The 144,179-nt window shown below is 35.4% G+C and overlaps 4 protein-coding genes and 2 long non-coding RNA genes across 6 annotated transcripts; 4 read left to right on the top strand and 2 right to left on the bottom strand.

Moving 5' to 3' along the window:
- The first annotated feature begins 15,401 nt into the window (after positions 1-15,401).
- On the top strand, positions 15,402-16,354 carry LOC123665985. Its single transcript, XR_006745141.1, has 2 exons — positions 15,402-16,027; positions 16,106-16,354. It is a non-coding gene; the product is annotated as an uncharacterized LOC123665985 (long non-coding RNA).
- A 7,758-nt stretch (positions 16,355-24,112) lies between these two features.
- Positions 24,113-25,003, top strand: LOC123665864 (uncharacterized protein K02A2.6-like). The gene has a single exon (XM_045600099.1). The coding sequence runs from the start codon at positions 24,113-24,115 to the stop codon at positions 25,001-25,003; it is 891 nt and encodes a 296-aa protein (XP_045456055.1).
- A 17,818-nt stretch (positions 25,004-42,821) lies between these two features.
- On the bottom strand, positions 42,822-43,951 carry LOC123666253. Its single transcript, XR_006745191.1, has 3 exons — positions 43,940-43,951; positions 43,622-43,625; positions 42,822-42,919 (listed from the first exon to the last, which is right to left on the bottom strand). It is a non-coding gene; the product is annotated as an uncharacterized LOC123666253 (long non-coding RNA).
- Positions 43,952-45,475: 1,524 nt separating this feature from the next.
- On the bottom strand, positions 45,476-48,695 carry LOC123666252 (transmembrane protein 267). The gene is made up of 2 exons (XM_045600426.1): positions 48,417-48,695; positions 45,476-45,825 (listed from the first exon to the last, which is right to left on the bottom strand). The coding sequence occupies exons 1-2, from the start codon at positions 48,693-48,695 to the stop codon at positions 45,490-45,492; spliced, it is 615 nt and encodes a 204-aa protein (XP_045456382.1). The 3' UTR covers positions 45,476-45,489.
- A 2,374-nt stretch (positions 48,696-51,069) lies between these two features.
- On the top strand, positions 51,070-58,089 carry LOC123666251. Its single transcript, XM_045600424.1, has 5 exons — positions 51,070-51,224; positions 54,029-54,165; positions 56,789-56,962; positions 57,157-57,505; positions 58,039-58,089. Exons 1-5 carry the CDS (start codon positions 51,167-51,169, stop codon positions 58,077-58,079), a joined length of 759 nt encoding a protein of 252 aa, XP_045456380.1. The 5' UTR covers positions 51,070-51,166; the 3' UTR covers positions 58,080-58,089.
- Positions 58,090-68,359: 10,270 nt separating this feature from the next.
- LOC123666296 lies at positions 68,360-138,157 on the top strand. The gene is made up of 15 exons (XM_045600454.1): positions 68,360-68,874; positions 111,294-111,391; positions 113,068-113,235; positions 116,340-116,453; positions 117,399-117,552; positions 118,954-119,099; positions 121,355-121,445; positions 124,748-124,833; positions 125,245-125,418; positions 126,044-126,151; positions 126,906-127,079; positions 128,820-128,924; positions 131,634-131,735; positions 133,981-136,567; positions 136,601-138,157. Exons 1-15 carry the CDS (start codon positions 68,682-68,684, stop codon positions 137,551-137,553), a joined length of 5,253 nt encoding a protein of 1,750 aa, XP_045456410.1. The 5' UTR covers positions 68,360-68,681; the 3' UTR covers positions 137,554-138,157.
- The last annotated feature ends 6,022 nt before the right edge of the window (positions 138,158-144,179 follow it).

The following is a 144,179-nucleotide window of genomic DNA, read 5'->3' as shown; positions in this document are numbered from 1 at the left end:
TAAGATTTCTATGCAATAAAGGCAGAAGCTACGAAATATTTAATTATGTTTCCTTAGCAACCAACAGGCTATATAAGATCATGCTATGATTTGTAGTAGTGGACATGTCAGCAGTGTGACCACAGAATGGCTTTATAGGATACATATGCACAAACATTTTATTGAGTCAGTATTTAAGAAATAATATTTAAAAAAATGTCAAACTTTTTATCTGTTGGATACCATTATCCATCAGATAGCATTATCCACAACCGGTGAAACATGTCCTGAATGTCTAGCTGACCATACCATATAATATGTAAAACTAAAATAATGTGTAAGAATTTTAGAATACTAAATGAAATTGTAAAACTTTTAAACATTGATTATTAAATGTCAAGCTCTTCTAAGTATAATACAACTATTAAAAATTTCATATAAAAGTGAAAAATATTAATTTAATTACAAATTTTAACAATATTTATGGATAGCTTTACAAATATAGATATTTGGCGTCGATTACAATTGATATTATTATATTACTACAATAGGAATCATGTCTGTCTTCACCCGTGAATTATTTCGCGATTTGAAAGAAAAAGGGAAGGGCCACAGAGTTCCAAACTTCAGTTTTTATATGACACAATTCTTGGATAGAAATTAGAGTGGATACATCCACTCATAATCAATTTTTAAATACCTACATACAAATTTTGGAATGAAATAAGAAAAAGCTTAAATGTGCTCGTGATTACATATTTGAGAGCAATGATGTATACCTATACCTATTCTGATGTTCTGTTTTCATAATATTTTGATGTCAATCAAGGCAGTATCAGGTGCAGGTGGAAAGTTTGCAATGCTACCCTGCTATGGATTTCTTCAGACACATGAGGGTAGTTTTTACATTTTTAAAATTCACAACTGGCCAACATCAACTTACTTACAAAAAATATCACACCACCCTACAATAAACTCAGATTTGAAGGTGTGACTATATATTTAATATTCCTCACTTATTTTAATTACCTCAATATTTGCCAGTTTTTGTATAATTTACAGCAATTTTCAGAATTTCTTGAAATCTAAATATATTATTTGTGTTAAATTTGTTTATGTTCTACACTTTTTCTAGTTCAATTTCCTAAATTTAACAATATAATATATTTAGCTAAGGTTTTTTTTCAGATGTTGTGCTAAGCGATCGCTATCAAATTCATTTAAACAGATAAAGATACACAAAAATACCATCAAAAATTCAATTGTTATTCTGTTCTCTTCCTGTTCTTCTAGATCAGTGTGCGTAAGCCATCGTCCACAATCTTGAGGATGAATATAGTCAAACTTTGGCCACTTAGCTTACAGTAAAAAAAAAATCCCATATCACATTATCTAGTTTCTGAAATTATTTATTATGATTAGAGCACATCTAGTTTCTTATTACGACATATTAAATAATCTTACATCAACATCTCGGATGGTACCAATGCACTTGGTGTTATATCTTTAAAATTATGTTTGTATTTTAAAACAGTTATTTTCTTAGGCATAGCAATTAAGACCATATGTCCATCGTTGCATTCGACCACCTCTATTTGTAATATTGGACACATAGATACCGTTGGACAGTCAAAGCGTTCAATAAAATTATATTGCTTCACTGGATCAGAGTTATATATATCGAATTCATTGTTCTGATAAGGAGCATAGTAGATACGGAACACGCCCCAAGGAGTTCCGACAAAGACGGCTTCTCCATAGGTCTTTATGATGATGATATTGTGCAGTGGACCGTGTGGTATTGAATTTCTCAAGACATACATCCATTGAGAGCATACTCGCCAATCTAAGTTCTCGAGAAAATTGTACTTTTTTAACTCATGAAGCAAATTAGAGTAGTAATCCAATGTTTCTTGATATACTACTTCTTCACCAATAATTGTATAGATGATTCTATCATATGTGAGTAAATTTAATCGTCCGTTCGAATACCCCAGAGATATTATAGTGTTTTCTACTTGGTTAAGTAGAATAGTTAGCAGCTTCTCATCATTTAATTTACACAAATACACTTCGTTGTATAATGTTACAAAGAATAGTTCTTGATCGACCAAGATAAACAATTTAACATAAGCAAACGTTACATCTGTTTCATCACATACATTTTTTACTAGTTTTCTTATGACATATAAGTTAAGATTGTACCCTTGTATAATAATCGTGTCATCGTTTTCCAAATAATGTATGTAATTACCTGATATGGATGTCCGTCTGGAAGGCTTCAAAGTTTCCAAGTCGTAATAGTAAATCGCACCGTGAGTATGAACACCTATTATTCCGTTTCTCAAAACGTGAAATTTCCGTATTTCGTCAATATAACGAGCTGCTGACGCGAATTCGTATCTCGATTCTTCTGCTTGATGTACTTTAGGCCACATCGCTAACGATCTGTAAATATTACACCAGTTTAGGCCAGGAAGACGTTTGTAATACGCTGACTTATATATGCTCGGAAAGTCGTTTTTGCAATGCTGTATCCAAAACCAATCTTTACTTGAAAGACTGTCAACAACATGCTTCCATCTCCAGCAGACTTGGCGACACATGGCAAGCTGTTTGGGTGTCAGGAAAGTAAAAATATAAAACAAAATCTCGTTAGGTGACGATTCCATATCCTCGGTCATTTTGTGAGTTTATTTATGAAAATGTGTTTAGTTTATTGCAGCAAAGCACACTGGTGAACTATAAACTATAAGATTTCCATTTGACTTGTAGAACAGCGGACGGTTTTCTAAATGGCTAAGAAACTTTTGCAATCAAGTTTGTTATGAAATTTTGTAAGTTTGTAACGTAAAATTTGACAACTGAATTTTTAATTTGAATCAATGTGTAGACTAGACATAGACTAAGCTATACTTTTGAAATGTACTAAAGGCGAATCTGTACTATCAGCTTAAAGTGTTTAAGAATAACAAAATATATAAAAATAAAATTTTGTGTAAAAGCAATATTCATTGACACATTTATGTAAAATTTCTATATTACGTGTTAGATAGGTACATAAATTTTACTTAAATACCAGACTTTGTGCTGTGTGGCTACGGCACTAAAGAATTTAGCCACCCCCTCTCTTCCCGTGGGTGTCGTAAGAGGCGACTAAGGGATAACAAGGTTCCACAACCACCTTGGAACTTAAGAAGCCGACCGATGGCGGGATAACCATCCAACTGCTGGCTTTGAAATACACAGGCCGAAGACGGGCAGCAGCGTCTTCGGTGCGACAAAGCCAGTACTGCGGTCACCAACCCACCTGCCCAGCGTGGTGACTATGGGCAAAACACATGAGTTCACGTTAGTTTTGGCGTAAACTTGTGGAGGCCTATGTCCAGCAGTGGACTGTATAGGCTGTAATGATGACCAGACTTCAGAAAACAATATACCTAAATACCAAGTTTATATAAGGCGTTCGAACCTACCCCACCGCAGCCTGCAAAATAATGAGACTTGTTATAAAAAAAATACTAATTGATAGATTTTCAATAGCTCAATTTAACTATGTTGTTCTTTTAAATTGCTCACTTTAAACTATTTAATTAAAAATCAAAAAAGTCGTTGAAAAAAATCATTTATCAATATTTTCAAACTCCTATATCTTTTGATGTATACAATATTTTAAATTGCTCAAAGTGATAAAGAACTGCTCAAGTGGCATTTATGCGCAGCGCTTACCTGTCTTAAGATATAAACGTTAAATTTGTTCGAACTATATATATTTATTTAGAAATTAAGGAAAGTAGAGCTGTTCCAAACTGCACTTTAGCAATTATAGATGTAATTTGAGCAGTTCTTTAACACTTTGAGCAATTTAAAATATTGTATACATCAAAAGATATAGGGGTTTGAAAATATTGATAAATGAATGTTTTTTTCAACGACTTTATTGATTTTTAATTAAATAGTTGAAGGTGAGCAATTTAAAAGGACAATGTAGTTGAATTGAATTATTGAAAATCTATCGATTAGTATTTTTTTTTTTTACAAATATCATTATTTTATTTGTTCAAACTTTATATTTATTTAAATATTAAGGAAAGTGGATCTGTTCCAAACTGTACTTGAGCAATTATAAATGTAACTCCTGCAGTTCTTTAACACTTTGAGCAATTTAAAATATTTTATACATCAAAAGATGTAGGAGTTTGAAATTATTGATAAATGAATATTTTTCAACGACTTTTTGATTTTTAATTAAATAATTTACGGCGAGCAATTTAAAAGGACAACGTAGTTGAATTGAGCTATTGAAAATCTATCGATTAGTATTTTTTTTTTTTTAATTACAAGTATCATTATTTTGCAGGCTGGGGTGGGGTAGGTGGTCTTCGACTCCAAATTGCATTCCTTCGAATGGGGTAACTGTAAGGTCATAGATCACTTTCCGCGTAAAAAAAATCCGTCCCTTTTTAAATTTGACATCTTAATATATATAAATCTCGTGTCACAATGTTTGTCCGCGATGAACTCTTAAACTACTTAACCGATTTTAATCAAATTTGCACACCGTGTGCAGTTTGATCCAACTTGAAAGATAGGGTATATTTTGTTTTGATATATGTAATTATTATATTTAAGAAAAAAAATAAGGCGATACGAAGTTTGCCAGGTCAGCTAGTTGTTTAAATAGAAGAGTTACTTGGATAGACTCGTTCCGCATGATACCTTTCGTGAGCGCGTAAGGACGACTATAATTTACAATGAAAAAACGAGTGTGGTTTAGACCACACGACTAAAGTGTAACTTGTATGCAATAGGCCTCTACTGTGTCTTAGATATACGAAACGTAACTAGCTATGAGAGAAAGAGAGGGAGAAAATGTGTGCTCGCATCTCTCTCTCTTGCTCCGTTCGCCTCACCAGAACACACTTTTCGTAACACTCTCGACACGTATTCGCCATACTAAGTATTGTGGTTTAGAAGTCTTCTTGTAAAAGTTAACAGGCCTGTCCTATGTCTTATATATGAAACGTAACGCTATGAGAGAAAAAGAGAAAGAAAATATGTGCTCACACCTCTCTTTTGCTCCGTTCACCTTTCCCGGACAGACTTTTCGTAACGCTCTCGTCACGCATTCACCAGTTTACTCCCTAAGTCAAGCGTGCGTAAAAAAGTTTTACTTCAAAAGTTTTTTCCGAACGTAAAGTAACAGTTTTTCTTTTCTGCTTTCTTTTGAACATTCGTTGTCAGCAGACGTGTTTAGAGTTTTATGTACTAGAGAATCGGTATTTTTTTTTTTGCGGAAATGGACGACTCCAGTTTGGGATTACGAGGAACGTGATGTGAGGAATCACGTCCGCCATCGAAAAGGGAGGATCCTCCAACCAGACGGGTGTTATGTCTGGCGGGCTAACGCCCCGACGGTTGTTGTCGGGATCTTGTATGTATACTTAATCACTTTGAAAACTCTGATAGCGCGATGTATAAACGTCAGTTTTCTCTAATTACGTAGTTTTGTAGTCGTTCGTATTTCGCGCGATAGATGTCGCCACACACCCGTAAATTCTTGCACAGTTATACTCTTTTGCCTAAAAGCCCAAACAAGTGAAAATACATCAAGCTTGAAATTATTACGCATAATCTATCAATAATTATTTATTATTTATCTTTTTGAAATCAACTTAAATAATTATGATGCAACGCTCTCCACCAATAAACAAGACACTATCTGCATCAGATTCAAACGTTAAGTCCTATTCTAAAAATGGTGGAGATATTAGTCAACTCCACATTACGACGAGAGACAAACGCCGTCGGGTCTCGGATGACAGTTATGACGAACTTACGGCGTTCAAAAGGGAGATGAAAGAAATATTTCTTATTTTCCAAAAATCTCATAATAAAAGATTCGGATTAATGAACAGACACCTTGAAGAACTCAAAATACAGAATTCCTCGATATTTATCACTAATCAAGAAATAGAGCTTTCTCTGGAGGACGTGTCTCAGTGACTCCAGGCAATGCAATCTAAGATCGACGGTAAGCAGGTTCAACGAAAAGGTATAATGAACCAGATCTCTAACATCGAAGAAAAGTTCAATTTTTTAGAAAATCCCTAAAAAAACAGCATCAAACTGAGATTTATTCCACGTTTACTGAAGGAGACTAAGGACACTGTCTTCGGGCACATTAATCAACTTTCTCAAAGTTTCAACATCAGTATTCACCCAGGCGACTAACGTGATGTCTACCGTGTGCCCAACAAAAACAACCCTCTGAAGTCTAGGTACTGTAATCGCAGAATTAGAAGGATTAGGTTCAAAGCAAATCCATACCAAATTCGAGCCGTGTATTTCAGCCTATGCAAATCTATCTTATTGTGTCATTGCTTGGGGAGCATCCAAAAAGACACATCTCCTTCCTCTCGAACGCGCTCAGCCAGCAATTTTAAAAACAGCCTTTAACAAACCATAGCGTTATTCTACAAACGCACTGTACTTGGAATGTAACATTTATTTATTAAGGTTTGCTAGCAGTTGTTACATTTATGACACATTCCAATATTAATTTTATCTAGACTACATTTCTAAATGTACAACCATATTAAAGCAAACACGACATGCAAAGTTATCCTATTAATGTAACAATAGAAGAGAACTTGATCAAACAGTAGCAAGAACTCTGAAGAAAATAAAGCATAAAATTTCAAGATGATAATTTTTTTTCTTTAAATTTTATGGTGCCAAACAGTAACATAATTATATTGTGAGAGAAATAATATCAAGACTAGTGCGCCGAAATTTGATTAAGCCAGTATTTGACCAAGCCAAAATCGTAAAGTTTACAAGAACATTCATCAGTGGAACTTAATTCATAAAATGAACTCAAATTACACTAAGCTCAGACAAGATACATAATAGATTTTGGAGAACAGGGTGTAAAGTTCCTCATCTCCCATTGAAAAGGGTGGGCTACTGCTCTGACGGTTGTTGTCGGGTTCTTGTATATATACTCAATCACTTTGATAACTTTGATAGCGCGATGTAGAATACATCAGTTTTATCTAGTTCCCTAAGTTCGTATGCTGCTCGATAGATGTCGCTACATCACTCCCCTCCGAGACCGGAGGTCGATAGCAGGTTGAGTCGTCCATAGATCTTCTGATGGTTGCCGGGCCAGTGGAGTGTTCCAGTGAGTCGGAACCACATGCCGCATAGTTCACGGTGAGTCGGAACTGTCTGCGGTTATGCTGCATATGCTCCAGTGAGTCGGAGTGGTGCAGTGCTGCATAGTGGCTGGCTGCTAAGTCGACCAGGAGAGAAGTGCGTCTCTGCTTGCTGACCGGCCGAAGTGCAGTGTGCTGTACCAAAGTTGCAAAGGTGCGTTGGGCGATGACCAGGAATGCGTGATCGCTACATGCTGGTGGTCAACAATTTGATTTGACAGGTTATTCCTCCTGTATAGGCAAGCTATTTTATTCTTTGGGTTATTCTTCGGCTATGGCTACTGCATGTGTATTGCCACCACAGAGTACATTGTAATAGTAGGATTGCCACATTTGTTGTGTGTGTGCAAAGAGGATATAATTAACTGAGGTAGGGCACAGCAGGAATTTCCTGCTCAAAATATGGAGCAGCCCGACTGGGGAGTACCTCGACCTTACAGAAGATCACAGCAAAATAATACTGTTATCAAGCAGTATTGTGTTCCTGTTGGTGAGTAAGGTGACCAGAGCTCCTGGGGGAGTTGGGGATTGGGTCGGTAACGCGCTTGCGATGCTTCTGGTGTTGCAGGCGTCTATAAGCTACGGTAATCGCTTACAATCAGGTGAGCCGTACGCTTGTTTGCCGACCTAGAGACAAAAAAAAAAAAAAAAAATAAAAATAAATAAAAATATAACCACTACGTTTTATGTGTGTGGCTCTTCCCGGCAGGCCTGAGGGCCTTTCTGGGTATTTTACTATATATTACTACATTTGTTTGCGATTGCGGGCAGAAGTTTCATAAAAAGCCCGTCGTTAATTGTGCGAAGCGCAGATATCGCATATATGACGGCGGGTTTTTTAAATTGAAGCGGATTTAAATTGAATTATTGTTTGTCTTTTTCAAAAATATGTAATGTTTATGTTTTACATGTCGTTAGTAGTAACATGCCAAAGTAGTTATGCATGCACGCCGGCCGTCTTAGATTACTACGAAACTGTTCCGCTGATTTAGCATTGCCACCGGGCAGTTCAAAGTATTAAGAACGAAGACTAAACATAGAGATTAATTAATTCCTGGACCTGTTTTAAAGAAACATGAATGTAATAATATACTGTGTGAGAATCAGAAATATAACAGCCTCCAAATCGGCAACATGTTTCTCATCTTTTATTTCGTTCTTAATTTTAAGTATAGTTTTATATACATAAAAACCCTTATATCCAAGGGCAAAGTCTGACTAGGTAGGCAGTGCCTTTCTGCCTATATGAAATGCACGCTGCAGGTACCTACTATCATTGAAATACTGCAACCGAATCAGCGAAATCTACGATAATTATTCAAAATTTAAATCTGTAAATAAATTTAAAATATATACATACATATAAGAAATAAAACAAACAGTGAAATAGAGAAAAAATGTTTATTTCGAGCTTGTAAAGCATTAAACATTACATTACTTTTGTCTCAATTATAAATTTAATGTGCTATTTGATAGCCAAAGCGCATTTGCTAATGTTTTCGCAAAGAAAACAAATAATAACATAATAATTTTACTAATTTTAATAAACTATTACAAATTAATTTTAAGTATTGCGTGTGAATTTATATTGATTTTTTTTTTAATAAAAAATAAAACAGTCCGATGACCTGACAATACATGGCCTTTTGTTTTTTAACCATTGAAGGACCAGAGGGAAAACGGGTTGTCACATTTTTCTAATGAATTTATGATTAATTGTTATAACTTAACAATATTATAATGTGGCACAGTAGTGTGGCGAAAAGCTGAAGGTATAGTAACTTAAAAAAAAAAAACGAATTGAAAACAGGACCCATTTTCCCGCCTTATCTTGGAGCATTTTGTAAATAATCTTTTTAACAGAAAAGAATAGAATATTTAAAAAAAAGAAAACAAATAATATGCCACATAAATAATAAAGGTCGAATTATTTTATGGTTAAATTTATATATTTGTTGTTTGGTTCTTACGTTAACCTTCAACCTTAAAACTACACTCCTGAAAAGTTTGTTTAAAGTGACTTAACCCTTTCCCCCCCGGACCTTTGTTAATAAAAATTAAACTATTGGCAGTCTGGAAACATAAAGAATCATAATAGACCTTTCAAATGTTAAAATCAATTTCGATATTACGAATACATATCATCATCATTCAATGAATCTTTTATTAATTTATAAAACAAAATTGCTTGTCTGTAAAGTTGGTTTACGTCGGTTACGGACGATAGTTTAACGTGACAACGTCTTAACAAAACATCTGCTCGGACGTATAGGCCAATCGGGTGGAAGATAGTAGATGCGACGCATCCATATACTATCACAGAGCGTAACGCTACAATGAGTCATCATTTTTCGTGCATGCTACCGGCGTTCATCGATTTATTAGACGTTGTCACGTCAAAATCTACTTTGACAAAACTAAATTAAACACAAATATTTTAATTGTTAAACACTTTTCAGAGTAGGTTTCGATTTAATTTAGTTTAACAGCAATATTTAGATACAAAGAAGATTCCTTCAAGTTCTCTGCAATTTCTATATTTCAATATTCTAATATGATGTGAGGAACTTTCGTTCTAATTCAAAGCTACATTTTTTTTTAATATTAGACAATTTGAAATTAACTAGGGCTTTCAATTTAGTCACAAATGTTTATGACTAATATATATTTCTAATTTGTTAATAGCTGTACTTTTTGTGCATCTTAATAAATAAGATTAAATTTAATGTTATTTGTCATTTGCGTGTATTATTAGAAATAAATTATATTTAACATTTGTACTGGATTTTATATGAGATCTCACATTCCGTATAATTAATTATCTTTTGAAGACAAGGAATAATAACTAAACAGTGTCGTTGTAATAAAATTAATAATAGTAAACAAAAACACAAAAAAAAAATCCACTTTCACTAGTAATACTACGATTTCTATGCAATAAAGGCAGAAGCTAGGAAATATTCAATTATGTTTCCTTAGCAACCAACAGGCTATATAAGATCATGCTATGATTCGTAGTAGCGGACTATAGCCATGTCAGCATTGTGACCACAGCAAGGTCTTATAGGATACATACACACAAATTTTTTATTGATTGTCAGTATTTAAGAAATAATATTTAAAAAAATATCAAACTTTTTATCTGTTGGATACCATTATCCATGAGATAGCGTTATCCGCAAACGGTGAAGTGCTAAACGTCTAGCTGACCATATCATATAATATGTAAAACTAAAACAATGTGTAAAAATTTTAGAATACTAAATGAAATTGTAAAACTTTTAAACATTGACTATTAAATGTCAAGCTCCTCTAAGTATAATACAACTATTAAAAATTTCATATAAAAGTGAAAAATATTAATTAAATTACAAATTTTAACAATATTTATGGATAGCTTTACAAATATAGATATTTGGCCTCGATTACAATTGATATTATTATATTACTACAATAGGAATCATGTCTGTCTTCACCCATGAATTATTTCGCAATTTGAATGAAAAAGGGAATCACAATGAATGTTTACAGTCAGAGGTTTAGTGCCACAAAGAGTTCCAAACTTTAGGTTTTATATGACACAATTCTTGGATAGAAATTAGAGTGGATACATCCAGTCATAATCAATTTTTAAATACATGCTAATTTTGGATGAAATAAGAAAAAGCTTAAATGTGCTTGTGATTACATATTTCAGAGCAATGATGAGATATATTATATATATTCTGATGTTCTGTTTTCATAATATTTTGATGCCATTATATTTTGTTTTCTTTAATTGTAACTATAATATAATAATACCATTTAATTACTTCAAACATTAGAAATATGAATAATATTTTTTTAGATTTTGCTTCTTATACTTAACTAAATTTTATTTAAGCAAACACGGTAGTATCAGGTGCAGGTGGAAAGTTTGCAATGCTACCCTATTATGGATTTCTTCAGACACATGAGGGTAGTTTTTACATTTTCAAAATTCACAACTGGCCAACACCAATTTACAACTTACTACAAGTAACTCAGATTTAAAGGAGTGACCTATATATTTACTATTCAATTCAATTTGCCAATTTTTGTATATTTACAACAATTTTCAGAATTTCTTAAAATCTAAATATATTATTTGTGTTAAATTTGTTTATGTTCTACATTTTTTCTAGTTCAAATTCCTAAATTTAACAATATAATATAATTAACTAAGGATTTTTTTTTCAGATGTTATGCTAAGCAATCGCTACCAGTCATTTAAAGATACACAAAAATACCATCGAAAAATTCAATTGTTATTCTGTTCTCTTCCTGTTCTTCTAGATCAGTGTACATAAGGCATTCTACACAATCTTGATTTTTCTAAAATTTGAACAAGGTTTCTAGGATGAATATAGCCAAACTTTGGCCACTTAGCTTTCAGTAAAAAAAAAACCCAATATCACATATTCTACTTTCTGAAATTATTTCTAGTGTGATTAGTGCACATTTAGTTTTTTATCATGACATATTAAATAATCTTACATCAACATCTGTGTATGGTACCAATGCACTTGGTATTATATCTTTAAAATTGTGTTTGTATTTTAAAACAGCTATTTTCTTAGGCATAGCAATTAAGACCATATGTCCATCGTCACATTCAACAACGTCTATTTGTAATATTGGACACATAGATAGCACCGGACAGTCTCTGCGTTCCATAAAATTATATTGCTTCACTGGATCAGAGTTAAATATATCAAATTCATCGTTCTGATAAGGAGCATAGTAGATACGGAACACGCCCCAGTTGGATCCGACAAAAACAGCTTCTCCGTAGGTCTTTATGATGATGATATCACGCAGTGGACCTTGTGGTATTGAATGTTTCAAGACATACATCCATTGAAAGTATACTCGCCAATCTAAGTTCTCGAGAAAATTGTACTTTTTTAACTCATGAAGCAAATTAGTGGTGGAATCCAATGTTTGTTGATATACCAGGTCTTTACCAATAACTGTATAGATGTCTCTTTCAAACGTGAGTAAATTTAATCGTCCGTTAGAATACCCGACAGACATTATAGTGTTTTCTGCTCGGTTAAGTAGAACGGTTAGCAGCTTCTCATCATTTAGTTTACACAAACACACTTCGTCGTTTAATGTTACGAAGAATAGTTCGTGATTGGTCAAGATAAATGCTTTTACATTTCCAAACGTTATATCTGTCTGAGCACGTATATTTGTTACTAGTTTTCTTACAACAAATAAGTTAAGATTGTACCCTTGTATAATAATTGTGTCATCGTTTTCCATGTAACGTATGTAATTACCTGATATGGATGTCCGTCTGGAAGGCTTCAAAGTTTCCAAGTCGTAATAGTAAATCGCACCGCGAGTGTGAACACCTATTATTCCGTTTCTCAAAACGTGAAAGTCCCGTATTTCGTCAATATAACAAGCTGCTGACGCGAATTCGTCCCTCGATTCTTCTGCTCGATGTAGTTTAGGCCACATCGTTAACGATCTGTAAATATTACACCAGTTTAAGCCAGGAAGGCGTTTGTAATATGCTGACTTATATATGCTCGGAAAGTCGTTTTTGCAATGCTGCATCCATAACTTGTCTTTACTTGATAGATTGTCAACAACATGCTTCCATCTCCAGCAGACTTGACGACACTTGGCAAGCTGTTTGGGTGTCAAGAAAGTAAAAATATAAAACAATATCTCGGTAGGTGACAATTCCATACCCTCGGTCATTTTGTGAGTTTATTTATGAAAATGTGTTTAGTTTATTGCAGCAAGGCACACTGGTGAACTATAAACTATAAGATTTCCATTTGACTTGCAGAACAGCTGTTGGTTTTCTAAATGGCTAAGAAACGTTTGCAGTCATGTTTGTTATGAAATTTTGTAACAAAAAATTTGACATTTGACAATTCAATTTTTTTTTTTTTTTTATGGACTGCACGTTAGTGCATTGCCAATGACGAGCAGGAATTAAGAAAAATGTTCAAAAATTGTGGATAACGGATAAGAGGAATTTATGAGAGGATTCAGAACAGGATAGGAAGAAACAAAATAATATATTTTATGATGAAAAGGAAAAAATAAAAATAAATAAAAAACATATACAGTATATTAAATGTCTATATTATTAAGAAATATATAATCCAATACAATTTTATATATATCATACTTTCTAGAAGACAATAAACAATTTATAGATGTAGGAAAAGGAATTTTATATTCAATCAGTGACTCTAGGAAACGGGAGCGGTTGAAAAGTGGACAAGAGAATAAAAGATGGTTAATATCCCCCGTTTCATAACCACAAAAACAGGACGGACTGGAAATAATTTTAAATCTAGCCAGATGGTGTGGAGAACAATTGTGACCAAGCCTTAGTCTCGATATTATGCTACAGCCTTTTCTATTAAAATCCATATTATAAAACCATGGTTTTACCAAAATTTCAGATTGTAAACTATAATAATACGTTCCTTTTTGCCTACTACTATGATCATAGGACTCTTGCCACGACTTATCCATACAAAGTTTGGGCAAAGTTAATAAATCTGGGTAGGAAATTTTATATGGAAAAAGGTCACCACTTATTGTAGCTTCTCTAGCCAGAGTATCTGCTCTAACATTTCCCTCTATTCCACAATGGCTAGGGATCCAAGCAAGCGTTATGAAAATACCTTTCTCAGTGCACTCAGTTAATAATTGTCTAATGCCAAATATATAAGGATGCTGTTGTTTAATTTTAAAAGGATTCTTGACAAGAGCTTGAATAGAACTTAATGAATCTGTGAAAACTATGGATTTTTTAAGTTTAGCTAACCTTATATATTCTAAAGCTTTTAAAATGCCTAAGCATTCCCCAGAGAATACTGTACATTCAGGAGGGAGTTTGATTTTTTGAACAATATTATATTGAAAGTGAAAAACTCCTACTCCGACATTACTATTGGCAAAATGTTTTGACGCATCTGTGAAAATATAATGATAATCGCTAAATCGTGTTTTAATTATTCTTTTAAATTTTTCATCAGCCCTAAAAGAATTTGTTTTTTCTGTGTCAAAGTTTACAACATTAGGAATAGAAATAAGGGCATTGTATGAACAAGAGAAAATTGGTAAATTACAAGAGCTTTGAATTGGAGCGGAAAGAGATTTCAATTTAAAATAACTTGTAACTAAACACGGGTTTGGTTTATTTGTCCAATGCGAACTATTAGAAACAAAGTAAGCAAGTTGTTGGAGCTTTGCAATAATTGGATGATCAGTGACTTGAAGGCAGCGAAAAAGGTATTTGTCTGCCAAATATTGACGACGTAAATGCAAAGGAGGGTCACAGCATTCAGCCTGTAAAGCATTAATAGGGCTAGTTTTCATGGCCCCACAGATGATCCTAAGACATTTACTTTGAATTTTGTCCAATGCTTTAAATCCCGACATTGACCCAGGTTCTAGCAAGAAGGTGCCATATTCTAATATGCTACGTATTAATGCGTTATATATCAATTTTAAGTAAAAAGGATGGGCACCCCACCATACACCTGCCAGACATCTCATAATATTTAAATTTCTCTCACATCTATTTATAATAAAATTAAAGTGAGGAGTTCCTGAAAGCTTTTCATCTAAAATAATACCTAAAAATTTATGATGGTTTTTTTGCGGTATAATACTATTGTCATAAGTCACATGAAGTAATGGAGCTCTACGCATTCGATGAAAAAGAACGACGGAGCTTTTTGATGGTGATAAATCGAGACCATGATTATCTAACCACCGTTTAAGATAACACAGAGATTCCGTTAATTTCGCAGACGCATCATCAATATTATTACCTTTTATGTATAAAAGTAAGTCATCCGCATATTGCAAAACATCAACATTCTTGTCAATTGCTAAATCTAAATCATGGGTATACAAATTGAACAACAAGGGGCTTAAAACTAACCCTTGAGGTAAACCTTTGGTGAGGATTCTTAAATATTTTTGGTTATTATTGTAAAAAATAATTGATCTATCAGTAAGCATATTTAGTATAAATGAAATAATTTTGCTGGGGATTTTAAGACTGAATAATTTTTGTCTTAGTATTGATACAATGACATTATCATAGGCATTCGACAGATCTAGGAAGGCTGAAAGCACAAATTTATTTACAGAAAATGCTAATCTTATATCCGAAGTATATATACCTATATTGTCGTACGTGCTTTTATTTCGCCGAAAACCAAACTGGGACGAAGAAAGAAGAGAGTTACTTTCTACGAACCACTCAAGGCGATTTTTAACTAAATGTTCAATTATTTTTAAAAGGACTGATGAAAGAGCTATGGGGCGATATGAGGATGGGAGGAGAGGATCCTTGTTTGTTTTTAATATAGGGATAATAAGTTGACATTTCCATTCTAATGGGATATTGCCAGACTGAAAAATAGTGTTTATTATTTTTAGGTATATTGTCAAACTATTGTCATTAAGATGGGAAATAAATGAGTAATATATACCATCAGGTCCAGGGGCAGAGTCTGAGACATAAGATAATACATTTTTTAATTCCGTTTTGCTAAAGGAAGAATTTAATCCTGGAGATTCGTCATGTTCGTCTGCTATGCTATTTTTGTCTAATAGGTTAATATTTATGTTAACTGTTGGAGGAGCAAGTTTATCTAGAAAATCATTTGCTATACTGCTGGGGAGTGATACAGAATGGGTTGTATTATATGCTGACTTGAATCTTCTTATCTTTTTCCATACATCTGATGGAGGAGTATGAGGAGATAAGGAGGAGCAGAAATTTCTCCAACCATCACATTTTTTTCTTTTGAAAAGTAATCTAGTACTGTTTACAATATTTTTTAATGACAGATAGTTTTCCAAACACATATTGTTATTATATTTTTTTTCAGCCTGTTTTCTTTTTTTTATAGCTTCCGTACAATCTTTATCCCACCAAGGTGGACTAGGAATATGAGAAGGTTCATTTTTCACTGGGAAGATTTCATTAGCACTTTCAATCAAGACATCCGTGAAAACAGGAGCATCAATAAGTGCATCATTAGACAATAATTGTAGCAATTTTGTATCTACTTTATTACTAAATTGCTCCCATGTTTCTGATGTAACATTATTAAGATTATATCTAGGGAGCAGTTTTATGTTCTGTTTTCGTACATTTACATTATTAAGAGCACAAGAAGTAATTACAGGAAAATGATCACTTCCATAGGTTGAACTTAATACAGAACAAGTTAATTGTGGCACAAACTGTGGTGAACAAATAGTTAGGTCCACCACGCTTTTACCTTCAAAAGGCAGAGTCCGCCTTGTAGGCTCTCCAGAATTTATAATACACAAATTATTTACATCGAGAATATCTAAAAGCTTATTACCATAACTGTTACTAACTGAACTACCCCAGGACTGATGCTGGCAGTTAAAATCCCCTGTTATTATTAACGGCTTTGGGAGTGATGCTAAAATATTATTTATTTCGTTTAAAATATTATTAGAAATATGAGAAATATATACAGACACAAAACATATGTTATGTACACTTATAGCTAAAATAGAAAGTTCAGAACTATGTACAGGAATATTAATTAAACTAAAAGGAAGGTTTTTCTCAATGAGAAAGGCTACTCCGCCAAAACCATCTAGTCTATCTTCTCTGATGGTATTGTAATTTCGAAACCTAAGATTATTACTTGGCCTAAGCCAAGTTTCTGAAATACTAAATAAAAAAGGTTTATAATTATTTAATAAATAAATTATGTCGTTTTTTTTATTAATTACACTTCTGGCGTTCCACTGTATTATTATCTGGGAACTGTCCATTTTGAATTATATTTACGATACACTGTATTAAAGGGGCAACGATGGACGGTAAACTTTTGTTGTTTTGTAAATAACTCTGTAATAGTGAAAGCACATCTGAAATTTTGGCAAAATCATTTTTAGAGTTAATAATATCTATTGGAGTTGAATTTTTTTCAAATTCATTGAATGAAAATTCTTTTATTATATTTTTATGAGCAATTTTATCATAACCTATATTAGGCTTAATAGGATCCCGAGGTCTAGATATAAATGTTTTTTTGTATGATTTATTAGGATTTTGGCTAATATTTACTTCTTTACTAACTTCTGAATAAGATTTGTATGACGTTGGTATCTCTTTATTAGCCTCTGCATATGATACACACTTTTCAGCCATATGTACTTTAATAGATTTTTGCCTATTGAATTCAGGGCACGCTTTACTATTTGCCATATGGTTGCCAAAACATAAACAGCAAAAATAATTATCATCATTGGCATTGCATGATTCTGATGTGTGCTCCTGACCACACTTTAAACACCTAGGCTTAGACCTGCACTGCAATTTTGTATGTCCATAACGACAACATTTGTAGCATTGGATTGTGGGAAAGATGTAAAGCTCGACTGGAAGAGAATTGTAACATATAAAAATTCTTTTTGGGAGGACCCTGCCATCAAAATAAATTACTACTGATTGTGTGGGCTTCCACACAGTAGCGCCTTCAACATCAGTTTTGTAATTTAAACGTCTAACCTTTACAACTTTACCACAACCAATAGGTGTAGAAATATTTTTATAATTTCTTCTGGGGACCATTCTATTGGCACACCCCTAACGATACCGATTCTAATAACATTAAAAGATGGTATAAAAGCGTGATAACTATTTTCAAGAAGCAGGCTATTATTTAAAAAAGAATTCGCATCTTTAAAATTATTAAATGCTACAGAAATTCGGTTTCGTCCTATCTTTTTCAAGCTGCCGTTAATAATATTATATATTTTATTTTTCATAAGGAAATCACCAAATGTGATTGGGTGTAAAATCGTTCCATCGTTATCACCTTTTGTAATTTTTTGTACATGAATTAAATATGGAGATACGTCATTTTCATTATAAATATTTCTGCCTATGGGATTTTTAGAGACAGTGTTATCAGATTGGAGCTGTGATTGTGGTACCGAAACGGGGACATTTTTATTATTTTCATTTTTATTCGTCTCATCTGATTTCTCAGACTCCGAACAATGACAACCAACTTTTTGGTTTCCCGCGTTTTTTCTAACTTTTTTATTACATTGTTTGCAAATTTTATGAAGACGAGATCTCTTAAGTGGCTTTTTACTCATAGAGTGATCAGTTTCCATACTCGATTCATCGTAATCAATTGTAATAAAATTGCTAGGTTGCGGAATATATTGCGAATTAAAATCATTCCCGCCACCCGGGTCCGGAGGTTCGTTCATTCTATAAATATTTACATAGACTTACCAAAAATAGAAGAAAAACAAACTAAATACAAAACTAAAACTAAATAACTAAATATATACACTTTACACCTGATCTGAACTATATTTAAAATAATTTTAGCAGTAGCAAGAAAAAACACAACCGCGCGCGTTTAAGTTTCCCGCTCGTTCCGACAATTCAATACAGGCGTTCCCCTCTGTCAAGGTATAAGGCCAAATGGCCACATGCAAACAATAAAACTAGTTGCAGCCGCACTGATCACTAGACTAAATCTAGTTGCGCGATTGAATCAACGTCCTTCAAAAAATGCCAAATTGTTCTGTTTTTTGCTTCAAAAAAAGATCTGCCACGTCAAATTTACTAAAACATGGCGTTACCTTTCATACGTAAGTATTTTTTAATCACATTATTGCTTGTATACTACTTTTAAACCTTTTTTAAACTTAAAAATTACAAATATTATCGGTAGTGTTGACTCGATTTGTTTACCAACACAGGCCGCTCGCCCTCATACAATATGCGGATCGGTCGAGCGACTGATCGGAGTCTATTTCCGAGAAGTCACTGTCGCCGAGCGATAGTGTTGTGACCGGTTTGTTTGTAGATAGTTATCGATAAAAACGGCAAAGGCGAAAGAGGTGACAGACATTTTTGAGATTTTGATTTATTTAAAATATAATATTGCTAGCTTTTTTTAATAAACATAGTTATATAATAAAATTGCATTAAATTAAATATAATACGCGTATTACGAGTATTAATACATTTTACTAGAATTACTTAATGTGAACTTCGACCATAATGTTTTATATAAAAATTTGGCAGGTTTTCTGAAAATCCAAATTTAAGGGATACATGGAAAAAAATTGTAATAACAGATTAAACTGGACGCCCACAAAAAATAGTGTAATTTGTTCAGATCATATCAATACCACTAACTTTCAAGTGTTCGCGAACAATAGAAGGATTAGTCGAGGGCACCAAACCAACACTAACGCCACACTGTTTTTGTCCCGTAAGTTTTTTTTTGTCTCATGTACAAGGTAATCAAGATATGGTTCACCTTAGTCATAGTAGTGAAACGAAACTTAGATTTGTCAACTTTGAAAATTAACAATTATAAATCCATCCTTTCAGAGTCATCAATAAATCATTCAATCTAGCAGATGACAGGCTATCATCTTATGATGCCATTAGTGCTACGCTCCCTATTCCTGATTCGTTGACATCACAGTGTACATCATCAACTCCTCAAAATGTGGGTTAATTTTAAATCGTTTATTGTAGACTGGCATTGTTTGGCACAACAACGTTGCACCAAACGTATTGTGACATAATTATAATAGTTAGACATATGCTGTCGCGACACTTTTTAACCGACTTCCAAAAAGGGAGGAGGGTCTCAATTCGAGTATATTTTTTTATGTATGTTACTTCAGAACTTTTGACTGGGTGGACCAATTTTGATGATTTTTAATTTAATAGAAAGCTGATGTTTATCATGTGGTTGCGCTTAAATTCCATCGAGATCTGATAACAACTTTTTGAGTAACCTTTGATAACGCGTATATATTACATATATTGTATTACTTGTCGATGTAATTGAAGTCAGTTTTTTTTTTCGTTTGCGAGCAAATACAATTATTGTAGATAATGATGTGTTCTACAAAGTCTTACTACATTATATATTTCTATTATCATTAGTTTTTGCAGCGCACGCAATGTAAGGAATTTTTTAGGATATTTTTTTATCCCTTGGGTTACATTATTGGAGTTTTAGTAAAGATCCCTAATATTTTTAAAAATATAGTATAACCTATGTCGCTCAAGGATAGTGTAGCTTCTCAACGATGAAATAATTTTTTGAATCGGTCCAATAGTTTCGGAGCCTATTGAATGCTAACAAACAAACAATCAAATCTTTACTCTTTATAATCGTTTATTTTACATGAAGATGTTTGATTTGTAGTATGTAATAAATTAAGTCTATTTTTATAATAATATCTTACCTTTGTATCACTTTAAAAACATTATTTCCTTAACCGAGTAGTTGAATTTATCGATAATGCATATCGACAGTTGTTACAACCACGGCTGTTAGCAACTTTTCAGTGTAGTTGCGGTGTGTCATTATACTGTAATGACACAGAATGTATCTATGTGTGTGTGAAAAATGTAAGTGTGATTTTAATTTAGTATGTGTGAGTTTCGTAGTGACAGACGATTATTTTTGTGTGGGAATTGGATAAAGTATACATGTGTGTAATTTCCCCCCGCAAAAAATGACAGAAAGTTTTGTATCGGTAACAAACGCAATGGCCACTCCCCTCCGTGTTGCTCTATGGTGTTAAAGAATAAAAAATAAAAAAAAATAAAAATGTAATTTTGTGTAAAAGAAACATAAATTGATACATTTATGTAAAATTTGTGTATTATGTGTTACATAAATTTTATTTAAATAACCAGACTTTAGAAAAACAATATAAATACCAAGTTTATATGGTGTTCGACTCTAAACTGCGTTCCTTCAAATAGGGTCTCTAGAAGTGTCATAGATCAATTTCCGCGTTAAAAAATTTTAGTCCATTTGTAGGGTTCCGTGCCCAAAGGGTAAAAACGGGATCCCTATTACTAAGACTTTTCTGTCTGTCCGTCTGTCCTTCCCTCCGCCTGTTACCAGCTGTATCTCAAGAACCACACTACCTAGATAGTAGTAATTTTCACAAATTATGTATTTCTGTTGCCGCTATAATAACAAATACTAAAAACAAAATAAAATTAAAAATTAAGGGGGTCTTCCATACAACTTCCGCGATTTTTTGCTTATTTTTGCTCGATATCAATAAATGGTAACAGTTTGGCACTTGAAATGTTCACAAAATACTTAATTGTATATTTACTTTAATAATAAATAATAAAATCATATTAAAAAAAATTGGAAGGGTGGGGTGAGTTGGCTCTCATACAACAAAAGTGATTTTTTGCCGCTCTTTGCCCGATATTAAAACCAGCACTAAGTAAACCCTTGAAATATTCACTAAATATTTAGTTTTATTTAACAATTAAATATTTTACAGAACATTTATTCATATTTATTTTAGTCCATGGTATGTATGGTCGCTCTTGGTCAATTGTTTAAATAGAAGAGCTAATTAGACTCGTCGCGCATGATACCTTTCGTGAGCGCGTAAGCACGACTATAATTTACAATGAAAAAACGAGTGTGCTTTAAACCACACGACTGAAGTGTAACTTCTATACAATAGACCTCTACTGTGTCTTAGATATACGAAACGTAACTGTCTATAAGAGAAAGAGAGAAAAAATGTGTGCTCGCATCTCTCTTGCCCCGTTCGCCTCACCAGGTCACACGTTTCGTAGCGCTCTCGTCACGCATAGCCAGTTACGTTTCGTCTATCTAAGACACAGTGCAGGTCTATTGCTAAAGAAGTTTTACGTCAGTCGTGGTGGTGGTGTTGGTGGTCTAAAGTACACTCGTTTTTTTATGATTTTGTACAATATAGGTATAAAAGTATTTATCGAGAATACCAAGACTGAGAAATCTGTCCAGCGATAAATAAAATTAGCTTTTATTTAAATGCGCTAAACATAATAAAATATACATAATTTATAAGATATGAAAGCTTTGTGTCTAGCAGTGTGTGTGTGTGTGTGTGTGTGTGTGTGTGTTGTGTGTTGGTGTGTGTATCGTGTGTAGCAGTGCCTCGGAGAGCACGCTAATCTGTCGGTCACGGTTGTTATCATATACACTTGATGGCGATCGTAACTTATGAGTACGGAATATATGTGTGTGCTATGATGTGTGCTATTTAGATGTGACACGAGAGTTACTTATAAGTTAGAGCACCTACAAAATCTAGAAATACGTTTTATCTTTGGTTTACGTAAATATGATCGAATCTCTCAATTTCGTACTCAACTTAAGTGGCTCCCAATTTGGTTTAGCCGTGACATGCAGATACATTCTTTACTTTATAATATACTCCATGATTCAAATTCACCTTCTTACCTTAGATCCCGCTTCTACTTACTTCCACCCTCATCACGCTCTAGGCGACCTTGCATTACAACGATATTGCAGGGCCCTAGGCATAACACCAATTTTCCATTTAATTATTTTACTGTACGTGCTACTACTCTTTGGAACGAACTCCCTAAAACGATCCAACAAAGCACTTTAATAAACGCTTTTAAGAAAATCTTGAGAATTCACCTACTCTCTAAAGTCAGCCATAATAAAGTTATGTATGTATATATATATAGATGTTTGTATCTCACTATCATGAACTCACTATAGACGGCGCCACGGTTCGCTTAAACCGAATATAAAATCATTATATCAAAAATTTCGATCTAGCGGGTACATCGTTCCATAGCTTAATTGTCTAGAGCGCCGACACGGTCAGTCGGAGACGCGGGTTCGAATCCCGCTGGAGCGGTCAATTTTTGATATGATATTCAAAAATGTTTAGAATTCCTAATGTTTGTATTTATGCAGTACTAGCGACCCGCTCTGGTTTCGCACGGGTATAAAATATAATTATAGCCTATGTCATTCACTAAAAAAATGATTAAAATCGATCCAGTAGTTTTGATTTATTCATTACTGCCCGTGGCCCGTACGCGTTAACTTTAGAGTAAAAGCCGGTTGGAACCGCCGCAAATGCTACGACCGCAATTTTTAAATCTCTAATATCTTTGAAAATATTCATTTAAATCATATGCTGTAAAGGGCCATAGATCTATATTAAATCAACAATGTATTTAAGGTATTTAATTAGATAAGGATGAATGCTGTATTAGTTAAAATCGCTTTGAAAATTAGCCATTATTTATAGTAAAAAGTAAATGACAAAAAAAAATGTTATTGTGGGATATCCATAAGAGATAGACATATACCATAGCAGAGTTTCTGTAGACCTTTTCAATGTGTACAATAGTTAGTACATTATTTTGATAAATCTCGTAGGGTTCAGGCTGCGTTTGCAATGTAAGCGAAAAAAATGTAATTATTTACGACATTACATTAGAAACCTCAAAAATAACAGTATTTCTCCACTATTTAATGGAAGTTATTATACATATAAACCTTTCTCTTCAGTCACTCTATCTATTAAAAAAAATCGCATCTAAACCCGTTGCGTAGTTTTAAATATTTAAGCATACATAGGGACAGAGAAAGCGACTTTGTTTTATACTATGTAGTTTTTATGTATGTATTTCGAATAAGGGACGTCTTGAAAAAAGGCCAGGTCAAGAGTACCCTAAACCGAAGAGCATGTATGAAGGGAATAATGAAAGTGGACGGAGCGAAAGAAGTATGTAAGGATCGTAGCAAGTGGAAAGAAGTGATCTTTGCCTACCTATGCTATACCGGTAGAGATCTCTTTGTTCGCCCATTCATGTTTGAGAGATGTTCGCCCTTGCCATCTGCCATTGTACTAATATTTTTGTATGTGTCCTTAAGTGCAATAAAGAATATATTATACCCACCAAACCGCGGTGGAGAAGCGTGGTGTATTAAACTCTGACCTTTCTACATTTAGAAAGAAAGAGGCCTATGCCCAGCAGTGGGATGTTTAAGACTGAATTAACTTGTGGGATGACCCACCATTATAATTATTATATATTTTTTCACCTAGACTTAATTGGTCCCTTGCCGATTTCTGGTGGAAACCGCTACTGTTTAACAGTCATAGACCGGTACACCAGATGGCCAGAGGTTATACCACTTCCCGATATAACAGCTGAAACTGTGACTAAAGCGTTCCTGGCTGGATGGATCTCTCGCTACGGCTGTCCTAGAAAGGTTATAACGGACCAAGGGAGGCAGTTTGAATCTCGATTGTTCCAGAATTTAGCAAAGTTGTGCGGGGTGAAGTTAGCAAGAACGACTGCGTACCATCCCAAGGCTAACGGAATGATCGAAAGATTTCATCGTACTCTCAAGACTGCATTAATGACGCATGGTGGCAAGGACTGGACTGAATCTCTTCCAGTGGTTCTCCTTGGTTTGAGAGCGGCGTGGAAGGAAGATTTGCAGTTTTCGTCCGCAGAGTTGGTATTTGGAGAACAGCTCCGTATCCCTGGCGAGTTCATGACTTCTAGTCCGAATAAGGTTGAGTATCCAGACTTTATTAGAGCTCTTCGTCACAAAATGTCTGAGTTGCGACCCTCACCATCTTCTAATCATGCACAGCCTAGAGTGTTTATACATAGAGATTTATCTGACGCAACCCACGTATTTTTACGACAGGACTTGCTGAGAGGATCTTTAGAACCACCATATGCAGGTCCTTACAAAATAATTTCAAAAACAAACAAGACAATGGATTTATCAATCGGGAATAAAATAGTCAAAGTCAGCTTAGACAGAGTAAAGCCTGCATATATACTAAACGAGGAACAAGGAGACGACAAAAAGAACCTAAGCACACGAAAAACTACCAGATCAGGTCGTACGGTTCGATTCCCGGACCGTTACGTTCCGTAACCCCCGTATTCGTGGGGGGGTCATGTGGGATGACCCACCATTATAATTATTATATATTTTTTCTCCATAGCTTAATACTAAATATAGCTTCGAACGCGCGGACACTCGGCGCGGCGTACGGCCCCGCCGCCTCGGAGACCGGCTCCCGCCTCTGCACCTGCGCCCGCGCATCCCCCGTGCTCGCCCTGCAGCCGGCGGAGCCCAGTGATCGGCCGTCGACGCGTCAGTCCGCTCCAAACCGCTATACGCTTACCCACGCTTCTCGTCCCGATAATTTTTTGCTTTGTATGTAATAACGCGATCTTGCTGTTATTTTATAAATTTAATATTGTTGCTTCGAAATACACGTCTTCGAAATTTTTGGTGTGTTTATTTTTATACAACGCGAGCAGGCATACCAAAAACTGTATAACAATGGGCAGACATTATTACGTATTTCTTCCAAACAAACCAAACGCAAAAAGGATAAGGTAGGTGGTGAAGTTATATAATAAACTATATAAAAATGTTTTCATTCGAATATTTATTGAAAATAGATATTAGTAATAACACAATTAATAATTCATTTGTTTCATTGGTGCATTTACTAAAAACATTATTTATTTTTTATTTATTATAAATATACATATTTACAATTCTCAACTTAAGAACTAAATATTTACAGATACTTGTGGTAAAAATCATGTCCGCGTGGAAGGTTGCCAAGAAAGCTGCCAGCAAAGCAGATATTAATAATTGCAATTCAATGAAGATAATCCCTTTGAACTGCAATAACGAATCTCTGTCTATTTTCTGTATTAAAATTCCTCCCTTGTCACCAGTGGAGTCAATAAGATGACTTAAATCTATAAAAAATCGTTTTAAAATGAACGCTATCATAAAAATTTATTACAACATATAAATTTAGATAAAGTATAATTTTATATTACCATAATATTATAAAATTACTGTTTACCATACTTCTTTTTGACGCCGCGTTGGCGCAACGGTCACAGCTATGGATTGTGCCTGTTGCGCTGGCGGTTGCGGGTTCGATCTCCGCACATGACAAACATTTGTATTGGTCATACAGGTGTTTGCCGTGTTCTGGATGTTTGTGCAGTCCTTGTCGGTCTCCCCATCGTGCCTCGGAGAGCACGTTAAGCTGTCGGTCCCGGTTGTTATCATCTACGCCTGATAGCGATATTTACTCATAGTAGGGAATATATACGCAAACCCGTATTGGAGCAGCGTGGTCGATTAAGCTCTGATCCTTCCCCAACATGGGGAGAGAGGCCTATGCCCAGTAGTGGGATATTACAGGCTGAAACGATACTTCTTTTTATAAGTAATATATAAGATAATATTTATTTATATACACCATAAATTATTTTATTTATTTATTTTGTTACACAGAAAGCCAACACAAGGTTTCTTTCAAAGACAGGATTAGAAATGCGACTATCCGCGAGAGAACGAAAGTAACCGATATAGCCCACAGAATTAGCAAGTTAAAGTGGCAGTGGGCTGTCATCTGTGTCCGCAGGACCAGTGGTCGTTGGAGCAGACGGGTCCTGGAGTGGAGACCGCGTCTTGGCAAACGCAGTGTTGGACGTCCTCCGGCCCGTTGGACCGACGATCTATGCAAGATTGCCGGTGTGGACTGGATGAGGATTGCGTAAAACCGGGATGTCTGGCGCGAACTTAGGAAGGCTTATGTCCAGCAGTGGACTGCAATAACCTGAACTGACAGGCTGACTGACTGACGACACATTGGCGGTTTGTGGCTGTTGCGCTGATGGTTACGGGTTTGAACCCGCATTCGGTAAAAGTTTGTATTGGCCATACAGATGTTTGCCGTGGTCCGGGCGTTTGTGCTTGTGTGTTGTGTGTGTTTCCGGACCCCCGACACAGAAGACAACCCTACTGGGGGCCGTTGAGTGTGAAGCTTTTATTTATTTATCCAACTGCTCCATTGAGAAGTCAGAAATTCAAAGGATTTGTAAATAAGTCTAAATAGCAATTAAGTCAAAATTAATTCAGTCAATCTTAATTACATTTACATTACATTACATTGGGGGGTGAAGTTGGTATTAGGTACGGGTGGGGGCGCTAAGAACCGAGCTTAGTGTCTTCTATAAAAAGCCCGTCTTCTGACTGCAGTGCTCTGATGGTGGAGCATAAGTATGCAGGTACCAACCAGTCCGATCTGTCCACGTCCACGTCGTACCCCCTGGGACCTTCTGCGCCCGTACTCTAAGTACGATCACCATCCCTTTCTCAGAGCGCAGATGCTAAGGACAAAGGGCGAAGGCGAGCAACCGGCGCCTTAAAACTGGTTTCAACTCGGAAGGGACGATACCTGAAAATAAACGGAGCTAGGTCTTGAGCTCAAAAGTGGCAGCCCCACTAAAGGCCTAGGACGCAGGGGGTTAATCACCCACTCGTCTGAACACAAACGATTGTGAAGGGAAAAGCAAAACTTACGGACCGGATTTTAAACCAACGACCTGGCTACTCAATAATGGCTAACGAATTTACCTTATGTACATGGAACTTAAGAACACTGTACAGACCAGCGGGCCTTCAACTTTTATGTCAACAACTTGCAAATCACAGGGCTGATATAACAGCGGTTCAGGAACTTAGATGGTTGGGACATGGCATTGTTAATAAATCAGATTTCGCCGTATATTATAGTTGTAATGAAAAACACCATACCTTTGGAACGGGTTTCGTCGTGAGCAAACGCCTAAAACATCTTGTAATTGATTTCCAACCAATTAATGAACGTATGTGTAAAATCAGACTTAAAGGTAAATTTCAAAATTACACAATCATTAATGTGCACGCTCCGACGGAAGATACTGACCTAGAAGAGAAGGAAAGATGGTATTCTGGTGTGGAGGGCGTGTATTCTAAATCTCCCAAAGGTGACATCAAGATTATAATTGGAGATATGAATGCAAAGGTAGGAAGAGAAAGTATGTATCGAGCAACGATAGGCTCCCACAGCCTACATGAAACATCTAACGACAATGGCATACGTCTCATTGATTTGGCAACTTCCCTAGGAATGGTCGTCGGCAGCACACGCTTTCCACACAAGAATATCCATAAGATAACGTGGGTCTCCGCGGATAACGTCACCCGAAACCAAATAGACCATATTTTGATAGACGGGAGACACTGCTCTAATCTTTTAGATGTCAGAAGCCATAGAGGAGCAAACATCGACTCCGATCACCATCTTGTTGTATGCAAAATAAGAGCACGAATATCACGCTACAAGTACACCAAAACTGTAAGAACGAAAAAGATTGACACAACAAGGCTAAAGAGCGAGCAGGATGTCAGACACAAATATATGGACACAGTTAACAGGGAACTTATGAAAGTGGGTGAAAGAAATAGCAACAGCATTGGCGATCCTGATAGCACCTGGCGGAAACTTAAGGAGGTTTTATATAAGGCCGCTGGTGAGATTCTGGGATTTGAGGAAAAACTGAAGCGTAACGAGTGGTTTGATAATGAATGTCAGAAGGTCACTAATGAGAAAAATGATGCGTACAGATTAATGCAACAGAAGTACACTCGCAGGCGTAGAGAAGATTATAAGGAGCTAAGAAGAAGAGAAAAACACCTACATAAGAAAAAGAAAAGATCGTACGAAGAACAAAAACTGCGGGAGATTGCATCTAGTTACACGCAAAAAGAAACTAGAAACTTCTACAACCAAGTGAATAGGGGACGGAAAGAATTCAAACCCAGAACCACAGCGTGTAGAAGTAAGACTGGACAGCTACTTAATGATAAAGATGAGATCGTTCAAAGATGGGCTGAATACTTTCGTGAACTCCTTAACAGCTCAGTGCAGACTCGTCCACTTTCTGTACCAGTACCTGAGGCTCTACTAAACGATCAACAGACAGATGAATCTTTGTACCCCACCATAGAAGATACTATACGAGCCATTCAATTCAGTAAAAATAACAAATCTCCGGGAATAGACGATATCCAAGGCGAGCTTATAAAGTATGCCGGAACTGGTTTCGAGAAGGAGTTTCACCACCTGGTTCTCCAGATTTGGAATGATGAAAAAATGCCTGATGATTGGAATACATCTGTTATCTGTCCCCTACATAAGAAAGGCGACATATTGGAGTGCAATAATTACCGAGGCATATCTCTCTTGAACACCGGTTATAAAGTTTTTGCCAATATGCTTTTCAATAAACTAAAGCCATATGTAGAATCCAGCTTGGGGGAGTATCAGTGTGGGTTCCGTCCAAACAGGTCCACAATAGACCAAATCTTCTCGCTTAGGCAGATCCTTGAGAAAACGTTTGAATACAACTTCAACACTCACCACCTTTTCGTAGACTTTAAGGCTGCCTATGACAATGTGCACAGAAGTTTCCTGTACCAGGCTATGATGGAGATCGGCATCCCAACAAAGCTCGTGCGCCTGACGGAGATGACTCTTAGAAACTCTCAGAGCGTTGTCAGAGTTCAAACAAGTGTATCAGAACCGTTCAGAACCAATGACGGCTTAAGACAAGGGGATGTGCTCTCGTGCCTACTGTTCAACATCGCTCTCGACAAGTGTATTCGCGACTCAAAGATCGAGACCAAAGGCACTATCTACCACAAATCCGTTCAAATTCTAGGGTATGCGGATGACCTCGATGTGATAGGAAGATCTCTACCTGCAATGGAGAGTGCATACCTTGCTCTTGAAAAATCAGCTGTGGAGGCCGGTCTTCAAATTAACATGGCTAAGACTAAGTACCTGAAAGCGTCAAAAGACCAGCAAACCCTACTACAGGGAGTTAATATTGGCAATAACACCTTCGCTAGCGTCAATCATTTCGTATACCTGGGATCCTTGGTAACCGATAACAACGATGTGTCTTCAGAAATAAGTAGAAGAATAATGGCGGCTAACAAGTGCTACTTCGGACTACTAAGATACTTACGTTCGAAACTCCTTTCAAGAAGCATAAAACTTCTCTTGTACAAAACCTTACTAAGGCCCATACTCACCTACGGTTCCGAATGTTGGGTGCTGAGCAAAAAAGACGAAAATTCCTTGTTGGTATTTGAGCGGAAAATACTAAGACGCATTTTCGGAGCTGTGATGGAAAATGAGAGATGGCGAACGCGTTATAACCACGAGCTCTACCAAATGTACGATGAGCCAAATATAATTAAGACCATAAAGATTGGGCGCCTGCGTTGGGCAGGGCACGTATTGCGAATGGACGAGGCCAGAGTACCCAAGCGCCTTTTAGAAGGCCGACCGGAGGGCCGCAGAAGTCGAGGAAGGCCCAAGCTCAGATGGTTGGACGGCGTCGAACAGGACATCAAGACCTTGGGAATAACAAGTTGGAGAAGGAAAGCCTCTAACAGATCGGACTGGAGAGCTTTGCTGGACCAGGCTAAGGCCCACCCGCGGCTGTAATGCCTCAGATGATGATGATGATGAATCTTAATTACACACCTTTACTGAAGCAGCAAACGTCGAAGGTTACCTCTGGGTAACAGTTAACAGACAAGTGACAAGTCAAGAGTTTTATAACTAAGATATTCAACAGTTCTAAAGAGGGTAGACCTACTTTGCAGATTTGCAGAAATTGGCAACTGTGCAACAAAGAAAAAAAAGTCCCCACACAATAAACCAAACCTATGACCGACTCAATATCATCTTGAGTTCTTACCGTGACGCTGTGAGGGTAGGTAAATAATAAATGTAAGGGAGGGGAGTTAATGCACAACAAATGATCAGATCGTTACATACTAATGAATATTTTTTGTCGAAACCACAGATAAATAGATAATGAATTAAAATGTTCGTGAGTCGATTGAGAAATATTTTGAGAAATACTTTCACAACACCTTTGGGTACACAACAGAGAAAGAAATTTGGTTATGTCTAATTTACAGTTTTTTTGTTTTGATTTCTTAACAAAACACTTCCCCCGCTACCCGCGGTAATCTTAAGACCCTCACATTATGCTGTTGCAAATATTCGTGTATTATTCAGGATACTTTTTTTTTAATATTCTTACAACACCTTTAGGCATACAACAGAAATAGAAATTTGCCTGAGTCCAATTTGATATATATATTTTTTTTATTTCTCAACAAATTGGAAGTTACCAGACACTTATTTAGACAACCTTGTCAGTCGGTAGATATTCAACGGTTTTGAAAAATTATAAAATACCCAATGAGGCAATATTTTATTTTTCAACCAGCGCTTACCAAACGTATAGCAACACGCATGCTGCTCTAAAATGTATGTTACAAATCAATACTAAGAGTATTACTAGATATCAGATATCCGCCGAGCCTTACTTCAAGACTTAAAATGAGTCACCAATGCGATATATCGCTGTTTTAACTATTGTTCAACAGAGAAATACAAATGCTTGTAAAAATAGCAATGCGTAAAGTGAATTTCACAGCACAGTAACATTGACAACTTTCATTAAATGCCAATTGAGAGAAACGAACGTGTATATCATTGAAATAGCTTAACATGCAATTTGAAACTGTTCGCCAATCATGGCTCGTAGTAGCATTCACGTTGGATTTGTCACGAATACATCCATTAAGAAGTCAGGAATTCAACGGTTTTGTTGTGAATAAGTCCCACATATAGAATAAAATCTCTTTTCAATATATATATGTAGCTCCTAATCCCACAACCTTGCACATACAATTCTGGACATGGACAAAATCACCGCGACAAGGAATGTTTAATATTAGAGCACACAACACACAGAAGTGATGTGATATTACATTCGAATACGAATCGTTTTAAGTGACAATTGTGTGTGACATTGAAACTGAGAGATCTTTCACTACCACAACACCGAGTCTGCAGGAGACGAAACTGTTTTATAAATTGATAATGTTGTGCGAGAAGATCACATCATTTTCAGACGATTGGTAACGAGTTTTGGAAGATACCCAGGTAGTTGTTTAGTCTACAACTAGAAATAGATAAATAGAATACATTTTATTGCACACCACTCAGAAAAAATTTACATAAAATGTTATTTACACATGGAAATAGTAATGTATAAAGGCGGTCTTATCGCTTAGTAGCGATCTCTACCAGACAACCTTTAGAAATAGGAAAATGTGCATTGAAAAGGTAGGCGCAGCAGCGCAATTATCTGTATAATTTGTTTATAAAACATTACATATGTAAACGTGATGAATATTTTATTTTAATGAATATCAGATGTTCAACGATTGTGTAGTAGTGTGTCTTAAATAACTCTCAAGTGACTTCCTTTGGAGAAAAACTAGGACCTTGAGGAAAATTACTAATCTGAAGAGTGCTAAGTACTACCATCCAATATATGCTTGATGTAATGTCAAGAAGTTGATCGAATCATAGCTTTTATATTTAAGGGGTCTGGCCACCCTGGCGAACCGAGAAATGCACTTTTTTATTTTTTAATTAATAAATCTGAAACTATCGGTCGGAATATTTTTATTATTTAGGTCATTATCACAAAGAGTTTCAAGAGTAACATAATAAATTTTTTTTGGAAAATATTTAAAAATGACGTCGTGACGCTAGTTGCCGCGGGGGTCCTCCACACGATACGCGCGGTCCTTGTCCCACCTGGAACTCGGTTATGGTACATCTGAAAAACAACAAAAAAATTCAGGTTCTTACAATGTAGTGTGACTACAATGTAGCGTAGCCGTTTTGTTTTTCGAACGTCAGAAAAATTATGGGAGTGGCAAATATAAAAATTATCATTTTTTACCGAATGCTGAAATCTTGAAACTCTTTGTGATAATGACCTAAATAATAAAAATATTCCGACCGATAGTTTCAGATTTATTAATTAAAAAATAAAAAAGTGCATTTCTCGGTTCGCCAGGGTGGCCAGACCCCTTAAGGAAAGTACTTGAAACGATGAAATAGTTGTTCGTTCAAAAAAGTGAAAAATTATTTCAGACCATCAGGTCTTTAGATATTAGTGAATCGAAAGATTCATTTCTTTTCGGCTACACATCCGTCCACCTTGACCAGTAGTAGCTTTTACATTTGATTCAAAACAAGTATTTCGTACTCATATTCAGCATGTATTATATTCACATGTCAAAGAGATCAGATATTCAACAGTAGATAATGATAAGAAGGGCTTTTATTTTTAAAGAAATACTTTAAAATCGCAAATATAATTATTTTTCTTTGAAAACATTATTCATAAATGCACCAAAATATAAATGACGATTTAAGCGTCTTCAAATTTAAGTGAATTGAAAATCACAATGCCGATGAGCCAGAAACTTTGTTAGTCCTGGCTAGTCGTAGTTTCAAAACTGGCAATGATGAGTTAATAGATTCCTCAGTTTTAAGAGGAATAATTTGTTTTGTATAACACGTTTTTATTTATTTATAACACAACACCCACGAGCTCGGGTCTGCAACTGTTACACGACGAAGTGATTATGAAGGAAACACACTACCACTAAAATACAATACAAATTCACAGTTTTGTTAATAAGTCGAAACAGCCAAACAAGAATTTGTTCAGCGATTCAGTCAGAGTTGTTATTAACAGCACAATTTTACCGAACTTTACCGAAGCAATGACTATTGAAAGCTACCCAGACGTTTGTCAAGTCGATAGTTTTATAAGTAAGATATTCAACAGTTTTAAAGATGGTAGATTACTTTGCAAAGATTTGCAATCATGCACATATTAACCAAGAAAAGTGTAAAAATTGAGAAAAACGACCTCACTAAGGCCAGACACCGATTTTTCACAATCCTAATCCTACCTATACTCGGTTGGCATTCTCGGTCCAGCGGGCCGTAGGACGTTCCCCACTGTATTTGCCAACACGTGGTCTCCACTCCAAGACACGTCTGCTCCTTCGGTTATTTGTCCTGTGACACAACCGAAAGTGTCAGAAAATAGCTCCTTTTTCTTCTATGGGGTTAATGGCTTTCAATAGAGCCAAATGAGCACAGATGATTTCGCTAATAGCTCTTAGAATCAAAAAATAACACTTGCTCGGAATTAAGGATCAAACATAGAATGCCACAAAACTTTAATGAGAAGCAGTTCCTCATACCACAGGACGACGAGAAAGACCAAATTAATATCCCAGCACTACCGCTTAACATAAAACATATTCATAAATAAACTTTTGACAAGAAGATAATTATGAAATGTTATTTTTAAAATACGCACAGAAACCAAGCCTGGTCAAATTACAAGTTAGTAACAGTGCAAACAGTGAAACATTAAATGGTATTGTGATTCAATGGGGACAGACCAGCGTTTTTGGCTCCATTTCAAGTGGTCATGATTATATTGATATTATTATAAACTATCTGTGAATAAGCACTTTTAATTTTACAGGACTTACTTATTTATTATTTAGTATAGCAACGATTTTTAAAATGTTACTTACATCTACTACATAAAACTTAAGTTATTTGCGCTGATTGCACAATCAATAACAGGAACATACACCACATGCTTTTTACATTGTGTATACTTAACAAAAAAATTCTTATAAATTAAATTTGGAACTAATTACTGAACCTTATAACATAATAATAATTGCGTTTGCTCGCAAACGAAAAAAAAAACCGACTTCAATTACATCGATGAGTAATACAACCACCGAGTGACCACATCCGCTTTCAATAAAATCAAAAATTATTAAAATCGGTACAGCCAGTAAAAAGTTATTGGATTTTCGAGAGTTTCTCTCGATTTCTCTGGGATCCCATCATCAGGTCCTGGTTTCCTTATCATGGTACCAAACTAGGGATATCTCCTTTTCAACAAAAAAAGAAATATCAAAATCGGTACATCCAGTAGAAAGTTATGCGGTATAATACAACGTAGGTCGACGAAAAAAGTATCAAGTAAAAACGCATTATTAGATATAACTCAAAAATTAATTGTTAGATCTCAAATAAATTTAAATGGGACCAATTGACACACACCGCCTTTCGATCAAAAATTTTTTGTCGAAATCGGTCCACCCAGTAAAAAGTTCTGATGTAACATATATAAAAAAATACAGTCGAATTGAGAACCTCGTCCTTTTTCGGAAGTCGGTTAAAAAATATATTAATTCAGCTTATTGTAGTCTTAAATCTAGACTTACCGCGTGTATCTAGTTGAATTTCTCGAAATTTTAGTGAGGCTGATGTTAGGGTCGAGTGACCCATCCGTGAACACGTTAGTAAGTCCCATAAAAATAAACGTACACACAGTCGACCTTTCCAGTTAAAAACTTTATATCTATAAATAATGAGTTTATACGAGTGTAATAAAAATTTACCTATTACGTCCAAAAATCAAGCACGACTTAATTAAAACGCTAGTTAGACCGAGAGCCATTTGATTATCTAGCCATTTTGGTTGACTCAATACGTTTTTAGTATGCCGAAATACAAAACTTTATAATCCTTAAAATGACATACACATAGAGATAAACATTTCAACGAGTCTCGAACAGAGGAATAGAACTCAAAATACTGAAGCAGGTTAAAAACAAACTAAACTATCTACTATAATATCACATTTGCTTGGATTGCTTGATACTTGATAAACCTTGAATTTTGGTACTCATGTGGAAACTCTTAGCAGGCTGCTGTCGTCTACAAGTGACTAGTTGATTGCACGCACATTGAACAAAGATTTTAAACTGAGTTAGGACACAGCAGGAAATTCACCTCAACACTTCCATCTTCCTGAATATTATACAGTTTCGTTACCCTTTCCTTTCCTAGTTTGGAGTATCGAATTCTCTCTTCAGCCTTCAGTCAACTAATTTACATGGGCCTCCTCAAGCTTGCGCCAAACATTCCGGTCGTCTGCAATCCTCATACAGCCTCCATCGGCAATATTAAGTAGACAGTCGGTCTAGCCAGTCGGAGGACATCCCACACTACTTTTACCAACGGTTTTCACTGCAGGACACGATTGTTCCAGCAGCCATCAGCCCTGCGACATATGTGATCAGCCCACTGCACTTCAACATGCTGGTTCTACGGGCAAGTCGGTTACTTTCGTTCTCTCGCGACTAGTCTTATTACTGATACTATATTTGAGAGAAATGTTAACCTACATTATTATTCTTTACATATTCACTCACTCAGCCACGTACGTTGTAACCACTCCCCTTCTATGATGACTTAAACATCTTTGTTTGTGTAAGTCTAGAATTGCCACAATTATGAACAACACTTGTTTTCATACGGCAGTTTAAGTACCATATACCATTAGTTTTAATTTTTGTAGTTGTATCATTATCCTCCAATTTCGCAGCATTGTTGTCTTTACAGGAAACCTAAAACAAATAACGGTATAATTATGTATCTGTTGGGTCTTAATGTTACAGATGCAAACGGCTACTATGGTAACTGTTAATAAGACCGATAATGCTTTTTGCAACTGACTAAAAATAAATACTCAACTAAATATGCACTAGTGTTCGCCCAGTGATCGAAATACAACCATAGTTAAAAATTAAAATAAAAAAATTAAATTATAAAACAAACAAAAAATGATGAAAAAAAGATCCTTTTAAAAAAATCATTTAGACAACAGACGTTGACGGTCAACAAAAGAGTATAATATGCGTGTGTGAGTCACATACATGCTAGTGTGTGTAATGTTTTTTTATAGATTTAGTGTATTTTTACGCATTATTTTAAGAAAATATTAGCATTATGCATTCCTTTTCTATAGAAACTATAAGTGTACGAAATTTCATACTCCTCCGTCCGTGCGTTTTTCGTAAAAAGGGGTACAAAGTTTTTGCTTCACGTATATAGACTATATAGACTGTTAAGAATTTTAAAAAGTACTCGCCAGATCCCGCCAAACAATGAATTCGTATGGTTTAATATCGTGGGTTCCGATAAAAACTAACTTTCGAATAAATAATTGCGTTTGCAGGCAAACGAAGAAAAACCGACTTCAATTCAACGAAAATATAGTCAGTAAATACGCATTATCAAAGACCATATGATAAACATGATAAACATCAGCTTTTAATTATTTTTTTGTTGGAAAGTTGATATATAGTAGATATCCCTAGTTTGTACCATGATAAGGAAACCAGGATCTGATGATGGGATCCCAGAGAAATCGAGGGAAACTCTCAAAAATCCGCAATAACTTTTTACTGGGTGTACCGATTTTGATAATTTTTAATTTAATCGAAAGCTGATGTTTATTATGTGGTCACATATAAATTTTATCGAGATCTGATAACTACTTTTTGAGTAATCTTTGATAACGCGTAGTACTTGACTATTTTTTCGTCGATCTACGTTGTATTACTCGTCGATGTAATTGAAGTCGGTTTTTTTTTTCGTTTGCGAGCAAACACAATTATATAATATTGGCTCCTGAGGGGGAATCGGGGATAGGGTCCGCCACTCGTTTTGCAATGCTTCTGGTGTTGCAGACGTGTATAAGCTACGGTAATCGCTTACCATTAGGTGAGCCGTGCGTTTGTTTGCTTACCTAGTTGTATAAAAATAAAATAAAAATAAGTATGAAATTTTGTCAAATCACCATCAACCCAACTCGAGTCAATATCAAATCCACAATCGCATCGAGACATTTGTGTTTACCTGTTGTGTGATACTCGTGATCTGCATTCTGTGGAGAAGGTCTTTCAAGCAGGCTTTGAGTGAACCCCAACAGAGGATATGTGAAGCACCTCGGCCGCGTCTCCTAGAATTTCCATGCGCTCCAGATCACGCACACGAACTCCTAAGATTGGTAATTCTGCGAGAAAAATAAATTAATTTTTAACTGACTTCCAAAAAAAGGAAGTTCCCAATTCTACTGTATTTTTTATGTGCTACCTCATAACTTTTTAACGGGGATAGATTTTTATCATCAGTGATAAAAGTTAAATTTGAATTTGATTGAAATCTGACAAGTACTTTTTTTGTTATTCCTAATGATGCGTATTTACTTGACTAATTTTTCGTCTACACTACGCTACGCTTCAGCCTGTAATATCCCACTGCTGGACATAGGCCTGTTTCTCCATGTAGGAGAAGGATCAGAGCTGAGCCACCACGATGCTCCAATGCCGGTTGGCGGATATATTCCCTACACACTTAACGTGCTCTGCGAGGCACGGTGGGGAGATCCACAAGACCTGCACAAACACCCAGACCACGGTAAACACCTGTATGGCCAATACAAATGTTGGTCATGAGGGGAGATTGAACCCGTAAACGCCAGCGCAACAGGCACAATCCATGGCCGTGACCGTTGCACCAACGCGCCAGCTCTGATCCTTCTCCTGCATGGAGAAAGAGGCCTATGCCCAGTAGTAGGATATTACAGGCTGAAGAGAACCAAAAGTTATGAAGTGTAATACAACAGGTCAACAAAAAAATAGTCCCAAAAAGTACTTGTCAGATCTCAGTTAAAATTAAATGGGACTACATGCCTACAACTATCCTTCGATTAAAAAATGAATCATCGAAATCGGTCCACCCGGTAAAAAGTTCTGAGGTAATGTACATTAAAAATAACCTTTAACACTTAACGTGCTCTCCGAGGCTCAGTGGTTAGACTAATAAGGACAGACAACAAGACCGGAAAGAAATATTCGTACAAATTCAAATATCCATCCCGAGCGGGAACCCATCATCTGTGCGTGAGGCGACACGGTACACGCACCACTACGCCAGAGCCATGTCGCTAAATTAATATAAAATAGAAAAAGATAAATTATGTGGTGTCATAGGACACCAGGTAGGAACGAAGTTCCTTCGGATAGTATAGAAGTAACACAATTTGAAAAATAAATGTTGAATTTTATATATATTTTCTAGTTCTTGATTTTTTTTTTTATTTCGTTGATTGGTTTTTAATTAACTACATAAAAGTATTTTGGAAATTTGGTATTTTAGAAAATAACAAATACTGTAAAATAAAATAAATCAAACAAAACAATAATAATAATAATTCAAACTATTAAGTGAAATAAAAAAACATATGGCTTTATTTATTTTTGTCGACAGTATAAACTTACATAAATGATTAAAAAAAAAGTTTACTAGTAATATTTCAGTTTAACAAACGTCATATTATACAGTCGCGTGACTGATATTACGTCACTTCCGTTATATATTTTTCTTACGGTTTTAGTATCACATTTTTTTCAGTTCGCTCGCCCAGCCAAATGTCAAGCCTGCCTAAGGAACTTCGTTCCAAAAATATTATATCAATAAATATATAAATATACTAGCTGACCCGGCAATCTTTGTCTTGCCGCTAAACGCTATTAAAAATAGGGGTTGATGGTAGAGGGTTGAAAATTTAGGGTTGTATGTATTTTTTAATGTTGTATCATAAAAAAATAGAAATTAAAAATTTTGTCTAAAAAAAAATTAGGGGTGGACTAACCCTAACATTTAGGGGGATGAAAAATAGATGTTGGCCGATTCTCATAGATACCGGATAAGCACAAAAAATTTCATCAAAATCGGTCAAGCCGTTTCGGAGGAGTATGGCAACGAAAACTGTGACACGAGAATTTTATATATTAGATTAGTTATATATATTAAAAAAAAATCACCAGCATAATACAAACGCAGATCAATTAAACACACAGACTTAACTGATATATAAACAGCGCAAAAGACAAACTACAAAACATTTTACAAATCAATTAAAAAAAAAGATAACTTTCTTTAAAAGCACCTTCGTGGTGTCATTTTGTAAAAAAAAAAATATATATGACTTACTCAAAATCATCACCACTGTTTCGGAATGTAGATTTTGCTGAGAAGAAGCAGCGGGAAAGTCCATAGTTACTTACTGTTTTAAAAACTGTAGTACTAAAGGTCATCTTACATTAAATACAGCGTCACTACACCCACACATACGTATTTATCATTAAGTTTAAACCAAATAATTTAAAAACCGCTTGAGCTATTATATTATTAAAATCAAATTTAAATTTTAAATCTACTGAGCTAATCGGCAAAAAGCTACGCAGTTAATCTTTTAAATGTGAAATCAATTGACGCGTTAGCGTACAGCGAGGACTACGTCTGACGACTGACCGCTAGCAACAGGGAGTCAATTTACATCGATAGACAGGACTCCAGGGCTCTGACGTTACCTAGGTAACTGTATTGATTCTGGATTACAAGGGGGCGCGGGCAGGGCCCGGAGATCACGTGGGAGGCTGCGAATTTACTGGAATATTCTATATCAGTTGCTAACCAGGGAGGAATTAAGGGGCTACACTACCTCAGCTCGAATTCAGATTTCACCCGTACTAAACACACATGAGAATTGAGAGCGCTTGATTGTTCATCGCGCGAATTATATGCATTTTCTCCCCACAAACATTACCAATAGTTATTTTTTTTTAAACGAAACATATAAAATGCTATCTATTTACTGAGATATTAAGGTTTTGATATAAAAATAGAGGTAACTTTGCGATATTTTTGTATCGAGACAATTTTATGGAATCGTGTTTTCGAAACATATGGAAGATAGTTTATGTCCTGAACTTTACCATACATAAATTTCAAACTTAAATATTCAGTAGTTTGGAAGATATGGACATCCTGCCGAGTGGAAAATAAGCAATTTGAGGTAGCATACACTCTTAACCTTTTGACCACCATAGTCACCTATACCTATACTTGACAAGGGCTCGCGAGTCCTGTGCGCCAGCGACGTCTATGGGTGACAAAAAACACGGACCACAAAAATATTAAATAAAATTATTAAAAAAATATTTCTAGTAATTTAATTCAACATTTCTGAAAATAGAATATCCCTGCAACATTCGAGTATAAAAAACAAGTCTTTTAGAGCTACACGTACTGAGAAACATTGAAATAAAAACATGCATTCTTATTCCACGTAAATACTATATGTCCAGAACGCCGAAGTCGTCTATAGTTGACTGCTAGGGATGTGACGCAAGAGGTATAAATAAATAGGAAATAAATAAATATTTATAATATACACACAACGTCATCTGTTCCTAAAGTAAGCAACTTAATGCTTTTGTTATAGATAACAGCCGACTGGTAAAACTACATTTTTTTTTTTTTGATAAACTTAGATATAAATAATACATATATAAATAAATATATATTACACCCAGACTCGGGGTGGGAATCGAACCTACAATACCCGGAGCAGAAAGCAGGGTCAATACATACTTCGCCAACGGGCTAGTCAAAATGGTATAGATGTTTTTTAAGCTATTCAAAATTGAACTCAAACGTGTTATATTTTCTATAAATAATTTGATATTTGAATAAAACAAAATTGTAAAAAACGTAAAACTATCAGCTTGTTAGCTGATAGTTTTACGTTTTTTACAATTAGCATAATACATAAATAGCAAATAAATAAAAAAATCAAATCATCTAAAATCAATCAAATCGTCATAATAAATCTGATATCTCAAATTGGGCGCATCCCTAGCGTTTAGTCATTAATCCGTTCTCTACACGCCGTTGTCAAATATAGACGACAGCCTGGTGACGTCATAAGCGAATAGAGAGAAAACTAGTGCAGTTCAACATAAGCGATACCTTAGAACATCGTCGCATTTTGATGTCGATGTCGTCGATGATTTTTTTTAAATTTACAATTACAAATAAAATTGTTTTATATTATTTTATTTTTCATTTTTTTATCTAAGGTTAAGATCAAAATTACGATTTTCTTTCTCATTCTCAAAATCATCTGGCAGCATCAATATCATCTTTAACCACCACTCTCAAACCACTAAAAGCTTTTCTTCTGAGACCCATGGCTTTGGTGTCGTGAAATCAAATGGCAGGCGTATTACTCAGTACTGTTTTAGCACTACACTTTTTACTAAGGCTGGCACAGACCGTACCGATTATAATTTAAATTCTTAATTTAATTCCGTAATTTCCTTTTAGTGGTGTGTAGGTAGATTTTTTTAAATATTAAACTTTTATTACTCCCTTTTTAGTTATTAATTATCTAATAAGAAATTGTGTTTGCAGGCAAACGAAAAAGACCAACTTCAATTATAATGACAAGTAATACAACGTAGGTAGACGAAAAAATAGTCAAGTAAATACGGATTATCAAAGATTACTTACAAAGTTGTAATCAGATCTCGATGAAATTTAAATGTGACTACATGATAAACATCGGCTTTTGATTGAATTAAAAATCATCAAACCCGGTGCCACCCAGTAAAAAGTTACGCGGATTTTCGACTTTCCTTCGATTTCTCTGGGATCCCATCATCAGATTCTGGTTTCCTTATCATGGTACTACACCTTTCAACCAAAAAATAATTATCAAAATTGGTTCATAACGACGAAGTTATCGCCAAACATACATTAAAAAAAAATATATATATACGGTCGAATTGAGTAACCTCCTCCTTTTTTGAACTCGGTTAAAAAAATACAAATTTGAATTTGGTTAATTTTTTAAAAATTACTTTTCATGTATATATCGATTCGATTCGAAATCGATATAAAGCGTGCGGCTTCCTTGCGTGCGACACAGCACATCTTTTAGGGAGTTTTAAAACCGTAGGTCAGCTGCGCCGTAGTCGTCCAGTCGTGACAATGACGTCATGGCGATAGAAAATAGTGTTGTGCTTTACTACGATTATTTTTGTAATGTTTGTTTTTTATTTTTGTTATTGTAAGTATATATAACGAGTGCAAGATAAGACAATAAAAATATCGAAAAATAAACCTTCCTAGATTATATAAGTAGTCATTTATTGCATAAAAACCAACAAAAACATGCCACTGTGTGGTACTCGATAACGACTCTTGGCAGCACTATTTTTTTCGTAGGTATTTTAGTTTATTTTATGCCTTGGCGTACAGGGCACGGGAATGGATTTGAGGTGTGGCGGTCAAAAGGACTTAAGGGGGCTGCAATGCGTTTGACCTTTTGAAATAAAATATAATGTTTGTAAGTATGTATTCAATATATGTAATGTCTTTTTATTTATTACTAGCATCCCACCCCGGTTGCGCACGGTTATTTAACAACAATTTCAAAATACTTTTTTTTCTCCTAATTTTTTGAAAATATAATAAAGCTTATGTCACCCGCAGATTGTGTAGCTTCTTAGCAGTGAAAGAATTTTTCAAATCGGTTCGGTAGTTTCGGAGCCTATTCAATTCAAAAAAACAAACAATCAAATCTTACCTCGTTATAATATTAGTATAGGTATATTTCAATTTGAAGTTATATACGTTAGTTCATAAAACTACGAATGGAATAAATAATAATAGAAATAATGAGTCTTTTTATGACAAAACTAGCCGTGACCGCGACTTCGTCCGCGTGGAATTTAACAAAAAAGTTATTATTCAGTTCACAGTGTTATAAAATAAATAAATTTCTAAAATAAAAGTAGCCTAAGTTACTCCTTACTACATCAGCTATCTGCCAGTGACAGTTCATATACATTCATATGCATTTAAGTCCATATAAATCCACACGCATTTAGAAAAAAAGCGGTTATTTTAATATTACAAACAGACACTCCAATTGTATTTATTGTTATATGTATATATGATATGAAATCACTATTTGCAATTCTAGAAGCTTCGACAACTAAACTGACGCGGACGGTAGATGTACGCGTCTAATCAAAACCAGTGGCGGGTTTGGTTTATTCGTATTTGTGTGCATATTCCTTTTCGGTCTGGATGTCTGTCTTTGTTGGTTACTGCGTCATTAAATTTGTAGGACACCATCTATTGTACGACAATTATTTTTTGGAGGATAATAAATATCCCATGTCTCAATATTCAGATCAAAAATTGACTATTCAGACAATTTAAACACTCCATCGATTTCGATAATTTGATTACTAGGTTTAATGATCGCTATCAAAGATCCATTAATGACTCCAATGCTCTGAGCTTCCTACAGCATCTTGAACCTTTTTTTACAAGTTCCTGCCAAAATTATCTTAGCAATGTCCTATCTGGCAATCCTTGACTACGAAGACGCAAGTTTTAGGGTGTTTCAACAAGAGCTGTGTTTATAAATCTATATATGAAGCAAAAACTTTATACCCCTTTTTACGAAAATTACGCGAACAGAGAAGGGTGAAATTTTGCACACTTAGGTATAAACGAATGTTATAAAGTTTCTAACTTTGTTCGTTTGTAGAGGGTAATCTTCGCAAATACTGATCCGATCATGAAAATTCTTTCACTAACAGAAAGCTACACTATTCAGGAGTGACATAGGCTATATTTTATTATTATTGAAAAAAAAAATGAGTGAAAAATAATAGTACATGTAAATCAAGTCGGAGAAATACGAGCGAGATGAAAACTGAACGATATATTATTCCATTACGAAAATAATTAACGCCCAACGAAGTGGGCACGGGTCGGCTAGTAGTTTATATAGAGGAGTGCAGAATGCATTTTTTTTATTGTGCATAAAAAATACATTAAATCAATAATAAAACATTACACACACTACCATTTATTTCACACACACGCATATATACTCTTTTGTTTTTTATTATAGAAGTAGTCTTTGACAATAGAACCTTAGTAAATAAAGTACAAACTTAATTAAATTTTTATATTTAAACTAGCAGCGAAACCCGGCGTTACTCGGGTTAAAATACATAGCATGTTTATTGGTATAATAAATATACAAGGATACATTTTTTAACATAAATATGGTAGATTGCTATTTTCGATATTGAGAGACTTATTCGTCTGTTAAACATGCGATGTATATAGAGTATATATTATAGATCAGTAATAACACTCATACACATTTTGGAACTTTCCAGATCAATCCAAAAATGTTTAGAGCTTCCTCAAACATTTTAAATCATTCATCATCATCATCATTCATCTCAATCATTTTATAGATTATTCTAGAAATTTCTAGAACTTTTTCCAACTTTCTAAATCGATCATAATAAATTGCACTAATTTTTGAACTTTCTAGATCATTCCGAAAATTTCTAGAACATTCTTGAACATTCTAAATCTTAATATATATAAATCTCGTGTCACAATGTTTGTCCTCAATGGACTCCTAAACCACTTAACCGATTATAATAAAATTCGCACACATGTGCAGTTCGATCCAACTTAAAAGATAGGCTATATTTTATTTTGATATATTATGTTATTATTATATTTCAGAAAAAAATAAGGTGATACGAAGTTCGCCAGGTCAGCTAGTCGATAATAAGAATTTTGGACATTGTGGAACTTTCTAGATGAATGATTTAAACATCTCTATAATATATAATATATTATAGGCTGAAGACGGGCAGCAGCGTCTTCGGTTCGACAAAGCCAGCCCTGCGGTCACCAACTCGCCTGCAAAGCATGGTGACTATGGGCAACACACATGAGTTCACGCCATTTTTGGCGCGAACTTGTTGAGGCCAATGGCCAGCAGTGGACTACAATAGGCTGAAATGATGATGATGATAATATATTAAACAATATCTAAATTGGTATTGTAAAAAACATTCGTTTTATACAACGGTTTAGTGCAATTATATATGTAACTTAATAAAGATGGAAGTAGACAAATTAATATAAGATATATCGATTTATTAATAGGGCGTGTGTGTCCATAAGGATAAAGCCATAAGCCCCGTCTTTCACCATCTCTTATGTGATGACTGGAAAATGCAATAAGTATCATATATGTTATAACGTAGAAATTATGTTTACGATTAATGTAAGAATATGCTATTAGGAGTAATGTTATTACTATCCATAAGGTTGTACAATGTAGTATGCCCCTTTGTTTCAATTTCGCTACGTCCTGAAACAAAAAAAAAAAAAAAACTTAGATTGCGCACGCAACGCACGGCAGCAGTGAAACCTTCATTGGCAATCTCAATTTTTTTTAATGTCACTAGGTCAGCAAACAAGCGTACGGCTCACCTGATGGTAAGCGATTACCGTAGCTTATAGACGCCTGCAATACCAGAAGCATCGCAAGCGCGTTACTGACCCAATCCCCAATCCCCCCAGGAGCTCTGGTCACCTTACTCACCAACAGGAACACAATACTGCTTGAAAACAGTATTATTTTGCTGTGATCTTCTGTAAGGTCGAGGTACTACCCCAGTCGGGCTGCTCCATATTTTGAGCAGGAAATTCCTGCTATGCCCTACCTCAATCAAGTAATAGCGCAATAAATCCCGAGTTTATCCGATCGAGCCTTTCACCGTTCAACAGCGAAGACCAGCTGTCTGTATCTTTCTCGCTCGGGTACACTCGGCGATCCCGAGTTCATCCGATCGAGCCTTTCACTTCAGAGCGTGACAGATAAACCCAACTTACTACCTACGAAAAAATGTGTGTGCGGTGCGCCAAAAGAAATTTTCACTTCAACATGTAATAAGTTTTGTTACAATAAAATTGATATAATATTTTTATTATACACTAGCTGACCCGGCGAACTTCGTATCGCCTAACAGGGACTTTTAAGTATTATCACAAATCTTTTGTATGGGAGTATAGAAAAGTGTTGTTTTTAGACTTTTTCAGGAAATTTAAATTTTTTTTTTTTTTAGAATTTTTCTCTCCGTAAGAACCATCCTCGTACCCCAGCGTGGTGACTATGGGCAAAACACATGAGTCCACGCCATTTTTGGCGTGAACTTGTGGAGGCCTATGTCCAGCAGTGGACTGTGATAGGCTAAAATGATGATGATGATGATGATGATGACCATGCTCGTACTTCAAGGAATATTTAAAAAAAAGAATTAGCAAAATCGGTCCAACCGTTCTCGAGTTTTGCGCTTAGCAACAGCGACTCATTTTTATATCTTATACTATTAAACGAGCAATTCTTGTATATATATATATATATATAATCTGAATCTCGGAAACGGCTCCAACGATTTCCATAAAATTTAGTATATAGGAGGTTTCGGGGGAGATAAATCCATCTAACTAGGATTCATTTTTAGAAAATGACGTTTTATCCCTGTTTTTAGGGAGTGAAAAAATAGCTACAATATCGTTAGAATACGGAGGTAAATTTCGCAACTGTCATTAAAGTTGTAATAGCTCGGTGGGAAAACGGCCGGCCGGGATCAACCTAGGAGATCATGGTTCAAATCCCAATGTCCTCTGATCAATTTTTTTTTCCTTTTTTTAAATTGTACTCGTTATTTTAAAAAAAATATTATTCATATTTTATAAATATGTAATTCGAATTTAAATATGAATTCCAAAAAACACGATTTAATAAAAATACCGAGCTAGGCTCGGTCACCCAGGTACTTATAGATTATACTCGGTCGGCAAACAGTCGTACGGCCCCCTGACGGCCAACGGTTACCGTAGCACATGTATGACTGCGATCCCAGAAGTATCACAAGCGCGTCGCTGACCCTACCCTGACCCTAACCAGGAGCTCTGGTCATCTTACTCACCACAGAAACAACTCAGAGCAGTATTATATAGTTGTGATCTTTGCAAGGCTGAGGTACTTCACCACACAGTCTGCTCCAGATTTTGAGCAGGATTTATCCTGCTGTGCCTTACCGCAAAATTGTTGGCTCACCTGATGGTAAGTGAAAAACAACATCCACAGACACCCGCTACATCAAAGGATTAGCAGGCACGTTGCCGGCCTTTCAAAAAGGAATATGCTTTTCTTTTGAAGGTCCCTAGGTCGTGTTGGTTCGGAAATACCGTAGGTGGCAGCTGGTTCCATAGAGGGGTCGTGCGTGGCAGAAAATGGCGCAAAAATTGAGCTGTCGTAGACTTCCAGACATAGAGGTGATGTGGGTGAAATTTTGAATTTTGACGTGATGTCCGGTGGTGGAATTCTGCTGTAGGTATTAGTCCGAACAATTCCTCAGAACAGTACAAGTACCTAGGGTTTACAAGGCGCTTGGGATACTTTAGGCATTGCAAGCAAGGCTAGGGTTACCGATTACCATCTGACAGTGCTTTTTTGACTCCCAAGTCACATAAAATAAAAAAGTATGTATATACTTAGTGGTGTAGCGAGGAGGGAGCAAGGGTATCACCTCATTATGCCCCAGGCGCTACTCACAAAGGGTTGCCAAATGGTCCGCCGAACTAAAACTTGAACATATTATATGGTTTTCGAATGGGTGGGGGGCTAAAAAGGTATTTTTTTTAATATTAGTAATATACATTCCCGGGCTTTTGAACCCATGTCCTTTTTTATTTCTAAAACATTAACATTTTTAACATTTTTTTTAAATTAAAGCAGGCGTTACTCAGCTAAAAAGGTTTTGTTCCCCGGGCGCGAGTTAAGCTCGCTACGTAACTGATGATACATAAATAAAACATAGGCTTTAAGCTCGCCTAGCTCAGGAACAGACGAGTGTATGTGTGTGATAAGCATATTTACATATTATTACCTACCTTAAGATAAAAAGATTTAGCCATCAAAAAGTGATCAACGTCGATTAGACACGACACGACGGTACAAATTACAGTATTGTAGAAACATGCTTCATTTGTAATTTTTACACTACTGAAGAAGAGTAACGCTGATAGTGCGCCTATAGTAGTATGTACTGTGCTATCTGCAACCGCTCGAAACAGCTGAGAACTTGAATATTTCGACTGAAAAATGACATAATCGCCGATATATGCCGTTAAAAATATCAATATTGTGAATGATACTTGCAAATACTTCATAATTTTATTTCAAGCTCATTTCTGTTATTGTTTTTACACATATATATTCTTTTGTACGTATGTAGTTATTACGTTTTTTTTTTCTGTTACTTTTAGTTAATTAAAATCAAAACATTATCAACATTATCGTAGGTTACAAACATCAAAATAATATCAATGTTATTGACAGCACATTTTTCTGATAACAAATTAGGCACGTTACACTAAAGGCCCATAACACCATCGACCATGACCGCTAAAATTACCGTTTCAATAACGTAAAAAACGCCGCGGGCGTTGTAAGCGAATTTTATAAGTGGAACCATGGAGCATTCTCTCTATGCTCCATGAGTGGAACCAAAAAGAAGAAGCTTATAAGTGGAACCTAAAGTGGAATCATGTTTTGTATAAGCTTCTTGAGTGGAGCGAATATTTGAGCGCTGTCAAGTGTCATCTGTGTGCTCGCAATATGGCGGCATGATGAAAACATACAGCTGTGAGGGTTCTGAGTAAATATTTCGCATGGATTGGAGTAAAACTTAATTCAAAATCGATTCCATTCCATTCTTGGGAATTTATCGTTGTGTTTTTGCTGAGTCGAATGAGGCTCACGTCACTCAAAATAACCAATGACTATGGAGCGTTACCACCGCACCCCTGTATAGACAAGTTATTTTACTCTTTGCACCGCACCATGTGACCGCACACAGCGATAGCACTGATGTTCAGCGGCTTTGACGCGAACGAAAAATTATGACTTTATCGTACTAATCTCTCACCATTTAAATTACGCTTAGTTTCCTGATCTATATATAAGGCCGTGATCTAATATTAACTGGAACGTAACAATTAACGTTCCGAAATTGAAAAAAAAAAAATCTCGTTTCAATATTCTTATTTCAATAAATATAAAAACATTATAATGATTAAAAAAGTGTATATTTATACATTGTACATTTTAAAATAATATATGTAATTTAACCACATACCACATAATTTAATTTAATAATATAACCACATTACCCACAAAACATAGGTGGATCCAAGTTGGCTTTGATCAAAACATGGCGGGAATTTAAAAAAAACAGCTGTCAATGTCAAATAGTTGTCAAATTCATTCGATTCTGCAAAAACGCAACAATTAATTCCCGGTAATCCATTTTGAATTAAGTTTTACTCCAATCCTCGCCAAGTATTCACTCATAATCCCCACAGCTGCATGTTTCACCATGCCGCCATATTGCGAGCACACATTTGACACCTGACAGCGCCCAAATATGAATTCTACTTATAAAATTCGCCTACAACTTACAAGTATAATGGCCGGGGCGTTTTTTACCTTAGCGGAACGGCAATTTCAGCGGTCGCGATCAATAGCATTGTGGGCCTAGGTGGAACGCGCTCTGTGTATATCCATTTTTTTTATACGACAGCTTAGTCGTGGGTCGTAACGTCTTTTATGTGTAATCGGTTATACGTAGTTTCGTGGATACGCGTAACTAGTTTCGAAACTGCTTATTTTTCGAAACTAGTTATTTTTGTATACAGTATCAGTACGGGACGGCGACGTTATATTACTTTTGTTTGTATTATGGTTATGAAGTAGTTATATGTTATAATTTGTAACAAATACGAATGCCGTTACGTACGTTAATATTGATGGATAGTATAATTAAATTAACTTCCCTTCATATTTTATCCAGGCTTACGACTGGCTGCAAAACATGTTATTTAAATTACTTTTTGATTTTTGTATAGTCATAATAATCGATGCAGGCGTATTTAGAAGTTCATTTGATTTTTTATGTACAGTTTTTAATTATTTTTCGAAATACATATATACATACATACATACATATAATTAAAAATACAACAAAAAACCCATACTATTTTAGTATATACTTCAACACGAGACAATAACATTAATCGTTAATAATTAATCACTCGTCAACTGTCTTAACTTAATGCTAAATAGTAAATAGTAAATTCGAAAATATTTAAAAAGAAACACGACCGAAATTAAAATTTCTTTAAAAAAACTGTGCGTATTAAAATAAACTTAAGCTCATAGTCAATTGCGTACAAAATCCCATGAGCATATTCGAAAACAAAGATGCATCTATAGTACTTATATCCATCTCTTTTTATCCTACGCGTAAGCGTATCTGCGTATTGTAATGATTAATATTAGTAACCTGTTACGTTATTAGACAAAACGCTTATGCGCCGGTCGTTGTGTCAAGTTTTTGATAAAACTGCGTACGCAAAAAAACTGCGTACGTAAAATAATCGTTACATTCGTATCGGCGAAACTACGTACATGGTTATTAGCTTCGTAACTAGTTACTGAAACCGATTACGTTAAATAACGCCCACCTCTACGACAGCTCATTGACTGACAGTGACAACCAAATGGATAACCTATTCCTACGTCCTAGTAGCAACAAGTTTTTGTTTTAAAAGTTATTCTAAATTATTTACAAATATGAAGAATGGATGATTTCGGGAAACACGCATCATCATACCACTTGGATCAGGAAATACTCGACGGTGAGTACTGTTACGTGTTAAATGAAATATGAGACCCTTTCTCGGAATCAAATGACGCAAAATATTTTAACTTTTTAATTTTTATTCAAGTACATCGTTTTGCTTTTGTATGACATAATATTTTTAAATTTAGAACTATTTGCATGGAGTGATTTTTTTAAATTTGTTTAAAAAAAATTAAAGTATTTATGTTGACACAATTTTGATTGTTGTGTAAAAGTAACAATAATATTATCTTTATTTTTATAGTTTTAGTATGTATTTCTAACTGAGTAATAATAACAATAATAATCACTAGTGTTTGGTTGAATGTGTGTGTTGGTATTTAAGGAAAAAATGTATTTGTAATGTATTATGTATATTAGATACCTACCATTTCTTTTCTTTGATGTGCATTTTTACTATTATAAAATTGTAATCTGGAGTTGACAGTGTTGGTGTCACGATTAATAATGTTTGTATTGTAAGTCTGATATGTAAAACTTTATTGTGAACACTGTTTGTTAACTTAAATAAATTAAAAAAAAAAAAATTATAATGCTGAAATAGTTGTTTTGACCAAAAAAATTTAGAAAAAAACTGCTTTAGACCACACGACAAGTAAAACTTATTTAGCTCCATCTATCTACTGTTAAACCTAGGGGTTGATAAACACGAGCCATTTTCCACAACTCGACGTCTTAATGCGCCTATTTTGCGTGTAAAAACCTAGGGATTGTCCATGAAATACTAATAATCTTAAAACTGAAAAGAAAAGTATTATAATTTGTAACTATGCTAATTTTAATCACAAAATATTTATGAGCCTAGGCCTAGGAAGATCTTACTTTTGTGACATAATATTTGTGACAAGGAAAGAAGGGGTACAAAATAGTAAAATAAAGATAAGTGTACGGCCTGACTAATTATATTGACTCGCTTATTGTAGTTTTTTAAAATTATTTTTTGAATTAGTTTTATCTATATCACGAAATGCCGTAAATAATAATTATCTTAATGATTCTTGATCACAGCGGATTCCTACTTCAATCATTAACTATTGGCCGAGTTGGCAGTGATCCTGCTTTCGCTCCAGGGTCTTATATATATATATACTAGATGACCCGGCGAATTTCGTATCGCCTAACACAAACTTTATTGTATGCTATTAAAGTTCAAATTGACTTTTAAGTATTATCACAAATCTTTTGAATGGGAGTATAGAAAAGTGTTGTTTTTAGACGTTTTCAGGAAATTTAAATTTTTTTTTAGAATTTTTCTCTCCGTAAGAACCATCCTCGTACTTCAAGGAATATTTAAAAAAAAGAATTAGTGAAATCGGTCCAACCGTTCTCGAGTTTTGCGCTTAGTAACACATTCAGCGACTCATTTTTATATTATAGATGTATATAAATCGATTGCTGTCGTTTGTCTCATTAAAACTCGAAAATGGCTGGACCAATTTGCCTTATTTTGATCTTTAAGTATTTGTGGAAGTTCAGGGAAAGTTTAAACAATGAGAAACGTAAATAATAAGTAACGGAAAATTCTAAAATCATCATCATCATCAATCATTACAGCCTATACAGTCCACTGCTGAACATAGGCCTCCACAAGTTGACGCCAAAAATAACGTGAACTCATGTGTTTTGCCCATAGTCACCACGCTGGGCAGGCGGGTTGGTGACCGCAGTACTGGCTTTGTCGCACCGAAGACGCTGCTGCCCGTCTTCGGCCTGTGTATTTTAAAGCCAGCAGTTGGATGGCTATCTCGCCATCGGTCGGCTTCAAAATTCTAAAAACGACAATTTAATTTTCCAATACAAAATGTTTCTAGCTGTGAATCATTTGATCGCTTTTGTCAAAAACTATTGTTACTTGGTTGTCAGATAGTTGTAGGTGCGTTCAGAAATTATTTTGTCCATATTTTTCACAAATATTTATCACTGATACTAAGTTCACCGGGTCATCTAGTATATAATATTTATGTGTATATGCATGTCTCGTTTAAAATAAGCTTACTAATTTGTTTATCAGTCAGATGATATCTGAAACACGGGCATAAAATTGCTTAACTTTCTTTTCTAACTTTCGCCTCAGAGGTCGTAGTTGTTATCGTAGACATCTGATAAACATTGCTAATTATAATAAGTTAGTAGTGGAGGCTCTGACCCTTAAAATACACGGAGACAGAGGCCTTTGCCAAGTTGTGGGACATTTCAATCTGAATTCATCAATAATTTGGTACATTAAAAGTAAAAATTAAAAAAAAAATGAGTTTTTATTTAAATGGGCAAAAATAAATAAAATATTTTTTTAGCAAAAGTTTGTTGCAAGATTAAAATACTCGTATTTACTTAGTTTGGAAATTTTAAAGATTCACGATCACGAAATACTATCTTTTATATATTAAAACGTGAAGCAAAAAATTTGTACCCCTTTTTTTTGAGTATGAAATTTCACACACTTATAGTTTATATAGAGAAGGAATGCATAATGCTAATTTTTTTTTTAATTTTGTATAAAAATATATTCAATCAATAAAAAAAAAACATTACACACACTACCATGTATTTGACACACACACACACACACGCATGTTATACACTCGTTGATTGTCAAAGTCTGTAGTCAAATTGAAAAATTAAAAAAAGGTTCTATATTTTTATTATTTTTTGCTTTTTTTAATTTAAATTTTTAATTATGGTCAAATTTTGACCTCTGGGCGACCACTAGTAAATAATAATTATATCTAAAAAATTAGATCTATCTTAAATCAGATCGAGTTAATTATCATGTCCTTGATATTTTGTCCAATATTCCAGCTCGGGGTATCAACATGACTGTCGAGGATGTAGCTGGTCTGCCGACGTGTAAATATACTGAAAGGGTACATAGCCTGAAACTCAATGATGATGACCTGGTGTTCTTGAAGGGTCTTCGACGGAGGATTAAGAACAGAGTAAGCTTCATGCAAAATATTACCAATTTAAACAAAAAACAGTTTTTTTTTAAAGAGCGGAGTTTCTTGCCCGTTCTTAGAGCAAACTTTGTTTTTGCTCTGTGTGCCAGTTCGTCTCTGCAGAATCTACATTCCGAATCGGTGCTAGCTTCACTTTGAACAATAATTAAAATTGTTATTCCTAAAATGGGTACATCCATTAATTACGTGAGCTCAGAATAAGGAGGGTTCCAATGAAATCTCACCAAATCTCATTTAAACTGAGGGGGGATAATCGAAAATCTCACACCAACTTCAGAAAATATAAAATATTATATACTTATATTAAAAAAAAAAAAACTTGAGTCTTCATTTTGCCCGCAAAAATAAATATCATGGTTATTACAATCATTTACGAGTAGTTTTTGATTTGAGTTTTATTATTTCAAATTTATCCGTCAATGTCAATTATATTCAGCGTCAATCTCACGTAAGTGAGAGGGGGTCTAGGCAAATCTCACCAAATCTCACCTAAGGGTCTAAACTGATCTAAAAATAGTTCGCGTAATTAATGGATGATGACAATCAATGACGATTCCAAGGCGTTTTTTAAGTTTATATATTTAAAGTTATTTTTTTATGTGATGTAATGTGAAGCTACCACCGATTCGGAATATAGATTCAGCTGAGAATAATCGACAAGAAACTCCACAATAATTCTTGGTAAAACTTTAGGTAAAACCGAATTTCGGGACCGTGGGGGGATGGGGGGGGGAGAGGGTGGGGAACGCTACCCCTGGTACCACTGTCACACCTTAGAACCCCATAGTTATGGAGATATCCATGGTTAAAGTTTTGAGGTTAGAAGAAGAATTTCGAAAGTTAGAGGAACGCTTGGCTCCGGCGCTGCGGGAAGTGCAGCCCTTCCGCCCTTGCGTGCGAAAGCACGCTCACTCATGCTCCGTTCCGCAGCGGAGGCTGGTCGCCGAAGGCGACGCTCAGCCGCTCCTCTACGCATTCGTTCGCGCGCTTTCGCACGGCGGGCGAGGGCTGCCCTCCCTCCGCGCCTCCGCGGCACAAAAAAACACTCTAGGGGTAGGACAGACCAAGACCACGTGGACAGTGGGGTGCTCCGATTCGGTTTTGGGTATTTTTCGAATTTCTAAACCTATATTCTAGCACGCAATGTTACTAATTTTATTAGAAGACGCGTTATTTTGTTTAAGTGTCGATTTGTCACACAATGCAAACAGTACGAGCTCAAAGGTATTATAATAGCTTTAAATTCTTCTTCTAACCTCAAAACTTTAACCATGGATATCTCCATAACCATGGGGTTTTGAGGTGTGACAGTGTTACCTTGTATAGATTCCCCTACACCCTCCACCCTCCACACCCAAAAACCCCATAATTCGGTTTTTCTAATTCGGTTTTACCTAATCTAGATCTTAGCCTAATTCTTTAAAAAGCAAGCAAGCAAGCAAGTCATATATTTCATAAAATAGCCAATACGTCGTCCGTTCGCCTTGCCCGAACACACTTTTCGTAACGCGCAACGCATTCACCAGCTTACTCCCCAAGTGCGTAAATAACTTTTACTTCGAAAATACTTTTGATAAATGTAACAAATATTTCCATTAAGATTGAATTCCGATTAATGCGTATAGTATTACGTGGCTGACCGACGGTACTGCGGTTTCAGACACACATACTTAACACATTTAGTGCGTTTGCGGTGCGACGTGAAAGTACTTCGCCATATCAAGAATTACCTATTTATACCCGTATAATGTATTTACCATTGCGTGAGAATTAATTATAATTATGTTTATTCTAAATTGTTTGTGTACGTTTGCTTTCAACAAAAAAAAAAAAAACCGACTGCCATTTACATAGACAAGTGTACATTTCAACTGTAGTAGGGTACAATAGGATGTATCCAGTTCAAAATCTGGAGCCCGACTGGGGAAGTACCTCGACCTTACAGAAGATCACAGCTAAATAACAGGGCTTTTAAAAAATGTTATGTTGGTGAGTAAGGTGGCCAGAGCTTTTGGTGGTAAGATTGGCAACGCGCTTGCGATGCTTCTGGTGTGGCAGGTGTCTATAGGCTACGGTAATCTCTTACCATCAGTTTAGCCGTACGCTTGTTTGCCGACCTTGTTTTATAAGGAACAATATCGCATTCTAAAATTTAAGTAGGACCACATAACGAAAACCAGCTTCGGAACTTAAAAAAAAAAAGAATTATCAAAATCGGTACACCCAGTAAAAAGTTATGAGGTATTGTTTTCTAATGTTTACACGAATTTCTCTCATTATAATGAAAGAATCGTCCTCCTCCCCGCCACCCCCTCTCCTCTCCCCCCTCTCCATCCTCAGTTCCTCCTCCCCTGGTCCTCCCGTGACCATTGTTGCTGTAAAGTATCCGAAACGTCGGGCATCTAAAATACTTAATAAACCGCGATAAAATCCAAAAAAAAAAATGTTTCATTATGAAGTTATGGGGTAATTTCACATACATTGAGAACCTCATCCAGAGTCATTTTATAATATGTATCTAGTTATATTAGATTGTTACTAAAACAGGCATCATTATGTAAAAAATATATTTAAAAAAAAATATTTTTTTTTTTTTCGTCAGCTAGCCTCACAGAACAGTCGACGGCGTAGTATGGAGCATCTACGACGCTTAACCAGAGAACTTAGGGCCGTTAGAGCTTGCAGGGATGACGCCCTAAGCGAAAGACGAGCCCTTATACATACTAGGACAGAGTTGAGAAACAGTTTTACAGCACTTCGGACTCATGTTTTAAAGGTGATCTAATTTTATATAGAGGTCGTTGACATGATACTGTTGGACCTTTTCATGCAGTTAGACGCAATCAGAGTATGTTATATTAATTCGAAGAAAACAGTATATAAGTATATTTTTATCTTGAACCTTTTTAAGGCTTAACAGATAAAGTCGCGCTAATCAACTATTTTTAAATATCAGTAAATCTCTTACAGATATTAAAGCAACGTTCCGATCCCACAGAAGTACCGGACATTGAACAAGAGAGGGTATGTCGAAAAGTAAATCCTATCAAAATCGATACAGCAGAGAGTTTGCGAGAAAACACGGAGACAGACAGACAAATATTCGAATGTCGTATAGACAAATTAGTTCAACAAAGCGTTAACCATATTTACAAGGAAAAAGAGAAACGTGTGTATGCGAAGACGGTTTTTCTAGAAGGTAAAAAAGTCTTGAACGAAAACGATGGGGTCCTGAATTTGTGTACTAAGGAAAAGAGGAGAAGTCATGGTAGGAAGCAGTTGGCGCCGAGACGGATAACGTATTCCGAAGATAGTAATGGTGCGTTCCACTAATTGATTAATTCAACCTGTTACACCCCATTGATGGGCATAGGCCTCCCTCCATGTAGGAGAAATATCGGAGCTTATTCCACCACGGTTGTCGCGGTCTGGGCGTTTGTGCTTGTCTTGTGCGTGATTCCAGATCGCAAGATCTTTTAAACATATTATTATAAACGCAGCAATGTAACGCAATTCATATAGTAAATTGCCAATTTTTATGAATAATATATCGATTATACAGGATTGAAAATGAAATAATGATAATTGTATTTGTTCTTATATTAAAAAAAAATCAAAATACGCAGTGTACAGTCTAAAAGCACGTCATCAGATCTCAATTAAATTTAAATGGGACCACATAACGAGCACCAGCTTTCTATTAAAAAAGTAACATCGAAATCGGTCAACCCAATGAAAAGTTAAAAAGTAACACGCGTAAAAATTACAACTGAATTGAAAAACTCATGTGTGTGAAAAGTCGGTTAAAATATTAGGTATTTAATTTTCTAATTTTTATTTTTATTTTTTCAGATGGTGTCCTTGACTTAAAAATAAAAAAAGAAAATCAGTGAAATGTAAAAATTATTATATATATAAATAGCCATTATTAGTAGACCAAAAAAAGTTTAAAAGTTTCACAGATAAAAAATAACTAAAAAAATTATTTTTAGTCTATTGTGTTGTAAAAAAAAACAATAAGATTTGAACACTAGAAATAAAAAAGGCTTTAAGTTCCAAAAAAAAATATTGAGAGAAGGTTGTATCTATCCATTAAATGTAAATAAGAAGGAACCGCCGTTACGTATGTACGCATGTAAATTCCTAACGTCTGCACCGTATTGCAACACTTTTTTTGTTCTTTATTGTCAGGACAATGTTTGATTATAAGAATGTTAAAAAAAAAATAATCGATATTAACAAGCGATAGCGAAAAGCGATCCCCACTCCGAGCCAAGAGCTTAAGATTAGTGCTAATATCTAAAATACTAAATATTTTACTACGTTTAGTCACTATTTTAGGTTCTTAGCAACATACTACATGTTAATAATAATAAAAAAAAAAAAAAATAGATACGCCTCTTTCCTAGTATTCAATAAATGTTTGCAGTATTTGAGTATTTTTTATCTGTGCTCCACAGATTATATATTTACAAAGGTGTATGGACCATGATGTATACAGAATAAAAATGTGTTAATATTAAAAATATACAATATTTGTTAGATGTATACACGAGTTTTAAATACATATTTTTTTTATATACGAAAATAAAGTTTGGTATCATTTTTATTTTTAAGTATATACTGGATGTTAGACTCCTAACTGCGTTCCTTAAAATAAATCTATATCTATATCTATACTCTATATACATATATAAAAGCGAAAGGTCACTCATCACGAAATCTCCGAAACTATAACATCTACGAACTTGAAATTTGGCAGGTAGGCTCCTTATAGAACGTAGACATCCGCTAAGAACGGATTTTACGAAACTCTTCCCCTAAAGGGGTAAAACGGTGGCTGGAAGTTTGTATGAAAGTTATATGTTTTTGAAGTAAGAGACTTGAAATTTAAAATGTATGCTCTATAGATGGTTAGAAGGTGTCCAAATAATGTATTTTTAGAAATCAACTCCCTTTTGGAGTTAAAACGGGGGATGGTAGGTTGACTCACTCATCACGAAACCTCCGAAAGTATAACAGCTACAAAGTTGAAATTTGGCAGGTAGGTTCCTTATAGGGCGTAGACATCCGCTAAGAACTGATTTTACGAAAATCGACCCATAAAGGGATAAAACGGGGGTCGGAAGTGTGTATGAAAGTCTTATGTTTTTGAAGTAAGAGACTTGAAATTTAAAATGTATGGTCTATAGACGGTGAGAAGATGTCCAAATAATGTATCTTTAGAAACCAACTCCCTTTTGGGGTTAAAACGGAGGATGGTAGGTTGACTCACTCATCACGAAATCTCCGAAACTATAACACCTACGTACTTGAAATTTGGCAAGTAGGTTTTGTATAGGACGTAAAAGATAAAACGGGAGTCGGAAGTTTGTATGAAAGGCCTATGTTTTTAAAGTAAGAGACGAAATTTAAAATGTATGCTCTTTACTCGTAGATGGTGAAAAGGAGTCCAAATAATGCATCGTAATCTATATATATAAAAGAGAAAGGTCACTGACTCACTCATCACGAGAACTCAAAAACCGCTGGATGGTCCATCCATCCAGGATGGACAAAGATGAAATTTAGCAGGGAGGTAGATTATAGTTAGTAAACGTCCGCTAAGAACAGATTTTTTGATATTCCACTGCTAATGCTGCTCCGTTTGACAGCAGTTGGATGGTTATCCCGCCACCGGTCGTCTTTTTAAGTTCCAAGGTGGTAGTGGAACTGTGTTATCTCTTAGTCGCCTCTTACGACACCCACGGGAAGATAGGGGGCGGTTATATATTTTATTGCCGTAACAACACAGATATTTTGTCCAAATGAAAGTCCAGTGATAAAATAAAAAATAAATAAAACAACTACCGCAGATTAGCTGGAAGAGACTTGTTCTAGAGTTATGTCTACCGGCTTTCTACATATAAATTATATAATGTGTATAACGTCTGACTGAGCGCAGTAGTCAGTGATCGTCGTCCGGGCTACATCTGACGCCCGTTAGCAATAGTTTTCATTCATTAGTTTTGATTCATTGCATATTGGAAAATTACTAAAATCGGAAACATCGACATTTTTTTACTGTCCGCTTAACTTAAACACGCCAATACGCCAACACGCCAACATGCCAAAACTCCAACACGCCAACACTCCAACATGCCAACACGTCAACACGCCAATGCGCCAACACGCCAATACGCCAATGCGCCAACACGCCAATGTGCCAATACGCTAACACGCCAACACGCCAATACGTCAAAACGCCAACACGCCAATACGCCAACACGCCAACAGTCCAACACGCCAATACGCCAACACGCCAACATGTCAAAACACCAACACGCCAATACGCCAACACGCCAATGCGCCACCGTGCTAACGCGCCAATGCGCCAACACGACAGGACGCTAACAAAAATAACAAACCTGTTTAATAACGAACCGTTATTTATGATATTATATCTGTCCCGGTTCGGAAGAAGCCACTTCGCCATCTAAGGACATCGTGGCAAGTTTGCCGGGAAAACTTTTTGACTCACTGATTTAAACGCGGGTGAAGCCGCGGGCACCGCTAGTAATATTTAAATATATATAATAAAATGTTAGGAAAGTCAAAACTGTACATTGAATATTTTTTTAAAAGAATACTTGGGTGTGATCTACAATCGATACCGAAGCCAAAAATATAGTTTTTAGAATTTTTGTCTGTTTGTCTGTATGTATGTCCGGGATAAACTCAAAAAGTGCCGCATGGATTAACTTCAAATTTGGCACGAATATTATTAAGCCCTCAGTTACACCCTTATAACTGAGGGGTTTAAAAAAATAGTTTACGACCGATTCTCAGACATGCACAATATGCACAATAATTTTATTTATTTATTTGGTACACCAACGATTGTTACAATGTTACTTACATCTACAGTATAATATTTAATTTTCATAAGAATCGGTCGTTTCGGAGGAGTTTGGCCCCTAACACTTCGACGCGAGAATTTTATACTTATACTTATACCATAGACTACGGTAATTGCTTACCATCAGGTGGACCGTACGTTTGTTTGCCACCTCAGTGGTATAGAATAGGATAATATATATTGCAGGCGTCCATAGCACACGGTAACTCCTGACCATCAAGTAGATTTAATGCTTTTATACTACCTTAATTTTATTACAAAAAAAAAATCTTAGTAAATGCAGGCGTCTAGTTTACGGTGACTGCTTACCATCAGCTATTGTGCCGCCATTGCGGTATGAGAAAGTAATATAATCCTCATCCTAATATTATAAATGTGAATGTAAGTTTGTTTGTTACGCTTTCACGCGAAAACTACTTAACCAATCTAGCTGACCCCGCAAACGTTGTTCTGCCATATATGTTATAAACCCCCTGAATCCCCCCTCCCTTTTATCGTAGAGGTATGAAATAATATAGATGTTGGCCGATTCTCATACCTTCCCGATAAGCACACAAAATTTGCATAAAAATCACTTCAGTCGTTTCGGAGGAGTACCGTAAGTAACATTGTCACAGAAGAATTTTATGTATAATATATATTAATACGTGATTCAAAAACTTTGTATCCCTTTTTACGATAATTGCGCAGACGGAGGAGTATGAAATTTCGCACACTTATCTATAATCTATATAAAAGCGAAAGGTCACTCACTCATCACGAAACCTCCGAAAAACTATAACACCTACAAACTTGAAATTTGGCAAGTAGGTTCCTTATACGACATAAACATCCGCTAAGAACGGGTTTTACGAAACTCGACCCCTAAAGGGGTAAAACGGGGGTTGCAAGTTTGTATGAAAGTCCTATGTTTTTGAAGTAAGAGACTTGAAATTTAAAATGTATGCTCTATAGATGATGAGAAGGTGTCCAAATAATGTATTTTTAGAAATCAACTCCTTTTTGGGGTTAAAACGGGGGATGGTAGGTTGACTCCCTCATCACAAAATCTCCGAAACTATAACAGCTATAAGCTTGAAATTTGGCAGGTAGGTTTCTTATAGGGCGTTAACATCCGCTAAGAGCTGATTTTACGAAACTCGACCCTTAAGGGGATAAAACGGGGTTGGAGGTTTGTATGAAAATCCTATATTTTTGAAGTAAGAGGCTTGAAATTTAAAATGTATGCTCTATAGATGGTGAGGAGTTGTCTAAATAATGCATAGCAATGTATATATATAAAAAAGAAAGGTCATTGACTCACTCATCGTGAGAACTCAAAATTCGCTGGATGGTCCCATCCATCCAGGATGGACAAAGATGAAATTTGGCAGGGAGGTAGATTATAGTTAGTAGACGTCCGCTAAGAACGGATTTTGCGATATTCCACCGCTAAGGGGTTGTAATTGGGGTTGATAGTTTGTATGAAACATTTACAACAGCTATAAGGCGAACGCCTGATAGGTTTTTTATACTGCAGCCTGAAAACAAAACTAAAAATGTGGTGTATAGAGAGGTTTTATAAATATTACTATTAAATTTGACTAAATTGTGGCTTTTAAAAAGTTACCCAGTGTGATAAGCATTTCAAGTAACTGAAATAAAAAAATAATTGCGTTAAACATCTTAATAGTAATGCATATCTTCATAATCATGCGAGCGTAGTCGCGGGTAACAGTTAGTGTATTGTATTATAAAACAAAGTCCCTCAAAATCTACTGAACGGATCATGCGATTTTACCAATGGAGAGAGGGCTTCAAGAGGAACGTTTACGGAACGGCTAAGCCGATTTTGATAATAGTTTCACTGGAAGTTTGCTGGGAAAACTTTGTGACACACTGAAATCAACGCGGGCGAAGCCGCGGGCACAGCTAGTAGTTTATATAAAGAAGGAGTGCAGAATGTTAATTTTTTTTTTTTAAATTATGCATAAAAATATATCAATTAAAAAAAAACATTACACACACTACCATGTATTTGACACATACACATACATAATTATATGCTCTTTTGTTTATTTTTATAGAAGTATAGTCATTGACAACAGAACCTTAATAATGTTCAAACTTATAATTTAAATTAATTATGGTCAAATTTCGACCACTGGGCGACCACTAGTTTTATTTAAAAACCCAAAAAAGTTAGGTTCATAATGAATTGTGTACATATAAATTAACACACAAATATACTTAGCTGCTTGCATTATTAGATGATATTACTATACGCACGGGTATTTAACAAAAATTTCAAAATTAAAAATTATTATACACACATATAACCTTATATTTGCGTCAGGTTACCAAAAAATAAATTATTAAGAAACGGCCCTTACCCCAATGACGCCGAAATCACTTAAGGCTTGCCGAGCGACTACGACGCGTTGGCGCGGGCGCAGCGGTCACAGCACTGTTTTTGTGACTTTGGCGGTTGTGAGTTCGATTCCCGCTCGGAGTGGATATTTGAGTTTATACAAATTTCTATTTCCAGTCTGGTTGTTATCAGGTGTTGCCACATAAGTTTTCTTTTATGTTAAATTTTTTTATTGTAATTCCGCTGCTAGAAAAGGCTTTTTATTTGTATCTTGATATTAAACCTTATCAAAATAAATTACTTCATATTCAAGACTGCCTCAATACGCACGCACACCATTACACCAGAGTGGTCGTCACACCAGAGCGGTCATCATCACTTTATGGCCAGTTTCAATACTCTATCTATCTCTAAATTTGCTTACTAGCGATAGATTTTTGACACAATTTATATGGAGTTAACGTCAAAATTCTATCTCTAGTAAGCAAATTTAGAGATAGATAGAGTATTGAAACTGGCCATTAGCCTATCGCAATCCACTGATGGACATAGGCATCCACAAGTTCGCGCCAAAAGTGGCGTGACCTCATATGTGTTGCCCATAGTCACCACGCTGCGCAGGCGGTCATCATTAGAGCATTTTAATTTGCTGCCCCATAATTTAAGGGAGAAAGGTAAAAGCAGTGTATCTTCGGGATGTATTGGTGTTACTTGTAATCAATAATTTTCTTTGCTTTTTTCTTTCCTTATTTTCGTGCGTAACACTCATGTTGTAACATAATGATTTGGCATGTATATTTTATGACCGGCCGCCTGCCTGACATTAACCCTCCTTGGGAAATTCAAGCTAAGAAGAAGGATTTATGTGAGAGAAGGATCTGGGGTTACGGATACCAGTGCCACGGATCACGGATGGATGAATGTCGAAGGACGAAGAGCGATCGGCAGACCGAAAAAGCGATGGATGGATTGTGTGAGTGAGGATATGAGAAAGAAAGGAGTAAGCACTGAAGTGACGAATAATAGAGAGGAATGGAAGAGGAAGACATGTTGTGCCGACCCTACATAAGTGGGATAAGGGCAGGAAGATGATGATTTTCGTGCGTAAAACTTTTTAACGCACGTTTGACTTGGGGGTTAAACTGGTGAACGCGTGACGAGAGTAGTACGTATAAAGGCTATCTATATAATACTAGCTGACCCCGCAAACGTTGTTTTGCCTTAGGTATATGTTATAAAGCCTCTTAATCCCCCCCCCTCTTATAACTTAGGGATATGAAAAATAGACGTTCGATTCTCAGACCTACCCAATATGCACATAAAATTTCATCAGAATCTGTCAAGCCGTTTCGGAGGAATTTTTAACTACAAAAACCGCGACACGAGAATTTTATATAACTATACTAATATTATAAAGATGAAGAGTTTGTTTGAACGCGCTAATCTCAGAAACTACTGGTCCGATTTAAAAAATTCTTTTTGTGTTAGATAGCCCATTTATCGAGGAAGGTTATAGGCTATATATCATCACGCTAAGGCCAAAAGGAGCGAAGCACCAATGAAGAATGTTTCAAAATCGGGGGTTCTTTTTTCCTTTTGAGAGCTTCCTCTGCGTGCGCTGTGAAAACAGTTAGTGTCGCAAAAATCATGTATGACAGAATTGGTCCTCTTTAAAAGTTCTAAAAAAAAAGTCTGCGACAGCATATATCTATCTTTTAAGGTTGGCTCACTATAACCTTTTTTATGCTAACCAAGTTTGTTCTTAAATAATGCATTATTTGCGACGATGTTTTTATAAACATGATATTAATCCTTATTTAAATAAATACGTTATTCATCACAAGTATTTAATTTAAAACATAATAGCCTTTTTATAATTCGATTTCAATGAGTATCTCAGGAGATGTCGCAGTTTTAAAATAACATCGCAGCAAAATAATGATCAAGTATTGGGCGCGCCTCTGTTCCACGAAGACGACGAAGTCGTGCGCAGAAGCTAGTTAGATTATAAAGCCTAAGAATTTGTTTGTTTGTTTCTTTTGCTTAAACGCGCTATATTATTTCAGAAATTACTGGTTCGATTTGTAAAATTCTTTCAGTGTTAGTTAGCCCATTTATCGAGGAAGGCTATAGGCTATATATCATCACGCTAAGACTAATAGGAGCGGAGCACCAATGAAGAATGTTTCAAAATCAGTTTTTTTTCCTTTTGAGTGTTCCGCTGCGTGCACTATGTAAACAGACAGCAGTAGGTATATACGCACATTCGTCTTCGCCGGAATTCTCTTAAATAATCTCTTCTATACTGTGTATTATTTCATCCGTCAACACCTGCTAAAAGGATAAGTTAGAATTCCTTAGAATCCTTAGTTCACATAGTGAAATTTTAAGGTCATCAGAAAACCTTAAACTTATAGTTACAATAAGATTGGTTTCCAAGTGGCATTTGTCCCTTTTGATGGGATCCTGTTGGAATTTTTCAATAGGGAAGACTTTTACTGTGTAAGCTATTATGGAACGATTTACCTGTGACCATAAGACGTGCTCAAAATTTGTTTCTATTTAAAGAGTATTAAGATCTATTAATTATTTTAAACTCACTGCATTCAAATAAAAATAGGTTATTGGGTAACCTCCTCCTTTTTTGAAGTCGGTTAAATAAAAGATATTGTATTAATAAAGATATTTGTATACGTAAATGTGTATATATAAATGTTTATATTTATTTTTTATTATAATTGTTATATATTCTTTTTAACCGACTTCCAAAAAAGGAGGAGGTTCTCATTTCGACTGTATTATTTTTTTATGTATGTGACATCAGAACTTTGACCGGGTGGACCGATTTCGACAAAAACTTTTTTAATCGAAAGTTGGTGTGTGTCATTTGGTCCCATTTAAATTTATTTGAGATCTAATAACTGCTTTTCGATTTATATCCAATAATCCGTTTTTACTTGACTATTTTTTCATCGACCTTCGTTGTATTATATCACATAACTTTTTACTGGATGTAGGTACCGATTTTTATAATTCTTTTTTTGTTGGCAAGGAGATATCCCTAGTTTGGTACCAGGATAATTTTATCGAGATCTGGTAATTACTTTTTGAGTAATATTTGATAACGTAGTTACTTGACTATTTTTTCGTCGATCTACGTTGTATCACTTGTTGATGTAATTGTTTTTCTCGTAAGTAATACAACCATAGATAAAGTAAAAAAAATAGATAACGCACCTAGAACAGAAAAGTGAAGCCACTTTTTTAAAGATGTGTGAGTGAGTGAAGTGTTGACACTTTTTAAAAAAAGTCCCTAAAATTTTTATTAAACAATTAATTTAATATAGGTAAAATGGGTATGTGAAAATAAAAACCTGTTTATAGTTTTAAATATATTTACTCCTTTTTTCGATTCAAATTGTCACATAAACCTATTGTAGCCGTGTTTTGATTTATTTAATTATATAAATCTGTGTCAATGAAAACTTGCGTTTTTAAGTAATTGATGATTTCTCTGAGGGGCAAGTTCCTGCTTTAAAGACGTCTAACTTTTTGCTGTAATAAATTGATTTTATTTTTACATTTTTTTTTTTTAATTAAGTTCCTGTTTTTTTAACTTTTCTCTTAGTTTATGTTTTCTAGGTGTATCAAAGATTGAATCTTGGTTAACGACTGATTTAGACTCATCCGGTAGGTCCTAGAACAAAAAATATAACATTAAAATACGTAGTAGTAAGTAGCAGTATGTACTTGATGGTACTCTGCGAAGTCCACGTTTTGTACCGTACATGTCAGCTCTATCAAAATGGTTTGAACAAACAAACTAGATGAGGATGGCTGTCGTTGTAGTTCATTTCGGCTCAGTCTTAAAGCAGCTACCCATTCATCTCCTATTAAAATATTCGTTGGAAACCTAAAACCATGATATTTAGTAGTAAAATATGAGTAGTTAATTCACAAATTTAAACAGAAACAAACGAGTTAAAAATTCATATTTAACTTGACTTCAATTTAGGAAAAACATAAAAATCACAGGATAAAAAAAAAAAACAATAATGTTGTCCACTTTCTACTTAATTATTTTTCTATGATTGCCTACAATTTACTTACCCGCATTTTGGGCTAATGGAAATAAAAATTACTGGTAACACTCCCTCGGTACGTCATTTAGGGAAATTATAAGTTCCGAATAACCTCAATATTATTTTGGAATAACAAGAAATATAAAGTTTTGTATGTACTTACTTGTGAAACGATATTTCTTCAGACTTTTAATTCACTTTGGTATTGTTTTTGCACCATTTAATTACATAAGAACGGCATTTTGAAGGCAAAGTTACTGTACGAGGGCCCGTGAGATACTAACGAAAATGAGCGTAGTTTGATGCATATGTGTGCGTGAGCGCGTGTGTTTACTTGAAGGAGCCGAGTTTTGTGGCTTCAGTTACAACAAAGGCCGCGCATTATCTACCTTTTTTTACTTGATCTATGAATACAACGTAGATCGACATCTATTGATCGATCGATTGTGTTTCTACATCGTTTTTTTTTTCTCTGTTACATACAGAGATAGTAGGTACTCCAGTAGCTCAGTACTGATAAATTAATTCCAAATAGTATATAAAGGCACGTACTAATTCTATGTTTAATTTTCAACGCTTTCGGTCGCCTCAATTTATTTTTCGCGCGATAGTTATAAAAAAGTAATGTGGACTACAACACCATCTAGTGTCGAATAGTGTAACTACGAAGTAAACATATAGCTGTTAAAGTAAGGTGTAGTAATATTTACACATATTAGTTAAAATTTGAAAATGAAACACTTACTATATTTTGTAATTCAAAAACAAACTATTTAGAGATATGTAACAAAAATGTTATAAATTATTTTAATATATTTTTGATCTTGGCAACTTTATAGTGTACAGTGACCCCTAGCGTTTCAAACGCAAAACTATCCTTTTGTCTTTTTTCAATCCAATATGGCGGTAAACGGTGTATGAAAGGTGTAGAATGTTTTGAATCGAAACGAGAAATAAAAATCACAAAAAACCGTGGAAACCTTAAAAAAAATATGAAATGGCTGGTGTGATTACGACAATGTCGTGCTGATGATACTTTTTGTGTTCTATCGTCGCCCGTTTCGTGTCAAAAATTATGTTATTTCAGTGTATTTCATACTGTGATATTTTTTGCTAATGTGTGATCGTGCAGCAGTGATATGTAATCTTGATTTTTGTGCTAGATATGTCTACCAATGATAAAGTTACATGCCCGGGCGTGTGTGAAAGAACTGATGCGGTAACCGTACAATCAAGCATTTCAGACAATAAAGATATTAGTGAGAAAAAAGATAAAAAAATTGTTAGAAAAGTGTGTTTTCCTGAAGATGAAAAATTGGTCACGCAGTACTTTTCGCCTGCAAACCCTTGGCGCGATGGTGAGTCTATGAATGCCTTTGGCAACATATCAAAAATCTTAAACCGATTTTACTTCCATTGTTTATGATACCCTGGTACTTTTACCTAAATTACCTATTATTTGAAATGAAAATATTACGTCAACAATTTTGATAAACAAAAATTACATAAACGCTTTTATCACATAAATACTATTTCAATAAATATTAAAAATATGTAATAAGTATGACAATAATTAAAATGATCTTTAACCTTAATTAAACCAATTAAATTCTTAAAAATGTAAAATAAAATATACAAACATAATTAACCTAAACAGTTTATAAATATAATAAAAAAAAAAATTGTTTCGCTATTTTCAATAACAAAACCCCTATTGAAAAATTCCAATAATTATTTTATTCTAAGTGGCTTTCAATGAGATCCTATTAGAATTTTTCAATAGGGACTGTACATAACTACAACTTAACTAATAATATCCAATAGATTAAAAGTAATATCAAAACAGTATTAGAACTAGCATTCCGACACGGCTTTGCTTATGAACTACAAAATTTAGCTTTTAAGTTTTCCAGTATTCAAATATGGTCTATGTTACTCAGAGATAACATAATCTACTAGTGAATTTTTTTTAAAAAAATTTATTACTTTTTTAATTAATCTAATAAATACCTTATTACATATTTATTATGACTGAGATAAATATTGTTTTTTTTTTATCTTTAAAAAATTCCAATGGCAGTCTTATTACTAATACTGATCTTATTAAACAATAATGTATGAAAATTTGTTAAATCAATTGTTTCTTTCCTTTTTTTATACAAACAGGTCGATAAACAAACGTACAGCTCATCTGATCCTTAAATACGCCAGCAATACTAAAAGCATCAATATCGATCCTACCCCAGATTCTCTAAGAGCTCTGGTCACCTTACTCACCACAGGAATACACAACTGTTTGATAGCAGTGCTATTTAGCTGTGATCTTCTGTAAGGTCGAGGTACTTTTTCTTTAATAATTATGTAAGTCTATCATATCGTAGTTTTTATCTATTTATTATTGATTTTTCCTCCTTAATTTGTGCACACTTCTAACCGCTGCTACTGTTTCGTGTCCAGTACCCAAAGGTTATCTGGAAGAAATCGCTATTAAGCGATAACATCGCCTTTGTACATCTTGTATTGTATCTTTCTTTATATGTGTCTGTATTTTGGTGTACATTAAGAATAAATAAATAAATAAATAAAATAAATACTTCTTCAGTCGGGCTGCTCCAGATTTTGAGCAGAATATTTCCTGTTATCACCTCAGTTAAATATTTCATTAAAATCAAAAAAAAATCATATCTATCATGTTTATAATATATTAGTTATACATTGCTTAGATAAGTCAATAACCTAAATAACGTTTGCCTAGCCCGTTAGTGCAGCTTGTAGTGACTTTGCTTTTTGCTCCAAGGGTTGTGGGTTCGATTCCCACCCCGAGTCTGGGTGTAATATAAATATTTATTTATACATTTATATGAATTATTTATAAGTTAGATTATCGAGAAAAAAATGTAGCTATACCAGTCAGCTGTTATCTATAACACAAGCATTAAGTTGCTTACTTTAGGAGCAAACCTTGAAAATATTGTGTTTATTATTGAAATAAAAAGAACCAAAAAATTAATATGAAATACAACAAAATGAAATTGAGTCATTTACTTACCTTTAAGCCTTTCAAGATTGATCTAGGATCTATTTGGAGAAAATTAAAATTTTTAAACCATTTTATTATTTATTTATTTACATTTATTTCATAAGTAATTTTTATATAAAAATACTAGCGCCACGCTACGGCTTTGCTCGGGTGTACTGCTGATATTAAATATAAAATAAATATAATATACTAGCTGACCTGGCGAACTTCGTATCGCCTAACAGTCGATTCTTTAATTTTATTAATTTTTTTTTTTAGAATTTTCTCTCCGTAAGAACCATCCTCGTACTTCAAGGAATATTTTAAAAAAAGAATGAGCGAAATTGGTCCAACCGTTCTCGAGTTTTGCACTTAGCAACACATTCAGCGACTCATTTTTATATTATAGATGCGCAAAAAACATGTGTTTATTTACGACATCACATTAGAAACCTCTAAAACTATTAGTGTTCCTCTACTGTATTATGCCTGTATTATACATATAAACCTTCCACTGGAATCACTCTACTAAAGGAAACCGTATCAAAATCCGTTGCACAGTTTTAAAGATCTAAGCATACGGACAGAGGTAGCTACTTTGTTTTATACTATGTAGTGGTGATGAAAATGAATCCCTGTTTCCATTGGTCATGCCATAACTTGAGAACGACTTTATTGACTTTTTTCATCATTAAAAAAATTCTAATACTTTATAAAAGGTTTTGTGGACAGTTTAAGAAAATTGAATGTAAAATTGTAAAACAACACAAAAAAACGGTAACAATAGCTTCAATTGTATCTGATGTATCTGATGAATTTCATTTATTAGACTTTAGAAATTGTTACATGCATGTATATTAAAACTAAATTAAAAAAAAATATGTTTACTCATAATTCATTTTTTATTTTATAAAGTAAAGTAAATTATTTAATATTTCTATATTATTATGTTGGTTCCCAAAGAAAAAAAACAGACTTCAATATATTACATCAATTTTTCGAAGTTATTCTTTATATATTGTTACAGAATCTATATTAAGTATTAAAAAAAAAACGGTCCATGTGCGAGTCGGACTCGCGCTCCGAGTGTTCCATAGAAACGGAATTATTTTTATTATATAAACTAAAAATTTATGCTTTTCGCGATTTTTTCTTTATCTATGCTATAAGAAGTTGCTTCATACTAAATTTCAAGATTCTTAGTGCACAGGAAGTACCCTGTTGGTTTTAATTCCCTTGCGTGTGGCGAAAATTTGCACCATAAACGCTGTATATTTTGATTCCGTTGGTATAGAAGCTTGATTTTTTCACGGCTTCAAGTAGACCTGAATATTTGGTATGAATTTCAGCTTGATACCTCCACGCGTTCCTGAGTAAAAGCCTCTTGACGGACAGACGGACAGCAAAGTGATCCCATAAGGGTTCCTTTTTTTGCTCTTGAAGTACGGTACCCTAAAAACTATCTTTGCCCGCGACTTCGTCGGCGTGGAATAGTGACTTTAGGCAGCATTTTTTGGATATTACTTTTGGTTTATTTTGGACATCAGAATAGCTCTAATATGTCTCTTGTCGCAAACTTATAAAACGTTCACATAAACCTTACATATTTCCATACAAACATTCATCCTCTATCCCTATTGGTATTTTACACTCTTGAGGGTAAAACTTGGCCGGCAACGCGCCTGCTAATCCTTTGATGTAGCGGGTGTCTGTGGATGTTGTTTTTCACTTACCATCAGGTGAGCTAACTGTCCGTTTTCCCCCTCTTCTATAAAAAAAAACTTACAAACTTTGAATTTCATATTTATTTATATCGAATCAACAGCCTAAAAAATAAGTTTCGAGCTTCTAGTTCTAAAAATGATGATACTTCCATGCAACTTTTCATCCCCACCTTTCGACCCCTTACACCCCATTTTTTGCATTAAAAAGTAGCCTATGTCCATTTGCAGGCTCAAGACCATATGTGTACCAAATTTCTTTTAAACCGGTTCTGTAGTTTTGGCGTGAAACCGCGACAGACGGACAGACAGACAGAGTTACTTTCGCATTTCTAATATTAGTAAGGATGAATCCCTATTTTCCTTGGTCACGTTATCACGCATGAACGGCTGGATCGATTTCGCTCTTTTTTTTTATTGTCAGGAGTAGGTTCTCTTTCGTGTAGGAGAAACGCTTGCAGCCTAATACACCGCGCTGCTACACTGGCGTATTGACGGATACACTGAGAAACGATCGGTTTCCGCTATATCTGATAGCAATCGGGACCGACAGCTAACGTGCTCTTCGAGGCACGATGGGGAGACTCGCAAGAACAGACAGTCAGGAAAGAAGTATTTGTACCAATACAATTATTTATACCGAGCGGGAATCGAACTAGTAACTGCTGGTGTTTAGGCGCCCATACGGCAAAGTCACTGGTATAGTGATACCAGAGTTGTGTGTGTATCTGTATGAAAAATAAAATCTATACTATGACCGCTACGCATAGTTAGCACTTAATTGCTCATCAAATGACTCCAACATCTGCCAACATTGGTTCAAACATTCACCCACTTGGCTATTTATTACCATGGTTCCAAGAAATCATCAGACCAGCAGTCTGTGAAAATTGGCGCGTCATTGTATGATTCAATATCTTTATGCAACACACAACACACGCACGCACACGCACACATACACAGACAAAAGGTCCAAATCGTTGATCCTTAGAACCCTAAATTTTTTGTTATATTGAAATTAATAAAGGACATAACTGTAAAAAATGTTGCACTAAATCACGAGCATTTTTACCTTACATTGGTAAGGTCGGCGCGGGTGATGTAGGGTCCTAGTGTTGCAGGGTTCGTTGGCTGCGGTAAACGCTTACCGTTAGAAAAATCATGCGCCTTTTACACTATAGTAATATAAAAAAATAAAAATAAAATTCGCGCCTTTTTATTGTTAAGAGGAAAGGGTACGGCTCTTTCTCCATACAAACGTAGTCGACTGTTTTCTCCCTGGATAATAACACTAGATCAAATATTTTTGTAACATAAAACCTTTTACTTCAAAAACTAAAAATATTGCCTAATTTTTTATAAATTTTCAGACACTCATTAAAGAAAAATGATGTATATTTACAAAATATATATAGCCGACTGCGGCATAGCCGAAGGTTTTTTTAGTTACATAAAAAAAAAAATTGGCATGTTCTGGGGAGAAAATAGTTTTACTATGGCAGATAGCTGATGTAATACGGAGTAACTTTGGCTAATTTTATTTTAGAAATTTATTTATTTTTTAACTCTGCGAACAGAACAATCTTTTTTTTTATTCCACACGAACGAAGTCGCGTTGAATTTTTTATCACTCATATCACTTCAGCCAATCGCAGTCCACTGCTGAACACAGGCCTCCCCAAGGTCGCGCCAAACACCATGGCGCGAACTCATGTTAGTCCATAGTCACCACGCAGGACAGGCGCAAAATAATTTTTAGCTTTTTGCTCCCGGGCTCATGATCTAATAAACTCAAATCATATTACAAGTTTCATGCATAGCCATTCAGTAATTATATACTGACGTCAATGAAAAAAAAATGCGCATTGGGCGTTGTGAACAGAAAGACTTCCAATTAAAACTACTTGACCCCCGAATTTCGTCGAACCATATTTTTTTGTGCATGTATCGATTTTTTTTAAAATTTTCTCTTGTATAAAAACCTTGTCCTGACAATAATGAATATAAATAATTGTGTTTGCAGACAAACGAAAAAAAACCGACTTCAATTACATCGACAAGTAATACAACGTAGATCGACGAAAAAATAGTCAAGTAACTAAGCGTTATCAAAGATTCCTCAAAAAGTAATTATCAGATCTCGATAAAATTTAAATCTGACCACATGATAAACATCAGCTTTTGATTAAATTAAAAATTATTAAAATCGGAACATCCAGTAAAAAGTTATGTGGTATAATACAACGTAGGTCGACGAAAAAAGCGTCAAGTAAAAACGCATTATTAGATATAACTCGAAAAGTAGTTGTTAGATCACAAATATATTTAAATGGGACCAATTGACACACACCACCTTTCGATTAAAATTTTTTTATCGAAATCGGTCCACCCTGTCAAAAGTTCTGATGTAACATACATAAAAAAAAAATACAGTCGAATTGAGAACCTCCTCCTTTTTTGGAAGTCGGTTAAAAAAATCGACTTCAATTACATCGACTAGTAATACAACGTAAATCGACGAAAAAATAGTCAAGTAACTACGCTTTATCTATCGCTATTTATAAAAAAATAAGTAAAAAAAATACAGTCGAATTGAGAACCTCCTCCTTTTTTGGAAGTCGGTTAAAAATGAGTGTGCTTAGACCACACGACTGAAGTAAAGCTTCTGGTGAATATGCCTGCACTGTGTCTTAGATACACGAAACGTAACTGGCTATATGAGAAAAGAAAATGTGTAGCTCGCTTCTCTTTCGCTCGGGTCGCCGAGCCCCATCGCACTTTTCGTAACGCTCTCGTCACGCACGTTCACCAGCTTACTCCCCAAGTCAAGAAACATCCAATTTGTTGCAGTCGTAGCTATGCGCATACATACATATGTCCTTTTTCGAAAGGTTGTCTGGAAGAGATCGCTCTTTAGCGATAATACCGCCTTTTAAGAATGTACAAAACATTTCTTTTTTTTTTGTTATTATTTTTTTTCCTTGCTTGTTTCTTTTTCTTTTGTGTTACGTGTATTGTTTTTGGTTGTACAATAAAGTATATTTGTATTGTATTGTATTGTACGTTTTGGAGATTTTTTGGAACGACGTTCCTTATGGGGCGTTGCGAGGGGTACCCTAGCCGGCAATAAAGTCCGTAACGTTAAATAAAAGCGTAAGATTTTTATGTATCATCATGTAGAGGGCGCGCAGTCACCCAAATCCTCTTGTAGCAGAGGCTTGCAAATACGTAGGTAGAGAAAACTTACAGACCGTACAAAGACGTCCCATGCACGTCTTAACCGACCCTGACGATAGGATCACGGCGCTTAACGCCATATACACTACCACACAAGGGACACACACACACCGCCCCCGCCGGCAAGAGCGAGGTCCCCGCGTTCTGACAGCTCGCACGCGCCTTGGCGCGTAGCGGACCGTCCGTAAGCCGTCTCAGTGCTCCGCATAGTGCCTCCTCCACTCCGACGACGCTCTAAGCCGAGGTGAGATCTCGCTAGGAGACACCCTTAGGGCGTGCGTTTTTCCCCGAGCCCTCCCAGAGGGCTTCTTCCTTCACGGCCGGTGTCTATAGTACCCGGCCCCTCACCGGTGACGCTGTAAAGGCCGCTAGGGCCAACAGCACTCTACACTTCAAAAAAAAAAAATGTATGATCATGTATGATGGCTATGCAGTATCTAATGTATAGTCTAGTCATGACTGTTATTATTATTGCAGTTTCCTATTAGTTATTATTACCTGTATCATTCGATAATAATTATATATTATTAAAAATGATTATAAATAAAATAAAGGTGTTAAAATAAATTAGTAAAGTAGGTTTTTTTTATCAATGAAAAAATTATAATAAAAAATGTATTCCCCATAATTATTGTCTTTATACCTCGAATAGAAGTTGAAATTAATAGTTTATAATAAGGAAATTCGTTCCTATCTAGTGTCCCACGACACCATACGGTTTTTTTAAATGTCTAATGTAATACGTAGGTTCTGTTATAGTTTTATCATAAAGTATAGATGACAATTTGATGATGTAACGTCAGTGACATCATTCCAGTCAATCATTTTTATCTCGAGAATTATCTTTAAATGAGTCTCGTAAGACAAGATTATGTACTTATTTGAAATGTGCTAAATACTACATTCAAACTCAGTCTTCAAGTTTCTATAATTTCAGAATATATTTTTATTTGACAAAAATCAATGAAAAATTATTTACTCGAGTGAGAAGCTTTCGAACTCACTTTTAAATCGACGTTTAAAAAAGTATATTTTTAGTTGATTAATTATAATACTAGTGGTCACCCAGTGTTCGAAATTCAACCATAATGGAATATTTTAATTAAAAAAATAATAATAATAATGAAAATAAAGAACCTTTTTTAAAATTCAAACTCATGGTAGTGTTTGTAATGTTTAATATATTTTTATGCATAATTTAAAAAAAAAATATTAGCATTCTGCACTCCTTCGCCATATAAACTATAAGTGTGCGAAATTTCATACTCCTCCATCCGCGCAATTTTCGTAAAAAGGGGTACAAAGTTTTTGCTTCACGTATTAATATATATAGTATATAGACAAGCCTACCAACGATTTGGAATGTAGATTCTGTTTAGATAAACCGGTAAGAAACTCAACAATAGGGATGTTACGGAGTTCGGATATCTGTATCCGAAATTAAAATGTCGGATAATTTGAAATAGTGGAAGGATAAGGAAATAGGTGGTCTGAATAAAACAAACGCGATATTCTTACGTTTGCTTGGTCAAACCTGTTTTGCTTGGAAGAGGTTCGAACAAAAGCGTAATTATATCCTTTTTGCTTTATAAATTCTTCCTAATTCTATTTCGAATGGCTAGTGTTCTGGAAACTTCAATATTTTCTAAGATTTCAATACCAAAATATGGTCCTCTAACGCGAAACTAATCGTTTTTTGAATATAGGAATCGGATTAAGGTTTAACCTTTATAATATCGCATACCTAATAGCTAACTCGGCGAATATTTTTGTTTTTCTTTTACGGAACTATGTCTTTTTGTTTGTTTTCTTTTATATACATTTGGAACTTTTGCCCTTAAATACATTTCGGCGTCACCCTAAGCTTCTGGTCATCCCCGCACGGGGCATACATTTGTATTACCATAAATATCTGTATACCATACAGATATTTGACGTGTTCTGGGTGTTTGTGTTTGTTTATTCCTGACCACCGACACACAAGCCTATCCTAGTGGGGACCGTTGAGTGTGAAGCGTTTGTTTATTTATTTATTATACTAGCTGTGCCCGAGACTTAAAAAAGTATAAAACAAAGTCGCTTTCTCTGTTCCTATGTCCCTATGTATGCTTAAATCTTTAAAACTACGCAACGGATTTTGATGCGGTTTTTTTTAATAGATAGAGTGTTTGAAAAGGATGGTTTATATGTATAATAACACCTATTAAGTAGTGGAGAAATACTGTTATTTTTGAGGTTTCTAATGTGATGTCGTAAATAATTACATTTTTTCCGCTTACATTGCAAACGCAGCCTGAACCCTACGAGATTTATCAAAATAATGTACTAAGTATTGTACATATTGAAAAGGTCTACAGAAAACTCCGCTATGGTATATGTCTATCCCTTATGGATATCCCACAATAACATTTTTTTGTCGTTTACTTTTTATGACAAATAATGGCTAATTTTCAAAACGATTTTAACTAATACAGCATTAATCCTTATCTAATTAAATACCTTAAATACATTGTTGATTTAATATACAGGGTGTGGCGTAAATAGTGGTCCACCGTTAAGGATTCGATAAACCAGGTAATTTACTATAACATATTACAATTTTATCCATTTTTACCCAAAGGTTCCGGAAATATTTTTATTTTTTATTTTTTTACGATATTTGTACCCCTTGTTACAAATTTGGTTGTAGTTTTAACAAATACCATTATTTTTTCATTTTGATTACTGGTAATTACTGCTGAACACTAGAGCTATCGTTAAATAACATGTTTTTAATGTAAATTTAAGGCTTTTGAAGAAAAAATTGGTTTTACTCTACTTTAAACCCAAATTTTTAACATATCATGCTAATTCAAGAGCGATTTTTGTAAAAAAAATGTACTAAGCTGTCAGTGCCCATTCATTTAAAAATATGCCTACTAAATACCAATTTCAAAATGGTATCACAATAGCAGATCCTTTTGTTTAACAGAAAGATATCCAATTTTAATTGAAGAAAGGAAGATTTTCATTAAAATACATTTTAAAATTTAGTTGCGTTAATACTTATGATTTTTGTAAAAAAAGTAACTACACTGTCAGTGCCTATTCATTTTAAAATATTCCTACTAAACACAGATTTTAAAACGATTTGCCATCCCATTAATAAAAAAAAATATTGCAATTTTAATTGAAAGACTTAAAATAAAAAAAAAATTACTACTGTTACAGAGTGATCTTGGCCTAACTTGTAAATTAGAACAAGGCATTAAAAAATAATTGTGTTTGCTCGCAAACGAAAAAAAACCGACTTCAATTACATCGACGAGTAATACAACGTAGATCGACGAAGAAATAGTCAAGTAACTATGCGTTATCAAAGATTACTCAAAAAGTAGTTATCAGATCTCAATAAAATTTATGTCTGACCACATGATAAACATTAGCTTTCGATTAAATTAAAAATTATCAAAATCGGTACACCCAGTAAAAAGTTATTGCGGATTTTCGAGAGTTTCCCTCGATTTCTCTGGGATCCCATCATCAGATCCTGGTTTCCTTATCAAGGTACTAAACTAGGGATATCCCCTTTCCAACAAAAAAAAGAATAATCAAAATGGGTACAGTCAGTAGAAAGTTATGCGGTATAATACAACGTAGGTCGACGAAAAAAGCGTCAAGTAAAAACGCATTATTAGATATAGCTCGAAAAGTAGTTGTTAGATATCAAATAAATTTAAATGGGCGCAATTGGCACACACCACCTTTCGATTTAAAAAAAATTCTCGAAATCGGTCCACACAGTCAAAAGTTCTGATGTAACATACATTAAAAAAAAATACAGTCGAATTGAGAACCTCCTCCTTTTTTGGAAGTCGGTTAAAAACAAGTCATACTGTCATCGTTTATTATTATTCTTTGACATGATTACAAACACTGTATATTCGACGTTGCAGAGCATGTATAGCTGCGAATTGGGGCCATTTCGAGCATTTGGTGTAATTTTTACAGTGTTTGTAATCATGCCAAAGAATAATAATAAACGATGACAGTATGACTTGTTTTTTTTAAATACCTTGTTCTAATTTACAAGTTAGGCCAAGATCACTCTGTAACAGTACTAATTTTTTATTTTTATTTTAAGTCTTTTTCAATTAAAATTGCCATAATTTTTTTTATTAATGGGATGGCAAATCGTTTTAAAATCTGTGTTTAGTAGGAATATTTTAAAATGAATAGGCACTGACAGTGTAGTTACTTTTTTTACAAAAATCATAAGTATTAACGCAACTAAATTTTAAAATGTATTTTAATGAAAATCTTCCTTTCTTCAATTAAAATTGGATATCTTTCTGTTAAACAAAAGGATCTGCTATTGTGATACCATTTTGAGATTGGTATTTAGTAGGCATATTTTTAAATGAATGGGCACTGACAGCTTAGTACATTTTTTTTACAAAAATCGCTCTTGAATTAGCATGATATGTTAAAAATTTGGGTTTAAAGTAGAGTAAAACCAATTTTTTTCTTCAAAAGCCTTAAATTTACATTAAAAACATGTTATTTAACGATAGCTCTAGTGTTCAGCAGTAATTACCAGTAATCAAAATGAAAAAATAATGGTATTTGTTAAAACTACAACCAAATTTGTAACAAGGGGTACAAATATCGTAAAAAAATAAAAAATAAAAATATTTCCGGAACCTTTGGGTAAAAATGGATAAAATTGTAATATGTTATAGTAAATTACCTGGTTTATCGAATCCTTAACGGTGGACCACTATTTACGCCACACCCTGTAGATCTATATGGCCCTTTACGGCATATGATTTAAATGAATATTTTCGAAGATATTACAGATTTAAAAATTGCGGTACGTAGCGTTTGCGGCGATTCCGACCGGCTTTTTAACCGACTTCCAAAAAAGGAGGAGGTTCTCAATTCGACTGTATTTTTTTTTATGTATGTTACATCAGAACTTTTGACCGTGTGGACCGATTTCGACAAATTTTTTTTAATCGAAAGGTGGTGAGTGCCAATTGGTCCCATTTAAATTTATTTGAGATCTATCAACTACTTTTCGAGTTATGACCTACGTTGTATTATACCGCATAACTTTCTACTGGATAGACCAATTTTGATAATTCTTTTTTTGTTGGAAAGGAGATATCCCTAGTTTAGTACCATGATAAGGAAACCGGGATCTGATGATGGGATCTCAGAGAAATCGAGGGAAACTCTTGAAAATCCGCAATAACTTTTTTACTGGGTGTACCGATTTTGATAATTCTTTTTTTGTTGGAAAGAAGATATCCCTAGTTTAGTACCATGATAAGGAAACCAGGATCTAATGATGGGATCCCAGAGAAATCGTGGGAAACTCTTGAAAATCCGCAATAACATTTTACTGGGTGTACCGATTTTAATAATTTTTAATTTAATCGAAAGCTGCCTATGTTTGTCATGTGGTCACATATAAATTTTATTGAGATCTGATAACTACTTTTTGAGTAATCTTTGATAACGCGTAGTTACTTGACTATTTTTTCGTCGATCTACGTTGTATTACTCGTCGATGTAATTGAAGTCGGTTTTTTTTGTTTGCGAGCAAACACAATTATACTCTAAAGTTAACGCGTGCGGGCCACGGGCAGTAATGAATAAATCAAAACTACTGGATCGATTTTAATCATTTTTTCAGTGAATGGCATAGGCTATAATTATATTTTATACCCGTGCGAAGCCGGAGCGGGTCGCTAGTATAATTCTAAAATAAAAGTAGCACAAGTTACTCCTTATTACATCAGCTGACCAGTGAAAGTCCCGTCAAAATCGGTCCAGCCGTTTCAGAGATTAGCCCGAACAATCAGACAGACAGACAAACAAAAATTGTAAAAAAATGTTATTTAAGTAGTATATGTAAGTATATGAATTTAGTGAAAAGCGGTTATTTTAATATTACAAACAGACATCCCAATTTTATTTATTTGTATAGATAATAAATTCTATTTTCACTAAAACGATACGGTAATTGATTGTGTTTCAGCTCTCCAAGTACACAATATGAATCATTCACTCAAACGAACTGTTATATCCCATTTTACAACGCAGTAAAAGCTTCATAAGCATTTATATTATACACTGTATTTTTCCTATAGTTTTATCCTTACTCAGCAATTGAATTATATTGTTTCTTCGTTAATATTATTTTTATTAAAAAACAGTCAGTTAGACTCAGAGCCCCGAGTAGATCGGACATCAATTTAAAGTTCGGAAGTCAGTTTTCCAACATTGTGTCCAATCTTTTAAATAAAGCAGTTAGCGGTGTAGTATAGTTTTTTTTTAAAAAGACAAACAGGGTCGGCATCCTAACAAATTGGTGTCAGAAGTGGGATACCAGAGAAGTCTGACGACATAGAGTCAAAAAACAGACGCTGGTATCCGAACAGAGCCACCCTTAATTTTTGACCGACAGTAAGCCTTGACCAAAGGTTAAGCCTGCGTCAACTACAAAGGACGACGATAAGCCTCCGCTCTTAAGCGTGAGCCCGCTCCAGCCGCTCAAAGGACGACGATCAGCCTCCGCTCTTAAGCGTGAGCCCGCTCCAGCTACTGCATCCAGGACGACGGTCAGCCTCAGCATATCGTCTGAGCCCGCTCCAAGTCTCCGGGTCTCCAGGTCTAGCTCACCACACCAAGAAAATTCCATCCGCTCCAGTTACGAGAGACGTCACCGCAACGCGACACCGGTTCCCACGCGACGACATGCGAGTGTGTATTGCCGTTTTCTTGTAAGTGTTTTGTGATATTTATAAAGTATTAAGTAAATTAAAAAATTTAAGAGCTAAAAGTGCTCAAATTAGTAGAGTTTTATAAATCAGTGTTCTAAATCAGTGTTCTAAATCGTATAAACTCTGAATCTACTTAATTTAAGATTTAAGCATTTTTATTCTATCATTGTCATATTGTACTTATTGTATTTTTGTCCTATTATAAGCTCAGCATACATAATAGTATTTTAAGCTAATGTCTCTTAAAGCGGAATCATTGAAAAGAACCGAAATGTCTGAAAAAATTACATTATCCTTTTTAACAAAATTTATCAAATCATATAGTGGGGATAGAGAATCACTCCCTGCATTTCTTACCAATTGTGAGAATGCGATGTCACTGGCTAATTTAGACCAACAACAAATTTTATGTAAATTTATATTATCGCAATTAGAAGGTAAAGCTCAGGTTGCATGCAGTTTAAAACATTTTTCAAATTGGTCAGACTTAAAAACATTTCTAAGGTCTACATTCGGAGAAAAGAAACATGCGACTCATTTATTGTCCGATTTACAACATTCTAAACAATTGCCAAATGAAGACGTAACAAAATATTCATTAAGGATAGAGCAAATTTTAACGCGAATACATTCAGATATCCATTATAGCTGTAAGGACGAGAGCGAGCTCCCTGGCCGTATAGCTGCCATGGAAGACCTTGCTTTAAATTCATTTTTATTAGGGCTTAACCCTTCAATTTCTAATATCGTTAGGTGTAAAAACCCTCTAACTCTCAGTGATGCTATACAATATGCAACTGACGAGGAAAAATTATTTAATTTATACAAAATTAATTCAAGACCTCAGAAACAGTGTTCGATATGTAATAAGGTAGGACATAGTTCCTCAGATTGCTATAAAAATAAAGAGCCTAAATATTCGCGAAAACTATTTCACATAAATCCAAAAAATAATTTAAATACAAACTCTAATATATTTTATAATAAAACGTGTAATTATTGTAAACACGTCGGTCATACGATCATGGAATGTCGCAAGCGTCAATTTAATATGAAACGCCGTGTGAATACAAGCAACGTGCAACATGACACGTCAAATGCTAATTCTAATATTGCCGGTGCACATACATGTGAAAACGAACCAAATAATTATATAAATGATTCTCAATCGATTAATCGTCATGAAGATTTAAATTAAAAAGGATTTTGGTTCCGTGTCTGCCAAAATCCATTCAAGGTCATAAGGACACGCCATATTCTAACTTTTCTACTAATTTTACTAAATCTAAATTTCAACAAAAAATGTTGAATCCTATTACGAGTAACTCTACTAAATCCAAATCTCAACCAAAAGCGTTGAGTCATACTAACTCTACTAAATCTAAATTTCAACAAAAAATGTTGAATCTTACTAATTCTACTAAATCCAAATCTCAACCAAAAGTGTTGAGTCATGCTAATTCTACTAAATCTAAATTTCAACAGAAAATGTTGAATCCTATTAACTCTACTAAATCCAAATCTCAACCAAAAGTGTTGAGTCATACTAATTCTACTAAATCTAAATCTCAACCAAAAATGTTGAGTCCTACTAGTTCTACTAAATCTAAATTTCAACAAAAAATGTTGAATCCTACTAACTTTACTAAATCTATATCTCAGCCAAAAGAGCCGAGTCCTACTATTTTTAAGGGCAAAACTAATCATCATAAGTCTCAAAATGTTACTAACTCTAAGAATATATCATTCAAATCTAACTTAAATAACTCTAAATGTATGTCTCGATCAAATGAACTTAATTCTACTATTTCTAGTGGTAAAATTAATTGCCAAAATACTAACTCTAATATTAAAACTATGTCACATACATGTGACTTAAATACTAATTGCAAATCGAAACTTATTTACGAAATTAATAATTATAGCAAAAAGGTATCTTTACCTCATATTTATTTAAATTCGAAACTTGCCTCGAATAAATTGTGTTTCCTTGTCGATACAGGATCATCTATCAGTATTATAAAAGGTTCCTGTCTTTTACAAATACCAAATTTATCAAATGAAATTGTCAAATTAAAAGGAATTAACAGTTCTGAAAATCCTGTGGAAACATTAGGTACCTTTCAAATGGAATTTAATATCTCTAACGAAATATTTAAATATAAATTTCACGTAACAGAAGATAATATTAATTTAAATAATTATGATGGAATTATCGGTAGTGATTTTTGCAATTATTTTAAATCAAATATTAATTATTATTCTAAATTTATGACAATAATGAATCATTCTATTCCGATTATCTATACACAGCCAACTTATATCATTCCGGCTCGTGCTGAAGCCGTTATCGAGTGCACTGTATCAAATTACTCGCCCGACTTATATCATAACAATGAAGCTCTCGTATTAAATCACACCTTAAGTGAAGGTGTTTATGTCGCTAATTGTATAGTAAAGGTAAAACCAAATAAGAAAATAAATCTTTCTATTTTAAATACAACTGAAAATGATATTGAAGTAAAGAATTATCATGTAAAGTTAACGCCAATTGAACGAGATTGTTTCGATTCGGAATCTTGTTTTAAAATTAATTCTATTTCGAGTAATAAATTTGATCGTGCAAATAAAGTTTTAAGCCTTATACGCTGTTCACATCTAAATGATGAAGAGCGAAAAGCTCTCTTAGAGTGTTGTTCTTTATATACAGATATTTTTCATATAGACGGTGAACCCTTAACCTTCACGAATGCTATTGAACACACTATTAATACAGGTGATGCACCTCCTATTCATGTCAAATCTTATCGGTTTCCCGAGTGCCACAAAGAGGAAGTCGATTCCCAAATTCGAAAGATGTTGGACCAAGACATTATCCGACCTTCTATTTCGCCGTGGAGCGCCCCGGTTTGGGTAGTTCCGAAAAAGATGGATGCTTCTGGCAAACAAAAGTGGAGAATAGTAATTGATTACCGTCGCCTTAATGACGTCACTGTTTCCGAAACTTATCCACTACCTCTTATCACCGACATTCTTGACCAACTAGGTCATTGCAAGTATTTTAGTACTCTGGATCTTACAAGTGGCTTTCATCAGATAAAGACATGTCCCAAAGATGCTCCAAAAACAGGATTCACAATAAGCACAAATTCAAGCATGTCTGGACACTACGAGTTTACTAGAATGCCTTTTGGGTTAAAAAATGCCCCAGCCACGTTTCAAAGGCTAATGAATACCGTATTATCAGGGTTACAAGGCTTACATTGTTATATTTATTTAGACGATTGTATAATATACAGTCAAAATTTACAAGATCACATGATTAAATTAAAACTTGTATTCGACAAATTTCGCCAATTTAACTTAAAGCTTCAGCCAGACAAATGCGAGTTTCTAAGACACGAAGTCACTTACCTTGGCCATATTATCACCGACAAAGGTGTTTCCCCAAATCCTGATAAAGTAAAGGCCGTTTCACAATTCCCAGTTCCTAAAAATCCTAAAGAAATTAAGTCTTTCTTAGGTCTAGTAGGCTATTATCGCCGATTTATCGAAAATTTCTCCAAATTAACTAAACCACTTACTTCTTTATTAAAAAAAGACGCTACTTTTCACTGGTCTCAGGAACAACAGATCGCTTTCGATATTTTGAAAGGAAAATTAATTAATGCCCCGCTGCTTCAATACCCAGATTTTTCTCAACCGTTTATAGTAACCACGGACGCAAGTAATTACGCCGTAGGTGCAGTTTTATCCCAAGGTCCTGTAGGTAAAGATAAGCCGATAGCTTACGCGTCACGTACTTTAAATCGTCCTGAAGGTAATTATTCGACCACTGAAAAAGAACTTTTAGCAATTTTATTCGCAGTCAAGACGTTCCGTCCCTATCTTTATGGTAACAAATTTAAAATTGTCACCGATCATAGACCATTAGTATGGTTATTTAACGTTAAAGATCCGGGTAGTAGACTCATTCGTTGGCGCCTAAAACTCGAAGAGTATGATTACGAAATCGTTTATAAACAAGGTCGCCTTAACTCTAACGCCGACGCGTTATCTCGCTGTCCCGTCAATGTTATAAATATTAATACTTTAAATAATTCTAGTTATGAAAAATATTTTAAGGATCAATTTACTAATAAACTTTCTACTTCGAATACTATAATTTTGGAATGCACAGAAGGATTACATTTATCTAAACAAAAAACCATTGTCTGTCCTGTCTCTTTAGATTTCGACTCATCGATACCTCACTGTGAAGAAATATTAGCACAGTTAGAAAAGCCCGAGGACTTATTAAATTCTGAACGCGAACCTTTTACAATTCAATGCGTAAATGATAAGAATAAATCTTACTATTTTCTGTTTACTAAAGTTCATCATTATGAAGAAACTAAATTTAAAGATATTTACAATTTACTAATAAAACTTAGAAATAAAATTGTAATTGAAAATCCTGATATTACAGATCTCGCTTTATCGGATTTTTCAGATCCATTTTCTAAACTAGCTTATATTAAAATATATAACATGATTGCTTATATTTTCCATAATACTAATATCAAAATCCATATATATAAAAACCAACTAATTTATCCTACTCCCGTGGAAATCCCTAAAATTTTAAAAGAAAATCATGACTCACCTATTGCAGGTCACCCAGGGTCAAATCGTATGTATAATCGAATTAAAGCTGCCTATTACTGGAAAGGTATGCGCTCTGATATCGTAGATTATGTAAAGAAATGTCAATTATGTCAAATTAATAAACCATTGAGAATGTCCAATAAGGCTCCAATGGAGATAACTTCTACTTCCACTAGACCATTTGAACGTTTAGCTCTCGACATCGTTGGTCCCTTACCTGAAGCAGGTTATCAAAAATTTAAATTTATCCTTACGCTACAAGATGATTTAACGAAATTTTCTAGTGCCTATCCCATGGTCACGGCTACCAGTGAAGAAATAGCCAGAAATATTGTACATTTTATGTCTCTTTTCGGTTTCCCTAAAACAATTTTAACGGATTTAGGTACTTGTTTTACGTCTGAATTATTCAAAGAATTAACTCAAATCCTAAAAGTTAAAGCCCTATTTACTACACCCTATCATCCACAAACAAACGGAGCTCTAGAACGCTCACATGCTACATTAAAAGAATATTTAAAATCATTCGTAAACGAAAACCAAAACGATTGGCATTGCTATTTATTTACCGCAATACTAGCTATTAATACTACCCCTCATTGCACTACTAATTTCACCCCTTATGAATTATTATATGGTCATAAACCTAACATTCCTAATTCTCTATATGAAACCAATAACAATACAACTTACAATGAATATATTCGATCTTTGCAATATCGAATGCGTGTCAGTAGGGAAAAAGCCATTCAAAATATAATTAATAGCAAAGAAAAATCGAAACAATATTACGATACTAGTTCACGCGAAATTTCGTATAAAACTGGTGACTCAGTATATGTAAAATACCATCACCGACTCCGTAAGGCTCTATCACCGATATGGAAAGGTCCATACAAAATCATAAAAGTACACAATAAACATAATGTAACGATACAAATAGGTCGTAAACATATTAAATATCACACAAACGAGATAAAGCCTGCCATTTCTACACCTTAAATTTATTCATTATTATATTTTTCAGAGCTTTATGCTATGGAAGCCGAAGCCACGCTGAATCGAGTATCATTCCTATATCTCATAGTCCTGGAATTTATTTTGAACCTATTACAAATATTAATTTTTATAACGATTATTGGAAAGTCATAACATATATAGACCTTATATCCTTAAATCCTTATCTCAATAAAATTGAAAATTTACTATACCATACCTTAAACCTTTGTTCAAAAATAAATACTGACGAATTTTCTCAATGTAAAGATTTTTCAAATCCCGTTGAAATTTTAATAAAATACAATTACATTAAACTACAATCTTTAGAGCATATAATAATTAATAATCAATCTTCAAATAAAGTTAAAAGATCTCTAGAATTTGGAGGGGAAATCCTTAAATTTTTCTTTGGTACTCTAGACGCAGATGACGCGAGAAAATATGACGCCGCGATAGAATCTTGTCGGAAAAGTGAATCAGAATTATTCAATTTGTTTCGAGATAATATTCACATAATTAAATCGACAATAAATAATTTTAACGCCACGACTTATAAATTAAACCAGAATGAGTTAAGATTAAATAACCAAATTAATATCATGAATGAAATATTTTCGCAAGTTACAAAAACTAATAATTTGCTTCTTCATATTTCTAGAATAAATAATTTGCTAAATATAATTGAAAGTTCCTTACTTTCTATTTCTAACTTGCTAGATACAACTTTAAACGCTATTTTATTCTCAAAGTTAAATATTTTGCACCCTAGTGTAATAAGCCCCTTAAGTCTTTATAATGAATTAACTAAACATATTAATCAAATAAACAAACACTTAGACTTTCCAGTTCAATTAAATATACATAATATTCATTCATTGATTGATGTTTCGAAACTTAGTTCATATTATTATAACAATAAGATTTTTTTCAGTTTGCAAATTCCGTTAATAACACCGGATAAGTTCACTGTTTATAAAAATATCCCATTACCGACTCCTCACGATGACTCACATGTACAAACTTTTGCGCTTATCCAACCTTCTGATTCTTATACCGCTTTAAGTGACGATAGAATACATTATGCTATGCTTAATAATTTAAATGATTGTAAATTTATTAATAATAACTATTCTATTTGTGAACAAATTACTATATTGTCTAGCATAACTAATCCTAATTGTGAATCGAAATTATTAACAGAAGTAACTCTTTCTCTACCTTCTGAATGTAACGCCAAGTTATTATTCGGCCAAATCGATATATGGCACAAATTAAAAAATAACAGATGGATTTATGTGCAATCCGATATTAATAAATTAATAATAAAATGTAATGATGATATCACTGATCATTCTATTATTGGGACAGGCATTGTCAAATTAACTGAAAATTGTATTGGTTATTCTAAAACTATTCAACTAGTGCCAACAATTACTTATCAATTTTCTGTTAAATCAGCTATAGATATAAGTTTCGATATAACAAAAGACGATTGTTGTAAAAAGAGCATATTTAATAAAAGTTTACCATATTTAACGCCAATTTCTTTAAGTAAAATTAATTTAGATTCTTTGAAATACGCGAATCATCAGCTGGATAATTTAGAATTAGAATTAAATAATCTTCAAAATGAATCACACTTTATTAAATATGGCTCATACTATTCCGCATTCACGTATATTTTAATTGTATTCCTATTTTTATTCTTAACATATAAGCTATTTAAATGTTTAAGAAATCGTCAAGGTAAAGATAGATATTGTATCCAAATATTTAATCAGTGTCATAATAAAAAGTCATCGAAACATAGTTCTAAAATTACAAATTCAATTGAGATGACTGATATATCAACTTCTGAAGAAGATAATAAATCGGTAAAATCATTACCAAATTGTAACAATTATGAACCTTATAAAACTGAAAGCAAGGTTCACTATTCCTCTGTACGAAATCTTAATAACTAATTCATGTTCTATTTTATTTTTCAAGTTATATTTTGTTAGTACTAAAAATGAATTAATTAAGTACTATAAAATTTTAATTTCTATGTCATGCTATTTTACTATTTCTACTATATTATTTTATCAATGTGATTTACTAAATCCTAAATCTTTTGTAAAACGACTTGTTTTACTTATTTAACAAATGTTATAATAAGCTAAAATAAATGTAATTGCTAAATTTTACTATTTCGCTAAGCATACTATGTTATTTGCTAAATTCATTATTTTTGTTTAATACGTGTTTTATATTATTTTAGTTTAATTTCTAATTTTACTATTTCATAAATAAATTAAAAAAGTAACTTTAAAATTTACTATTTCTCTTTTGTACAATTTTGTTTAATTTTTATACAATTTTATTATTCAATTGTACAACTACTACTAATTGTTTGTTAAATTTTACTCTGTTTCTTTTATACGATTTAATTGTAAAACTGTTCGAATTTTTATACTGTTACAAAATTATTTTGCAATATTTTACTATAATTTTTATTTTCTATTTCTATATTTTGTAATGACTTCTGAACTCTAATGATTTTTCTATTTCGAAACTTCGCTTCATCTTAATTTAGAAAAAGCTCAGTCAAAAGGGGGGGGCTGTTATATCCCATTTTACAACGCAGTAAAAGCTTCATAAGCATTTATATTATACACTGTATTTTTCCTATAGTTTTATCCTTACTCAGCAATTGAATTATATTGTTTCTTCGTTAATATTATTTTTATTAAAAAACAGTCAGTTAGACTCAGAGCCCCGAGTAGATCGGACATCAATTTAAAGTTCGGAAGTCAGTTTTCCAACATTGTGTCCAATCTTTTAAATAAAGCAGTTAGCGGTGTAGTATAGTTTTTTTTTAAAAAGACAAACAGGGTCGGCATCCTAACAGAACGCTAAATGAAGTTAATCTAAATATATAAACATCTCCGTATATTTATAACACTGAAGTCAGTGTCAAAGACTCTCAGGTGAAAATAGATTGTATCTGAATGTCACGGTTTTATAGTTAACGGCATGGATATTGAGCGCTGACTTTCAACTTTTTATGTGACGTAGAACACAACAAGATATATGGAGCATCCCGACTATTGAAGTTTCTCGATCTTACAGACGATTGCTTTCAAATATATTGTGTGCTCTCAAATAGTTTTGTGTTACTGTGGTGAGTCAGGTCGACAGAGCAGGCAAGGTCGGGGGTAGGGTCGGCAACGCGCTTGCGGTGCTTCTGGTGTTGCAGGCTGTTATGGGTTACGTTAACCGCTTACCACCAGGTGTGCCGTACCGTTGTTTGCCGATCTAGCCGTATTAAAGATACTTTGTCTCCGAGCGCTCAATATCCGTGCTGATACCTATATCAGGTCCAGACAAATCATCTGCGTTACATGCCTTATCTAGTCCTGATCAGGCACGCCTGGTCCGGTCCTTCTGAGGAAGACGAAAAAATTTCTACTCGGGTAGGTGTTAGTCTCCACCTGTAGTTTCTGGTTTAAATATAGTTCACCTTTTTTATTTCTGCATCCCACTGCTGGGCGGATCTTTTTCATAAATGAGAAAGGTTGCAGCTTACCTCACTATGAGTAACGATCGCTATTAGGTGTCAATTATAACGACCGGGATTTGTCAGCTTAAGAGGCCACAAAGAAGATACACCTAGGCCAAAAATAAATATTTGTGCAAATACAAATAAATATCTTCTAATTAATATTATCTATATATCTAATAAATATTATCTATAAAATGTGAAAAATAAATCATAAAGGGTAATAATAATAATACTAAAACTCAAAATTCCAAAAAAAAAGAAAACATGATCCAAGTACAAAAGGCGGCCTTATGAGCGATCTATTCCAAATAACCGTTAGGCAGAGGAAATGGTATATATGTAGATGGTATAGGTGTACAGTTTTTATACTATTATTATAATATAAAAATAATTGTTCGTCCATCTCGCAATTGGCATGGTTTATTGATAATTGTTTTAAGTTGAAATTTCAATATTTGTAAATTACGACGAACAGGCGCCCACGCGGCGAAGTTGCGTCAAAACGTTTTGACGCTAAACGTTACATGTGTCATATTTTGATGTTATATAGCTTGGAATATTTTAATAAGCTTATCTATCTATAATCTTCCCTAATATATAAAATTCTCGTGTCATGGTGTTAAACATTGAACTCCTCCGAAACGGCTCGACCGATTTTAATAAAATTTTATGGGCATATCGGGTAGGTCTGAGAATCGGCCAACATCTCTTTTTCATACCCCTAAGTTATAAGGGGGGGGGGGGATTAAGCGGGTTAATAACATATATGGCAAAGAAACGTTTGCGGGGTCAGCTAGTATTTAATATAATATTATAAAGAGGTAAAGTTTCTAACTTTGTTTGTAGAAGGTAATCTTCGCAAATACTAAACCGATCATTAAAATTCTTTCACTAACAGAAAGCTTAACTATTCAGAAGTGACATAGGCTATATTTTATTTTGGTTGAACAAAAAATTAAGTGAAAAATCTTATATATAAAAATCTCGTGTCATAATATCTGTTACAACACTCCTCCGAAGCGGCTGGATTTTTATGAAATTTTGTGTGTATATCGGGTAGGTCTGAAAATCGGCCGACATCTATTTTTCATACAGCTAAGTTACACAAGGGGGGGGGGAGAATTAAGGCTAATAACATAAATGGCAAAACAAAGTTTGCGAGGTCATCTAGTCTATATATATATATTAATGTTTGTCTATATGTCCTTTATAGAATCGAAAACTATACATTTGATAATGCGATGATCTTCAGCAAAGTGTAGTGCATGAGCCTAGCCAAGGTTTCGGAGTTGGTACGAACAAAAAAAGGTGGAAAAAAGAAACGTCGCAACGCGCATAGGTTACAGCTAGTTTTTGATAAATTTTAACACAAACTTGCAGTGCTATAGACTTTAGAGAGTGTATTTACAAACAATTATTCGAATTCGTATCACTAGTTCCTAACATAAGTGGGTAGACTGGTAGAGATCTCTTTTAGAGATAAGTTAGCCCTTGCCAACATCCCATGTAAAAATGATTTGTGATTATGTTTTTTTTTTAAAGTGCAATATTTATTTATTTAGTAAGAACCACCAACAGAATTACATGTTTAAAAAAATTACAATTAGTTATATGCCAAGGTATTAAATATATACATATAATTCCTCTTAAAGGTAGTTACAGCATGCGCTTGAGACAATTAAGTCGTCTGCCTATTCAAAAGATTTTGAACATACAAGACTTAAACAATAAAATACATACAAAAAAAGAACTAAATACATAACTATTACTATTCTAAATTAATATAAATTAATATTATAATAGAAAAAAAAGAAAATAAAAAAAATAATAATAAGTGATAACAACCAAAATCGTTATGACTAATCGAGTACATAATTTAAAATCCGCTCGGTTCATACCTATCAACGGTCCAGCGGATGAAAATGTAATCTCGTTGTAGGTCGAGATTCAATTCGGGTCAAGGGCGTGTTTTTATCCCTTTAAAATGAGTATTATTTTGAATTTTGTCAATGTTTGTTTTGTCAATTTTTAACCGACTTCCAAAAAAGGAGGAGGTTCTCAATTCGACTGTATTTTTTTTAATGTATGTTACATCAGAACTGTTGACCGTGTGGACCGATTTCGACAAAAAATCTGATGATGATCGACAATGAATCTGAATCTGATGATGGGATCCTAGAGAAATCGAGGGAAACTCTCGAAAATCTGCAATAACATTTTACTGGGTGTACCGATTTTGATAATTTTTTAATTTAATCGAAAGCTGATGTTTATCATGTGGTCAAATATAAATTTTATCGAGATCTGATAACTACTTTTTGAGTAATCTTTGATAATGCGTAGTTCATTGACTATTTTTTCGTCGATCTACGTTGTATTACTCGTCGATGAAATTAAATGAAGTCGGTTTTTTTTCGTTTGTGAGCAAACACAATTATTTATAGAGCAACAACTAGACGGTGTATCAAGAACTGCGAAAACAGGTGGGAGGGGGGGGGGGGTGTCTCAGGGTTAATTAATATTTATTATACCGGTCTTAAATTTTTTACTAGGTCGTAAATAAGCGACCAACGACCACCTGATAGTAAGCTGTCACCGCACATCAGCGCATCGCAAGTACTTTGCCGACCCTACCTTCCACCATCCCTTAGAGCTCTGACTACAACACAGACCACAGGAACTCAACACTACTTGACAGTATTATTTGGCTGTGATCTACTGTTGTTGATCTAGTATATCATCACTTCAGCCTATCGCAGTCCACTGTTGGACATAGGCCTCCACAAGTGTTTTGCCCATAGTCACCACGCTGGGCAGGCGGGTTGGTGACCGCAGGGCTGAATTTGTCGCACCGAAGACGCTGCTGCTCGTCTTCGGCCTGTGTATTTCAAGGCCAGCAGTTGGATAGTTATCCCGCCATCGGTCGGCTTTAGTTCCAAGGTGGTAGTGGAACCGTGTTATCTAGTATATATTGTTGAAGTATTCTTAGATAGAAGTACTTTCCAAGTCGTGATTTTTACATACACCTGTAATAATAATAACTTAGCGATTGCGTTAGCCACGACCCTGTCAAAGAGCTCTGTCAACATTACAATAGGAACACGACACTTCTAAGAGATCAGTAACTATTATTTATCTGTGATCTTGTCAGTCCTTTAGATTCCAAGCAAATGCTTCCTTGTGTATCCCACCTCTCTCTTCCCGTGTCTCAATAACATTGTTTTTAATCAAAGTTTAAAAATAAATTCTACCACCGAGATATTATTCGGACGATATCTTCCAGTGATTTTCCGTCGTGTCAACGCCCCACGCGTGAAGTTTCAGCGAAACTTTTTGTGTCAGTAAACCGTATTTTGGCGTTCGGCCATCGCTCTTGGAGCATGTCTTCTTGAGACGGCATTATTTTATGTACGACGCTTTAGCTGATGTTTACCGCTTGTCTCGACGCACGTGGCTTATTATATGTAAGATTATAATAATTATAATCAGATTATAATAATAAAAAGTGATATCCAGAATAATAATAATAAATACTCTTCATTGTACCACAAATAAACATTACAAAAAAAGTGATACGTACAAAGAAAGATCTACAATGGGGGTCTTATCGCTAAAAGCGATTTCTTTCAGACAACTTCCAGACAATAGAAATTATTGGAATTAATCATACTCGATAAGAATTTCTGAATCGACATTTAATAATAAAATGTTATAGTTTAATTTTAAAAGACTTACCTTTTTAAATACGATTTATTAAGCTTACCTGATTACGGTAACTGTATATAGTATGAGATCTGACTTAAAAAATATATACCCTCAAGTGTTTAATGATAATGTTCTTATACATATGCAAGATATTACACATATAGACATATATCTACTAGGTGGCCTAACAATATTGCAACGCCAGTCCAGGCAACGTTAATAAAATAGGTAAATAAACTAAGGAGGTATATTATGAGGGTATTATATACTCCTTATCCCGGATCCTAGACCAATACATTTGATTTTATTCTGCAATGGTCACTGCCTTCAAAATCTATCGCCATGGCACTTTAACAGCTATATTGTCTAGCAGTACTAGAGAGAACATTGTCTCATTGGCCTTAGTCCGTCTATCGCAGACGATTTAGACGGTGTCAGACATTCACTGTGTCGCCTAGGTCACTCTTCAGGAAAACGCAGAGTTGAGAGGAGCTACATGACTAGGAATATATTAAAATTATTAAGCCCGACGTTTCGGATACTTTACAGCAACCTTGGTTACAGAAGGACTTAATAGACCTAGATAAAATCAGAAAAAGTTGTTTCACTATAATTAGTGAAATTCGCGTAAACATTAGATGAACTTTCCACACGTAACATACCTAATATATTTTATATTGATAATTTCCGTTGTGGCAAGGGGAGGGAGGTTCGAAAAATACACAGAAAGCTAAGCAATCATTCTACATGGAGAAAGAGGCCTATGCCCAACAGTGAGACGTTTGAGTAGGGGGCATCCATAAATTACGTGAGGTGTTTTTTTAAATTTTCTATCCCCCCCTGGTGAGATGTCGTGAGATTTTATTCAATCCCCTCTCCCATCCCCCAATCTTACGTGAGATTTTTCAAAATGTGGGTTTCTTACGTACACGCTTTGGATTGGTTTTGAAATTATTTTTTTTCGAACGAATTAGTGAATGATCTTAATCGTATTACGATTACGCTTAAGATTAAATCTTAAGCATGTACAATCTGGATTAAATGGACCAAAATAGTATAATTTTTTGTTTCAATCAGAAAAAAAAATTGCGTGATATTTGCCGAGGCCCCTCTCTCCAACGTAAGATTAGATGAGATTTGACTCGACCCCCTCCCCCCTTAAACATCTCACGTATTTTATGAACGCCCCCGTATGAAAGATGATGGATGCGAGAAAGAAATTAGTATGAGGCATGAAAGTACGAGAGCCATAATTGATAGAACTGGAATGAAAGAGTACAACGCAGATACATGCTCCGACCATACATATAGGAGGTTTAGATTAAAAAAAAAACTGGGATGTTACAGGCTGAATGCATATCAGTCGGTTGTTACCTATAAGACAAGAATTAAGTTGCTTGTCTTAAGTCTCTTGCTATAGACGACCGTGTGTCTATGGTAAAGATACTTATTTATTGACTTACTAGCGACCCGCCCCGGCTTCGCACGGGTGCAATGCTGATACTTAATATACTACAGAATGTCTTTATTTATAGTGTGAAGCTTATAGCATGGTTATTAACATAACAACAACATTCAAATATGCGTCGTTAGATTACACGTTGTTACAAAATGCGTTGAAGAAATAAAGGTTCACTGCTCGTTCCCCGTAGGTGATAGCGTGATAATATGTAGCCTATATGTTGACCCGACTTCTTAATAATATTCGTGTAAAATTTGAAGTAAATCCATGCAGTACTTTTTGAGTTTATCCCGGACATACATACAGACAAACTGATAAAAATTCTAAAAACTATATTTTTGGCTTCGGTATCGATTGTAGATCACACCCCAAATATTCTTTAAAAAAAAATATTTAATGTACAATTTTGACTTTCCTACCATTTTATTATATGTATAGATTATCTAACAAAGGTACCTTAGTTAGATAGGATAAATGCAATATGCATATTAAGAATGATCTGGAACAGCCCGACTTGTGAAGTACCTCGACCTTATAGAAGATCACAGCTAAATAATACTCCTTTCAAGCAGTGCTGTGTTCCTGTGATGAGTAAGGTGACCAGAGCTCCTGGGGGAGATCGAGGATAGGGTCGGCAACGCGCTTGTGATGCCTCTGATATTGCAGGCGTCTAGAGGCTACATTAACCGCATCCGATCCGAGCCGATTTAGAAAAAAAAATTGGTGTTTGCAAAATACCGTAAAAATAAGGTAGCTGGGAAATTATTTTTAACTAGTTGGCAGCGACGTAATCCTTCCCTTTACGTAAATAGTAGATCTTTGTCCGTCCAATATCCACGAAGTGTTTATTTTAGCGATGGTTATTACATAATGTATTTACGTTATAAATTTGATTTGTTTTGATTTAGCATGTAAAATAAAATCCCACAAATAATTTTGTAATTGTCTCAATATAAATTGTATATATTATTATTAAAAAGAACTTAATAGATAAAGCGTATTATTCGGTGCAGGATTACATAGTTGATAAAGATGTGTGGACTTGAATGAAACCGTATTCCATGCAAGATATTACTAACTTCCTGCTAAAACACAGATTATATATTACTAGCTGACCTGGCGAACTTCGTATCACCTTATTTTTTTCTGAAATATAATAATAACATAATATATCAAAATAAAATATAGCCTATCTTTTAAGTTGGATCAAACTGCACACGGTGTGCAAATTTGACTAAAATCGGTTAAGTAGTTTAGGAGTCCATTGAGGACAAACATTGTGACATGAGATTTATATATATTAAGATTTTCAAAACAGTAACTGCGGAGTTTCTTGCCGATTCCTCTCCGCAGAATCTATATTCCGAATCGGTGGTAGCTTTACTTTTACAAAAATAATAAACACCTTAAAATTTTTAATTTTAAAATGACGATTCGAAAGTTCTCTCCTATTTGAATAAAGTTATTTTTGATTTTGATTTTGAACATCTCACTGCTGGACGTAGGCCCTTTTCTCTATGTAAGTAGATGTGTTATATTAGTGACGACTTCCAAAATTTTAAATTACAAAATTAAAAATTATAATACAAACACATAAATCCTTCTTTATTTTTAATGAATTTTTCGTAAAGCATATCTTAGGTATTTTTTTTTACACCTTGGGTTACATTATTAGAGTTTTAGTAAGGATCCCTATTTTTTTTTTTTTTTTGAAAATATAATACAACCCGTGTCACTCACGGATACGCCATTTTTGGCGCGAGCTTGTGGACGCCTGTCCAGCAGTGGACTGCAATAGGCTGTAGTGATGATGGTGATGATGATGATAGATTATTAATTGATTAAGTATTTATTTTTCTTTGTTGTTTTTTGTTATTTTTTTCTAATTTTTTTTGTTATTTTTTTTTCTATTTACAACCATGTCAAAAAACGAACAGCGAAAAAATTGGAATTGTTTAAGTCTTTGCAGTCGCGAGCTATGCGTGTACATACATTTCGGATATTAATTTTAATTCTTATTACATCAACTATCTGCCAGTGAAAGTCCTGTTAAAAGTGGTCCAGCTGTTTCAGAGATTAGCCGGAACAAACAGACAGATAGACAGACAGACATAAAAATTGTAAAAAATGTTATTTTGATATATGTACCGTGTATACATCCATATGCATTTATTAAAAAGCGGTTATTTTAATTAAACCGACTTCAAATAAGGAGGAGGTTACTCAATTCGACCGTATATATATAAGGTGTCCGGTAATTAATGAATAACCCCGCAGGTGCTTATGGAAGGGCACAGGGCCAACCCAGAAAAAAAAAAAATAAATCTATCTGCAAGGGTCTAGGATTTATTTAAAAAAAAAATAAGTACGAAATTACGACACCTTTGTTCAAACTTTTGGGCACTGCGGCTGCAAATTCAATAATAACGAATTGATTTTCTCTGGAAATACCGTTTGGAGTACCGCTCCAGCGAGGTTCGAACCCCGCTGGAGCGGTTAATTTTTGATATATTAAAAAATGTTTAGAATGTAATTGAAGTTGGTTTTTTTCGTGTGCGAGCAAACACAATTATATTACAAACATACACTGCAATTTTATTTATTTGTAAATATATATCATGAAGTATATTATATAATACAGTAATTTATTAAATGCCATCCTTATATATGTGTGAAGGTTGAACCAATGAGGTCATACAGTTTTCCGCCTTTCTGATAGTGATATTATAGGCGTTGGTTTATATGATTCTAAATTGCTGAACCCCTAGACTGCATTAGAAAAATATTGTATGCATTTTATATTCTCTACGTAAATAAATAATTTAAAAATTAATAAAGTCAACAAATAGTTTAACATATTTCATTTGTTTCTGGTTCGTTTCAGGTGACTGTCGATCGATATAAGTATTTTTATTTTGCTAAATTTAAAACTCGAAAGCAACTGGCCCTACTAAATCCTTTTTTTTTTGTAGAAGATTTCTTATGGAGTGAAAAATATCAGAAAATGTTACGATCATTTTAACTTTACGCATTTACTTAACGGTTCAATGGGAGAACGTCTGGCGGGTCAGAATTTATATTTTAGTAAAATTGTATATAAATATGAACAATACAACACAACATAAATTGTATATAATTAAAAACTGAATTTAAATATGCAATATTTTAGGGATAACTCAAAAACTACTCGTGAAATGTTACTCAAATTTAATTGGGACTACAATATTACAAGCACCAGCTGGCGAATAAAGAAAAAAAAAATGAAATGAAATATATTTTTTTTATTTTTATATTTCTTGATTATAATGCAGACACAGGTTTATTTTCTATTAGCGACCCGCCCCGACTTCGCACGGGTGCAAAAACTATAAGTTTTCCTCTTCTATATTATGCACGTATTATACACATAAACCTTCCTCTGGAATCACTCTATTTTCTAAAGAAAACCGCATCAAAATCCGTTGCGTAGTTTTAAAGATCCAAGCATTCAGACAGCGGGTAGCGACTTTGTTTTAATACTATGTGGTGATACTTGATGGATATTTATCGCAGCTTGTAAACAACTATAGGATTGGATTACATACCGCTTACGCCGCCAGTTTATTATAAAACTAGATGTTTACTCGCGTTAATTTGAGGAAAATCTTACAAAAATATAGCCTATAGCCTTCATCGGTAAATGAATTAACTAACACTAAAATAATTTTCGCCGCGTTGGCGCAACGGTTTCAGCCATGGATTGTACCTGTTGCGTTGGCGGTTGCGGGTTCGATCCCCGCTCATGCCAAACATTTGTATTGGCTATACAGGTGTTAGCCGTGGTCTGGGTGTTTGTGCAGTCCTTGTGGCTCTCACCACCGTGCCTCGCAGAGCACGTTAAGCCGTCGGTCCCGGTTGTTATCATGTACACCTGATAGCGATCGTTACCCGTAGGAGGGAATATATCCGCCAACCCGCATTGGAGCAGCGTGGTGGATTGAGCTCTGATCCTTCTCCTACATGGGGAAAGAGGCCTATGCCCAGTAGTGGGATATTACAGGCTGAAGCGTGAAGCGTAAAATAATTTTCAATTCGGTTCAGTAGTAAATAGACACCTCACACACAACGGCTTCACTATGATTTACTCCCGTCAGGTCAGGGGTCTGGAAACCCCCAATAGACAAACACAAACGCACAGACCTCTACAGACTCAAAACAAAATGTATACCATGTGCGGGGATCGTACCCGCAACAGTCAACGCAATAGCAGCAACCCAGCGCTGTGACCGTTGCGCTAACGCGTCGTCAAAAATAGTTCCCGATATTAGCGCGTTCAAACAAACTCATCAGCTTTATTAGTTTAGATTAACGATACATTTTCAGTATTCCGTAGACAGACGTAAATAGGTTTCCAATACTAAACCCCATGGTCTTGGAACCTTAAATAGCCTTTTTAATCGACTTTAAAAAAGTAGGAGGTTGTCAATTCGACTGTATTTTTTATGTATGTTACCTGCGAACTTTTTCTGAATGAACCGATTTCGATGTTTCTTTTTTTAATTGAACGGTGGAGTTTCATATATGGTGCCATTTAAATTTGATTTAGATATGATAAGTAATTTTTGAGTTATATCTAATAATGCGTATCGACTTGACAATTTTTCGTCTACCTACGTTACATTATTGGTCGATGTAGTTGAAGTCGTTTTTTTTTCGTTTGTGAGCTAACATAAATTTATGATTTTAAATAGTTGTCGCTGCAGAGGTCACCTAACAGCTGATCTAATTAGTAAAGAATTTGGCTATTTCCATAAAAATTATAACATTCCATAGTTTGCATGTGTGATTGCATTGTTGCATGGAATAATAACATTCGTTACAACACGCATGCATTTGCAAAATCGAATCAATAATAATGTATTTATGCTGTTGATAACTACTACATATACAAAATGAATTGTTTTAATACTTTGACTAGCCAGTTGTCGCAGTTTTTTTTTATGTTACTACGTCGGCAAACAAGCGTACGGCTCACCTGGTGGTAAGCGATTACCGTAGCTTATAGACACCTGCAACACCAGAAGCATCGCAAGCGCGTTGCCGACCCCATCCCTCGACTGTCCCTCCATGTCTCTGTGTTATTAGTGTTATTTAGCTGTGATCTTCTGTGATGTGGAGTTACTTCCCCAGTCGGGCTGCTCCAGATTTTGAGCAGAATATTTTCTGCTGTGCACTACCTCAGTTAATACATATGTGATTCGTAATAAGCTATATATAGCCATGGATGTGGCTCGAGAAATTGGAGAGCGCAGGTATTCGCGCCTATTAAAATTTCGTTCATAAGAAGATGTAGAGCCTGTATTAGAGTAGATGGCAAAGAATTTGAACGTTTATTATAGAACTACGTATTTGAAAGTGTTTTTTAATAATGATAATAATAATAATTATTATACACTTTATTGTACACCAAAAACAGATATAATACATATCAAAGAAAGAAAAAAATATATTGACAATATATTCATTAGGTACAAAGGGCGGCCTTATCGCTAAAAGCGATCTCTTCCAGGCAACCTTAGGGCAAAGGAAATGGTCTAGCGTCAGCATAGGTGTACAAGTTACGACAAATTTATTATAAATAAATTTTTTAAATTATTAACAACACTCTAACTACCCTAAAATACACTTTCACTGATTTTCGAAATAAAATTCTTATTTTATTATTTGTTTTGGTTATAAGAAAAATAGGGCTAGAGAAACACAGGTAGCGATAACTCGGTAATTTAGCAATAAAAAAATCAAGTAAAATACCATTTAAGAAACTTCATGAAATAGGTGTGTTTTTTAAACTATGTGCCACTTAGGTCCCCCTACGTTTTTAACTGACTTCCAAAAAAGGAGGAGGTTTCAATTCGACTGTTTTTTTTTATGTATGTTACATCAGAACTTTTGACCGGGTGGACCGATTTTCGACAATTTTTTTTTAATCGAATTGTGGTGTGTGTCAATTGGTCCCATTTAAATTTACTAGAGATTTAGAACTACTTTTCGAGTTATATCTAATAATGCGTTTTTACTTGACGCTTTTTTCGTCGACCTACGTTGTATTATACCACATAACTTTTTACTGGATGTACCGATTTTGATAATTCTTTTTTTGTTGGAAAGCAGATATCCCTAGTTTGGTACCATGATAAGGAAACCAGGATCTGATGATGGAATCCCAGAGAAATCGAGGGAAACTTTCGAAAATCTGCAATAACTTTTTACTGGGTGTACCGATTTTGATAATTCTTTGTTTGTTGGAAAGGGGATATCCCTAGTTTAGTACCATGATAAGGAAAACAGGATCTGATGATGGGATCCCAGATAAATCGAGGGAAACTCTCGAAAATCCGCAATAACTTTTAACTGGGTATACCGATTTTGATAATATTTAATTTAATCGAAAGCTGATGTTTATCATGTCACATATAAATTTTATCGAGATCTGATAACTACTTTTTGAGTAATCTTTGGTAACGCGTAGTTACTTGACTATTTTTTCGTCGATCTACGTTGACGTATTACTCGTCGATGTAATTGAAGTCGGTTTTTTTTTCGTTTGCGAGCAAACACAATTATTACACAAATAACTTTTTTGGGCATCCCTACGCGAGGCATCACAGGCGACAAATACTATATTCAAGTGATTCGTACATAAGGTCAGTCGGAACAATAAATGCATTTCATCGAACGGGTGACATCATGACCCACTTAGCTGTTACGCTACTAATGGCTTTTTGACCGACTTCAAAGGAGGGGTGGAGGTTGTGTGTTTTGTTAAGAATATTGTTTGTATGTGGATTTGTTGCGTAATGTGCTGTTAATCGCAATTATTCTATTGTATTATAATAAGGATTCGTTTTGATCAGGAACCGTTCAGTTGTCTAACGCATTTTCCCTGTTATTTTTCTTTTTAAACATCCCCAAAATAAATATTCAAATGATTAAAATATTTTTAAATTAAAATCATTACTTTTTTATAAGATATTAAATTAACATGGGTATTTTCAGCGTCTTCGGTGCGACAAAGCCAGCCCTGCACGGTCACCAACCCGCCTGCCCAGCGTGGTGACTATGGGCAAAACACATGAGTTCACGTCATTTTTGGCGCGTACTTGTGGAGGCCTATGTCCAGCAGTGGACTCTATAGGCTTTAGTGATGATGATGATGGGTATTTTCATTATTAAAATTATTTAAAACGGTGTATTATATACATATACGGGTGACTCGTGAAAGAGCCATTCGTTAGATAATGTCGAAATATCGAACTCCGAAAATTAAAAGTAAAAAACATTATTTCTTTGGTTCGAGTAAGCATCAAAAAGAACTTTAACATTGTCTTTTTAACCGACTTCAAAAAAGGAGGAGGTTCTCGAGTCGACTGTATTTTTTTTAAAGTATATTACATCAGAGCTTTTGACTGGGTAGACCGATTTCGATGAATTTTGTTTTAATCGAAAGGTGTTGCGTGTCATGTGTTTCTATTTACATTTAATTGAGATCTGACAAGTACTTTTAGAGTTATATCTAATAATGCGTATTTCCTTGACTGCTTTTCTGTCACCCGACGTTGTATACACGGTACGTATAGGTATACGTTTTTACAATTTCTGTCTGTCTGTCTGTTTATTCCGACTAATTGGCTGAGCCGATTTTGACGGGATTTTCACTTGAAAATAGCTGATGTAAAAATAAGTAACAGCCTATATTTATTTTATAAATCTCTGAACAATAATTATTTTGTTAAATTCCAATTAATCCATAATATTGAATGAACTATTATGGTTGATGCGAAGCCACGACCGATTCGGAATATAGATTCGGCTGAGAAGAAACTGCAAGAAACTTAACGATTAACTATTTATTATAGAACTGTCTACCGCATTGGGTTGGTTTGACAATCTAACATATAAAATTCTCGTGTTGCGGTGTTCGTTGCCAAACTCCTCCGAAACAGCTGGACCGCTGTTATGAAATTTTGTGTGCATATCGGATAGGTCGGAGAATCGGCCAACATCTATTTTTCATACCCATGAGCTATGGGGGGGGGGGGGGTAAAGGGGGTTTATAGCATATATGGCAAAACAACGTTTGCGGGGTCAGCTAGTAATTTTAGAAATTTCAGTCTAGCCTTAACACATTACGTCAGAAGTTAGTCACCGTCTCGAAAAATGTTAAAATTTTAAATTTCCATGAATGAGTCACGGATGCATCATATAAGGTTATATATATTTAGCGAACTGTGTCAAAATTGTGTCGTGACTTCATTTTCACTTTGTTATTCAGCTAGCTTTCCGCCCGCGGCTTCGCTCGCGTTACGTTTTACCGCTATTATATATGGCATATAGTTACGTAGAGTAACTACCGGTGAAAGAATTTTTAATTCGATCGTCTTTTGGTTTTTAATCGACTTTAAAAAAAATTAAGGAAATTTCTCAATTCGGCTGCATATACAACATTTTTTTCTGTGTTCGCGGATAACTTCGTCGTTTATGAACCGATTTTGCTGATTCTTTTTTTTTTTGTTGGAAAGGACATATCCCCAGGATGGTATCACTATAAGGAAACCAGGATCTGATGATGACATCCCAGAGGAATGGAGGGGATCCTTTGAAAACCGTAGTGGCGACAAGTGCGTTTTTTAAAAAAAATTCGTCTACTTACGTTGTATTACTTAGCGATGTAATTGAAGTCGGTTTTTTTCGTTTGCTAGCTAACACAATTAGGTATAAAAGTTATATAATATTAACAAATCAAGTGTATTAGCTAGTCTGTGAATAAAAATATTTGAATCTAGCTTTCAGATCGCCTCTTGACCTGCTTTGACTAACGAATTTGGCTGTTCCGTTTTCTCCCATTAAAATATAAAATATAGCCAATGTCAAACATGTGAAAAAAACTTTAAAATTAAAATCAAATCAAATCTTTTCCATTTATAATCTCTTCTATTTGATAAAAAAAAATATTAAATAATACTATGATAAAAAAACGTATTCATTTCGAGCAAAAATATTCTTAAAATATTAGTTTTAAAAAATATATTAGTTTTAGATATTGTAAGGAGAATAGTTCTTATTCAGTTACAATAGAATACACTTTGACATAGGACTAATATATTGCCAGGTAAAATAAATAATAGGTTGTAAGACTATTTATAAATATTAGGTTATTTTATCCGCTATCTAATATAACGAACATCTCTAGCCTTTAATAAATGAATATAAAATATATGTAACTATATCGAGCTTATTACCAATAACAGAAACGTTAAGAAAACATATGTAGCTATATCGATCTTATTAAGTACCTATAACAGAAACATTAAGTTGCTTATATTAGGCATAGACACCGTGTGTGTATAAAGAAGCATATGATAAATGATAATATTTAATTCGCTTCAGCCTGTAATATCCCACTACTGGGCATAGGCGTCTTTCCCCATGTAGGAGAATGATCAGAGCTTAATCCACCACGCTGCTCCAATGCGGCTTGGCGGATATATTCCCTACTATGAGTAACGATCGCTATCAGGTGTACATGATAACAACCGTGATCGACGGCTTAACTTGCTCTCCGAGGCACGGTGGGAAGAACCACTAGGATTGCACAAACACCCAGACCACGGCAAACACCTGCATGGCCACAAATGTTTGTCATGTGCGGGGATCGAACCCGCAACCGCCAGCGCAACAGGTAAAATCCTTTTTTCGTGGGTAGGTGCCAAATAAGTAGTAACAACAAAATTTTGTGCCAAGACTTTTATTATTTAAAAATAGTAATCTTTGTACAATTTATGTTTAATTGTGGTATTTAAGTTCCATTACCCACCAGCAAGTAATTCCTCTCACTAAAAATCACCCCTAAACATCGTTATCAATATGGATTCCTTGAAAGACACAGTGGCATCTCTGACTGAAACATTTCAAGCCCAGATGTATGAATTTCAGCAAGATTTGTTGAAGGCTTCGCCTCATGCGACTACCACATCATTGGCTGCTGACTTCGACAACTTCAAAAGGTTCATTCTTTCTGCTCTCACAGCACTCCAGCGGCAAGTCGAATTTTTGACCCTAGTTATTGACCGCCAAGAGATGAAGACTAGGCGCAAGCTGATTCTTTTCCACGGTGTCCCTGAAGACAAGGGTGAAGATACATCGGCGCGAGTTACCGGCATTGTTGCTGAGAATTTGAACCTAGCCAATTTCTCTAGTACCAGCATCAAAACCTCTTATAGATTAGGCCGTCCATCTGCAGAGAAACCGCGTCCTATTGTGGTTCGCTTTAGTGATATCGCAGTCCGTGATAAAGTCTGGTACGCCAAGACGAAGTTGAAAGGAACTGGTGTCACACAATCAGAATTCTTAACTAAGATTCGTCATGATGCATTCCTTGTGGCTAGAGAGAGGTTTGGTGTCAGTCGGTGCTGGACACGTGAAGGCACTATCTTCGTAATTACCCCGGACGGAACGCGGCATCGGGCCGAGTGTCTGGCTGACCTCGATAAAATCCCAGGATCCAGTTCGACAGAAGCGTCTAAGTCGCCGTCTAAAAACACCACTGCCGTCCAGAAACAGCCGGAAAGCAAGGTGGCTGCATCTCGACCAAAACGGGGGTTAAAGAAATAGCTTTGTGTTTTGCAGTTTACACCGTGACAGGCATCTCCTCCAGTCCTGTTATTCGTCATCGGTATTTAATTATTTAATTTGCTGTATTAACTTATATTAATTTTAATAACTCGTTACTTAGTATAAATTATGATTTTTTTTTTTGCTATTTTAACTTATTGATATTGATAGCTAGTTGATAGTGTTACCCGATGTGCACAGGTAATAGATGCATTTACTGCTATTTGATAATAGTTTTTTTGTCTATGAAATTGCGTAATTTTACTGAGACTTCTTTATATACATGTAAATGTTTTCATAGTAAGTACATGAATAGTTTAGTGATGATTTTGTAATGATTTTAGTTACGACTCATGTTCATTAATCTTTTGTTATTTTTAGTATATTAAATTACTCTCCATGCAGCTGGTGGGTGCATTGAACGGTATTTACACATATTTTATTATAATATATATACGTATAATTTTATATCAACCTATTATTATTATTATTATTATTTCTTAATTTTAATATATATTGGTTTTTAATTATTATTTATTTATTTTATTTATTTTATCATAATATATTTTTAGAAAATATTTTATTTAGTTATTTCATTAATTTATTTATATATCTTTAATATCATAAATGTCATTCATTAATGATAGTGATGCTTTTTTATCGCTATCTTCTGCTTCCGATGATTTAAGTAGTGTTGACAGTTATTATAGTATTCCATCTTTGAGCGACACGTTAGACTCCTGTTTTGCGAATACTCCTAAGAACTTCAATTTAGTACACATAAATGCACAGAGTATCCCTGCTCATTATCCAGACTTGTTGTCTTCTCTCAATAATGGCAATATTCATGGTGTCCTAGTCTCCGAGTCTTGGCTCAAACCTTGTTTGCCCTCTACTTCTTTCTCTTTACCGGGATTCCACCTGATCCGTAACGACCGCATTGGTCGGGCTGGTGGAGGGGTTGCAATATATATCCGCTCTCATATCCCTTTTAATATCATTGACACTTCGCAACCTCAGACCGACGGTGCAGAGCATCTTTTTGTGGAGGTGATTTTTTCTCATACAAAACTTCTTCTTGGTGTCTTCTATAGCCCATGCCTTACTGTTGATTACTTTAACTCATTAGAATCTTTACTTCAAAATTTAACTCCTCTGTATAGCCACACAGTGATCATGAGTGATTTTAACACCTGCCTGCTCAAAAACGATCACCGGTCTTCCCGTCTTAAAACTCTTATTAATGCGTCAAATCTTCATATCCTGCCTTTACTTGCTACTCATGCTTTTCCTAATAGTGTTCCATCTCTTTTAGATCTCATTATTGTTTCTTCCGTTGACCATGTCGAAAAACACGGTCAATGTTCTGCCGATGCATTCTCCTTTCACGATTTGTTGTATCTATCGTACAAAATTAAGCCCCCTAAACTTAAATCTAGAATTCTTCTGCAACGGAATTTTGGTGGGATGGATTTAGATAGACTCCAGAATGATGCAGCGAAAATCGATTGGTCAGTTGTCTGTAATGCAGATACAATCGACGACCAAGTGGCTGTTTTTAACTCTCTGTTAATCCAACTATATGATGTACACGCACCCATTCGTACTGTAAGGGTAAGACATCACCCTGCTCCATGGATTACTCCTGAAATTAGAAAATTACAGGAGAAAAAGGTTCGCGCAAAGTCACGATACAGATTGAATAGCTGTGAAGCTAATAGAGAGATATATATTAAGGCTCGGAATCGTTGTAATAGGGTGTGTAGAGATGCACAACGACGCCACATCTATAAATCTGTCATCGAAGAAGAAGATCCTAGTAAAGTCTGGAACTTTCTAAAATCACTGGGAGTTGGCAAAGCGCATCAGAATTATCGCTCTCAAAATTTAGACCTTAACGAGTTGAATCTCCATTTTTCCTCATCTGTTACCATTGATAGTGTGACTAAATCTTTGACAAGAAATCGACTTTCAACCTTGCCAACTCCTAATACTCCCACTTTCTTTCTTAATCAGTTGGCTGAATGTGATGTTAAGAAGAACATTTTAGCTATTAAGTCCAACTCCGTCGGATCTGACAGCATTAGTCGTAAGATGATTATTCCTCTCCTTAATTTACTTACACCCATATTAACCAAAATTTTTAATACTTCAATCTCCACTGGCTCTTTTCCGTCTACGTGGAAAGATGCTGATATTATACCTATCCCGAAAAAACTTAATCCATCATCCCTGTCCGAATATCGTCCCATTTCTATTCTTCCCTTTTTCTCCAAAGTCTTCGAGCGCCTTGTGTATAATCAACTTAACCTATTCCTTTTGAAACACAGTCTCCTAAATACCTCGCAATCCGGTTTCCGTCCTGGTCATAGTACGACTACTGCACTTGTCAAAATAACTGACGATATACGATCTAGCATGGATAGGCGCGAGGTTACAGTATTGACGTTGCTTGATTTCAGTAACGCTTTCAGTACTGTAGACTTTGATATACTTTGTGACATTATGCGTTCTCTTAACATATCTCCAGAGGCCACTGATTGGTTTCAAAGTTACTTACAGGGTCGCCGGCAGCGAATTAAATTGAATGACACATTTTCAAACTGGTCATTGGTTGCTGCTGGTGTCCCCCAGGGTGGTGTGCTCTCCCCTCTATTATTTTCTATATTTATTAATTCCATTTGTAATATTATAACTTCTCTCTACCACCTCTATGCAGACGATCTCCAAATATACTCTCATTCTACTGTAAGTGACTTGCCTCAATGTGTTTCTCGTATAAATGGTGATCTACTTGCCATTACCACATGGAGTAAAGCTTACGGATTAGTAGTAAATCCAACCAAAACTAAGACTATAATTATAGGAAGTTCTAAATTAATTAGCCGTATAAATCGATCTCAACTACCTCCTGTAATTTTTAATGGTATTGTAATTCCATATAGTGAAAGTGTGAAGAATCTTGGCGTTATTTTTGATCAACATCTATCATGGGGCCCACAGATTTGTGAAGTCAGTCGTAAAGTTTTTGCTTCGGCTGGATCTCTTCGCAGGCTGCGTAATCTACTTCCAATTCCCACCAAAATTGCTCTTGCAAATAGTCTTCTATTACCAATTCTGGACTACGCAGACACATGTTATCTTGACATTACTGAAGAGCAGATTAATAAACTTGAGCGAATCCAGAATTTATGTATACGATTCGTATTTGGACTTCGTAAATATGATCATATCTCTGAATTCCGTAAAAAACTTAAGTGGCTCCCTATTCGCTTTCGCAGAAATACGCATATTCTTAACTTACTTTACTCTATTCTATTTAACCCTGTTGCACCTGCTTATCTAAAGCAACGATTTAAATTCCTTAGTGATATCCATGAACGCAGTCTTCGCTCTGAGAATACCTTACTTCTTGAAATTCCCCCTCACTCCTCTTCCTTTTATTCTAAATCTTTCACTGTTCAAGCTTCTCGACTTTGGAATTCTTTACCCTTGCATATTAGACGTGTACAATCGCTTTCTATTTTTAAAAAGGCTGTCAGGAAGCATTATCTTGATATTCAACGTGAATAAAATTATATATATATACATATGTATGTATGTTTGTATGTATGTGTTTGTGTATGTATATGTTTATGTATATATGTATGTATATGTGTATGTATGTATGTACGTATGTATGTATTTATGTATATGTTTATGTATGTATGTATGTAAATAAGTAAATATATTCAAACGTTTATGTCTCAATTTGTACACCTACACTGACACAATACCATCTCCTCTGCCCCTAGGTTGCCTGGAAGAGATCGCTTTTTAGCGATAAGGCCGCCCTTTGTGCCTGATGATACTCTGTTTAAGTTCATAATATGTATTATTTCTGTTTTGGTGTACAATAAAGTGTATTGTTATGTTATGTTATGTTACAATCCATGGCTGTGATCGCTGCGTCAACGCGGCGTCAATATAATATTTAATTATACATCCTTAAGAACATAATAAAAATTATTCTTTCTGTTGCAGTGCCCACAACGACGCGTGCGCAGCTCGCAGCGGAGTACCTCGAGTACTGTCGATCGAATAGTACGCCACCTATCGACTCCGTGCTTCAACAGATACGGGTAATACCTTCAAACCATAGACATATCCTGTAAACCATCCCACTGTTAGCCAAAACTTTCTCTCCTTACCGAATAATGGTGGAAGCTTTATTTGCTACGTTGCTATATCAAGGAACTTAACTTGTCTGTAAACATTTCATTTCTAGGCTGAGATATCTTCATAGACGAAACCATTATCATTACAGCCTATACAGTCCACTGCTGGACATAGGCCTCCACAAGTTTACGCCAAAAATAACGTGAACTCATGTGTGTTGCCCATAGTCACCACGCTGGGCAGGCGGGTTGGTGACCGCAGTACGAAATAATAGACGAAAGGTAGAAGCTTAATCGATTCTGCTGGTCTACTGCGGGTAGTCGGATAATTTTCTTATCACGAGTAGCGATCCGCAGGACCGACGATGTCCGTAAGATAGCCGGTGAAATCTGGACGATACCGACACTTGCGGAAATACCGGGATGTCAGACGCGAACTTCGGAAATCCTATGTCCAGCAGTGGACTGCAATAGACTGAAATGATGAATGATGATCTTATGTGCAAGCCCAGATATAAAACACTGCTAGATAAAATATTTATAAAACGGTTTCTTACTAATAGCTTTTCCATCCATATTTCCAGGAACTCCCGAAAAACACAATCGGTGGTACGAACAGGGTATTGGCGGCTAATTTCCCTTGCATGAGTAACGATCGCTATCACGTGTCAATGATAGCAACCGGGATCGACGCTTTACGTGCTCTCGAAGGGATGTTGGGAAGAACCAGAACTACGTATTCCAAGAACAGAAACGCATTTGTATAAAAAGAACAGCAATAGAGCAGAAATTGTTTCACTGCATCAGAACTCTCGATCATTCCAGTTATGTCCAGCAATCTCACACCTAGTTACTACTATCCTTGGTAATTTCGGATTGTCTGGGTTTTAACTAAATCTACAAGAATCTTCCTTACAATATTATTGCAATTAGCTCCCAACGGTTCCAGCGTGGGTAATTGCTAACCCACACAACCTGATATAATTTTACAAATTGTTATCCGCGCGCTCGTAGACTTCAAGATCTATAGAATTTATGTTTTTTGGTTTTCTTCCCTACAATGGGTAGAACCCAACTGGTTTTCTTCCCTAAATAATGGTAAATGGGTAGAACCCAACATCCATTTTATAAATTATTACTACTTTACTGCAATCTATAATATTGTTTCACTGGTTACCGATAAAGTTTCAGATAGTTATCCGACGTATATCGCTAACCAATAAATAGAAGTTGTCGAAATTGTCACCACCAAACTCTTGTTTCGTTACTTACGTCTGTGAAGCCAAAAGTTGTACTTTATTAGTAGATTTGAAGCGTGATAGTCCATCAGTAACTTATGTTTCAATTCATTCCGAGTCCGCGTGTTGGCAAACGCAGTGTGAAAATGTCCTCTGGCCCGCAGAACCGACGATCTCCTTAATATAGCCGGTGGAAGCTGGATGAAATGTCTGGTGCGAACTTGAGGAATCTTATGTCCAGCAGTGGACTGCAATAGGCTGAAATGATGAATGATGAACTTATGTTCAAACAAATTTTATCAGTAACCTGTGTAACAGATAACAGTCCCAGATATAAAATACTGCTGGACAATAATTTTATAAGGCGGTTTCTTATAGTAGGTTTTCCATCCATATTTCCAGGAACTCCCGGAAAACACAATCGGCGGTACGACCAGGGCGCCTCGGCTGTTGCTCTCAGATTGCTCACTCCTCGGAACGGCTCCGACTGACGCTCTCGAGGCTCTGATGAGAAAGGTTCAGTTCAGGAAAGTGGAACTCGACCACACAGATATCGATGATGAGGGAGCTGTGAGTATACTGTTATGACTTTCAAATATGTATTATATATACTGGAACAAGCCATTCACGCAGTTTGTACTGATTCTGCTTTCAGCAGGCTTACTCTTGAAACTCAATCCTATTTGAAATTAGGATTGGGATCGAGAACTTGTCAATCGGTACTCTTGAACACTACACTAGCGCACGATTTGACTCAATTACAGTGGAATTTTAGGTAACTAATAGAAATTGGGATTTCTCGATCTTAAGCATTTTTTGCACTCTTGACAATATTTTGACTTTGACTATCGATTTGGAAATCGTGTTTGGGATCGAATTTACTCGTTCAATCAACAATATCACAATCACAGTATTTTGTTAAAATAGAACTAAATACTTAACAATTAATTAGCTTTTTATCCTCTTTTAACCTAAGGTAGCAATTTTTAAATATAAATCACAGTATTTATGTTTCTAATATTTAAATAAAATTCACAGTATTTAAGTCTCTAATATGTTTTGTTTAAACTATATTAATAAACTTTTGTATTCCCTAATTTAAGCTTAACACTGGTAAAATTGAAGAAATTATTACAGAAGTAAATAAAGAAAGAAGATAAGTTATAAATATAAATTAAGAAAATACGTAATTGAGATAATTTGAAATTTGAAAGTCTCAAAATTGCGCCAGTCATAAGCTTTTTTTTAACAACAATACACATTATGTCAGAAGGTATAATATATCTTGCGTTTTTATGCTTAAAAAATCAGTTTTAGGCTTAATTTAACGAATTACAATATAGTAGATAATAATTAATTATTATAAAAAACATAAAATTTTATGAGTTAAATTTTATTTTCTTATTATTTTTTATTATAATGGCTACACCGGAAACCGATCGTCAATTCGATTCCAATTTCAATTCAATTGAAAGCTCGATTTGGTCAAGAGTACCAAAATATTACAGATTGGAACTGGAACTGTATTGAATTCGTGTTTTTGTGAGATTGGGATTGAAGTCAAAAGTAAGCCTACTGGTCTGTCAGCTGTCTGAGTGTAATCTAATATATAAAATTCTCGTGTCGCGGTGTTTGTAGTTAAACTCCTCCGAAACGGCTTGACCGATTCTCATGAAATTTTGTGTGCATATTGGGTATGTCTAAGAATCGAACAACATCTATTTCTCACCCCCCCCCAAATTTTTTTTAATTTTTAGATACATTATTTAGTTTTTATGTTTTCATGATACAACATTAAAAAATACATACAAACCTAAATTTTCAACCCTCTACGATCAACCCCTACTTTTAAATAGCGTTTAGCGGCAAGACAACGTTTGCCGAGTCAGCTACTATTATATATATATATATATATATATATATATATATATATATATATATATATATATATAGCTGACCCCGCAACCGTTGTTTTGCCACATAAGCCCTGCCCCCTTAATCTTCTAGACCTACCATATCGATATCGATATCGATGCACGTAAAATTTCCTAAAAATCTGTCCAGCCGTTTCGGAGGAGTAATTTAACTAACATTGTGACACGAGAATTTTATATATAACTAGCTGACCTGGCAAACTTCGTATCGCCTTATTTTTTTTCTTAAATATAATAATTACATATATCTAAACAAAATATACCCTATCTTTCAAGTTGGATCAAACTGCACACGGTGTGCAAATTTGATTAAAATCGGTTAAGTAGTTTGAGTTCGTCGCGGACAAACATTGTGACACAAGATTTATATATATTAAGATATATAATTCTTATATGTAGATTTCGGCTGTTAGCTATAATACAAGCATTAAATTTCTTACCTTAGAAACGGATAACCTTGTGTATTGTTATATAATAAGGAAAGAAAGAATTTATGTATGCTAATATTGTGGAGAGGTGATATTTGATTTTTGTGTTTTTTAATAATTTATGATGAATTAAAATCAAAATGCTACATTATCACCGAGCGACATTGGCCATATTTTAACGGGAGCAAATGGAACAGTCAAAACCTTGTAACCTTTTTTTAATATAACTAAGTCGGCAAACAAGCAGTATTATTTAGCTTTGATCTTCGGTAAGGTCGAGGTACTTACCCCAGTCGGGCAGCTCCAGATTTTGAGCAGGAAATTTCCCGCCGAGCGCTACCTCAGTTAAACATATTAACCATATGTACACATATAATAAAACTTACCAGTCTGTGTCTGATGAGAGATATGTAGGAAAAATGAATAAAGAGGATCTTTATCAGAACAAAGAAGCAAGATTTGTTTTTTGAATTTCTGATGTCCTGTACGGGTTACCGCACATTCAGCAATTAGATTACCTTTGCAATTTAATAACCTCCTTTAATTTAGGTTCTTATTAAATTGCTGTATTGCATATACCAAAAATCATCGATCGACTTTCGTTGGGTTTGGTTAACCTTACGACCTTATCTCATATGTCGTATCTCACTCACATAGTCATTCTGTACCTTCAAACAATACTCGTCTATATTTCGGTATTTGTTCCTGCGTTACTCAAAATCTTCAGCGTGAAATTAGACGCTCAGAACCTTCCACTTTTTGAAGATTCGTCCTGAATGCCAAGAATGTCCACCATGAGATTGCGCTTTGAAATTTGTAAGCCAGTAAGCATTCATCATCATTATCATCATCACAACAGCCTTTCGCAGTCCACTACTGGACATAGGCCTCCACAAGTTCACGCCAAAAATGGCGTGAACTCATGTGTTTTGACCACAGTCGCCACGCTGGGCAGACGGGTTGGTGACCGCAGGGCTGGCTTTGTCGCACCGAAAACGCTGCTGCCCGTCTTCGGCCAGCGTATTTCAAAGCCAGCAGTTGGATGGTTATCCCGCCATCGGTCGGCTTTTTAAGTTCCAAGGTAGTAGTGAAACTGTGTTATCCCTTAGTCGCCTCTTAAGACACCCACGGGCAGAGAGGGGGTGGCTATATTCTTTGATGCCATAACCACACGGCATAAAACGGCAGTAAGCATAAGTTGCTTTTTTATTTATTAAAATGTTTGTATGTATGGGCTTTACCCGAGCGTTATTAAAGTGGGCCCCAAATATCGAGGCTCAATTCCTAATTTTTGTAATGTATATATTTTCAGGAAGCGTTATTTGATATGATCGAATATTATGAAAGTGCGACGGCGCTGTGCATCGTCGGGCCGAGACAGTTCGGTGTGCGAGGCTGGCAGGCTGCATCCAGAATGATAAAGAAGGTACCATTTTAAATAAATAGAAGATGGAAGTTCCTCCCGACCAACGAACCACGGTAGAATGAGTATCGTATGTCCAGAAACACCCAAAACATACTCACACTTATCACGAGCAGAGACGAACTGGTGAACTCTGAATTTTTTTTTGATATCATATCAAAAATCGACCGTTCTAGCGGGGATCGAACCTGCATCTCCGACTGACCGTGTCGGCGCTCTAGCCAATTAAACTATAGAACGATGTACCCGTTTGGTCGAAATTTTTGATATGAGATTAATAAATGTTCAGAGTTTGCCTGTTCGTCTTCGTGTCAGGTTCGGACGCCGCTGGAACGGTCGATTTTTGATATGATATTAAGTAATGTTTAGAATTCCCTCGTGTGTGAACAGTGGCTTCAATTGTCATCGACAAGTACAGAAAGATAGCGTTGGTAGTCAAATAAATATTCAATTAAATACGCATTATTAGAGATAAGTCAAGAAGTAAGCGTTAGTTCTCGATGAAATTAAAATGGGGTCACATAATAAACAAGATGATTAAGAAAAATATACGCTTGAATTTATAATCTCCTTTAAAAAAATACATTCACAAATACCCAGACAGCGAAAATAATCTCTCAAACGACCTACTGCTGAGCAATAGACCATGGTGGGTTCGACCATAATCCGTCTTGTTAATGTTCTTCTGTGGATTAGTGAAATAACCATTTATTATTCCCTCAAAAATTATAGATTATAATATGTCTACTTAAATTTTTTCTTGGTCACTATTTTCGCTCTGGTTTTATTGATTTTTTTCCTTCGTTACGAACGGCTCTCCGCTCCACTGCGGATTGGCTGACGATTTCGTGTGAGCTGTATTATGTACGCAGTGGAACGTTCGTGTCTCTACGATTATTATCGAAGCTAGCGACAGTACGAGTGAAGCGAACCGCCGTCCCTCCGCAGAGCACGGCGCTGTCGGAGCTGGAGGTGTCGGGCGGGCCGCTGGAGGCGCCCCACGCGCCGGTGCTGGCGCGCGCGCTCAAGCCCGCCTCGTGCCGCCTGCGCGCGCTCGCGCTGCAGCGCGCGCAGCTGGCCGGCGAGCCGCTGCTGTGCCTCGGTGAGCTGGGCTACTCGTCTGTTTGTTCCGTCGGGCTACTTAGCTGCTTGGGGAGAGGGGGGGGGGGGGGCGTAAAGTCATAGGAAACTTTACTGAATAATCCTACTAAATTTTACTGAGGTAGGGCTCAAAATCTGGAACAGCCCGACTGGGGTAGTACCTCGACCTTACAGAAGATCACGGCTAAATAATACTGTTTTCAAGCAGTATTGTGTTCCTGTTGGTGAGTAAGGTGACTAGAGCTCCTGGGGGGGTTGGCGATTGGGTTGGCAACACGCTTGCGATGCTTCTAGTGTTGCTGGCGTCTATAAACCACGGTAATCTCTTACCATCAGGTGAGCCGTACGCTTGTTTGCCGACCTAGTGACAAAAAAAAGGAAATATTTGGATGTGTGACATTATTGGAACGAAAGTTCCTTACGGCAGGCTTGACATTTGGCTGGGCGAGCGAACTGAAAAAAATGTGATACTAAAACCGCAAGAAAAATATATAACAGTCACACGACTGTATAATATGACGTTTGTAAAACTAAAATATTACTAGTAAACTTTTTTTAAATTATTTACGTAATTTTATACTGTTGACAAAAATAAATAAAGACATATGTTTTTTTATTTCACTTAATAGTTTGAATTATTATTTAAAAAAAAATCAAGAACTGGAAAATATTAAAATTCAACATTTATTTTTCAAATTGTGTTGCTTCTATACTATCCGGAGGAACTTCGTTCCTACTTGGTGTCCCATGACACCACATAATTTTTATCTCAAACCTCTGACATAAATTATTGCTTACGCAATCATTTGGTTCCTATATTATTAAATATAAGGGTCATCCTACTGTATTGAACAGAGATAGATATCAGTTAGGTTAGTTTGTAGGATTAAGTTTGTTATAATATTAATAAAACCTTAGAGACTATTTTCTTTTAATTTTAATTGGAAGTCTCCTGAGGATGCCTTTCATAATTAACATTTAACGAACGTGCCTTAATGAGTGACACACATTCAAACACACACGCACGCACGCACTCAAAGATTTTCTTTCCAATATAATAATAGACTATAAAACATCACGTTATGACTCGCTTCAGCCTATAATATCCCACACAGCATAGGCCTCTTTTCCCATGTAGGAGAAAAATCAGAGCTTAATCCGCCACGCTGCTCCAATGCGGGTTGACGGATATATTCCCTACTATGAGTAACAATCGCTATCAGGTGTACATGATAACAACCGGGACCGACGGCTTAACGTGCTCTGCGAGGCACCGTGGAGAGACCCAAGGACTACACAAACATCCAGACCACGGCAAACACCCGTACGAACATTACAAATGTTCGTCATGTGCACATACCATACACACATTATGACTCATAACTACACGTTTCTCTTACAGTGATAGCTCTGAAGACGAACGCGTCGGTCCGGGAACTGAGGCTGGGAGATAACAACCTGTCGTCCAAAGACGCGGCGCAGGTGGCGTCCTTGCTGCGGTACAACACGAGAATACAGCTGTTGGACTTGTCGAATAATCAAATTCAGGTAAAAAGAAAAATAAAGGGTAAAATGGTAATGCTATTAAAGTTATTATCTTTTAATATTGATGTCTGTGCATACTTGCAAGTTTCATGCGTACGTACCATGTACATGGGGTCTTCGAGTATTACGTAAGCAGAATTTTAGTAATTTTTAACCTCCATCTCCCACTTGTCAGTGAAGTCACTAAAACTCTACTCTCCTATCCCATCCTTACATAAACATTGGTATATACATTTTTAAATATATGCCGATTTCTTGTCTGTCTCTGTCTGAATTTAATGCACAATTAATATTCCAAAATTTATAGAAAACTAGACCCCTTATCATCAAAAATAAGCAAAACAAAGACCCCCTTCGGTGCTTACGTAATACTTGAATGACCCCATACCTATATGCGTGCTTGCGTGAATAGAGGCTCAAACTGAAATATACGAATATAACGAAAATACTTTTGTGTGTAGTGTAATATACCAAGTTAATAATATTATAAAATCATCAAGAATCAGGCAGTAATTTTATTAAATTACTAGCGACCCGCCCCGGTTTCGCACGGTTGAAAAAACTATCCGTGTTCCTACCATATTATGCATGTATTATACATAAACCTTCCTCTGGAATCATTCTATTTACTAACGAAAACCGCATCAAAATCCGTTGCGTAGTTTCAAAGATCTAAGCATACAGACAGCGGGAAGCGACTTCGTTTTATACTATGTAATGAAGAGGAAAATGATACGTCGAGTGAGATATGGTGTCCAATATCCCCCATATTGGATTCCCTATCTCACTCGACGTAAAACGTATGTTGGTTATTTATTGTTTGAGCTGCGCGCATCCGTAGCGCTTTTGATTCTACAAATTGTTCGACGAATCCAACACCTATAATGTTCGCATGTGTAGGTACGGTGCAGAACTAGAGCTGCCCTACTAGGAAAATACCTAAACCTTACAGCTAGCAGACAGATATTGACTATAGTACGTTTAACGAGCCGAGATACCAAATGTAAACAAACCAAATGCGAGGTCATTCAACTATGCAGGGTTTTTTAACCTTTTTATTACTTACACAATTTTTTAAAATGTAAAATATGTTTATAATTTGATAATTACTGAATTTAATATAATTAATTAAATATAATTATGTATTTAAGATTTGATACTTCTTAAATAATAATTATCGAAATATAAAAATCACCCGAGCGCTTCAGGACACGAAATGAAATAAAAATAAATAATACAAAAGGGCCGTACGCGGTCCGATTGTTTTCAAGGCCAGTGAAAATATCGTTCGACCTTGCAGAGAGACGTGCAGCAGATAGCAAACAAACAAGATAGAAAGAGATAGAATACATTTTGTTTGTTCCGTCGTCGCTACGAAAAAATGATGGGCTTTGTTTACATTTGGTATCTCTTCTCGTTGAACAGACTTTAGCCCGTTGGCGCAGTTTGTAGTGACCCTGCTTTCTGCTCCGAGGGTTGTGGGTTCGATTCCCACCCCGAGTCTGGGTGTAATATAAATATTTATTTATATATATATTATTTATAAGTATGTTTATCGAAAAAAATATGTAGCACAAGCACATAACATACTATAACACAAGCATTAAGTTGCTTACTTTAGGAATAAACGACCGCGTGTGTATTGTGTAGATATTTAAAAAAAATATATGTTCAGAAATTACAAAGGAATGTGTGGGTGTATACTTTTTCATCAATCAGTATTTTGTAAGGGGGAAAAAAAGAAAAAACCGTCAGCGTCGTATCACGTCCTAGTTTTACTAGGCAGTCACAGGACTGTCGATCTGTAGTAATAATGAAAAATTGCCTGTGGTATTATTATAATGCATGCATGATTAACTAAAGGCGTGGGCATTTTGAGCCCGTGGATGTGAATTTTTAAATAAATTAAAATAAAATAAAAAACTTACAGCTAAATAACACTGCTTTCAAACAGTGTCGTGTTCCTGTGATGAGTTAGATAGCCAGAGATCCTTGGAAATGTCGGGAGTAGGGTCGGTAAAGCGCTGGCGATGTATCAGATATTGCAAATGTCCATAGGCTACGGTAACATACCATCAGGTTGCCGTTCTCTTATTTGCCACTCTAGCCATAAAATAAATTAACATCATATAACATACACACACGGTCGTCTGTTCCTATGGTAAGCAACTTAATGCTTGTGTTACAGGTAACAACCGGCTGTTATAACTATACTAAAACTATACTTTAAAAAAAATTGTACTCTTTTATTGTTTCAGGATTCAGGTTTAGGATTTATAGCAGATGCACTAGTTAGCCAAACGGCGCACTCTCCTCCATCGCCTTCAACTATCTCCCCGTCGAGTCGTGGTTAGTATTTCAGTTCAATAAAACAACATTCCACTAGAACACTAACACAAATCATATGCTCACCTACCTCTAGTCCACCAGTACCCAAAAAATATGACAGATTAAAAACTTAACACTCCGTACTAACTTCATGTCAAAAAAATGGTAATAGGTATCGTCAAGGATATTGAGAAAAAACCATTGTGCAAAATCGCATACACATAATAGTTTTTATTTTTTTTTTTTCAGTACAAAATACAATAAAATTGACTGCTTTTACGAAACCGCCATGCAAGTGAAACTTTAGTGAATAAAAATATTTACATTAATACAAAGATCAGAACACACAAATACTGCGGAACACTTGCAACATACGATAAAAAAATTTTGGGCGATAGAATAAAAGTTTCAATTTAATAAATTCAATATATTTAGTACCAGTTCTGTGTCTAGTAACTGTATTTAAATCCCCGTACATAAAATTTTGAAAGTAAAGTTGAAGGTTAGCGCTCAATATCCCGTGATGACTATAACAAATAAAAATAAAGCCATTGGAGGCCATCTATAAATTACATCAAACGAATTTTACGATTTTTTGATTACCACACGTTAAGTCCCCCACCCCAACATGTAACGTAGTCTATGGCAGGCCTCCGATGTCGGAAATTGAAAGTAAATACAACATGTACCTAATAATTAGTATTAATTTCACATATTCATTTGCATTTATCTATTAATGTCACTCGCAAAACTTATACTAACTTATACTTGTTCGAACCACAGTCTAGTACATACAATACTGATAAAATGTTACTAACAAAGGCTGTAAAAATCAGTGTCGTATGAATTATCTTAAATATCGGTAGATTCAGTTATAAAAATATAAAAATTCCCGACGGCCTTATTATGGTTCCCATCTAAACTTATACATGTGCTGTAAAATGAAGTGCTTTGGCCTAAATTTTTAAAATATTGTTATTTTTAATGTGAATAGATTATAAAAAGGGTTTCGGTAGTTTTAGAACTAAAATATAGTTACAAATTTTAGGTTAAATATATAGGATGTTCGACAAATTTTAGGTTAAATATATAGGGTGTTCGACAAATTTTAGGTTAAATATATATGGTGTTCGACTCCTAATTGCGTTTCTTCAAATTGCGGGTTCTATAGGTGTTATTAGATTTTATTTTTATTTTATTTTATTTTTATTTGGGAAATATATAATTTTATATTACATTATTATATTATGACTAATTATAAATACCTGAAATCAATAAAGTTTCCACTATTAGCTAATACATACAACAGAACTATAACATAATGCTTGGGAGAAAAGAAAAAAAAAATGGAATTTTTTTTATAACATTGCGTGAAACAATCTTTGGGAGACAAAAAAATAACAAAAAAATGGAGATTTTTTTTTGTTAAATCTAAGGAAAAATCTCGTAATCTAAGTAGGCGTCCCGCTTGTATCTTCCTATTTTGCAATTAAAAATATCAGTTTCCTGTCGAGTCCCACGTAAAAAAAAAAATCCTTACTAACCAACTTCCGAAAAGGAGGAGGTTCTCAATTTGATTGTATTTTTTTTTAATGTAACTTACCTTGGATTAGTTTTTTGTTTTTGACTGGGTGGAGCGATTTTGATGTTTTTTTTTTTTAGTCGGAAGTTTGTGCGTGTCATGTGGTCCCATTTAAATTTAATTGAGATCTAACAAGTTATTTTGTAGTTATATCTAATAATGCGTATTTACTGAAAATTTTTTCTTCGACCTACGTTGTATTATGCCGCATAACTTTTCACTGAGTATACCGATTTTTATGATTCTTGTTTTAATCGAAAGCTGATAATTGTCTTTTAGTCCCATTTAAATTTTATCATGATATAAAGGGTACTATTTGAGTAATCTTTGATGCGATGAATGCGCATTTACTTGACTGTTTCATCGACTACAGTAATAAAACGTTATTACTTGTCGAAGTACCTAATTGAAATCGTTTTTTTTTTCCTTTGATGTTACACGTATATAATAATTAAAGTAAAACCACACTGATTTTTATTGCTTGCTAAGTACCTCACAATTAAAACGCTATTGTACTTGTGTTAGAAACGGCTCACTCACCACCCTCGCCACCAATGAACTCTCCGTTCTTCAGCTGCGGTGAGTACACTAAGTCCACCAGTATACTAATCAACCAGCATTCTTCTCACACTGGTACATTATTTCACCAGCACACTTGTCCACTTGCCCGCCAGTACACAATCAATCAACACCAGTCCACTAGTACACTAAACAACCGCTTTCAGAAAAATGTATTAGTGGAGAACCACTAGTACATTATTCCACCAACACACTAGTCCACTAGTACACCAATTAACCAGCACACTTGTACTATACACAGCAGTATACTAATCTACAGCACACCAGTCCACCAGTATACTAAACAACCGCTTTCAGAAGAATATACTAGTGGAGACCCACTAGTAAATTATTCTACCAGCACACTAGTCCACAAGTATATCAATCAACCAGTTTTCTATTCCTCTAGTTCACTAGCCCACTATAAAATAGTTTACAACCCCACAAGTACATACTAGTACTTTTACACCAGTACACTATTCCAATATGATATTAATCCACCAAAACTCATTAGTCTGCCGTGTAGTAGTCATAATGACATATTTTTTTTTTATGTCACTAGGTGGGCAAACAAGCGTACGGCTCGCCTGATGGTAAGCGATTACCGTAGCTTATAGACGCCTGCAACACCAGAAGCATCGCAAGCGCGTTGCCGACCCAATCCCCAATTCCCCCAGGAGCTCTGGTCACCTTACTCACCAACAGGAACACAATACTGCTTGAAAACAGTATTATTTAGCTGTGGTCTTCTGTAAGGTCGAGGTACTACCCCAGTCGGGCTGCTCCATTTTTTGAGCAGGAAATTCCTGCTGTGCCCTACCTCAGTTAGTTAGTTATTAGTACATTTATTGTACTAATAATACATGTATGTTAATGATTAATAACTTTAGTAACCAACTCGTGCATCGATATACCAGTCCACATTCATATCATATCATATACTAGAAATTGATTACATATTAATAATTTATTATTTTGTGTTTTTTAACTCATTAAAATCAGAATAATATTGTTGATTCCAACTAGATGCATCAGATGCTTATTTATAAAAAAAAAAAAAAAAAAAAAAAAAAAAACAGACAGAAAATTGGACGTAGTAGTTTTGCACAAAAGGAGTTTTTAGTTTTGCTTCAGTAAAAAATCTGTCCTGTATAGTATTTCATGCAATTTTTTTTTTTTCTAGGATATGATTCGCGCGGTCTGGCGTTTCTCGTGCTCTGGAACAACCAGCTGACGAGGAACTGCGCACATCATCTATCTAAATTATTGGTAAGTTCAGGTTTAATTATATTTATTTGTGCGATTGTGGGGTTGTGTTTGTGTGAAGTGTGTGTCTGTGCGTGCGCGTTCGTCGTGCGCGCGCCTTGCGTACGTCGTGCGTGCGTCTCGTGTGCGACCTGTATGCAATTTGCGTGTGTTGTGTCGGCGTTTTGCGTGCCTCTTGCGTGTGTCATGTCGGTGTTTTGCGTGCCTCTTGCGTGTGTTTTGGTGGCATTTTACGTTTATCGTTTGTTCTTCGTGATTGTCGTGCGTGCATTTGTGCATGCGTGTGTGTGCGCGCGAGTCAGAGACTGCAGAGAGAGCATTGTTGATCAAGTCGACAGATAGTGTGATCACAAACAGACCATATGTTCATAATACTATTGGACATCATGACATATGTTGACACGCCTGTCGCAGCGCTCGTGCCCGTCGCTGTGCGTGCTGAACGTGGGCCGCAACGCGCTCGGCGCGGAGGGCGTGCGTGCGCTGGCGGAGCGCGGCGCGCTCGTGTCGCTGGGCCTGCAGGCGGCGCGCCTGGCGCACGACGCGCGCGCGCTGGCCGCGCTCATCCGCGAGCACACGGGCCTGCAGGTGAGCGGGGCGAGGGGGCGCGGCGCGCGTCACACGCACACGTCGACACAGCGACACATCGGCGCGCTCGTGTCGCTGGGCCTGCAGGCGGCGCGCCTGGCGCACGACGCGCGCGCGCTGGCCGCGCTCATCCGCGAGCACACGGGCCTGCAGGTGAGCGGGGCGAGGGGGCGCGGCGCGCGTCACACGCACACGTCGACACAGCGACACATCGGCGCGCTCGTGTCGCTGGGCCTGCAGGCGGCGCGCCTGGCGCACGACGCGCGCGCGCTGGCCGCGCTCATCCGCGAGCACACGGGCCTGCAGGTGAGCGGGGCGAGGGGGCGCGGCGCGCGTCACACGCACACGTCGACACAGCGACACATCGGCGCGCTCGTGTCGCTGGGCCTGCAGGCGGCGCGCTTACCGTGACCCGTGAGAAAAAATAAAAAAATAAAAGTGGGATGAAATCGGTAATACAGTCGCTTATCAGTTATATCGTGACCGAAGAAAATTAGGATTCATATAAAATTCATATTTGAATAATCTTTGCTCCTAAAGATAATCTACAATTTGTCCATCTACATTTAAGTTGTTATATAATATTTCCTTTGTGAATAATAACCCTATGTTTTTCTATTTCCAGAGGCTAGATCTCCGAGAGAACAAGTTCGGCGTGTCTGGCTTGCAAGCAATATTGAACGCTATGAAGGAGAACACAACATTAACACAGATCGACCTTGACGATCCGCCTGTGAGTACAATTATAGTAGCTTGGTACCCATATAGGGAAAGTATTTTTATACAGTTTGTGTAAAACACAAATCGACATGATAATATGCGTTTACTATGTCGTAGCTCTGACTTACTCACCGCAGAAACACAATACTACTGGATAGCAGTAATAATAATAAAGTCGCCCAGTAATGCTCCTAATGTGGTGCAAGCACGTTCCTCGGAGATTGGATAATTTATTCAACACAGGAACACAACACACACACACATCAGCCTATCGGAGTCCACTGCTGGACATAGGCCTCCACAAATTCGCGCCAGAAATGTCGTGAACTCATCTGTTTTGGCTATAGTCACTACGCTGGGCAGGTGGGTTGGTGACCGCAGGGATGGCTTTGTCGCACCGTCTTCGATCTGCGTATTTCGTTAGCTGGGCTATCCCGCCACCGGTCGGCTTTTTAAGTTCCAAGGTGATAGTGGAACTGTGTTATCCCTTAATCGCCTCTTACAATACCCACGGGAAGAGAGGGGGTGGCTATATTCATTATTGCCGTAACCACACAGCGTACACATCACTACTTGAAAGCAATGCTATTTGTCTATTATCTTCTGTAAGGTTGATACCCCAGTCGGGCCACTCCTAGATTTGATTAAGATATTCCATACCGTATTCTTCTCTTATCAAAGTATTATCACTAAAATATCGGAACTTAATTACAACAACACTTACGTCACTGATTTATTAAAATCTCAATAATACATTTCTTTTACAGGAAACAAACAATTCGTCAGTGAACGCGCAATCGTGCACCGAAGCGGCGACAATGGCGCGACTGCTAAGCGATATAAGAGCGATATGTCGCAGGAACGAGACGGCCACGACAACGGCGCCAGACAGACTGCTTAGGAAGATAAGTTTAACGTGCCATACATCTCCCACGCCCAAGGTAATCCATGATTGATTGATACGGTCCGTAACATCCCACTGCTGGACATACGCTCCTAGTATAATAAAGGGTCGAAGTTTAAACTACCACCTTGCTCTAGAGTCGCTTGGCGGAGGTGATTTATACTTATGAATATTACAAAAGGAAAAGCATTAAGTTACTTACCTTACGAACAGACGACTGTGTGTGTATGTTATAGATATTATAGAATTATTAAGTTCAATTGCCCAGCCAGCCCAGCGTGATGACTGTGGGCAACATACATGAGTTTACGCCTTTTGGTGCTAACTTATGTCCAGCAGTAGACTGCAACAGACTGAAATGATGATGATGATGATGATGAAGATGATGATTAAGTTCAATTTGCTGGTTCGATTCCTAAGCATCATGAAAATAGTAGTCTTGCCTTATATACAGCGTGTTATTAAACTGGCGTCCGTCCTTGGTCCGTAACTTAAATATGCAACTTACTTGCCCTAATGCTCGAATAAAAATATTAAAATTAGTTAATAATAATAATAATAATAATAATATCTTTATTTCACAAACTTAGAACTATATTATAATGATAATGTGGCAACAATATCAGAAGTAATGAGATTAGCATCTGTAACCGAACTAGGCAATGGCCTGTATTTCGGCTATCAGCACCATTCCCTTCCAGTAATTATTTATTATACGATAATAGGTGCCAGGAAATATATATCTTATACATTCATTTAATATTTATTACTTTTATTAGTTTTTAAATAATTATCATTTATTAAATGACCGTCCTGTGAACTTTAGTGTCGCGTCAATGACCGAGTCACCTGAGTCTTACGGTTAAGTAGGTTATTTATAGCAAAGTTTCCAATCTTCGTCTCTTCAACCTATTTTTTCAAATTTGTCAATTTTAAAGTATAATTTCGAAAGGACGCCGGTTTAATAACACGTTGTATAAATCAGACAATGGGTCCAGTAACTTCAATCTTAATCTTGTATGGTATATGTATTTTTTTTTTACGGTTCGCCTGATGGTAAGCGATTAACGCGATATAGACGTGTGCAACACTAGAAACATCGCATGCGCGTCGTCGACTCCATCTTCAGTTTCCCCCAGGAGCTCTGGTCACCTTACTCACCACCAGAAACACTGCTTGAAAATAGTGTTATTTAGCTGTCATCTTCTGTAAGATCGAGGTACTTCCTCAGTCGGGTTGTTCCTCATAGCTCAATTAAATATATTTCAAATGTAATATTTTTAGTAATTTATAATTAGTGATTGACATTCAATTCTTGGATTTTTTATTGTTATGGATCTTTGAGTTTATCTAAATAAATGACAATGGAAAATTTACTTTGGTCCCGGTTGTTATCATGTACACTTGATAGCGATCGTTATTCCCAGTAGGGTATATATCCGCCAACTCGCATTCTCCTACCCGAGTAGATTTCGTGTTCCTTAGAAGGACCGGACAGGGCATGCCTTATCTGGACCGGATAAGGTATGTAACGCATATGATTCGTATGATTAGATGTGATTTCCTCATCGGGTCATTTCTACTCGGGTACATGGGGGAGGCTCAGTAGTGGGATATAATTCTGCAGCATAATTCGTATGATTCGATGAGGTTTCCCGATCGGGTCATTTCTACTCGGGTACATGGGGCAGGAGGCCCAGCAGTGGGATACAATTCTGCAGCATGAGAGTAGGGAACGTTGTCGGCTCGTGTGAACTAATGATACAATGCCCCGCAGTGGGCGGCCCCGGAGGAGGCGCGCGCGCGCCTGCGCTCGCCCGCGCCGTCGCCCGCGCCGTCGCCCGCCGGCTCGCCCGTGCCCGCGCCGCACTCGCGCTTCTGTGTACGTACGCGCGCCCCACCTTACCCACAATATATATGTAATGCCCATTAAATATATATATATATATATATATATATATTAATCAATCATCATTACAGCCTATACAGTCCACTGCTGGACATAGGCTCAAGTTTACGCCAAAAATAACATGAACTCATGTGTTTTGCCCATAGTCACCACACTGGGCAGGCGGGTTGGTGACCGCAGTACTGGCTTTGTCGCACCGAAGACGCTGCTGCCCGTCTTCGGCCTGTGTATTTCAAAGCCAGCAGTTGGATGGTTATCCCGCCATCGTTCGGCTTCTTAAGTTCCAAGGTGGTTGTGGAACCTTGTTATCCCTTAGTCGCCTCTTACGACACCCACGGGAAGAGAAGGGGTGGCTAAATTCTTTAGTGCCATAGCCACACAGCACACACACACATATATATATATATATATATAATATATATATATAAGCATATAAAATCTATGAATCCAAGAGTCTTAAAAGACACCCATAAGGTTCTTTATAGTTCAAGCGAACACTTAAAAAGAAATTAATATTATTAAAGGATTAAGGAAATACGTAATGAATAGATTAGAAATAGAGTTTCCTTACATATATATACTGTTTTTGTCTGTATTTTATAACTTAACTACCACTATATGTCTGAAATTGTAAAATATTATCTGTTTCTGTTTTATAAATTTCATTTCATTTCATTTAATTTATAATTATTTTTTGTATATTGTGGTAAACAGTAAAACTATAATTGCGTTGCTCTGAAAAGGGAGGTTTTTTTATTATATTTATCATATAAACTAATTTTACAAAATATTATTTAATATTAAATTGTTTACAAACTAACCTGAAAAAAGAAACAACATTTAATGCTATGGTTTCACCAGTTGTTAATAATCACTATTATTTAAATATTTACAAGTACTATATAATTCTCACAATCATTTAATATTGAAAAACAGCTCTATTGCAACCTATTCACACATCAAATATACATCAAAGAACAATTACAAATTATAACTACTTGAATAAAGTGTCACGCACTTTGTTTACATATATATAAGCATATTTATATCTCTCATGGCCAACTTTGGACTCACCATCGAATTAAAAACAATAAGCTTTTTTTTTTTAAAAAAAAAACCCTTAGCTATATACCCTTTGAAATAACTAGTGGTCGCCCACTGGTAGAAATTCGAACATAATCTATATATTAATACGTGAAGCAAAAACTTTGTACCCCTTTTACGAAAATTGCGCGGACGGAGGAGTATGAAATTTCGCACACTTATAGTTCATATAGAGGAGGAGTGCAGAATGCTAATTTTTTTTTTTAAATCATGCATAAAAATATATTAAACCAATTAAAAAAAAACATTACTCACACTACCATGTATTTGACACACACACACGCATGTTATACACTTGTTGATTGTCAAAGTCTAGTCAAATTGAAATATTTTAAAAAAGGTTCTTAATTTTCATAAATTTTTGTTATTCTTAATTTTTTTTTTTTTAATTATGGATGAATTTCGACCTCTGGGCGAGCACTAGTTAATTTAAATGTTTGTTTGTTGTAATAATAAACAACTACTCGTACTGTGTGGCTACGGTACTAAAGAATATAGCCACCCCCTCTCTTCCCGTGGGTGTCGTAAGAGGCGACTAAGGGATAACACAGTTCCACTACCACCTTGGAACTTTAAAAGCCGACCGGTGGCGGGATAACCAACCAACTGCTGGCTTTGAAATACACAGGCCGAAGACGGGCAGCAGCGTCTTCGGTGCGACAAAGCCAGTACTGCGGTCACCAACCCGCCTGCCCAGCGTTGTGACTATGGGCAAAACACATGAGTTCACGTTATTTTTGGCGTTAACTTGTGGAGGCCGATATCCAGCAGTGGACTGTATAGGCTGTAATGATGATGATGAATGATGAATAATAAACAAGTATATAAGTAAGTAAATAGTATATGTGCGTGTTTGTCAAATACGTGCTGGTGTGTTAATTATTTTTCTATTGATTTAATGTATTTTGTATGGATAATTAAGAACAAATATTAGCATTCTGTGTCAATTATGCGTCACTTTGTTTTTCGCGATGGACTCCCGAACTACTTAACCGATTTTAATCAAATTTACACATCGTGAGCAGTTTGAAAAGAAAGATAAGCTAAACTATAATTGCTTATTGGTAACTTGCTTGAAAAATAAGCTATATTTTATTTTAATATATGTAATTATTAAATAAGTAAGTAAATATCTTCTGTGTGGTTACGGCAGTAAAGAATGTCGCCACCCCCTCTCTTCCCGTGGGTGTCGTAAGAGGCGACTAAGGGATAACAAGGTTCCATAACCACCTTGGAACTTAAGAAGCCGACCGATGGCGGTATACCCATCCAACTACTGTCTTTGAAATACACAGTCCGAAGACGGGCAGCAGCGTCTTCGGTGCGACAAAGCCAGCCCTGCGGTCACCAACCCGCCTGCCCAGCGTGGTGACTATGGGCGACACACATGAGTTCACGCTTTAGGGCGAACTTGTGGAGGCCTTTATCCAGCAGTGGACTGCGATAGGCCGAAGTAATGATGATGATGATAATGATATGTAATTATTATATTTAAGAAAATGAAAATAAGGCGATATGAAGTTTGCCACGTTTGCTAGTTTTATATATATGTCTCAAACGTTATATTATATTTTCCAGGTCATACCAGTGACCGCAGACAAACAGCCCCAGAGTCCCAGTCCGAACACGACTATCAAAGCCAGCTACTGCCCCACACCGTCTCGTTTCAAAGTTGTACAGGTAATGTTTTATTCTCGTAATTCCATAAAATAAGTCTGTGTGTACTTATGTACGCACATAAGAAGTTATACTTCATTGTCTAGTTAACTTCACGTTGATGACTTCTTCGTTGACTAGCTAACTTCAGGGTGTCGGTTTTTCGTGATGGTGTGCGCGCGGATCGTAAAAATTTTCATCATTTTTCCCTACGGCGCTAACAGAAGTATAACTTCAAAAATCTTTTTACTACTAAACACATCAAGTTTTGTATTTTTATAACAATTATAAATAACGGTGTTAAAATGTTCGTACGAAAGGTGTTATAATTAATAGTTCTGTAACATTTAAGCTTTATTAACCGACTTTCAAAAAAGGAGGAGGTTCTCAATTCGACTGTATTTTTTTTATTTTTTTTATGTATGTTACATCAGAACTTTTGACCGGGTAGACCGATTTCGACAAATTTTGTTTTAATCGAAAGGTGGTGTGTGCCAATTGGTCCCATTTAAATTTATTTGAGATCTAACAACTACTTTTCGAGTTATATCTAATAATGCGTTTTTACTTGACGCTTTTTTCGTCGACCTACGTTTTATTATACCGCATAACTTTTTACTGGATGTACCGATTTTGATAATTCTTTTTTTGTTGGAAAGAGGATGTCCCTAGTTTTGTACCATGATAAGGAAACCAGGATCTGATGATGGGATCCCAGAGAAATCGAGGGAAACTCTCGAAAATCTGCAATAACTTTTTACTGAGTGTACCGATTTTGATAATTTTTAATTTAATCAAAAGCTGATGTTTATCATGTGGTTACATATAACTTTTATCGAGATCTGATAACGACTTTTTGAGTAATCTTTGATAATGCGTAGTTACTTGACTATTTTTTGTCGATCTACGTTGTATTACTCTTCGATGTAATTGAAGTCGGTTTTTTTTCGTTTGCGAGCAAACACAATTATTAGCGTGTAAAGTATGAGAAAATTTAATGAAATTATTCTCTTACTAGCGACCCGCCCAGCTTAGCACGGTTAACAAAAACCATCAGTGTTCCTCTACTACATTATGTATGTACTATACATATAAACCTTCCTCTGGAATCACTCTATTTACTAAAGAAAACCGCATCAAAATCCGTTGCGTAGTTTTAAAGATCTAAACATACAGACAGCGGGAAGCGACTTTGTTTTATACTGTGTAATGATTCAAACTATATGAACATAAGTGATCATTCACTGATGACGAAATACAATCATATATTGATTGTATTACATCTGTCACAATTTTTAACAAACTTCCAAAAATGGATGTTCTCGTTTCGATTGTATTTTATTTTTATTTATGTTATTGCTTACTTGTTTTATCTTTTGACCGGGTGTGGACAAATTTCAATAATTTTCGTTTAATCGTAAGGTGATGCGTGTCACGCGGTCCCATTTAAATTTATTTGACATCTAACAAGTGCGTTTCCAATTTTATCTAATAATGCGTATTTACTTGACTAATTTTTCGTCGATTTACGTTGTATTATACCGTGTAACTTTTCATTGGTTGTACCGATTTTGATAATTCTTGTTTTAATCGAAAGCTAATGCTTGTATTGTAGTCCATTTTAAATTTTATTGAGATCCGGTGACTACCTTTTTGACCACGCATATTTGCTTAACTATTTTTTTCATGTACTGTTGTATTTACTTGTCGATGCTTTTGAAGTCGGTTTTTTCGTTTACAGCAGCAAACGAAAAAACCAAACAAAGCAAACTTAAACGAAACATTAACAGTTATTATATATATATACATTTTTTTTTTATGTATGTTCGGGGATAACTCCGTCGTTTATGAACCGATTTTGATAATTCGTTTCGTTGGAAAGGAGATATCCCTAGTTTGGTACCATGATAAGGAAACCAGGATCTGATGATGGGATCCCAGAGAAATCGAGGGAAACTATCGAAAAGCCGCATAACTTTTTACTGGGTGTACCGATTTTGATGATTTTTAATTTAATCGAAAGCCGATGTTTATCATGTAGTCACATTTAAATTTCATCGAAATCTAATATTGTATTAATTAATTGAAGGCGGTTTTTCTTCGTTTGCCTGCAAACACAATTATTATAATATAAATTTTCTTTACACATATCTTATCCAGACTAAAACAGGCATAAAAAGAAGAACAATCCAATTCATTTGTTAGTTGGGCGCGTTAAAACATTTTGGTGATTCAAATTTATTTATATAATTGTATTTTTCTTTTACAGGTAGCAGAACCGCCACAAATACAAGTAACACAGCCAGCAAGGAACTCTCCATCGAGATTTTCCGTTACGAGGAATTACGATTCCATCTATAATCCCACGTTACCACCGACATCCCCATCACCGTCCCCATCGCCATCCCCGTCTTCATCACCCGCACCGGAACTACCGGGTGATAAAGGTGATCGACTATCATCAAGCGATGATGATAAAAAATCGAGTAATTTAATTGAGAAAGTAATTAAAGATCGAGTAAAAGTTGACGATACTTTAACACCGAAAGATAAAATTGTAGATAAAGATGAAGAAATAAAAAAGATAGATAGCGTTGATACATTTAAAGATGTAAAACAAGAATTTGTTGTCAGTAAAACGGTTGTTGTTCCGAGAACGGAAATACGGGATGTTGTCACACAAACAGATGTAGCTGTGACAAAATTTAACGTCGAAGCTGATTTGGAATCTGAATTCAGTAAAGATGAAGCTAAAGATGATAACAGTGACAGAGTCAAGATTGAAAGCGTGGTCAGTAATACTGATCAAACCAATAGCAAAGAAAACGAGAAACAATCTGTAAATACGTCAATATCTGTGATAATTGAACCTGATCTAAGTGATAAACTTAATCTAGGTCCCGAAATGGCTGAAAATACAGTACCTAAAGTTATTATACCGGAACGAATAGAAGCCGTTTCCGGTAGTGACGCAGTTCTAAGTGATGTGAAACATCATAGTGATGCGAACGTTTTTAGTAAAAATTCGTTGAACAACGAAAAAGTTTTAAAAGACATTGGTGATCTTAGCAATAGTGAAAAACTCGTAGTAACTAGTGAAATAAACAGTGGCATAAGTGATATACACGACAAGTGCGAAGAAATGTCTCATACTGAGACCGTAGACTTTATTGGTGATGATAAAGTAATAAAAAGTGAAACGAAAATAGTTAAAAGTAGTATAGATATTAGTGATAACGTTCAAAATGAAACAACTGTTGCAGTTAATGAAAATAGTGTAACCAAAGTACATCGCGACCAAAATGTAAATAGATTAGATGATAAGGGAATAGCAATAAATCAAATTGCAGCAATAACTCACGATTTAGATAACATACTACAGGAAATGAATGATCTGTCATCTAAGAATAGAAATACTGATTTAGTTATAGACAACAATGTACCTGCTCTAGATAGGGATAGCGTAGTTTTAAAGAAAAATAAGAGCGAATCTAGTTTAGATAGTCCTGATCTAGAAGTTTCTAGATTGATGAGGAAGCCGGTCAGTGCCTTTTGCGACAGTAGTTCGTCGTTAGAAATATCTGGAAGCTCGGTCGAGAGTCTTATTATCGACAGTCGCGTGAAAGCGAACGATTGTATGCGGACGATGTCGACGGAAAGCAGCGTCGAGTCGACCAGTGATGTGACGCCAGTTAATTTAAATATATCAATAAGTTCGAACGAGAGCGTCTCCCCGATTATTTTTAATACGAAAAAAATTCACGGGTCACTGTCGAGTCTGGAGGCCAGTGTCAGTTCAGTGGACTCGGCGCGGACTGAGAAAATTATGGTGACGTCTGCTGATTCGGGCATAGAGTATTCCTTGCAGAATCCGTCTGAGATTAAGGAGGATAGTTCGTCGAACGAAGGCACCTTGACTTGTAGTTCGAGTTTGAAGGAGTCTGTTAAAAAAGATGCGCAGCAGACTTTGACATCTCCCAAGAGGACGTCAAGTCTGTTAGACGTCCCAGCTTTGAAGTCTAAAGGCTTAGAAAAGATGAGAAAGATCTCGTGGGTGGCGCCGTCGGCCAGTTTCCATTTACCGAAACCGGAGGAGAGGATCGAGTACAAACTACCGAGCAATTTAGAAAAATTGCTGAGTCTCTTCCAGCATCCGAGCAGTCTGTTTTCTAGAAATAGTGACGATGAGAAAAAGTCGACATCGAGCACTCCGCCTAGGAAAGATTCATCTTTGACTAGTTCGTTTTGGTCATGGGGGAGCATTACGGATAAAAACGACAAAGATGATACAGATAGTCTATCAGAGGCGACAGATTCAACTCTGTCAGAAAGGGTCCAAGTATCGTTCGTCGACGAGTCGTTTTCTAGAAAGCTCGACAGTAAAACGCCATCCACAGACACAGATAACACATTAAGCGAGTTCCAGACTTTCCCGACGGGGGAGACCAGAGTTACCGAAACCACCGATGACAATTTAGTACAAAAATGTTTAGCTTTAAGCGATAATTTAGACGCAGGTGATGATCAGCCGTGTGATAATATAGATCTCAATGAGCCCAACGACTTGAATAACGTATACGATAACCGGTCTGGACCGGAAACGGCGTGTAGTGTAGCTACGTTAGTTAAGTTAGACGACGATAAACCAGACGCTTGGCCCCGGACGTTTGCGTCGGTACTGAAATCGTCCGGCTCGGAGAATTCTTTAGAAAAACAGACCAGTCCGGAAGCCGGACATCCGGTAGATAAACTGCCCAGTAAAATAATACGAGGTATCAAGGAAAATATAAGTCCTGAGAATACTTTAACATCAAGCATAACTACAGCTTTAGCAATGGATCTCGCAGATCGGCAAGGTAAGAGCAAGGCAGTAGCGATTCCATTGATAGACAAGACTGAACCAAAAGTTGAAGATATTAAAGTCCAAAGCGATTTAGCTCCAATTGCAACGATTGACGAAACTAGCGACATAGCCGCTGACGATCTAATACAATTAGCTTACATCGATGACGCTAAAGTTGACGAGAGAGTTGTGGATATTGGGAAAAAATTAGACGCAGAGAAACAGGAATTGTGCAATGTTGATTTAGGAAAGGACGCCTTATCCTACCTAATGTTCGAAAATCAAGAATTTGAAACGACGCAAGCGGAAAAATCGCCGCAGGGATCCCTTGCGCAGGAATTGAGAGATGCGGAGATAAAGGAAATGTTGGATTTATCACCAGAACTGGTGATCGACGAAGCGGTCGAAATACCGGAGATATTTACAGTCGAAATTAAAGGTAGACGGAGTTCGCCTATCATACCCGAAAGGGCTAAACTTAAAAAGTCGAATTCGCTGGAAGATTTGACGAAACGGCCCGTTTTAGAGGAAAAGGATAGTCCCAAATTAAAAAGTATAGCCTTCAAAGTACCAGAGAGTACTACACCGAGAGACATACCAGAAAGAAAATCGAAATTACGAAGTCGAAGCGGTTCAAGCCCTAAATCTTTACCGGAAAGCTTAAATAAACCTTGTCCTCTCGCAAAAATGGACTCGATTTTGAGCAAAAAGAAAAAGAAAGTGTCTTCACTGGGCAAAATGGCGAGAGATTCCCTTCTAGCATTAAATATGAGTGAAGAAGAGATTGCGGAATTTAGAAGATCGTATAAATTAACATCTGTTGAGAGTTTAAGGTCCTTGGAATCGGTTTCCGAGGACGCCAACTCTCAAAGCGGGACTTCCTTCGATTCAAGATGTAAAGCTTGTTTGAGAACGTCGCAAGAGAGTCTCATGTCCCTGGACTCGATAACAGAAGATTGTAGATGTATAGAAGACTGCGAGAAACGACAGAACAGATGAACAAACTTGCGACACTACTGCGACACTTTTGTCGCTTACGGGTATAGCTTGGTGGTTTCAAATATGAATAAAAAGTTCATTTCTAGTATTAAAACATATTGCGGTCGAATATTTATTATTGTATATTTGTACAGATGTATTATGTCGGTTCAGAAATTTTATATGATTGAAAAAAAAAAAGTGTTTCGCGCGCTTTCACCATCGACGGTATTTGAACAGCGTTCGATAATTCGAAATTTAAAATTGTGGAACGGTTTTTTAAATTTTTTAGAATACGATTCGAATTTTTTACAAATATATCGGTTTATATTTTCGAAATTCAAATACCGTCGGTAGGAAAGATTTGGCTTTGCGGATGAAAAAATTAATATATTATATATCGTCGCCATCTTTGATTCGCGGCTTTAATGATGTAACTCGTTATATTTATCGATAGTCGATATATCAAATTGATGTATCGAAATTTATTCTCTTGAAATTAATTAAAAAAAACACGTTGTAATTATATAATAAAAAATGTAGAATTGAAATAGTATGTTTCAGACAAATTCTCATTAACTGTCACAGTTTTATTTAAATAGACGAATAAAATATGTACTTACAAGAATTATTTTTTATTTTTCCTATTCATTATCTATACAAATAAATAAAATTGGAGTGTCTGTTTGTAATATTAAAATATTAGCTTTTTACTAAATGCATATGGATGTATAGATGGTACATATACCAAAATAATATTTTTTACAATTTATGTCTGTCTGTCTGTTTGTTCCGGCTAATCTATGAAACCGCTGGACCGATTTTGATGAGGCTTTCACTGGCAGATAGCTGATGTAGTGAGGAGTAACTTAGGCTACTTTTATTCTAGAAAATTTATTTAATTTATAACTGAAAACTGAACAATAAATTTTTTGTTAAATTCCAAACTTAGATCAAGTTGTTTTTTTCAAGTTTGTATTTACAATGTAAACATAAATCCATTTTATGAAAAACAAGAAAGATACCATGATAAACAATTTCTGGGATCTCGTATCAATAAAATCAGGGTTATTTTAGGTCAGGGAATTCGATAACAATTATTTTTACCATATCAATCAGTATCAGATCAGGTATAAAAGAAGACATTTATTTTCTAAATGTATCTATTACATTATACATTAAGAGAATAGATAATATAGCTTATAGTTCCCAATGCTTAATATCTAAGCTTTTTAACAACAACAGTCTATCAAGTCTACTGGGATCCAAGCGGTTCCGCTCATCACTTGCGATGTTGTCGATAATTGATAATGATCGCACGATACTCGTATACATCACGTCTATTGAGTGAACATGGAGATAAATAGTTTTTTGTCTTTGCTAGTAAAGTATAAGAGCATAATTTAGGTGTTCGAATATGTTTTTAGATTTTATCAAAACCGGAAAAATCGAATGTCGATTTTCAAGGGTCAAATATGATTTATGTGATCCGAGAAATAGATTCTTCGATTAATCGATTTCAGACCGTCATGTCTACATTGATCTTAAACGGCAGGCTGAGAAGCGATACCATTGTCGACGCGACCAAGGGACGTCATTAGACGCGAAAGAATCTGGCCAGCGCGATTCAGAAATAAAGTGTAACTACACAGCGACATCTAGAGAATCGCAACTAAACTAATACAGAATAATTTCTATTATCACATACCTACCACATTTGATATAGGTACTTATTGGGTAAATAGGTACCTACGCCGTCACCAAATATTTCATAAAAATACATTGGATACTAACAAAAAGTACTGTAATAGAGGGGTGGCTATATTCTTCTTTAGACTTCAATTTCATCTATATAATTATAATACGGAGGTAGTCAGTAAAACAGTCAATAAAATACCTACGCAATATTAGGGATAACTCAAAAAGTAGTTAATCTCAACAACTTACACAGGACCACGAGACAAGCAGCGACTTTCAATTTAACCTTTAAGTATGGACGTCATTTTTTCTTAACACTACTGTGGACGTGTAGTCTCACAGGCTCCTATATACACACAAATTTTTTTTGGAGAATTTGATATAAGATCGCTTTAAAACTAATTACATTTTAAAGTTATGTAGTTTAGCAATTAAATAACGTGCTTATATAATCAAATTTTATTTAAAAAATTATAGAAATATTAAAAATCCAAAATTATGGCTCCTTTCAATCGAAATCTACTTAGGTTACATTTTTAGGTAATAAAAGCAGCCAAACTTATTCCTATAACAAAATAAGTCTTTTTTTCTCAAAATATAATGTATAACAAACCAAAAAAACAAAAGAACTACTTTATTTAACAAATATAAAAAATTTTGACAACAGTCAAATAACGTAAATTTATTGGCAGTCAGTGCACAAAGGTCTAGAACATTGGAGACACATAGGTTTATTGCACCCAATACAAACATGGGTAATCATCCTATGTTTTTTCGTGGAACAGATTTTATATGCTCTTCTGGTTTCTTGACTGGTTTCTTGATCCTAGACATCTTCTGTAACCATATAAATACCTAAAACTAGAGTCATGGTCAACCTCAGCTCTCCTGGCAGTCGTGTATTTATAACACGTCTTTGCACATAAGGCACCACAAGCACATGTGCTAATTTTTTAAATCTCTTTCCGCAGCTTTTGTTTGGTGCATCTTATATAAGATGTACGCATTCATGGTACTCAAGTCTAGGACACGATATAGCAACACCATAGGCTATCTCTATAACTACAAGATTCTTCTCCTATGTCTTGGTCCTGGTCCTGGTCATCATCACGGTCACTTTCATGATTTTGTATCAGTTTGGACTCCAATATAAAAAAAAATCTTCAGTACTCTCTTCATTGTCAGACTGATCCGAAGCTAATAACAACTAACTCACTTCACCACAAAAGTGGATCTCCTGCACAAAATTTTTTCTCACAGGGTCCTGAACAGAACTCGTAGATGGTCGTTTTGATTTAGAACTACCACCTTTATTGTTCTTTGACATTTTGTACTTCAAAATCTGATATAAACGTAATCGCTCGTGTAAAATATATCATAGGGCAAAAATGGACGTGTAGCCTGACAGGCTCCGGTCAATATTTTGATGGTCATTACTTAGGTGATATTCATTGGAAGACGCAACCCCCTCTCTCGTTGGTAGTTTTACAACTAAAACAAAAGCTACTGAGCCGCTCAACCGTTGGGAGTTAGGGCAAATAGGTGAAACTAGGAAAACGAAAACATCGAGTAGCCTGTGAGACTCCACGTCCATACTTAAAGGTGAAAAAACCGTCTAACTCGGTTCACTCAGTAAAAAGTTAGGCCGTACTAATCTTTTTTCTTATACACACAGTCATCCGTTCTTAAAGTAAGCAACTTAATACTTGTGTTATATATAGCTACATTTTTTTCGATAAACTTACATATAAATAATACATATATTAATAAATCTTTATATATATATTTCTTGTGTGCGTGTGTATGTCACTGAACTCCTAGACGGCTGGACGGATTTTGATGAAATTTTTTGTATGAGTTCAAGGGGATTCGAGGATGGTTTAGATTCACAATTTGGTCCACTGGAAAATGTTTATTTAACTAATTTTTCATTTATAAGTAGTTGTTAATTTTGGAATGTTTTACATTGGAGCCGGTAGACTGCGCTACCATCGCAGCATCAAATATTAAATATTATTCTATTTTAATTTCAGTTTGTCCCGACAGTTGGTGCTGCGATCAAATTGAAAAAAATATTTGAAATTTTGTGTTATGGCAAAACAACGTTTGCGGGGTCAGCTAGTATACCTATATATTACATACAGACTCGAGGTGGGAATCGAACCCACAACCCTCGGAGCAGAAAGCAGGGCTATTACAAATTGCGCCAACGGTCTAGTCAATCAATCTTAAATATAAAATTCTTGTGTCACAATGTTAGTTACAATACCTACTCCTCCGAAACGGCTGAACAGATTTTTGTGAAATTTTGTGTGCATATCGGGTAGGTCGGAGAATCGGCCAACGGCTATTTTTCATACCCCTAAGTTATAATATAATAATAATATAATATATAAATGCCGTGTGGTGTTGGCCGAGTAGAATAGCATCACCCCCTTTAATCGCGTGGGGGTCGTAAAAGGCGACTGATGGATAAACCTGGCTCAAAATCATCAGGGTCCTGGTGAAGGAAAACTTCATTTGAAACCCGGAATGCGGTCTCAGTCAAGCATTCGTGGCATAGCTCTAAAATGCGAAAGACTCCTGCAGCCGAACTGGCTCCACACGTATCGACTCGTCGTTCCTGTGGGCCTAGCCAGTGAGGTCGAGAGGGTGGCGCAGAGCTTAGGCAATTTTGCGTTTTCCTGACAAGTATCCTAGGCGACACAGTGTCTATCTGTATAAATCGTCTGCAATAGACGGACTGAGGCCAATGAATGAAGCTATAAGAGGGACGATTAAAGGGGTTAATAACATACCTATATGTCAAAAAACGTTTGCGGGGTCAGCTAGTATAATTATATAATGGAATCGAGAACCTCCGTTTTGGAAGTCTGTTAAAAAATTAATAAACAGCTATGTAATTAAAATTGCCACAAAATTACACATTTCTTATCGTAAACAATAATCGTTTTAAGAACAAGCTATGTCATTAAAAAGAAAATTAACAGTATTTCTATGTAAGTATTATTAAATTTTATTTCGTTCCTATTTTATAACAATGGGTACCATTTTTAAGCTAAACGCGTAGCCTGTGATAGTTCTTTGGGTCAAAAATATCATGAAGTAACAATAGTCTGGATTACCATTCTGGTAATAACCGAGTAATCCTGTTAAGACGAAAGGGTACCGGAGGGACTTTTGAAAAATAGGTATTTGAATAAAATGTCCCTGTCGCCTACTGCCGCCGCGCCCCGAAGCAAGAAAGGGACAACTGCAGCTCAGACCGTTTTAGGTAGATAATTATTGGCCAAAAAAGCATTTCGTAGTCGACTATGTTCTCCCGAAAATATGCCATTTTTTTATGTAACTAAAAAAAAAACGTGTGGCACTCGGGGACTGCCGCGGTAAAGCATTTTATATCAACTTATGCAATGATATTATGCTGTAGTAAACAAGTCAAAATAACACTTTTCAAAGCCTACTGTCAATCGTTCTACACGTGCGGTCTGTGGGTCGATTTCACGCAGCGGGCATACAGTGCACTCCGTGTCCACTACAACAACGCGTTCAGGGTGTTGTTTGGTTTGCCGCGCTTCTGTAGCGCGGCGTCTATGGTCGCCGACTGCTTCCACGCGATCATTAGAAAGCGGTGCGCGTCGTGGGCGCGAGTACGCGGAGCATCGAACACCATCCTGAACGTCTTGGCCGACCGATGGGACTCCCCATTATTTTGTCGCTGGGTACAGCTTCATGCTCCTTCTGCTAACTATAATCTTTAGCACAGGAGTCTCATAGGAAGAGAATATTATACTACATTTATAAGTGTTACTAAGTTGTAGGTTTAGTTCTAAGTTTATGTTACCTAACAAGTAAATTATTATTAAAATGTATTTAGTTTATACTTTGTAATTGTACTAACACTAGATTATAAGAAAAATTGTTACTAACACTATATTGGCTAGTCCCGAAATAAATATATTATTATTATTATTATTATTATTATTATTATTATTATTTCTACGTTTTATAATCTCGGCTAGTAACCATTAAGCCGGGTAGTCGATGACACGGGCCTAGGCCAAATGTACATCAACGGGTTAGCAAATAAAGGGTTATTAAATTTATATACATTATATTTCATAATCGTTAGTGTGACAGTTTATATAAGTGTTAGTCTTTAGTCGGATGGGTTGGGCTCACTTTGGAGAAATTTTCTTACCAATCTGCATGTGTTTAGAATTGCTGCTTTTTGTAATAATTGGTAAGTGCTCGCTGGTAATTTTAGTGTTTGTAGAGACGTATGTAGTTGAGTAGGTATAACTCCTGTTGTGGAAAGTACTATTGGGACTATTGTAACTTTTTGTAAATGCCAAATTCGGGTTATTTCATTTTTTAATTCGGTATATTTAGATAGTTTTTCAGCTATTGTTGATTGTAAGTTATGTGTGTTGGGTACTGCTATGTCAATAAGAAAACCAGTCTTGCTTATTTTGTCAATTAATGTTATATCGGGTCTATTAAAATGGATTGTGCGGTCTGTAAGGATGCCTCGGTCAAAGTACAGTCGTGTAGTGGAGTTTTCTAACGCGGGTTCTGGGGTGTATTTGTAATATGGTAATAATGTGTCTGTTAATTTACATTCTAAGCAAGTTTTTGGTGTATGATACTGGCTATTTGATCGTGTCTGTGTTTATAGTCTGTTTGGGCTATTGATTTGCACGCGCCGGTTATATGTTGGATAGTTTCTGGATTACTGTTACATTTTCTACAAGAATCAGTGGTGGTTAAATTTTTAATTATATATTTTCTATAATTTTTTGTTTCAATGACCTGATCCTGTATAGCTATCATGAATCCTTCAGTCTCTGGGAAGAGTGCACCTCGATGAAGCCACTCGTTCGACGCTTCTTTGTCGACGTTTGAAAGGCATAGATCCTGGCGGTGTCTTCCGTGTAGAGATTTCTGGG

This window comes from Melitaea cinxia, chromosome 25 (genome assembly GCF_905220565.1).
Source record: "Melitaea cinxia chromosome 25, ilMelCinx1.1, whole genome shotgun sequence".
NCBI classification, from domain to species: Eukaryota; Metazoa; Arthropoda; class Insecta; order Lepidoptera; family Nymphalidae; genus Melitaea; species Melitaea cinxia.
Note: the sequence above shows the minus strand (reverse complement) of the source record. Positions and strands in the feature narration are given on the sequence as shown.

What these genes read in the sequence shown, in the direction of transcription:
- LOC123665864 (XM_045600099.1), top strand. Translation starts at nt 24,113, where the DNA reads ATGACCCACCATTATAATTATTATATATTTTTTCACCTAGACTTAATT.
- LOC123666251 (XM_045600424.1), top strand. Translation starts at nt 51,167, where the DNA reads ATGGATGATTTCGGGAAACACGCATCATCATACCACTTGGATCAGGAA. An exon ending in GGATCAGGAAATACTCGACG is followed by an intron (nt 51,225 to 54,028) that starts GTGAGTACTGTT and finishes CCAATATTCCAG; the next exon opens with CTCGGGGTATCAACATGACT. An exon ending in GTATTCCGAAGATAGTAATG is followed by an intron (nt 57,506 to 58,038) that starts GTGCGTTCCACT and finishes TTATTTTTTCAG; the next exon opens with ATGGTGTCCTTGACTTAAAA.
- LOC123666296 (XM_045600454.1), top strand. Translation starts at nt 68,682, where the DNA reads ATGTCTACCAATGATAAAGTTACATGCCCGGGCGTGTGTGAAAGAACT. An exon ending in TCGACCTTGACGATCCGCCT is followed by an intron (nt 126,152 to 126,905) that starts GTGAGTACAATT and finishes TTTCTTTTACAG; the next exon opens with GAAACAAACAATTCGTCAGT. An exon ending in CGCCGCACTCGCGCTTCTGT is followed by an intron (nt 128,925 to 131,633) that starts GTACGTACGCGC and finishes TATATTTTCCAG; the next exon opens with GTCATACCAGTGACCGCAGA.
- LOC123666252 (XM_045600426.1), bottom strand. Translation starts at nt 48,695, where the DNA reads ATGAAGTATTTGCAAGTATCATTCACAATATTGATATTTTTAACGGCA. An exon ending in CTAAATCTTTTTATCTTAAG is followed by an intron (nt 45,826 to 48,416) that starts GTAGGTAATAAT and finishes TTTTTGTTTCAG; the next exon opens with GACGTAGCGAAATTGAAACA.